Source organism: Melitaea cinxia, chromosome 17 (genome assembly GCF_905220565.1).
Source record: "Melitaea cinxia chromosome 17, ilMelCinx1.1, whole genome shotgun sequence".
NCBI classification, from domain to species: Eukaryota; Metazoa; Arthropoda; class Insecta; order Lepidoptera; family Nymphalidae; genus Melitaea; species Melitaea cinxia.
In genome coordinates this window covers 10,362,348-10,481,539 of record NC_059410.1, presented here as the reverse complement: position 1 = coordinate 10,481,539, position 119,192 = coordinate 10,362,348, and the positions used below count along the sequence as shown (strand labels likewise).

Genomic DNA, 119,192 nt, shown 5'->3' with positions numbered 1-119,192 from the left:
TATCACATTTAAATTGTACAGTAAATTTCTAATCTTAAATACTAAATAATTTGTTTTAAAGGTTAATTTAAATCATACATTTACTTTTGCTATCGCAAATAATAATAACATTTCTAATGTTACTACTGGAATTTACATATAATAATGCCATATAAATTGCGTAACATTCCGCAGTAAAAATTGAACAATTGTTGTTTAGTAAAATACATTTTGTAAAGCCTAAATTACTGTCGAAATATGCTGCTTTAACTTCTTGGGTCCTTTTGGATCCATCCGTATAAATTTTATAAAAATCTTTTTTGTGATCTAATATTCTAAGCAATTCCGATTTATTATTCATATCGAGAATAATTGTAATTTTTTTTTTCCAAAATGCTTTCAAATTTATATCCATAAACAGGCCATAGAGAACTAGAATAGGCAGACTTTGAGATATTTATCGTTAAATGTAAAATAACTGACATTTGCGGAGGCATTGCAGAATCTATTGATTGAGCGATAATAATATTTATAGAAGACACTATACAACTCGATAATTCTTCTACTAACGTTAATTTCCTTACAGGTAAAGAAGAGTTTGGTAACTATGTACCTGGCAAGAAATTTATGGGGTTGGGGGGAAAGGGGGTGAGGGTGGAGGGGTGGGTTTTTCAACGCCCCCCCCCCCACAACTATTTTCGTGTAAGCCCCGTTGTTACAGCGATATCGTGGTTGAAGTTTTGAGGTTCAATTTTTAAATCGGATAAAATTAACCTACCAACTTTGAGGTTAGAATAACGCTTGGCTCCGGCGCTGTGGGAAGTGCAGCCCTTCCTCTCTTCTTCTCTCACTCATGCTCCTTTCCGCAGCGGATGCTGGTCGGCGACCAGCCTCAGCCGCTCTTCTACGCATTCGTTCGTGCGTTTTCGCACGGCGGGCGAGGGCTGCCCTCCCTCCGCGCCTCCAGATTAAAAAAAAACACTCAAGGGTAGGGCAAACCAAGACCACGTGAACAGTGAAGTGCTCCGATTCGGTTTTGGGTATTTTTCGAATTTCTTTACCTATATTCTAGTACGCAATGTTACTAATTTTATTAGAATATTATGTCTGACGCGTTATTTTGTTTAAAAGTGTCTATTTGTCAGTCGTTAAAGGTCAGTTCGTATCGTATTTTGATCTTGCAGTAAAGATCGTTTTTACGTAAATTTGTTCAAAAATAACGCATGATAGTCGCAGAACGGAGCATGAGTATAATTCCCGCAGCACTGGAATTAAAGTAGAGTCAGAAATAACAAAAAAATTAACCTCTCATAAATTAATCTACCTGTGATGTACATAATAGCCAAGAGTTTATTGCAAGCATTTTTAGACAAAATTTCTAGGCTAACATCAAGCGTCTTAATATTAGAGGAGAGATACCTCTTTCAATTTCCATTGAGTTAATTGGTGTAGATTTCATAGCTCCCGTGAGTATTCTTAATGCCCTATTTTGAATAATATCTTTTTTCTTTAGCAGAGATGGTCTAGAATTTATATAGGCAATACAACTATAGTCAAAGTGGCTTCTTACTATGCTTTTATATAAAATACTTAGAATCCTTGCATCAGCACCCCAAAAAACTCCTACTAAATATCTTAATATATTGATTCTTTTATAAGATCTTTTACATATACAATCAATATGACTATTAAACTTAAGTTTATTATCTAGATTTTTTGTCCCTTACAATAGGAATCTTTTCATTGCTATATGTAACTTGAACATTACAATTTGATTTTCCGAATAACATAACAGAACTTTTGGAAGAATTAATATTTAAGTTTATTACGGTAAAAAGTTTGCAATTGACTAAGACCTTGATTTATATTCATTTAGCTATATTTATATTTTGATTAATAGAATACATGACCAAATCATCTGCATATTGTAGGATATTTACATTATTTTCTCTTACATTATTTTGGATCTGAGAGGTGTAGAGATTGTATAAAATTGATAATAAGATAGCACCGTGCATTAATCCTTTATGTGCATACTTAGGCCCATGTATAATATTATTAAATCTAACATATACTGTACGACTATAAAAAAGTTGAATATCTATCTTAATAACTTTCCAGGTATTTTTAATTCACTCAAAACTCTGATCAATTGAAACAGGTTCACATTATCATATGCACCCTCATCATCCAGAAATACACAGATTGCATTAGAAGTTCAAAGATAGAATTTTTAATATCAGCAATGAAACCTAGTTGACAATCAGGTAATAAAGAATTTGTTTCAACAAAATACTCCAACCTTACTTTAATCATGTGTTCAAATATTTTCCCTACGCCAGAAGTGAGAGAGATAGGACGATGAGAGTGATGGTCTTGAATTGGTTTTTTATTTTTTAAAATTGGAAGAATACATTGTGTTTTCCACGATTCAGGAACAATTTGAAAAGACCATAAAAGATTGTATATATTTAGAAGAACTAATTGTGCTACTTTGTGTAACTTTTTAATCATTAAATATGGAAAATCATCCAAACCAAGTGTCGAATCTTTCCTAGACAGTAAAGCACTATTAAATTCATCCCAACTAAATTGTTTTAGAAGAAATTCATTATTTTTATCTTGTTTTGTTTTATCAAATAAATTATCTAAACAAGTACCATTTTCAATCCAGTCTTTGTATATTTATCAGAAAAGTCTGGTATTGTATTGTATTGTATTGTTTTGTATTGTTGTGGGCTCGGTCTTCCGCATTTAGACACAAAGGTGGTCCGTTATGCGTGAAAAGAGGGCTGGCTAATTCAGCCAGCCCAGCTCCTTCCAGAAGCTCAGAAGCCTCCTGGGGCGTTCACAGGCTTCTCGGAGCGTCCTTATTTCCTTAAGGATGGTAGCCCGGTGTGCGGCCACTCCTTCGCATTCCAGGATTACGTGGGCGGCTGTTTCTTCAACAGCCGGACATCCCCTGCAAAGAGGATTGTTCGTTGCTTTCATAATGAATAGTTGGTGATTAAGTGCCATGTGGCCGGTAATCGTACCAACAACTATTCGGATGTCCAAGCGGTTAAGACTGATCAGTCGGCACGATAGGTGCGGTGATACTTCCGTTAGTATCATTTTGGACTGTCTACGGCCGGTTTGGTTCGTCCAAATGGTATTGTGAGTTGCACGTGTGCGTTGCCTTACCCAAGAGCGCAGTTAACCAAATAGTAGCGGCATTAGGATGGTAGGGCCAGCAACCTTTGTTTTGGACCCCTGTCTTGCTAGCTCGTCGGCGGCATCGTTTCCGTGTGATCCACTATGTTCTTTTATCCACTGGAGGATTACCACATTATATGAGGCCAATATTTCCAGGGTTTGGTGACATTCGTATATAAGACTAGAGTTGGTCGAATTGCTCCCTAGTGCTTTGAGTACAGCCATGCTGTCCGACAGAATACGGATGTTGTAATCTCTAATGCCTTTTGACAGAACGGCGGTGGCTGCATGGGTTATCGCAACACACTCAATTGGAAGATGGAGCTGTGTTGGCCCAGCGTTGGTGATAAATTGATATTAAGGTCTTGTGAGTACACTCCGGCACCGGTGCCAGACCCTATTTTGGAGCCATCGGTGTAAATGCGGACCTCGCGTAAGCTGAAATGGTCTCTTTCAGCCTCAAATGGTTGTATATGGTATTTACTTTCGAAAATATGTTGTTTGGGAATCCTATCACACGGAACAGCAAATAGTGGCTCATAGCTCACAAGGTTGCTCCAAAGTTTATCGTGTGGACCCTCCTGGTTGCACCACAAGCCCAAGTGTTTCAGCCTGATAGCTGACAGAGCCGCCTCTTGTTGTATAAACAAATCAAGCGGTGCCAGGTCAAGCATAACCTCAAGAGCTGCCGTGGGGGCACGCATGCAACCAGTGATTGCAGAGCATGCTATTCTCTGAATCCGCTGGAGCTTATTTTTAACGGTTGTAAGTTCTGTTCTCTGACACCAGATTATCGCACCGTAGGTGATTATAGGCCTGACAATAGTTTTGTAAAGCCATAGAGTAATTTAAGGTGATATTCCCCAGCTTTTGCCGAGGAGCCGTTTGCATTGGCAGAGGATTATGTTGGCTTTGTTGATTTTTGAGTCTAAATGCCTGTTCCAGAGAAGTTTACTATCTAGGATTACTCCAAGGTATTTGACCTCCTTGGTTAAGGCGAGACTGGTGCCAAATAATTTAGGAAGTTTAAGGTTCCCTAAATTTCGTTTATTTGTGAACATCACAAATTCTGTCTTTGCGGGGTTCACTGTTAGTTTGTGGTCCATACACCAATTTTCAACGACTTTAAATGCGGCCCTCATTTGGTCGCAGACTGTCCCCTCAGAAGGTCCACTGACGAGTACAGTTAAGTCGTCTGCATAGCTCACTGTGAGAAAACTGCGGTCATTGAGCAAGGTGATCAGTTCGTCGATCACTATGTTCCACAGAAGTGGGGAAAGGACCCCTCTGCGGACACCCCCTCGCTACAACGCCTCTAATTGTTTCATTCACAGTGAATTGGATGGCCCTGTACTTTAGCATGCTGTCAATCCACCCGGCAATTGTGGTGTTGACTCCACGCCTAGTCAGGGCCCGGCTTATGCTGGTAAAGTTAGTTTTATCATGGCCCCTTCAATATCGATAAAGACGCCTAAGGTTGATATTTTGTGGTGGAGATTGCCCTCTGTGTAGGATATAACCTTATGTAGGACAGAATCCGTTGATTTGCCCATTGAGTAAGCGTGCTGGTTGGGATTCAGAGGTTGCTCAACTAGGGTTATGCTCCTCAGCTCCCGATCTATTAGCCTTTCCAGAACTTTTACTCTAGCAACTACTACACCTACTAGACCTGCAGGAGAACTGCTACACCTTTTAATTTTAAAATATTCTCTTCATACATAAATTTTAAGTATTAATTTTTCTAAACATTTGTTTTAATTTATGTGAAATAACATTGATATGAGCAATTTTACTCAATCAAAGAAATAGAATATTTATGCTGCCATGTTAAAAGTTTCGTTATTGATTGAGGTTTAATTTTCAAGATATGGAATAATATTTCATTTACTTACGTAAAAATATATCTGTATTATTAAACGATTTTTAAGGCTTTCCTCATCAATAGATTCGTTTGATTAGTGATTCGTTTTGTGATTTTCAATTGTACCAGTTTTAATCCTGTGTATAATCTGTACTTGTGACCTCGTGATGACACTTGACAGACCTACCCCACCCCAGCCTGCAAAATAATAATAATTTCTAATTATAAAAAACTAATCGATAGATTTTCAATAGCTCAATTCAACTACATTGTCCTTTTAAATTGCTCACCTTAAACTATTTAATTAAAAATCAATAAAGTCGTTAAAAAAAATCATTTATCAATATTTTCAAACTCCTAACTATATCTTTTGATGTATACAATATTTTAAATTGCTTCAAGTGTTAAAGAACTGCTTAAGTTGCATTTATAATTGCTCAAGTATAGTTTGGAACAGCTCCACTTTCCTTAATTTTTAAATAAATATATATAGTTCGAACAAATTTAACGTTAAAAATTGTATATGTGGCTACCTACCACATCGAACTATTATTACATAAGTAGTAATAGTAATTCAATGAGGCTTCAAGATAACTTACCTGATACCTTTACCATTTAACCATACCGATACCTTTACCATTTAACCTTACCGATACCTTTACCGTTCATAACCTCAACCATTACCTTACCAAGATACATTGACGTGTACGTGAAACAGAAAGCACATAGCTCTGAAAAGAGCTGTTTTAATGTTCGTGAAACAAGATTGTTAGCTCTGAAAAGAACTGTTTTAATGTTCGTGAAACAAGATTGTTAGCTCTGAAAAGAACTGTTGGAAAATAGCACAGCACACCATGCAAGCGGATGCACCAGCAATCACATGCACAGATCTTCACAGAAGTCTTCAAGCTAACTTGCACGTATTCTTCATGTATATCTTCACGAAGCACAATCACGCCGCCGCCGAGTGAAGTACACGTCAGAGATCCGTTCGCCGCGCCGATCGCCACCGAAAAGGGCGAGACGCGGGATTTTTTTTTTTTTTTTTTTTTTTTTTTTTCGAAATGATAGTAGCTGTTGGCCCTACTGGCCTTTACAGCGTCACCGGTGAGGGGGGCCGGGCACTTAGGCAACCGGCCGCGAAAGAAGATGTGGGCCCTTTTCGGCGGGCACGGGGGTGACGTTCGTCCTAAGGGTGTCTCCTAGCGAGATCGCACCTCGGCTTAGAACGTCGTCGGGATGGAGGAGGCGCTATGCGGAGCGCTGCGGCGAGTTGTGGACGGTCGATGCGCCTAAGCGTATCCGAGCCGTCCTAACGCGGGGGACCTCGTCTTCGCCGGCGAAGGCGGTGCGTGAGTGTTCGGTGTGTGGGTGTGTTACCTACGAGAGGGGCGTTGGCTACGGTTATTCTATCGTCGGGGTCTGTCAAGACGTGTTTAGGACGTCTAAGTCTCGTCTGTACGCTTCCTCTACCTACGTAGGAGCAGGCCTCTGCTACAAGAGGGTTGGGGTGTTGGAGTGCTCTCTCAAAAAACCTTGAAGAAAGATTTTTGAGATGCTTGGCGATTGAATCGATCCCAAAGTCCTTATGGAGGTCGACGTTACGTACGTACCACGGTGAGGCCGTGGCCGTGCGTAAGAAGCGGTTCTGCATCGCTTGCAGCCGTTGGATGTAGGTGGGGTGACAGTGGGCGAAGACTGGACTCGCGTAGGTCATGATAGGACGAACGCAGAGTTTGTATAATGTCGTCTTATTTCTAAGAGACATTTTACTCCTTCCGCATAGCATCATATAAAGCCTACCGAGTACGAAGGCGGCTCGGTTACGAACTCGATTTATGTGGGACTTGAAAATAAGTTTACTGTCTAGAGTGACTCCGAGATATTTGGCTTCTTTTTGCCATGGGATCGGTTTCCCGAAGAATTTGATTGTCTCCGGGCGCCCTTGTCTCCAAAATAAGAATTTTGGGTTTCGGGTGAAGTGCACCGCTGAGCTTTTCTCGGCGTTGACCTCGATTCTCCACTTCCTGAACCACTCGCCTAGTGCGGTGGTCGCAGATTGGAGGCGTTTGGACATCATGGCTACGGAGACGGAGGTCGTGAAAATAGCAGTGTCGTCTGCGAAGAGAGCCAGCTTGGTGGCTGAGCTTTGGCTGGGTATGGGGATGTCGTTCGTGTACAGAGAGTACAGGAGCGGAGAAAGTAGGGATCCCTGTGGGACGCCGGCGCGTATCGGCCGAGGCGACGATAACGTGCCTTCGACTCGATAGCGGAAGGTGCGATTCGACAAGTAGTCTCGTATGATGAGCACGAGTCTGTCTGGTATTTTTAGATTGTACAGCTTGTAAATTAAGCCGTTATGCCAGACTTTGTCGAAAGCTTTCGCTATGTCGAAAAAGAGAGCGCCCGTCGAGTGGGCTTTCGATTTAGCGAAACCGGACAGGATATGTTCGGTGATGCGGTGCACTTGGTAGACTGGAGAGTGTCCGGCTCGGAATCCGAACTGCTCATCAATGAGCGGAGGTTCCATGGTCTCCATGGCTTTCTTTAATCTATTCAGGATTATTTTCTCGTACACTTTACCGAGCGTATTGAGAAGACTTATAGGGCGGTAGCTAGTAGGGAGGTTCCTGGGTTTGCCAGGTTTGTGAATACCTATAACTATCGCTTCTTTCCACTGGTCGGGAAAGGAGCAGCCAGCCAGGAGGGAGTTATAGATCATTACTAGGAGGGCGAGTAACTGCCTTGGAAGAAGCTTAAGCGTCTTGTTTGAAATCCTATCGGGCCCCGGAGACTTTTTCGCGTGAAGGCCTTTGAGGATCGATTCAACCTCCTCGACGGTAGTCGGAGGGAGTGGTTCGTCAGTAGGCGGTGAAGCCGCCTTGCGCTCTACTTCAAAGTCCACCTTTAAGAGGTGACTTTGATCGACCGGCTCAGTGCTTGGCGAGCATTGGCTCTCCAGGCTACTAGCAAGACACTCGGCCTTATCCAGATCGTCGAGGGCTGGAGGGAGGTTCGGACGTAGCAAGGGGGGTATCGTGGTGACAGTGTCGCTTCGGAGAGATCGCGCTAGCGACCAGTAAGCTGTGTGCCAAGGCGTGAGCTCTCCGAGGCGCTTACTGTGGCGGTCGTCCCTGAGTTCGGCGAAGCGTGCTTTCACCTCCCTCTGTAGGGCACGGAGTTTCCTCCGATTGTCGTCAGTCGGGTAAGTGTCATGGGCTCTAGTCTGCGCGTTCTTGCGCCTGATCAGGTCTTTCAACTCCTCCGAGAGTTCCCATCGCTCTCCAGGGCGATTAGGAATCTCCCTTGAGCAGTGATCGATCTTTTCTTTAATAAAAGAGGTGAGATTTAACGCGGCTGCTTTCGCGACATCTACGGAGTCAATTGTGTCGGGTATTCTATTTAAATTCTCGTTGGAATCAGTATTATTTAACTCGGTGTCGAGTTTCTTAAAATCTATTATGATTTTAGTGGGTTGGAGGAGATCCGGGTCTGGTCCTAGCTGGATTAGGACGGGGCGATGGTCAGAGTCTAACTCGGATAACGTCTCTATGGTTCGTAACTGTAAGGTCACTCCCCTCAAGATCGCTATGTCGAGTATGTCGGGTGAGTCACGGTTCCTATTGGGGTAGCGAGTGGGCGTCATAGGGGCGATCACTTCGAAGTCGAAGGTCGGTAGTGACGTCAGTCTGTCTAGTTCCGTGCCTTTGGTATTTGTTCTACGGGAATTCCAGCGGGGGTGTTTACAGTTTAAGTCGCCGGCCAGAATGACCGCGACGTCCAACGAGAGTAGTGATCTTATGTCACTTTCTAATAGGGGTTTGCTCGGGGAGGAGTAGGCTGATATTATTGTTATGGGCTGATGGCCCGTCAAGCTGACTCGACACATTGACACCTCGATGTTGAGAAGCGTGGGTGGGTCGAGCGGAATGCAGTGCAAGGAAGACTTGTAGTAAATGATAGTGCCTCCGCGGGCGGAGTCCCTATCATTCCTAACGAGCCGATAATTAGATATCCTGGGATTTCTAATTGACGGCTTGAGGAAGGTTTCTTGCACTAACATGACGTCGACGGGGTGGTCCCTCAGAAATTGACGTACTAAATCAATTTGTCGGATAAGGCCGTTTGCGTTGAAAGTAACAACGCTGAGCGATCGCGGTTTGTTCCTAGCGTTTGTAGCCATTAAAAACTACAAAGGGATTGCTCTATGAGCGCCGCCATACTGTCAAGATTAGCCCTGACACTATCTAAATAAGCCTTCATGCCTAGCAATTGGCTTTTCGTGACTGTTTCCGGCTTTAATGCCGGAGAAGTGGTGACTGTAGGGATGCCGTTGGACAACGGTCTAGCCCAGGCTCCCAACGGGTTATTGACCTGAGGGGTCTTTTGAATGGATGCGGGGGTGTGCTTTTCCGCCCGCGGGACTGTTTGCTCCGTGGGAGGAGCAGAGGGGACGGTAGTTTTCGCCGGCTGGGATTCGGCGGAAGCGGGGCTGGGCTTGGAACTCGTGTTCGAGTTCTTGTGGGCTTTGATAGCCCGTGGGCGTCTGCGCGGGGCCTTCGGGCAGCCGCGGTAATTCGCTGGGTGCCCCTGCGAATTGCAGAGGACGCAGCTGGGAGGAGTAGCGGGGTCTGGGACCTTACGAGGACAGTCCGTCGTACTGTGGTCTCCTAGGCACTTTACGCACCTAGGCCTCGTGAAGCAATTGCGGGCGGAATGCCCGTATTTTTGGCAATTGTGGCATTGTCCGGGGACGCCACGTTTATGAGGGGCTTCTACAGTGAGACCGGAGAGGTGGCACACTGTTTTTATGTTATATATTTTCTTCCCTTGCGGGGAAAGATCGAGGATGCACAGAACCATGTTGTATGGTTCTTTCGTGCGAAGATTGTACATCCTGTGTACTTCATGGATGGGGAGGTCCTGGGCTTTTAAGTCCTCGTGGATCGACTTAATGTCGATCTCTTTCGGGAGCCCCCGAATGACGACGCGCAACTGACGTTCGTCGTCTAGTGCGTGCGTGTGATAGCCGACTTTTTCGGCACGAAGGAGGGTCGACAGTTTGCGATGGGAGTCAGAGTCCGTTAAGGTTACCCTGATACCTTGCGCTGTGGATTGCGCGTGGGTGTAGTTGATGTTCTTGGCCCTCATTTTGGCCGAAATGTCATTCCAGCATTTTATATCCTGGATATAAATGGGCGGAGGCTTTTTAGGCCCCGCCGAAGTCGCGGGAGTCGCGTTAGGCGCGGGAGTCGCGCTAGGCGCGGAGTTTGCTGGCACACTGGTTGCCTGCGAAGGGTTCGGGGATGCGGGGGGCGTGCGGCGGGCTTTGTTGGCCGCTGAAGCGGTGGCGGGGCGCTTCTTGACAGGGGGCGGACTCGCAGAGCTACCCTTGCGGCGGTTGCGTTTCCGCTTCTTATTCTGGACGGTCTCGAAACCGTCCGAGTCTGAGTCACTTTCGGTCGGTGAAGCCGACCGCGATCGCGACTCTGAGTCGTCGTCGTTCGACGACTCGTTCTCACTTTCGGTATCCATCGATACCGAATCGGGGGAGGCCGGTCCGTCGGGAATCGAACCCGAGGCGGCAGCGGTGGGGGCTACGGAGGCCCCGTCTTGTACACCGAGCTCGCGGTTTATGACCTCTAAGACCTCGGGGAAGCGGGTGGCGAGCAACTGTAGGAGTCGCTCCATTTTTAAAACCTATGAATGTCCCTAGTGGACACGGGGAGATAAAATGTGTTTCTCCCCTGCCGGGGCAGGGGAGGTGAGTGCCTACGGTGTGGTCCCTAATGAGCTCTGCCCGTAGGTGACAGAGATGAGTCCCTAAGACTGACCTGATAATCCGGGTTTGTGTGACTGGTCGGCTCGGCTCCGGGAGGAGCGGGCCCGCGTACGCGAAGACAGTAAAAAGTCCTTGCACTTATATTGTCCGAGCACAAATACACAGAAAGTCCAACAGTCTATAAGCCTATCGAACGATCACTGCACTAATCTGACCTAATGACAGTCCAATTGTCCAATTGTCCGTGGTACTGCACTGAAAGTCCAAAATGTCCGTGGCACTTCAATCCGATTCGGCGACTGCCGCTCTCATTGAGCGGCGGCGGGCGACTGGGTCGTCGCCGGGTAGGCTCGCGGTCACGCTAGTGAGCGGACGCGAGCGATCGGCGGGGGCCGAGGGGGGTGCGTGTGAGCGCACCGTGTGTGGCGGCGGGGGCCGGGGGGCGCGTATGATCGCGCAGCGCACTGTGTCTGATACACGACCGACTAGGTCGGCTATGAAAACCAAACTCGCGAGACGCGGGAACGTATGATCTATTTATAGATATCGCTCCGCGCTACCGTGCCTCCGACTCGCGACGAAGCGCATGAGTAATCGACAGCGGCACGCGCGGAGAAAGAGATAGCCACGTGCGGAAAAGAGACGCAAGGCTTACTAATAAAGATCTCTGATTGGTTATACAACTTCTTTACTATTGATATACTTAGTTTTTTATTGCTAATAATTTTATATAAATATTACCATTTTTTTTTTTTTTTTTTTGTTTAAATATATTCGATCGACACCTTCTGAGAAGACTTTCATTTCGACACTACAATAGTCCCTAAAGTGGTGACCCCGACGTGATACGAAGAATCCCTGCTAGTAAAGAAGAAGAATCCCTGCTCGTGAAAAATGGATAAATCAAGAACCACCGAATCCCTGCCCACCGCAGCCGCCACCGCCGACCAGCCGTCAGAAATCGCGAGCATTTCGCTTTCACTGCGAATTCCACCTTTCTGGCGCGACCGTGTCCGATTATGGTTCTACAGCTTCGAAGCCGCCATTCACGACCAGAAGAAAGGCGAACAACAACTAGCGCAAATGGTAATCGCTCGACTAGAGAAGCAAGATATCGAACAAATATCGGACCTTCTCTACAATCCACCCGAATCCAAGCCGTACCAAGCGATTAAAGAACGTCTCATCACTGCATACGAAGAGTCAGACAACCGGCAATTTCAAAAGCTCTTGTCAGAAATGGAACTAGGGGATCAGAAACCGTCACACCTACTACGACGAATGCGCGATCTCGCCCGCGATAGAATCCCTGATGCCACGCTACGCATCCTATGGACCAACCACCTACCACCACACATCCGCTCAGTTCTAGCCGTGAGCGATTCCTTCAGCACGAAGACTGCGTTGGAAGAACTCGCACTGCTCGCTGACAAGATGCTAGAACAACATCGCGAAGTTGCCGCTGTCAGCACAACACTACCACCTCATACGTCCGCATCTCAGAATATTGATACAAACTTCTTAATAAATGAAATAAGAAAACTCTCCATAGAAATCGCTGAATTAAAATTAAGACAACCGCAACATAATTTCAGAAGAAACCGTTCTCGAAGCCGCTCCTACAACCCTCGATATAAATCTCGATCGAGAGACAATTCACTATCGTCAGTGTGCTATTACCACCAACGCTACGGTGCCCAGGCAAGAAACTGCAGGTCACCGTGTTCCTTCGCGTCTAAAGAAAAGCAATCGGAAAACTAGAGAGAACGCTGGCAGAGGCGGAATCCGGCGCTCAAGAATACTCCTACCGCCTATTTGTCACAGACAAGAAAACAGGAACATCTTTCTTGGTAGACACGGGAGCTAACATATCCGTTCTACCTAGAAAAAAAACTCACTTCACTACACCGCTGCCATTCAAACTCTACGCCGCTAACAACACCACTATATCGACATACGGTGAAAAAACACTCGAACTAGCCCTCAGCCTTCGCCGTCCATACAAGTGGAAGTTCATAGTCGCTGACGTGTCAAAGCCGATACTAGGAGCCGATTTTCTAAAACATCATCAACTCATCGTCGATCTAAAAAACAAGAAACTCATCGACAACGTTACTAACTTAACAGTCAAAGCACCCGTTCGAGCCACAACTATACCTACAGTACGAAGCATAGACAGCAATAATATTTACCACGATATCCTCTCAGAATTCCCCGGCATAACAAGACTGACTGCAATGAACATAAATGACAGCAAGATCAACGTCCAGCACTATATCGAAACCGAAGGACCACCCGTACATTGTCGTGCACGTCCTATACCACCGCATCGCTACGAACAAGTCAGGAAAGAATTTCAAAACATGATGGAACAAGGTCTATGTCGCCCCAGCAAGAGCCCATGGGCGTCACCCCTTCACGTCGTACCAAAGAAGAACGGAGACATACGCGTCTGTGGTGACTATCGCCGTCTAAACGCTATCACCAAGGCCGATCGATATCCCGTACCACGCGTCAAAGACTTCACATATCAACTCGCTGGGAAAACAATATTTTCAACAATAGACCTTAACAGAGCATACCAACAACTCTGCGTTCGCGAAGAGGATATTGAAAAGACTGCTATAATAACGCCAATGGGACTATTCGAATTCCCGAGAATGTGTCCAGGTTTAAAAAACGCAGGGCAGACATTCCAGCGATTCATACATCAAGTATTAAGCGGACTGCCTTACGTATTTCCTTTCATCGACGACGTACTTCTCGCATCTGAAAACGAAGATCTTCACCGAGAACACCTCAGAACCGTGCTACGAAGACTGGAAGAACATGGCATCACAATAAATCCATCGAAATGTCACTTCGGTCAAACAGAAGTTCAATTCTTAGGATACCACGTTTCAAAAGACGGTATCAAACCCCCAGCACAGAAGATCGACATTATCATGAAGTATCCGAAACCTACGAACATCGAAGAGTTACGTCGTTTCCTCGGTATGTTAAATTTTTATCGCGACCACATACCTAACGCCGCATCTATTCAAGCGCCACTCAATGCATACCTACACAACGTTAAGAAGCGAGACAAGACTGTCATACAATGGACCGAAGAGTCAACACAAGCATTCGAAGCATGCAAAAACAGCATTAGCAACGCTGCTTTGCTTGCTCATCCGTCACATCAAGCTACGTATGCGTTATTCTGCGACGCATCCGACAAGTCAGCTGGCGCCGTCTTACAACAATACGTAAACAAATCATGGCAACCTCTCGGTTATTATTCAAAAAAATTCTCCGATGCGCAATCAAGATACTCAACATACGACAGAGAACTCCAAGCAATATACATGGCTGTGAAACACTTCCGCAAGATGTTCGAAGGACGACCACTCATCATATTCACCGATCACAAGCCACTCACATTCGCAATGCATAAGGTTAATTCGACTACAGAAACACCAAGACGCACGAGACAATTATTATTTATTAGCGAATTTACAACCGATATAAGACATGTAAGCGGCAAACAAAACATCGTTGCCGACGCTCTAAGTCGCATAGAAACAATTACATGTCCCTCTACAATCAATTACGAAGAAATAGCAACCTCACAGCAACAAGATCCTACTATTAAACAATTATTACTGCAAGAAAATATTAATTTAAAGAAAATAACTATCCCGAACACCGATATCGAACTATATTGTGAAACTTCATCATCGCATATACGACCATACATACCCGAACAACATCGACAACATGTATTTAGAAGCGTACATAACATAAGCCACCCTGGAACGCGTACGACACGAAAGATGATATCACAAAAATATTTTTGGCCGTCAATGAATAGCGACATATCAATATGGACTAGAAGCTGCATCGATTGTCAAAAAAATAAGATTCAACGACATACACACAGTGCTACATCAAAATTCCCGCCTACAGAACGTTTTCAACATATTCACGTCGATATCGTAGGACCCTTACCTACTACAACGCAAGGTTACCGCTATCTCATAACAATGATCGACAGAGAAACAAAATGGCCCGAAGCGATACCTACCGACGATATAACAGCTGAGACCGTCGCCGAAGCTATCTACAAACACTGGATAGTAAGATTCGGATGTCCATCAACACTAACTAGCGATCAAGGCCGTCAATTCGAAAGTCAACTATTTAATAACCTAATGAAAATTATGGGAATAACAAAAAATCGTACAACTCCGTATCATCCGCATAGCAACGGTATAGTCGAACGCTGGCATCGCACATTAAAAGCCGCGCTACGCACGAAACTCTCAAGTACAAGGTCATGGATCGACGAGCTACCTACTGTACTACTAGGATTACGAGCCACCCTACGCACAGACGCCGAAGTTAGCCCAGCCGAACTTACATACGGCTATAACCTACGTCTACCGGGTGATTTTTTCACTACATCGATATCTACGACTACGGACGACTATACTTACGTAAACAAGATAAGAACGGCAATAGAACAAAATAGACCGCAAGCAGCGATGACGCATCATAATAGCAAGCAATCTATTTTTATACATAAAGACCTACGCAACTGCAGCCACGTATTCGTTAGAGTCGACGCAATTAAAAAACCTTTACAACCACCCTACGAAGGACCGTATCGCGTAATAAGAAGAACAGAGAAAGTATATACGATACAACTACAAAATCGCGAAACTAACATCTCAATAGATCGTCTCAAGCCCGCTTACTTATTACAAGAAAACATACCTAACGATACGTCACTACAAAATAGTACCTCGCCACAGAATACTTCCGACAAGCCGCACGGCAGCGTGACGTCACAACCGACTGCGAATAATAATAAAGTCACAACGCGAGCCGGCCGCTCCGTCAAGCTTCCAGTACGTTTCACTTGAGGGGGAGCACTGTGGCTACCTACCACATCGAACTATTATTACATAAGTAGTAATAGTAATTCAATGAGGCTTCAAGATAACTTACCTGATACCTTTACCATTTAACCATACCGATACCTTTACCATTTAACCTTACCGATACCTTTACCGTTCATAACCTCAACCATTACCTTACCAAGATACATTGACGTGTACGTGAAACAGAAAGCACATAGCTCTGAAAAGAGCTGTTTTAATGTTCGTGAAACAAGATTGTTAGCTCTGAAAAGAACTGTTTTAATGTTCGTGAAACAAGATTGTTAGCTCTGAAAAGAACTGTTGGAAAATAGCACAGCACACCATGCAAGCGGATGCACCAGCAATCACATGCACAGATCTTCACAGAAGTCTTCAAGCTAACTTGCACGTATTCTTCATGTATATCTTCACGAAGCACAATCACGCCGCCGCCGAGTGAAGTACACGTCAGAGATCCGTTCGCCGCGCCGATCGCCGCCGAAAAGGGCGAGACGCGGGAACGTATGATCTATTTATAGATATCGCTCCGCGCTACCGTGCCTCCGACTCGCGACGAAGCGCATGAGTAATCGACAGCGGCACGCGCGGAGAAAGAGATAGCCACGTGCGGAAAAGAGACGCAAGGCTTACTAATAAAGATCTCTGATTGGTTATACAACTTCTTTACTATTGATATACTTAGTTTTTTATTGCTAATAATTTTATATAAATATTATCATTTTTTTGTTTAAATATATTCGATCGACACCTTCTGAGAAGACTTTCATTTCGACACTACAATAGTCCCTAAATATACATATTATACACCGATGCAAAGTATTTTTTTGTGTAGGTATTTTATGAATAATTATTATGCTGTTTGTTGAGGGTACGTAAAATATGTACACTTTGCTTTCAAAAAAATATCCTACTTTCTAGCCCTCTTTGGATATTATTGCCGAAAAAAAAAAATTGTTTATAGTTTTATCATTGCGTTGTTCTTCAATACTAATTTTAATTACTTTCTCGAAATGAACTATGAAGTACAAACCCCGTACCTACGATGAAATACTACAAGTATAAACATCATCTATTATCAGATATTTATCATCATCATCATCATCATTACAGCCTGTACAGTCCACTGCTGGACATAGGCCTCTACAAGTCGGCCTGTGTATTTCAAAGCCAGCAGTTGGATGGTTATCCCGCCACCGGTCGGCTTTTTAATATCCAAGGTGGTACATGAACTGTGTTATCCCTTAGTCGCCTCTTACGACACCCACGGGAAGAGAGGGCATGGCTATATTCGTTACTGTGTGGCTACGATACTAAAGAATATAGCCACCTAAAAATTAAACCTTAGATTAAATAAATAATTTTAACAATCAAAAGTTATATTTTACGTTTATTGTACCGAACAAAAAGGTGAAAGAAAAAAATAGAGTCATCGCAGCCACTTAGCCTAGCCACAACCGATTAAATCATAGTAAAGAATGCCAAGTTCAAATTGCCCAGATGAAGTAAGCCATTCAGATAGGAGTCGATTTACTATGAATTAATCGACGCAAAGGCGCGGCCAAGCGACGACTCACTATTTTCTTAACGTGTATAGATTATAGATATAACTCACAGTATAGAATTTAATAATTTGTAATATCTTCTTACTATAAGTAAACTTAGAAAGCTGCCGATTTCATTATAGATTTTTAAATTTTCACGATAGCTAAAACCATAGTTCAACAATACTGAAAGATGGGTTCTAGAACAGCTATAGACAAAACATCTCTTTTCACATTTTAATACGATGGACAACGTTAATATGGTACACGTTAATATAGCTAGCACAGCAGGAAATATCCTGCCCAAAATCTGCAGCTACCCAGCTAAAGTTAGCTTAGGTTTCTGGGTCCAGACCTTGCTGAAGATCACAGCTAAGTAATACTGTAGTCAAGTAGTGTTGTTATATGGTGACTAAAGCAGCGAGCGTTCTTGGGGCGGGTCGGGGCCAGGATCAGCGACGTGAGATATTTCTTGCGTTGCAGGTTTACATAGGTTATGGTAACGGCTTACCACAGTCGAGCCGTATGCTTGTTTGCAACTCTCATTGTAATAAGCTAAGCAAAAAATACAATATTCCTTGGTGCACGACGCTTAGCCAATTTATAGGTTTCATCCTTAGTCATATAGAACAATTTGGGCGGGTGCGTGTGATCCCTAGGCGGTTTTACAATATTCATGAAGTCGTCAACGTACAGACTGACGTAGCAGTAATGTGTGTTGATACATCTCCACCTGTTCTAGATGTTCGGCGTCCTCGTGTAAAAATGATTTCTGTATTTTATATACCGACGGCCGTGGATCGTCGTTATCACTTCAACTTGTGCGTCACCTACAGCGCCACCTTCCCCACCTCCAGTAATATTACCATCGCCTGTCGTAGAACCAGAATTTGTTAATGAAAGTATTCATTAACAAATTCTGGTTCCATTTTCGGTGCTACAGCGTTATTCTCGTCTTCGTCCGGTATCGTAACGAATTCCTCTTTAGCTGATCCTGAAGGTCCGGCTTCTAAGGGGTCTACACATTTCCGTTACGCGGGTCCGCTTTGAGATGATGACGAATTGTTTGATGCTATTGATGGCCTATTTGGTTAATTGCTACTGGAGTTGAGGAGGGCTTAGAATCTAAATCAGTCTCTAACTTAGTCATAACAGATTGCCTTTGTTGTGACGACCTCGGGCCTGGCCTCGACGTCGGCTTTGGTTTAGATGGTGTGGAATAGATATTTATATTAGTTACCTACTTATTAACTTATTTAGTACTGTGTGGCTACGGTACTAAAGAATATAGCCACGCCCTCTCTTCCCGTGGGTGTCGTAACAGGCGACTAAGGGATAACACAGTTCCGCTACCACCTTGGAACTTAAAAAGCCGACTAGTGGTGGGATAACCATCCAACTGTTGGCTTTGAAATACACAGGCCGAAGACGGGCAGCAGCGTCTTCGGTGCGACAAAACCAGCCCTGCGGTCACCAACCCGCCTGCCCAGCATGGTGACTATGGGCAAAACACATGGGTTCACGTTATTTTTGGCGTAAACTTGTGGAGGCCTATGTACAGCAGTGGACTGTATAAGCTGTAATAATATTAACTTATTTATTTTGTTGAATTTATTTAAAAATCAAATCATAATTAAAAGTTACCTTTATTGTATAACTTTGTCTTTTTACAAAGTAATTGCAATATATTATACTTTGCAATATATGTTCTTTCAAAACGTTTGCTATTATATTATTCATTTTTTTTTTACTATAAATAAATAATGCTAGAATTAATATAGCTCTGCTAGTCAATGCTATAAGTATCTAGGTGAATCAAGGTTAAAATGAACCCAACAGTATGAATATAATAGGATATTAATATATAAGTGGAGCTGTTCCAAACTGTACTTGAGCAATTATAAATGCAGCTTCAGCAGTTTTTTAACACTTTGAGCAATTTAAAATATTGTATACATCAAAAGATATAGGAGTTTGAAAATATTGATAAATGATTTTTTTTAACAACGTTATTGATTTTTAATTAAATAGTTTAAGGTGAGCAATTTAAGAGGACAACGTGCTGTTGAAAATCTATCGATTAATATTTTTTTTATTACAAATATCAATATTTTGCAGGCTGGGGTGAGGTAGGTACTTGACATTATTATTTGACATTATTAATCTATGGTACAAATAAACATTTTTCTTGATTCTGCTTTCAAGTGTCAAGCGGGCTGGTTTGTTCTAGCAAACGTTGTTTCTTTCTTGGCATTTTCTTGTGTCTGCAGTTTGGTTTTTGGTTGTTTAGATTTACGTATATATTTTGTGTTGTCGCGGTATATTGGTGAGTGTTTATTTTTTGTTTCGTATGTTATTTTTTTTCTTTTTAAATCATGGAGGATAACGATCCTCCTGATCCATCGGTTCCGCCAGACAAAAATGCCTCTGATTTTTATTTTACCCCAATCCTATCCGCTCCACTATCATCTTTTACAGCAGTTGAAAACGCAGTAGGCAAAAAACGCCCTCTCGAGTCTGTTAAAGATACAATACCAAATAAGCAGGCTAAGCAAAATGATTACAGAATCCACTATTCCAACATGGACAAGCCTCCTTATTTAGTACATGTGTCTCGCAATGAAAGTGACCCAGCAGCTAACACTACTTTAAACCCAATAAAATTTGGTCAATTCCTAAAAACCCATCGCTTCCCAGGTATAGCAAATGATGGCTTAAAACGAGTGGGCCGTAACAGAGTCTCTGTAACTTTTAATACCCCTCAAGATGCCAATTCATTTATGAACCATCCCTTAGCATTACAAAACGGATACAGGACTTCCATCCCCACCTACAACATCACTCGAATGGGTGTCGTAAGAGAAATACCCGCAGACTGGTCCATAGAAGAGATTGCAGAGAATCTGGAAGTCCCACAAGGATGTGGTAAAATTATAAAAGTGCGTAGGATCAACAGAAAGGTAATTAATAATGGCATTCCAGAGTGGCAACCAACACAATCTGTGATTCTTACTTTTGACGGACAGACCCTACCTACCCGAGTTCTCTGCTTCTATATGGCCCTAAAAGTTGAACTTTATAAATACCCAACTATCCAGTGTTTTAATTGCTGTAGATTTGGACATACAAAAACCCAGTGTAGGTCAAAACCAAGATGTTATAATTGTACTAAAAACCACACAGGTGAGGGATGCCCGAGCACAGTAGATGACCCCATTTGTCTTTATTGTTCAGGAGGACACACTGCTATAAGTAAGAGTTGTCCTGAATACATAAGACAATCAAATATTAAATTGATAATGGCAGAGAAAAATATTTCTTATGAGGAAGCATCCAAGACTATCCCTCCATCTGTATGATCATATGCAGATATCGCAAAGTCTACAAATAGTTCCTCCCCTTTAAATATAAACCCACCTCATAGAACCCCCTCAATCCCTATAACTTCATTTAAGAAAACTGTTTTAGCCACCCGTAAACAACGCCCTGTTTTATCACCGGGCTATGATAAACAAGCGCACCAAGATATCTTAAATGAATTTAATATGCCTGAATCACAAAATGGATGTGCATTAAATAATACTTCTACAATAGATACTGAATCTTCTAATATTAATAACCTACTTCTAACATTATTAGTAGATATTCTTAGTAAAAATGAACTTACAATAACAGACCACGTAGCAAACAAACTCATCTCAATTCTAAATAGTTACAATGGACCCACTCAAGTTTCTTCAGTGGAACGCTAGGAGCATCCAGAACAAGAAACACGAAATTATCCACCTCACAAATAATCTCAGCCCCACCATTATATGCATTACAGAAACTTGGTTGAGACCTGATCATCGCTTCTTTCTTCAGGGTTTTTCATCATATCGTGATGATCGATTAGATGGCTATGGAGGATCAATGATTCTTGTTAATAATAAATTCACACCCACTCATCTTACCATCCCTGGTCACAATAGCAATGACATAAATATTGTTGGTATAAAAATAAAAGATATAAGTATTCTTTCTATATACCTCCCCCACCCAAACTCTTCTATCCTTCCTTTTCTACGCGATGTCTTTTTGCTCTTTCCTCCTCCGCTATTAATCCTAGGAGACTTCAATTGTCATAATAGTATGTGGGGATCAGACACAAACGACTCCTTTGGCAGTGAACTAGGAGAATTGCTCGAGGAGTTAGGTCTCTGTATCCTTAATGATGGCCGACCTACAAGAATGACTCCTCCTGGACAAAGGAAGAGTTGTGTAGATCTAACAATATGTTCAAACGATTTAGCAACTCTTTTACAGTGGAACATTCTAGATAGTACATTTGGTAGTGATCACTATCCTATTATTACTTGTTACCCGTTAAGATGTTACCCCCAACTTCCACTTCCACCCCTACTAAAATATAGGATGTCTGGCGCCAACTGGGTCAAGTATAAAAAACTGTTGGAAAATAAAGTTCGATCATTACCTCAAATTACTCCAGAAAATCTTAATGTGTGCTACAAGGAGTTTTGTAAGGCTGTTTCAGATTCGGCTGATTTAAATATTCCCTTGAAAAATTCAGCAACCGGTAAAATACCATCTCCCCCCTGGTGGGATAAGGAGTGCACAGAGATGATAAAAGCTAGGAAAAATGCAGAAAAGGATTATAAACAAAATATGACAGATAGCAATTTAATAAACTATCAGAGAATTGCTGCCAAGACAAGACGTGTTTTCCGAAGGAAAAAGACTCGCCGTTGGCGTCAATTCTGTGCATCCCTCTCACCAGATACCAGCTCCAGTATAGTTTGGAATCAAATAAATAGATTTAGGCACGGTCTCTCTTATCGAAATTCACCCGGCATTTCTGAAATTGTAGCAGGAAATCTCTTTGATAAAATAGCTCCTCCATTTGCTCCAAACCTCGATGATCTCTCTCACACAGATCATACCTTTTTAACATCATCGCATGCCATAGATCACCCTTTCACTATGTTTGAGCTCCAATCTATCCTCTCTCGTGTCAAAGATTCAGCTCCGGGAGTTGACGGTTTCCCTTACTCTTTCCTGATAAAGGCCGGCAAAATTGTTTTAAAATATTTTCTAAATTTAATTAATGCTTTTTTTGATTTTAATTACATTCCTAATGATTGGAAAACTCAAATAATAATCCCTATTTCAAAACACGGAAAACCACCTGAGATAAGTGATAGCTACCGCCCCATTGCTCTCTCGTCTACTTTTTCCAAAATATTCGAGCATCTTTTAAAAAACCGTCTGGAATGGTTTGTAGAAAAAAACAGTTTACTTCCTTCCTCCCAGTTTGGTTTTCGAAAAGGTCTATGTACTTACTACAGACAGTTTAGGCATTTTTGTTACTGACCTCAGAATAGCTTTCTCCAGGAATGAATATGTGTTGGCCGCGTTCCTTGACATTACGGCTGCATACGACAACGTGATTCTTTCTGTACTCAGGTACAAGCTACAACAGCTGAGTATCCCAGAAAAGATAGTACGGGTACTATGCAGTATTTTAATGTGTAGAGAGGTCATGCTACGGGTCCCGGGTCAGAACCTCGGTACACGCCTTGTATGGAAAGGCCTTCCTCAGGGTTGTGTACTCAATCCTATCCTGTACAATCTTTATACTTCTTCTCTCCATCTCTCGCTTAACCCTGACTGCCAAATATTACAATATGCAGATGATCTAGTTTTATACATTTCTTCGACCTCAATCTCCCAAGCTTCATCGTCATTACAAATCTCCCTCGACTCACTATCACTCTGGCTGGAAGAGAGGGGCCTTCAGTTGTCGGCTCCAAAGAGTAACGTTGTAACATTCAGCAGGAAGAAAAATATACCTCTAGTAAGTCTGAAGATTGAAGGTCAATCTATCCCAGTTTGTGATTCGGTAAAATTTTTGGGCTTAATTTTAGATTCTAAACTAACTGGGATCAAACACAGAGAGCACATAATTAAAAAATCAGAACGTAACTTAAACATAATAAAGGCGCTATCTGGAGTCTCTTGGGGTTCGCACCCATTTACTCAAAAACTTTTATATCATGCCATAGTCAGAAGTGCCCTGGACTACGGCACCTTCCTCCTAAAACCATCAAATAAATCCTCTCTTAGAGCTTTAGACTCCTTACAGTCTAGGGCACTTCGTTGTGTCCTTGGGTGTATGAGATCTACCCCCATTAATGCACTGCAAGTAGAGTGCGGTGAACCACCCCTCTTTATTCGTTTTCAGTTTTTGTCTGATCGTTTTTTACTCCGTGTAAATGCTCGCTCCGATCATCCACTTAAGAAGAAACTTGAGTGTCTATACAACCTCTGCCTTACCTCTTCCTATTGGCATCATAAACAGACTCCACTTTTAATTAATAGTTTAAAAAAACTGCGCTACGTAGAACAGGACTCTCCTATCCAAACATTTCCGAAACTGTGTTGGCATGAATTTCCGTATGAGGTGATAACATATTCAGCTAACGTGATAGTCAACCTTGGCTTCGCCAAAGAATCCCCCCATAATAACATCCTTTTTACTTCAGAGGTAGCCACTAGATGGAATAACAGCCACTTATTTTTTACCGATGCATCCAAATTGACAGAATTAGGAAAAACAGGTGTAGCTGTCTATTACCAAAATTCGAAAATTGCCCTACAATTTCAATGTCCTCCCCATTCATCTGTATTTACTGGCGAGTGTGTGGGTATATTAGAGGCTTGTCTATTTATAGAGAGCCATAATATATCTAGCGCTGTCATCTTTTCTGACTCAAAAAGTGCCCTGGAATCCATTATTATCAACCCTATTTATAATAAATTAAACAGTGATATCATCTTAAATATTAGAAACTCTCTACTCAAAAGTTCAAGTAAAGGCCTAAACATTACTTTAGTTTGGATCCCAGGACACTCAGGCATTAGAGGTAATGAGGTAGCGGATTCTCTTGTGAAGCAGGCTACTTTCCATCAGGTGGACAATAAATACTACAGGTATCAAACTTACGATATCCTCAATCTTCCTCAGAGACAAGCATACCAATCTTGGCAGAACGACTGGGATAAGACCAACAAAATAAAAGGAAGATTTTATGCCTCATTCCAACCCATTATTCCAAGAAAACCATGGTTTTCAAAGTTCAAGAAATTGAATAAAAAATCTGTCTCTATTTTATGTAGAATTCGTTTAGGCCATTGCTGTACCCCAGTCTTTCTAAATAAAATTAGAATAAGAGACTCCTCTCTGTGCGAGTGTGGTTTTGAAGAGGGGTCCCTCGACCATATTTTCTTCGCCTGTCGTAACAACTCATTCACTATATACAATCTTCTTCCTGAATTGAAAATCCCTCTTCCTATGAATGTTTCCTCTCTACTAAACTTTTACAACAACCCCGAATTGGTATTTCTCCTATCCAAATTTATTAACATTAATAACATTAAATTATAATTTTTATGAATTTGAGGCAAAGACTGTATGCTATTTATTGCAATAAATAATTATATTACATGGTTAGATATTAATAATTATATTACATTTTGTAGAGTAGAATTATGTTTAGACCCTACCCTAGATGTATAACTCCCTGATAATTACTAAAATATTTGTTATATTTGTCTGCAGGTAACAAAACCCAAACAATTGTTCTTTCTTGCATCAAAAACTAGTTTCCTCCGTAATTTACATAATCTCATACTTGACACTGGCAGAATGTTGCACAACGAATAGTTGCGACGCTGACATGCCATAAATTAATGAAGAAGAAGAACATTTTTCTTGTGCTTCATGTCACAGACTTCATGCTTCATGTTATGTAGTTGACAGCTGAGTGTTCACGTTATTGACTTTTTAAAAACTGGATTTAAAAAAATATATAAATTATATATATTATTTTAATACAATTATTTTGATGTTCCAGCTGTACTGAACTTTTTTTAACAAACAACACGTATATTTATCGAATTTCATCATGTCTACTAGAAGAGTGAAGATGAAAGTTTCTGCCTCGTTGCCACCAAGAAGAAAAAATCCCGAAACAGCTGATACAAATAAAAAGAAAAAAGATCTTTCTGATAGAATTGCTAAAAGCCCTAAGACCCCTAAATTAAGTACTGAAGACCAAGAAATTTCACCGCAAGCACAAACTACCTCTGTTTCTATAATAGTAAGTAACAAAGCAACTCCTGCTAAAGTAGTACAGACGCCAAAAGAACAGGCAACGATTGAACAAGCTAATTTAAGTAAAAGTCCTCAAAAAGACAGCTCTTCATTGGCAGTAAACGAAAATTCCACAAATTCTACTGATAACGTTTTTGCATCACCGCTTCTTAAGCTCCAAGGCTCAAATAGTCCTAAACGAACATTTGTATCACCGATCATACCGTCACCAAAAATTAATAAAAACTCAGATGTACAGAAACCACCTACTCCTCACAGAAATATCACACCCCCTATAGTTCAAAGAATTAATGAAAATAGCACACCACATATTGCGAAAAGTATATCAACGCCAAAAATAAATAAAAGCTTAGATCAACAAAATCCACCTATTCCTCAGAGAAATATCCTAAACCCTGTAGCTCAAGAAATGAAGGAAAATAGTGTACCACAAATTACAAAAAGTATATCAACACCAAAAGTTGATGAGAGCTTAGAGCTACAGAAACCACTTACTCCTCAGAAAAATATCTCGACTTCTATAGCTCAAAAAATTCATGAAAACAGTGAACTTCAAATTACAGAAAATATTATCAGCAACATAAAGCATAACAGTAGACTTAAAACGAGTCATAGAGAAAATGGTAAGTACTCTTTTCATTTATTATACTCCATTATATTTTAATTACATTACTTTTCTTAATAAATGAATTGATTATAAGTTTGTTTTATGAGCAAATGAATAGTTGCCATCATAGAAATATTTGTGTTCTCTAAATAAACAATGACTGGAAATCTGACACAGGATTTCAGCAAAGCTTAGACATCTATATATTTTTGATTGATTCAGCCTCTAACATCCCACTGCTGGTCATAGGCCTCTTTCTCCATGTAGAAGAAGGATCCTAGCTTTATTTACCACGCTGCTACACTGCGGATTGGCAGATACATTCCCTACTATGAGCAAGAATTGCTATCAGGTGTATATGATAAGAACCAGGACCGACAGCCTAAATTGCTAGCCGAGGCACAATGGGAAGACCCACAAGGACATACCATCCAAACCGAAATGAAATATTCCATCCATCCTGAGCAGAAATAGAAACCGCAAATGGTGGTTTAAGTGCACACATTGCACACATACCACTATTATTGTTTATTTTTAGTAACTTTATTTTCTCGATAGTATTATTGCACATATAATATTGAAAACTATACCATAAAAACTATAAGTCATCTTAAAATACCATGTTTTGAAAATATAAAACTACAAATAAATAGATCTCTGAGACTTTTCTGTGGTCATTAGTCTCTTGATTTAATCCATTCTTAAGGCCAATGTATACATATTTAACGTATTTTTAACCGGTCAGAACGGGATGTGAAGTTTTAAAAATATTGTTTCATAGAAAACGAAAGTGAAAGAGCCTATGTAGTGGATGCACGGAGTAGGGACAGGTCGGAACTCGGAAACGAATCAAGTCAAGAATCGATCTTTTCATTGCTTCAGCCTGTAATATCCCACTACTGGGCATAAGCCTCTTTCCCCATGTAGGAGAAGAATCAGAGCTTAATCCACCATGCTGCTTCAATGCGGGTTGGCGAATCTTTTCATGAAAATAATCTACTTTTTAGAATCGACTTGAATCTGTCTCTAGTCGATTAAAATCGATTGTCACTCAATGACTTAAGCTTTTTTTTACTTAAACAACACAAAATAATAATGGATGGTAGTATTTTTTGTACCAGGGCTTGGAATACTGTTAACATTTTGGTAACTTTAACTTGTCTCAGCAGACAACGTTATTTATAGAGTGACAATACCTTAAATAATGTTATTTTGGAGCCATTTTACCGTTACATGTTTTACTGGTACTGCAAACCAATTAAGGAGACGTTTATTGCCTAAGCCCAAGGGCTTCAAAAATCAACTTGTATTTCTACCGTCAGTAGGTAAATATATGTGGGATTTTTAAGTTACATATTTTTTTATATTTTTATGTCTCATGGATAGTGGATCGAGCCGAACTGAACCATCCTGACATCTCTATGATTGGCAACTGTGAGGTTGTCCAATCTTATGTGTACTTCGGTTCCACTATTGCAAACACCGGAGGTTGCGAAGACGAGATTCGAAGGAGATGTGCTATTACAAGATCTGCCGTTGGCAAGTTAAAAAGAGTCTGGTGCAACCGTAATATCACCAAAGCCACGAAAATCCGCCTAATGAGAAGCTTAATCTTCCCGATATTTCTTTATGACGCAGAAACGTGGACGGTTAGACTTAAAGACCGACGCAAAATCGACGCACTCGAGATGTGGTGCTGGCGGCGACTGCTGCGGATCCCATGGACAGCGTGTAGGACCAATATTTCCATCCTAGAGGAATTAAAAATCAAGCAGAGATTGTCGTCGACTGTGCAAACTCGAATCCTGAAATATTTCGGACACGTTGTTCGAAATGAACAATCCATAGAGCGACTCGTTGTCCCGGGCAGGTAGAGGGCAAGCGGTCACGCGGTCGATCACCTACGCGTTGGACAGACCTCATCAAAGCTGCGACACAGACCTCCATAGTCCAGAGTTCTCGAGACGCTGAAAACCGCATCAAGTGGAGACGTATAGCGGGGGCTGCTTTGGCTAATGAATCGTCGTCAACCATGACCACTCTGTCAAGAGTGAACGACTGAGAAGAAGAGTCTCGTGGATATTTATTCAAATTCTAAATGTCTATTTTAAAGTTTTATTAATATTTAATATTTATTTGATTGTTTTATTTATACATAATTTAAATACTAAAAACTTATTTTCGGTGTCATTCATGTCATTTCCCTTATGGAAAAAAAATCTCATAAAACATGGACAAATGCAGGCCAAATTCTTATACCGGCGCGATGTGGTCTCGAACGCATTAGTGTTGCCGGCGTTGCGGACGCTTTGTGGAACGCGGCCTATGAGACCTCATATTCATATACTCTCATAACTCGGTATGAGATGTATTTGTCCATGTTTTATGAAAATTTTTCCATAGGGACAGTCAAGAAAATTTATGTTTCGGATCTTCTGAAATGGAAATTATCAATAAAAAGTATTTATTTCTTTTTAACCGACTTCAAAAAAGGATCAGGTTACTCAATTCGATTTATATATATATAAATATTTTTTTTATTTAATTTATGTTCGGAGATAACTTGGTCGTTTATAAACCGATTTTGATAATTCTTTTTTTGTTGGAAAGGATATCTCCTTTCCATATATCCTAAGTATGGTACCATGATTAGGAAACCAGGATCTGATGATGGGATCCCAGAGAAATCGAATTAAGCCCTCGAAAATCCGCATAACTTTTTACTGGGTATACTGATTTTGATAATTTTTAATTTAATTTTATTACTTGTCGATGTACCTAATTGAAGTCGGTTTTTTCGTTTGCCAGCAAACACAATTATATGAATATATCTACAAAATGCTTTTTAATATTTTTCTACCCCAAACTACCAACTTTTATGATTTTTTTAATGACCTTGCTATTTTCTAGACAATTCTATGAATATAACTGAAAATTTAAACGAAGAGGCAATGGATGGAATAGTACCACTTCAATCAGCTAAAAGTTTACACAAGCCTATAGACTTGTTGAAGAGTGAAATAATATCAGAGAATGCAGAAGTATTGTTTGACCCTATTGTACCTTTGCCATCTCCAACGAAAGTGAGACACAAGTTACGACCAGCTCCAAGATTAGGTCCTCAGAGGAGAAATAGTATTCAAGTAAGTTATTTAATATGTATATATATTGCACAATTCTTTTAACAATATTTATGTTACTATAGATTTTTAACAAATTTTGTGGGAATGTTTTTCAAAAGAGTAACGTTCTTTTACAACCAAAATTTGTTGTGACTTAAAAATTTCTAATCTAGCTATTTATAATATATTGTATAGATAAAATGATGATCCAATTACAAACTGTAGGGATCACGTAGTATTTTTTTTTTTCTACAATGAATAACAGACAGGATTTGTCATAAAAATGTACTTTTGAATCTTTTATTAAAATATAGCAATAAATTAATAATCAATCTATAGTAAAAATATAAAGTCTAGCATTATCAAAAATGTAAACATAGTATTAATATGTGTTATTTTTGTTAAAATATCCAATTAAACTTTAAAGGGAAGTGCAAGTGAGTCAGAAGATGAAAGTCGTCGGAATCTTGCGTCAAGTTCGTCACGGCAACGACACGATTCAAGTACATCACATAACACTCACCAATCTGTACCAAACAGGTAAAAAACATATGATAATATAAATATATAAAATATATGATCTTATTAAGAAACAATTACTGTTTATGACGGCTAAAATAAATTTTATCTTAATAATTGTATTTAATAAAAGACTTGACAGACTGACAGTCCTCCCGTGACCATGGTTGCTGTAAAGTATCCGAAACGTCGGGAATCAAAAGTTAACAATAAACCGCGATAAAATCCGAAAAAAGTGTTTTATTAAATGAGTAAAATTCGCGTAAACATTAATAATTGTATTCATTTCACATCAGTATTTTTTTTAAATTATTTTAATTTATCTCAATCTCTTTTCTTTTTTTTTTCTCTTCTCATTTTGTTTATAATATATGTATATTTGTGTTTATATCATTTCACTTAATTGTTATCTTCAATTTACGTTCATTGCTTACATACTTTATTAGTTTATAATAGAATATACAGGGTGTTTGGTGGGGTGTTGGACAAACGGTCAGGGGAGTAAGGGGGGGTCATTGCCAATATATCTGGCCACTTAACATAAGTCATTGCCCTTTTATTTTTTTTTTCATGCAGCATTTAATTGTTTTTTACAAAATCTCCAGAATTCATCATTCAAACTCACAAAAGGCAAAAAAAAATGTGTTACGGACCCAAATTATTTTTATTTCTTTTTTTTGAATAAATTGCCAATATTTTGAAACCATATTTGTAAGTGTAACATGAAAAAATACGAAAATATGGGCCTTCAAAGTTTTTAAGAGTTGCAAAATTTTACCAAACTACAAACTTTAAAGTGATATAAAAAAAAAAAACCAAACACGATAGGGTTTTAACTATTTTTTTTTAAATATCCTGCATTTATGTCCTTTCTAACAATGTATCATTTGCTATCAAAAAAAAATTTTGAGTAGAGATATTTACCAAAACATAACGCGCGGTCAAAAATCGCTTACTTAAATAATCATAATTGGTAAGTAAAGTCATGTGTATTTAATAAAGAAAACTAAAAAGGTTTTCTGAATTGAGTTTATAAAAAAACAAGGGATTATTAAATTTCTCTAATGACGACCAAGAACCAGTATCACGCTTGTAGGCAGACCTCCTAGCATTGTTTGGCATTAATAAACACTAAATAAAAACAAAACAAAATTAAAAACAAGACTTTTATTATAAAAGTTGTTCAAATTGTTGGCCACCATTTCTAATACAAGCACGGTATATTTTTCTTATTTCCGTCGTCGTAGTGGCCATCAGCATTTCTTGCTTCAAAAGGTCGAATGCATCAATAATCCTCTCTCTCAAATGGTCGCGACTTTGTATTTCTTCCGTATAGACGAGTTCCTTCGCACGTCCCCAGACATAAAAATCGACTGGAGTAAGGTCTGGGGAGCGTGGAGGCCATGGTATAGGACCGTCGCGACCAATCCAGGAATTAGGAAATACTTCGTTTAAATATTCCCTAACTGTCAGGCGCCAGTGGGCAGGACATCCGTCATTTGGGAAAATGATGGGCCTATCTTCTTCTATTGTTGGCAAATTACATGTGAGTTCCGGTGAATCATTTTGGAGAAACTCCAAATAATTATCTCCGTTTAAATTGTCTGGTAAGAAATGCGGCCCAATCACATTATTTCTAATTACTCCTGCCCACACATTTACTGAGAACTTTCTTTGGAAGCGTGTTAGTTTCTTTAATTTAGGATTTTCACCTTTCCGCGCCCAATGATGTAGGTTATGTAAGTTGAGTATTCCCTCACGAGTGAATTTAGACTCGTCTGTCTATAAGATACTTTTTAAAAAGTTTTAATTTTTAATATCGGTGTGCAAAATAAATTTGACCGATCTGAAGACGGACTGATCGACAGAAATAGATAAGGAACTTTGTTACTCTCTCTAACGAACGAGACATAAAACTACTTAGCCAATCACAGCACAGTAGTCTAGGGGTTTGAATAAAAACAGGTTTTTTTAACTGCGTGATAGAAACTAGAGACTGATTCATTGTATCATTTTAAACAAATTTTATTATTAGTTTTTATTATTAGTTTTAGTGTTTTGTTGTTGTTGTGTTGTGTTTTTGTTTTTTGTGATTAGTTTTCGGTCCATCTCGAGGGAGGCCTGCCTACAAGCGTGATACTGGTTCTTAGTCGTCATTAGAGAAATTTAATAATCCCTTGTTTTTTTATAAACTCAATTCAGAAAACCTTTTTAGTTTTCTTTATTAAATACACATGATTTTACTTACCAATTATGATTATTTAAGTAAGCGATTTTTGACCGCGCGTTATGTTTTGGTAAATATCTCTACTCAAAATTTTTTTTTTGATAGCAAATGATACATTGTTAGAAAGGACATAAATGCAGGATATTTTAAAAAAAATAGTTAAACCCCTATCGTGTTTGGTCTTTTTTTTTTTATATCACTTTAAAGTTTGTAGTTTGATAAAATTTTGCAACTCTTAAAAACTTTAAAGGCCCATATTTTCGTATTTTTTCATGTTACACTTACAAATATGGTTTCAAAATGTTGGCAATTTATTCAAAAAAAAGAAATAAAAATAATTTGGGTCCGTAACACATTTTTTTTTTGTCTTTTGTGAGTTTGAATGATGAATTCTGGAGATTTTGTTAAAAACAATTAAATGCTGCATGAAAAAAAAATAAAAGGGCAATGACTTAAGTTAAGTGGCCAGATATATTGGCAATGACCCCCCCTTACCCCCCTGACCGTTTGTCCAACACCCCACCAAACACCCTGTATATATTATATTATATTTTTATTCTTCTTTTTATTTATTTATGTATTTTTTATGATAGTGCTAATGATAATAATAAATTCTTTATTTTATTATAAGTATTTGATTGTAGACATTTGTATGTAAGTTTATTATACATCTACACCACCTACCCAATTTAGATAGTAAGTTTCCTTTCTATGTATGGGTTGTCTGGAAGAAATGGCTAATTAGCCATAAGTCCGCCCATTGTACTTCACTGTCTGTAACTATCTTTATGCTTTGTTTGTAATTTATTTGTAGTGTACAATAAAGTATAAAATAATAAAATAAATTTATGTAGGAATTTTAGTCCTACGCAAGCATATCAGTCTTATCTATATATGTCTCTGTATATATATATAATATATGTCGGCACTTGCGCTGACGCTGAATTTAGAAACAACAGATGCACCGATCACGCCACCTAGCACATCGTTCGATAGTCACCTACCCTCACTCATCATATTACTCGAGTTATTCTGACGTGTATAAAACGATCGGTGCAACCGCGGCTAAGGCAGTCTTGGCTCTGGCTTCACACGATGCACTTGTTGTATTCTGCTAGTAGCTTAACCTAGACTCTTTCAATAATTAATTTGTACAAACGAATTATTGTTACATAACGATCTATAATTTGGCTAGGTAGAGCGGACAACTCGACCAGTGAAGGTGAGCGTTGATGCGTATCTTAAAGGGGGGCCTTAAACCTACACACAGGTCGCAAGTCCTAGGCACTACTCTGAGTTACTCCCTCTGCAACACGATGGACTCGGCACCCGCACGGTGAAACCATCGAATGCTAAGAAGTTCGTCTCCACCAGTTAACTAATAACTATCTCACGTTCCGTTCTGCGTTTACTCTTATGTTAAGCGATTCCTGTGTCATAATAAATTGGCGATATCATAAATTGTGTTTACTTGTGGCAACATTGAACACTAAAGCCCATAGTAGACCGAGTACTCAGAGACGATGAGCGAGAGAGATTTACCTCATCCAACATATATATAAATATCAATTGCTGTTTGTTTGTCTCGCTAAAACTCGAAAAAGCCTGGACCGATTTGCCTATTTTGATCTTGAAATATTTCTGTACCATGTGAACTGTGTGTATTCATTTACCCGTTTCTTCTTTACATTTCCTATCTACAGAAAAATCTCATAGATGGCGCTGCTTTAAAATTTTCTTGTCTACTTATATTCATTTAATTATGTTTATCGGCTTAGTTACTTATATTGCGTGATTTTTATAGTGTGAATCTAGCTTATATAGCATATTTATTAACATAATAACAACAACATTCAAATATGCGTCGTTAGATTACACGTTGTTACAGAATGCGTTGAGGAAATAAAGGTTCACTGCTCGTTCCCGGTAGGTGATAGCATGATAATATGTAGCCTATATGATGACCCGACTTCTTAGTAATATTCGTGCCAAATTTAAAGTAAATCCATGCAGTACTTTTTGAGTTTATCCCGGACATACATACAGACAAACATACAAATGTTCTAAAAACTATATTTTTGGCTTCGGTATAGATAGTAGATCACACCCCAAGTATTCTTTAAAAAAATATTCATTGTACAGTTTTGACTTTCCTACCATTTTATTATATGTATAATGTCTATTGTTACAGGGAAGTTAGTCGTGTCAGAAATGATTCTGTTTGCTCAAGTGTTAGCCAGGTGACTGCACAGCTGCCTCCAACAGGGTCACCACTTAAGGACAAGCAAAATAAGTAATTTACTTTTTTTTTCTTCACATTATTAATATCAATTAAATGTATAATAGTTAATAAAAAACATAGAAATAATTTTTACTAAAAATATTTTTTCTGTTACTTGTATAGAATAATATTGATTTACATTTACACTAAAATGAAATTTAAAAATTACAATAAAATGAAACTCATTCATAAAAATGCTGAATTGATTTTTGTCAGAAATTGACATCTCATCATCATCATTACAACCTATACAGTCCACTGCTGGACATAGGCCTCCACAAGCCCACGCCAAAAATAGCGTGAGCTCATGTGTTTTGCCCATAGTCACCACGCTGGGCAGGCGGGTTGGTGACATGAATTGACATCTAAACATGGTTAATGTTTTTTGTGTAGCTGCATATTCTTAGGGTCTCCCCACGGTGCCTCGGAAACCATGTAAAACTGTCGGTCCCGGTTGTTATAGAAAAATTACCTGCCATCATGAAACAGGGCAATGTTTTAATTTAAGCTCCAGTCCTTCTCTTATGTTAGTGGTTTTTTCCACCTGCTATAGTCCTGAATCGACGTTTTACCTATTTTTTGTTATTTTGATAGTATCATAAAGAATTATACTTTATTTACAGAACAAAACGCCAAGAGGTGAGCCGCCGAATGGCAACAATGAGGAGGCGACGTGAAAACATAAAACGTGATACCCTCACAATGTACGACCTTATCTTCTACAACCCTACTACAAATCCTATTGTGTAAGTATTATCTATATAAGTAAAAATAATTTAATATTTATTTATATAAAGTCGCTAACAAATCAAACAAATATACATTATTTTATAGTAGATATCTTAAGACTGCATTATAAACAACAATGAATGAAATGAATAACAAAACAATATCTGCCAAAATTCTGAGAACAAAAATAAATACTAAAGTAATAATAAACAATAAAATTAAATATCTAACTTGATAAAAAGGTGCTAAGTTCCTCATCCACCATCGCAAAGGGAGGATCCTTCGACTAGATGGTTGTTGTCGGGTATCGCGGTGTAGGTTACGTCAGTTTGCTCTAGTTTTGTATGTCGCTTTACCAATTTAAATATACAATGCTGTATTTTCTAATAGAATCTGATCCTATGCTTTTACAGTCAATTACATTTTAAAAATCTTTTTTAATTACAGGCCAAATGAAGATGAAATAAAAATACAGGAAGCAAATGCAAGAGAGGAATTAGAGAGGAGTAAAACGGAAGATGTTGTTGTTGAACCTGAACCATCGCAAGAAACTATGGCCCCAGCGCCTCAGATTAAATTAGGACCACAGGGCGAAATAATACTTGATGAAGAAAGCTTGGTAATTCTATTTTCATATAAGAAAAAGTTGTACTTAATGGGGCTACTTTTGCTAAAATTTGCCTTCAAAGACATCAAGGTGGAAAATTCTTAAAATTACCAATTTGAATAAAAAAATTTTTTTTGCTCAATTTATTATTCCTTTAGGTTAAATAGTTTTGTCGGCGCTCTAGCTGGGTCATACGTATAGGATTTGTGCGGAGGAAAATGATAAATCCGTAGACTGAGTGATATGGTTCCAAAACGCTGGTGCTCCATGCCACTTTGCAAGAATAGTCAGACGACATTTAACAGAAAGATTTAGAGACAGATGGATCGGCCGTGGAGGGCCCATTGCATGGCCGCCGCGGTCCCCAGACTTGAATCCAATCGATTTCTTTGTCTGGGGATATTATAAAGAAATAGTTTACGCTAAAAACATTAGCAACGTAGCGGAGTTAAGACGAAAATTGAGACAGGCAGAAGAAACAATTAAAAACAACAGAATAGCATTCGTAAGAGTTAATTAGTCTGTTAACCAAGATTGTAAGAAAACTAAGATCAAAGATTTAATAAACATTTGGAGGTTATTTAGGTTTAATTAATAAAGCGAAAAGTAATCGTCTTAAAATTATTTATTATAAAAAGTTTTCAATATGTCGACCTTTGTGCTCGATACATGTTCTACATCGTCTTAAAAAGTTTTCTTTGAGTCTTACGAATGCTATTCTGTTGTTTTTAATTGTTTCTTCTGCCTGTCTCAATTTTCGTCTTAACTCCGCTACGTTGCTAATGTTTTTAGCGTAAACTATTTCTTTATAATATCCCCAGACAAAGAAATCGATTGGATTCAAGTCTGGGGACCGCGGCGGCCATGCAATGGGCCCTCCACGGCCGATCCATCTGTCTCTAAATCTTTCTGTTAAATGTCGTCTGACTATTCTTGCAAAGTGGCATGGAGCACCAGCGTTTTGGAACCATATCACTCAGTCTACGGATTTATCATTTTCCTCTGCACGAATCCTATACGTATGACCCAGCTAGAGCGCCGACAAAACTATTTAACCTTAAAGGAATAATAAATTGAGCAAAAAAATTTTTTTTATTCAAATTGGTAATTTTAAGAATTTTCCACCTTGATGTCTTTGAAGGCAAATTTTAGCAAAAGTAGCCCCATTAAGTACAACTTTTTATTTATGATTATGAAAGCTGAGACTCTGGAGAAGTTTTTAAGCCTAATTAGAAACTATAAAATTGCCTGTTTAGATTTTTAATTCTAAGTTGAAAATTGAAGTCATAGTTCTCAAAACGTAAAATTTTCACTTTACACTTAGATTTTCACAATTTCCATCAAAGTTAAGAAGCTGAATCTTTTAAGCGAAAAGCTACAGCTCATGACTATTTAGATACAAAAACAAAAATTCTAAAAAGTCTTCAATTTTTTTTTTTTTAAATTTTTAAAGTTGTTCAGGTGGAAAATTCTCAAAAACATATTAAAAAATTCATAACTCGAAAACTATGCATAATCGCTGAACATACATAGGGGTGATTCGGATACCCCAAGGGGTGCCCTATCTCTGGAATTCCGCTTATCACTACTTTTTGGGACACCCTGTATATACACTTATGGCCTGCTGGCCTACTTACAATATACACTTAGCCTAGGTTACTGTTAGTAAGATTTTTTTTTTCTCTCTTCTATTTTTTTTTATATATTTCTATTTATTCTTATGTATTCATCACCATATATTTTTTCCTTTTTTTTTTTGTAGTCAATATTATATAATTTATCCTAATTAATTTGGTACACATGTAAAATTATTTTGCACACGTTTTGTAATATGTAATTAATACTATTTAATTTAACACTAACTTTATATGTTTATGTACACCCTATTTATTCACTGAAACAAATTTCTTCACACGCCAAAAGCTTTCAACATATCGAGCACACTCTCAGTGACGGCGGCGTCTCTATGATGAATCGCCATCTTGAGACTGTGCTCGAGTATTTCCTTGTCCGTGGTCTCCACTGCCCTCGCCACAAAGCGACCAATTGCGTCGTCCCTGTCGTCGGTGTAATAGACACAGGTGTTGGTGTGTCTAGTCACCGCGACTACAGCGTGCGAAACGCTGTCGTGGATCCTGAGCCTCCTCGTCTTCGTCTGGAGGACTATGACGTCCTCGTAGGTCTGGCCCTGCGCCTCGTGGATGGTTAAGACGCGCGATCCCTCCCCGGATCCGTATCCCTGGTCAGTCAGCAACCTCTTCTCCTCTTGCGTAAAGACCAGGTATAAGGTCCGGTCTCTTCCTGCAGGAATACGCGCGCCCGTGAGGCTCTCCACTCGCAAAGATCGGATCTTTGAGCTTGAGCTGTACACGTCCTTATAAACTTCGCTGATGGCAAGGGCGACGTCTTTGGGATTACGATGCGTGCATGACAACTCGCACGAGATGGTTGTTATCTGGGTTGGTCTGCAGTACCGCATTTCGAACAGGTTGTCCCTGTCGATGTACGGCAGCTGGTTTATGTCTCCGATGAGGACCACCTTCTGTGCTCCCGATAGTCGGGCGGCCATTACTATGGCTCCGAAGTGGTTCATGAGGGCCTCGTCCACCGTTAGGCGATTGATTTTTGAGCCCTCTTTGAAACCATTAACTAGTATGGAGGCCATAGTGCGCACCTTTTGCTTGGCTTTGTTGCCGTAGCGGTGCGCCAGTTTTTCTTTCAAGTCTTTGGCCGCCTCGACTGTGGTCGTAATCACGACCTCCGTGTCCTCATCGAAGTCCCCGATTATGCGAGTTGTCTTGCCGCATCCCGGTACCCCGTTTATCCACTCCAGTGATGGTAGTTCCCAGGGCACGGTCAGTAAGCCGTCCCGGTCGCCCGAGATGGTTTTCGCCATCCGTAGCATCCGGTCTCCCAGCATTACCTTCGTGCATCTGGCCACTACCACCACTGGGTCCCCTTCAGGTGTTTCGAAGGTTTGTGGCTCCTCGTCATACCCCTCCGACTCGACTGCGCTCACGAAGCCTGCAGTGCTGTTATACGCTGCCATATACCTACCCGACATCTTGCCCTTGAGTGTTTGTCGGGTTTCACTGTTGTATATGACCGCTTCGGCTTCCTCGAGTTCCACCTCCAGTAATCTTTGGTGATCATACTGGTAGGCCTGCATGATCTTTTTGCAGATGGCCAGGCTTACCTCGCGGTTTGCCTTTATTATCGCCAGGAACTCGATTAGGGCGTTCTCCGCATGTTGTAGCGGTGTGGTCGCAGGTCGAAGTCTCGGCGGTGTTACATGTCCCATGTCGGCCTTAGTACGAGCGGCCGGTGACGCCTCCGGGTGCCTCGGACTACTGTCTCTGGTGAACCTGCTCAGCGCCGCCGATTGCCGCTCACCCTGTCCAGTCTTTTTGGGACAGAGGTGATGCGGGAGCTTGCCTGGTTTTGGGGAGATGGTTGCGTGGATAAAGGTCGCCAGTGGCATCGAGCTCAGTTCAGGTGTAGCCTTTGCCTTAATTCGCTCTGCCTTCTGGGTCTCGATACGTTGCTGTAGGCGCTCCGAGCCGCTGAGCGTGGACTCGTCGACAGCCGGAGATGCAGGAGGTGTCGGTGTTATGGATTTCGGTCTTAGATATCCGAGATCCTCCCCCCTGTCTTCGTAGACTATGACCTCACTGTACTTGGAGGCCATTAGGCAACCGTACCTATCAGATACGTCACCTCTATCATATCCGACCCTCATCGAATCCACGCTAATTCTTTTGGGGACTTCACCGGGGGTCTCACTCAACCGGCGTAGCTACACACTAGACTGCGCGAAGGGGGGCGTCTCTCCCCACTCGAACAACGCGATGCATTTGTTGTTCAAACGCACCAGACGGTAGGTCGAGTCGCCCTCCCGTTCTTGCGATAGCGCTGTGATTTTAGTGCGCTTTATACTTGTCTTTTGCGTGCTACCCTTTAACAGTAAAGCGAGCCCCGGCGAAATCGCCAGCCGATCGCTTCCTTCGGAACGACAGAAACTTATTCCCATCCTCTCTACTTCGCTGTCCATGAACAGAGCCACGCATCTGGTTTTAATTCCCACTTCTTCGCTTCCGTTCCCTTCGCTAAGCGAGGATTGTGTCATCCCGCTGTGGGTCGGTTGCGGAGGTGCGTTTTGGTCGGCTCTATTCCTGAACAGCTTCTGCAGCGAGGAGGGCATGGCCTTTGTTATTTGACCCAGAAGGGTGCGGCCAGGAGTCATCCGCGGAGCCGTTGAGCTGTTACTCTGGGTGGCTTGTTGGACACAGTTTTGTTGTGTTTGTGGTTGTGCGTTGTGTGTTTGGGCGTGTGTTGCGTGTGTGTGTTGCGTGGACGACGGTGTTAGCGCTCTGCGTGGGTATTACAGCAGGTGGTGGAGCGGTCGTGCTGTTCCTTTTTGCGGCTATATTGACGGCCTTTCTCGCGAATGTGAGGAAGACAGTTCTGTTTGTTTCGCTCTCCAGGATGGTATGGAGCGAGGTCTGCTCAAGTTTGGTCTGGAGTTTGAGTTCCAGATCCAGCCTATCCTTACTGAATCTCGGACAGTCCAGTATAACATGCAGAACTGTCTCCTCACAATTCGGATCGCAGATACACGAAGGACTGTCAGTGAGGTGGAATCTGTGGAGATACGCCGCAAATCCTCCGTGGCCGGTCAGAATTTTTGTGTCGACAGCTGTTGGTGCCGATTTCCTTACCAGCCTGCAAGCGGTCTTTACATCCGGTAGGAATATTTTCGTGACCGAGCCCGTCTCCGAAGAATTGTATCTTTCCTGCCACATCCTGACAGTCTCTTCCCTGATCTGCCTTCTGACATACGAGACGGGTACTCTGTCGTAGTCAGGTGCCGTCTTTTTTGTTAAGGCCGCTTTTTTGGCCAACCCGTCCGCTCTCTCATTGCCCGGTGTTCCAACATGGGCCCTCAACCAAAAGAATCGCACTGTCTTATTCTCCTCCCGGAGCTGTCTGATTCGACTCTTCATTTCCAGGGCCAGAGGGTGAGTCACTGAGGGGCTCCTCAGCAGATCTAAAGATGACCTCGAGTCGCTCAGGATGTTAATGGAGCGTGACTTTGAGGTTTTTGCCATGTCCACGGCTCTGAAGAGTGCGTACATCTCCGATTGAAAGACAGTGTTGTGCGGCTCTAACCGGAAAGTAGAGTATCTTACTTCCCTGCCTTGGTCCCAGCATGTGAGGGCGGCTCCTACTTTACCCTCTATTTTACTTCCGTCGGTAAAGATGAGGGGCCCGACGATGTTGTGTTCTTCAAGGACTTCGGGGTTCAGATTCTCTAAGCGCTCGTACTCTGTTGTCATGAGTAGGGAAGGGTGGGGATTTTGCATTGGTCCCACCCTGCGCTCTAGCTCTCTTCCCGGTGGAAGAAGATCCGTGCTGTGGCCTTTTTTGGTTTTGAATAGTATGGCCGCCTCTCGAACGCGAAGGTCTAACGGGAGCAAGCCGGTGAGGACTAGTGCCGATGTCAGAGATCGAAACATGTTTTCCGTGGTACACCTTATGTGTTAATGATTTAAAATTCGTGATTACTTTACTGTAATGTGTGTACTGTAATGTGTGTACTGTGTGTGTGCTGTGTGGCTACGGGTGCTGTGTGGCTACGGCACTAAAGAATTTAGCCACCCCCTCTCTTCCCGTGGGTGTCGTAAGAGGCGACTAAGGGATAACAAGGTTCCACAACCACCTTGGAACTTAAGAAGCCGACCGATGGCGGGATAACCATCCAACTGCTGGCTTTGAAATACACAGGCCGAAGACGGGCAGCGGCGTCTTCGGTGCGACAAAGCCAGTACTGCGGTCACCAACCCGCCTGCCCAGCGTGGTGACTATGGGCAAAACACATGAGTTCACGTTATTTTTGGCGTAAACTTGTGGAGGCCTATGTCCAGCAGTGGACTGTATAGGCTGTAATGATGATGATGATGATGATTACTTTACTTTTGTCATATAAATCGTTTAAAGTGGCGTCGTAAATGCTATTTAACTCTATGTGTTTATGTTTACTTCTGTATACTACCGTTGTCTTATTGGTTCATCACTACATAGTATAAAATAAAGTCGCTTCCCGCTGTCTGTATGCTTAAATCTTTAAAACTGCGCAACAGGGGTATTAACGATAATTATCGTTGATACCCCTGTTTTGACGAGCGTGACAAGTATCATTCCTATCTTACAGCAATATTATACATATAAATACACATACATACATACAGACATACGTACACATAGATGTCCGACTCCCAAACGGATTTCCTCAAATGGAAGACTTAGATTAGTCGAACGCCCCATACAAACTCATAGTAAATAGTGCAACATAATCTCTATATCCTAGATTAAAATGGAATTGTGTGGTTTTATGAAACCACGATGCAAGTGAAACTTTAGTGAATAAAAACATTTACATTAATAGACAGATCAAAGCACAACTACCGCGGAACGCTTGCGACATGCGACAGATGAACGAAAAATTTTGGGGCGATGGAATAAAAGTTTCACTTTGAAAATACAAAGAAAAAATAAACATGAATGCTATCTATATATATATATATATATATATATATATATATATATATATATATATATATATATATAAATCAATTGCTGTTCGTTAGTCTCGCTAATACTCGAGAACGGCTAAACGGATTTATCTTATCTTGGTCTTGAAATTTTCGTGGAGGTTTAAAAGGTGAGAAAAATTCGAATAATTGTCGGGAAAACCCTAAAAACAGCCCTTTTCTTTTTCCCACATAAACGTTTTCTAAATAAAATGTAGAGTCAATTTGAACTTTATTGCTATTCTATAAAGTTCATGTTAAATAATAAATTTGGGCGCATTTCAAGTTATTAATGATTACACACTTCAGCCTATCGCAGTCCACTGCTGGACATAGGCCTCCCCAAGTTCGCGCCACACATCCCGGTCTTCCGCAATCCTCATCCAGCCTACACCGGCAATCTTACGTAGATCGTCGGTATTTTTCTATGGCAGCCTCCCGTACCCCGGTGATTCTTAGCACCCTCTACCCCACCGTTACCACGGCCGCTGCCGTAGCCGGGAATAGTGGGGCTGCCGGGAACTGAGGGCCTTATTTTTAGGTTCGAACTCATGGGGGTTTTTGCCCATAGTCACCACGCTGGGCAGGCGGGTTGGTGACCGCAGGGCTGACTTTGTCGCACCGAAGACGCTGCTGCCCGTCCTCGGTCTGTGCATTTAAAAAGCCAGCAGTTGGATGGCTATCCCGCCATCGGTCGGCCTTTTAAGTTCCAAGGTGGTAGTGGAACTGTGCTATCCCTTAGTCGCCTCTTACGACACCCACGGGAAGAGATGGGGTGGCTAAATTCTTTATTAATGATTAAATTGATCTTATTCGTAGACCGCATTTTAATTTACGTACAGTAAAAATGGTATTAACTAGCAATTTTACATTACTTATTATATTGTTGCGGGGGCGTTAACAATAGAAAATTCCCGTTTTTAAACTATCGACTCCAAATTTGGTAAGGTTGGTATCTCCTATATGTGATGTAAAAATGACCAATGAGCGGATTTTAGGATAACTCATGCCCAATAAGGATTACGGGGGTGGGTGGTAACAATGAAAATTTTAAATGGATGTAACTCCGAAACTACTGAACCAATTTTTATCAAAATTTTTAAGCATCTGTAATTTGGTCCATCTTGGGAGATAGGGTAGTTTTTATCTCAATCGGACCTGGTAGGTGGCGCTGCTATCAGTATGTAACTCCTAAACTACTGAACCAATTTTTATCAAATTTTGTAAGCATCTGTAATTTTGGAAGATATTGTAGTTTTTATCTCAATTGGACTCGGTAGGTGGCGCTGCTATCTGTATGTAGGTCTGAAACTACTAAATCAAATTTTGTAAACATCTGTAATTTTGTGTAACTTGGGAGATATAGTAGTTTTTATCTCAATTGGACCCAGTAGGTGGCGCTGCTATCGGTGTGTAAGCTATCTTTGGTAGCTGTTTTCCGGACAGGACAACGTCTGCCGGGTCCGCTAGTATATATATATGCCGTATTTTTTCTGTTTTCAGGTGATAAAACAAACGGACAGCGGTCGCAAGATAACGTCCGTGGTACATGAGGGCGCGTGGATAGGCGGGGGCGGGTTCAAGTACAAGAAGGTGACGCGCGCGGCGGAGTGGAGCGCGGCCGAGACCGTGCGCTTCTACCGCGCGCTCGCCGCCGTCGGGACCGACTTCACGCTCATGGCGGCGCTGTTCCCCGACCGCGCCAGGAGGGAGCTCAAGCTGAAGGTAACTGTGGCTGGCTGCGTGAGGCGGGCGGGCCGAGTTCACGTTCTTGCTGTCTATTCTGGTGAAGCCCAAGGTTATTGTTTGATGAACCCTGTAACGTCCCACTCGACATTGGCCTCTTTCTTATATATATCGGAACTTAAGAGCGCGTGGGGCTGAGGTGGGCGAGGAGAAAGGGGTGGCTTCAAGTATGAGAAGGGTTTTTTTGTAAGATTAGCTAGTACGCTGAAGTCATGTTTTAAATATTTCCCGAAAAAAGGGTCAATGACTAAACTAGGGCGAGTGATAAAGTTTTTAAGACGGGCAGGCGGCAAAGAATGCAGAACTTTAAACTACCGTTTAAAATTATCAACCAGTTATATAGTAAAACTATAATCTATTTCACATAAGATGGGTACGGTGACATTTGATATGTTCCAATACACGCTCACTATTTTCAACAAATCGGATAAATATACATTTTTAAAAATCACCAATTAGTTTCCAAAGCAAATAATAATGCTTGATTAGATTGAAATTGTATTTATATATGCGTTTTTACATTTTAAACAAAATAAAAAAGGTACAGAAAAAATGATAACTTAAAATTACAGGCATGAAACGAAACGTTTAACGATAGGGATTGACACGTAGTAATCGGCTAAAATAAATAATCGTAACGGCCATCTTGTGAATCGCGTCATCTCACTGACTCGAGATATCTCAATCAGTACTTTCTGTCTCTTGTATGCTTCCCGTGTTTTGGTTTTGCCAGTTGCTATAGTTGTATTTGTTGCTGTTTTATTGTTGTTAAGTTCTGTTATTTTTTTTTAGTTATTCATTTTGTGTGTGTGTTCTGTTCTGTAAAATGCCGAAAAGAACAAAAGAAGACCGTTTCAAACAGTCAATTGGTTGTCCGCTTTCGGGAATACTTTGAACGGGAGTGAGAAAATAGCGGTCTATTATTATCTGTCAACCACATAGTGGATCGAGTTGCACAGGCACTTGAAATTAGGCGTAATACAGTGTCAAAAATTACTTCAGCCTATCGCAGTCCACTGTTGGACATAGGCCTCCACAAGCTCGTGCCAAAAAATGGCGTGAACTCATGTGTGTTGCCTATAGTCACCACGTTGGGCGGGTTGGTGACCGCAGGGCCGGCTTTGTCGCACTGAAGACGCTGTTGCCCGTCTTCGGCCTGTGTATTTCAAAGCCAGAAGTTGAATGGTTATCCCGCTATCGGTCGGCTTTATAAGTTTCAAGGTGGTAGTGGAACTGTGTTATCCCTTAGTTGCCTCCTACGACACCCACGGGAAGAGACGCTGGTGGCTATATTCTTTATTGCCGTAGCCACACAGCTTAGTGTCAAAAATAAGTAAAGAAAAGTATGGTGACACCAATATGGAAGATAATAAGTTATCGACTCCCAAAAAGAGGCAAAGGAAATAAATGTTTGGTCGTTGAGGTTGAATATGATTGTTAGCGGAGAAATGAGTTGCCCACAGTTTTACAATAATTAATGTCTTTGAAAGGTGCTAAATTATTTAATGGAAGTGTGACATCGTTATGGCGACTTTTAAATAAAATTGGATTTCCATAAAATAAAATAAAAGTTAACAAACGGAAAAGTGCGTGAAAACTTTGTGACATTCTTAGAAAAGGCGAAAAACATTACGGATTGGAATTATAGTATTCCTTGACTAGACATGGTTGAACGCCAATCATACTGTTGACAAAATATGGACAGACGACACTGCTCATTCTTCGACTTCGACTAAAGTACCGGAGGGTAAAGGCGAACGACTAATAATTTGCCACGTGAGCTGGGCTAATGGGTTTGTCGATAGCTCATTTCTCGCGTTTAACACCACCCTTAAAATATTATTTATTCACTATAGCGATGATTAATTTTTAATAAGCAGTTAAAAAATTTTTTATATAATCGATTAAAGGTTAACCGCATTTGTACTCGATAATCGAATTACATCAATTAATTATGCCATGGTCACCTCACTATAGAGTTAATTTGACATGTGTCACCGTACCCATCCTACGTGAAATAGACTATAGAATATGTTCAAATAAATCTGTTTATCTCAGAATTTACAAACCCAATTTTTATTTTTATTTTATATACCTTACGATGCTACCCCTCTTATAAATTTATACAAAACACATCAAAAGTATACACAAATTAAACCAAAAACATATAATTAATCAAATAATTTATTCTATTTATTATAACAGTTTAAAAAAGAAGAGAAGCTAAACGGAGCTCAAGTAGACAAAGCATTACAAGCTAAAGTACCCTGGGACTTGATGAAACTGAAACATGAGTTCAAAGAAGAACGAATAGAGGCTAAAAAGCGAGCGGAAAAAGAACGGGAGAGGCTACAAGAAAAGAAGAAAGCAGAAAGAGAACGTTTGAAAGCTGCCCGCGAAATGGGTGTGAGACAAAGTGAGAATATTTTTTATCTATATATTCTTCATTCTCTTACAATATGTAATATACATTCCTAAGTTGTAAGAATTATTTTGCAAACAAAGTATGATAATATGAAAATTTAGAACTAAATTCATAAAATTTAATATCTGGGTTTTTCTATAGGTTATATATATTCGTATCAATACAATTATTTTTAAAATATTTTAATATTTAAGCTCTAGCGGTCGCTGATTACTATATTAACCATAATAACGTAAATTTTATTTACAGGTAAAGGAGCAAAGGCATTGGAATCGGCCATGTTGCCGGGCATGAGCACCAATCACAGAGACGCCATCACAGCAGAAGATATAATCGAACGGGCAACACGTACTAAAGTTCAACGAAAACGGAAATGTACTACTGAAACATCGACAGCAGAGACTTCAACATTAAATCTAGCAACATTAACACCCATCAGTAAAGCAAAGGTTCAAAATAATCCATCGGAAGTCGATACACCGAAAATGGCAACACCCAATTTGCAAATTAAAACGCCAGATTTACTAAACGGCGTTCCTCAAATACCATCTAATATTGAAACTGGTTCTTTAGTCGTATTAACTGTAAATGATCCTTCATCTCCTGCAAAGAAAATGTTACAAACGTACATAGTCCACGGACCTGGTAAACTGACGCCGGTCGCTTTACCCACTGTTTTATTGAATTCTGTAGTCGGTTACATGAAGAAGAATACTCCAACTAGGACATTTTCCCCGTCATCACAAATTATGTCTCCAAGTAGTGTTACTAGCCACGATAGTCGGACTAGTAGTACTCAAGGTGGTATTTCAGTGTTGCCAGATTCAACTAAACGTCAGAGGCATAACTCCTTTACGATAACACAGCTTTAATTAGTTGATAAGTTTAAGATTTTATTGTAATTAAGTGTATTTATTGTCTCTAGACTGCTTATTCGCCGATAATTACACTTATTGCAAAATGAAGTACCTTATGTACCTATTATTATAATTATGTACCTAATATAGTATTCATTAGAAAATGCTTATTAGATTGTGATATCATTTTGAAGTAAATATACTCGTTTAAAGGATTAATTCGGGCAAAGAAGGGACATTTTTGTATTTTTTTACGACACTTAAATTATATTTATTAAAACGAATGTTACATAAAACTATAAAATTTCAACAATATTGTGTAAAATTTTATTCCAAAGTTTTTCGTTAGGTAATGGCTTGTTCCCAAATAACCCTGAAAGGTTTATCCAAAGTTCACTTTCTGGGAACGTGAAAATTGGAAAAACCTTTCAGGGTTGTCAAATTTTTGTAAAAAAAGTGTTAACCAATTTGTTTAAATTTCTATCTTTACCTCTTAAAGACTTTGGAAACGTGAGTTATGGGTAAAATATTCAAAGTTTGAACACTAAAAAATTCCGATGAAATATAATATAATATTATAAAGCTGAAAGGTTTGTTTGTTTGTTTAAAGGCACTAATCTTAGGAAATAATGATGAAAAAAAAAATGATGATGAAACGTGAGTTATGGGTAAAATATTCAAAGTTTGAACACTAAAAAATTTCGATGAAATACTAGAAAATACTAATCTGTCAAGAACGTACCGGGAAAAGATCAATAATACACAAACTGTTTGTTATTCATCCAAATTTATTTTGTCACCTTCAAAGTATGCTCATTCAGACACGATACATTTACGCCAACCAATAATCCAATCATCAAAATATTTTTAAACGCCGTTTCCGGAATTGAGTTCAGTTCTCGCCGCGAATTCTCCTTAATGTCTTCTACCGATAGAAAGCGGGTGTCACGAAGTGGTGTTTGTGTGGAGTTGGTGTGGAATTTGAATTTAGGAAAAAGAAAGAAGTCGACTGGTGCCAAATCTGGTGATGGTTGGATGGTGGTTGCTCGATGATATTTGTTAATTGTTTGATCGAAAATTCGTTCACAATGATGGCCTTGTGCGAAGGTGCATTATCGTGGTACAAAATCCAAGATTTTTTTTTCCCACAAATCTGGCCTTTTTCCTCGAATTTATTTCTTAAACGCCGCATAACGTTCAAATAATATTCCTTATTTACTGTTTGACCTTCCTGCAAGAATTCCGAGTTCACAACACCGCGATAGTCAAAGAAAACACTCAACGTGACTTTGACTTTTGGACGAGTTTGGCGTGGTTTTTTCGGTTTCGGTTTAGTTGGAAGGTGCCACTCCGAAACTTGTTCACTAGTTTGCATGTTAAACTCGTAAACCCACGTCTCGTCACCAGTAACAATGCGTTTCATGAATGTTGAGTCAGAATTGACTTGTTCTAGCCTTGTTCTTCCTCGGCGACTCTCATGCGATTGAGTTTTTGGAGAAAATTCAGGTCTTTTGGGACTAGCCGATCGACAACGTGTTTCATACCCAAATGATTAGTTAAAATGGTACGGATCGACTCGTGAGATACAGAAAATTCGGCGGCTATCCCCCTCAAAGTTGAATGAAGATTTTCAATCAGTTTCCTTCACTTTTGCGATGTTAACAGCAGACGTAGATGGCCTACCAGAGCGAGGCAAATCTTCCATCACATCTCGACCGCTTTTGAACGCTTTGCATAAGCACGAGTTTTTGATAAAGTCGATTCACCGTAAGCCTTCTGTAACATTTTCATTGACTCCGAACACGAAATTCCATTGGCAATGCAAAATTTAAGACAAACTCGTTGTTCGATGTTTTTGTCCAATATGAAATTCGCAATACACACTAGATATGATATAACTAAAAACAGATGCAACTCAAACTCCGCGCGAAAATGGAAAACATTTGTGGCAACAAAGAAAACAAACAATCCATTCCCGATACTTTTTTGACTGAATGTATATACCATATTCAAACAAATTGTTTCCGTGAGGCATACTGAATATAATTTAATAATCTTTTCAAATAATAAAAATGACCTTTAAGTCTTAAAGTTATTTTATTAATAATTATATTGTTATTTATGTATAATTACAAAGTATTAACAATGATTAATAACTTCATGAGGAAACCACTGAGATGATTCCAGTGCGTCCCACAACGATAATTCAGGATCTAAGAATTCTTGATTCAATTGATCTATGTCAATGACTTTTTTGTGATCTGTGAAATGCAAAAAAAAATGACATTTAAATATGCCTTTATATCAAGGCTGGAGTTAACATTTTATCTGCCTGATCAATTGTATAGAAATTAAGGACTTACGCTTTTACAGCACTTGAATAAAAAATAAACTAAACAAATTATGATAAAAATAAAATTGTGAAAATAGTTAAGAGTAACTGAAATTAATTTACTAAATTATAACTTTGATGTTATCAATAACTGTGTTAAAGAGATATTAGAGTAAAACATATGTATAAGTTCAAAAGATATACCTAAATTACTTTGATCTCCGAAATATTTACTATTTATTAGTTCTTAATACTAACCAACAAGAGCCAATTCGTCATTTTGAGCCTTCAGAGCTGCTTGTGTAGTGTCTACTACAGGTGTTGCCTGTACAGCGGCAGACTGGTCCTGTCCATAGTAACCTGACCAGGCTGAGTAATTTTGCCAGTAGGCTGATGGATCGTAATAATGGTTGTATTCCTGTAATAATAACTATATGTCATTATCATTTATCTATTAAGTTATTTTCAACAGTACAACTTCAAATTTAAGCCAATACATGCACAATCTGATTTTCAATTATAATTCATGTCTAAATACATATATCAAATCTTACCGCCCCACTACTGTATGTGGGAGTTGTAGTAACAGTGGTAGGTTGATTTTGAGTAGTAGTTGGTCCCTTTGGTTTAGGTACTGCCGTGCATATTTTAAGCGGTTTTGTTCCCAGTCCTGTATATCCATTCATTGCATACAGAGCATTACGTTGTTCATCCTCATTGCCAAATCTGACAAATCCATAGCCTTTTGTATAGCCTGAACTATCCAGTATTACTAGAAGAAAAATTAACGGGACTTAGAAGTCATATAGTCAACAGCTAAAACTAAAAGCTTTCATAAGTGTCTTTATCATCTTTTAGTTAAAACATATTTATATCATTTTGTTATAAAAAAACATATAGACTGACAGAGGAAGGTTTCATCACATCACATCAGCCTATCGCAGTCAACTATTCGACATAGGCCTCCACAAGTTCGAGCCAAAAGTGGCGTGAACTCATGTTTTGCCCATAGTCAAATATTTATTTATTCAACAAAAAGTGTTCTATGTTTTATACAACTAGATCGGCAAACAAGTGTAAGGCGCCACTTGATGATAAGCGATTATCATAGCTTATAGAAACCTGCAACAGCAGAAGCATTGCAAACGCTTTTTCAACCCTACCCCTCAAGCCCTCCCAGGAGCTCTGGTCACCATACTCACTACAAGAACTCGACGCTTCTTGGTAGCAGTATTATTTAGCTGTGATTTTCGATAAGGTCAAGGTACTTTCACAGTTGAGCTGCTCCACATTTTGAGCAGAATATTTGCTGCTGTGCCCTACCTCAGTCTCTCAACGATACAATAACTAATATATACCTTTTGCAGTTTTTATAGAAGAATATTTTGCAGCAAATACTCTGTACAAAGAGTAATCATCTACATCAGGACTCAGGTCTCCGACCCACACAGAGAACTCTCTTTCTTGTTGCATGTTTGCTCTAGCCTCCCTTGAAGCCGTGTTCAGTCTGAAGCGAACAACAGGAAATGTGCCAGGAATTGGTTTCCCATTTAGTTTATGCATAGCATCCATTGCACCTTCATCGGTCTAAAATATCAAACAATTACAAGTTTAATTAATTTCTAAATAAATATACATTGTATAAATAACATCTAACAAAGCTATATAGTATATACAGTTTAAAAACATGGCAAATTACCTGAAAGTGAACAAATGCGTATCCCGCCGGTTCGCCAGAGAACTTGTTTCTCATAACTTTAACAGCCAATGGACGTTGACCCATCCGATGAAAAGCAGCCATTATAAAACTTTCCGTCATATTTGGCTCCAGCTGAAAAAAATATATATGTTTATACATATATATTCTTTAATGCACTAAGTAATGTTCCAATAGCCATATAATATAAGAAGTTGCCAAGCGTGAACTTATCTCTAAAAGAGATCTCTTCCAGTCAACCCATGGTAGTGAGAGATGGTGTAAATGCAGGGCAAAGTACTAGAGGAATAGAAGAATAAAAAAAACAAAATACACTACATATACATAACACACATACATAAATATACACACATACAAACATAAACACACATGAGATGTATATATGTAGCCTACAAACATATACTACATATATACATCTCATTTAAAAAGCAGATAGTTCTTAAGATTGTTTTTAAAAATGGACAGCGATGAGCTTTCTTGAATGAATTTTGGGAGATTATTCCAAAGGTTAGCAGTGCGTAGACAATTAATTTAATCGGAAGTTGTTGTTATGCCTAGGAACTTCAAGCATAGTTATGTTAGTGCCTAGAGCGTGTTAGTTATACTAGTGCCTAGAGCGTGTGGGGGTAGGAAGCGATTGGAAACGGGGTCGAAGGTAAAGAGAAGACTTGATCATGGCGTATGTTATAAAAGAAAGGAAGGATGTGCATAACACGGCGGAGGTGGTTAGGGAACCACTTGAGTTTAGAACCAAAGTGGGAAATGCAATCATATTTGTGTAAACCAAAAATAAAGCGTACAGCAAGATTTTGTACGCTCCAATTTACTTAGTAGCTCCTGTGTCAGATCTAAATAGCATACATTTGCATAGTCGAGAATGGGTAAGAGAAGGGAATGCGCAAGCAAGTCTGGTTTTAAATGGTAAAACGAATTGGAGGCGCTTCAGAGAGTGAAAAGTGTAGTGCATTTTTCTGCTGACCGCCCTGACATAACTATCCAAGATAATTTGTATATATTGATATATATATCGGTCACCAACCCGCCTGCCCAGCGTGGTGACTTGCGTGAACTTGTGGAGGCCTATGTCCAGCAGTGGACTGTTATAGGCTGAAATGATGATGATGCTGATGATATAATATATTGGAACATAAATCTCAAATATATTCATTTATTGTTGATCAGTAATTCAACATCAGTGTATCAGTGATTTGACATCAAAATTAAAGGGTAAGCCTATAGACAATCGGGATCTAATTAAATTTTCGTTAAAAAAAATAATTAACCTACCACCTTTGAGGATAGAATAACGCTTGGCTCCGGCTTCAAAAAAGCACTCTAGGGGTAGGGTAGACCAAGTCCACATGGACAGTGGGGTGCTCCGATTCGGTTTTGGGTATTTCGATAATTTCTATACCTATATTCTAGCACACAAACCCCATAAATTGGATCCCGATTGTGCATAAATAAGCCAATTAAAGATAAGCACAAACTATGTACGATAATTAAAAAAAGACACGCGCAATTGAAAATGTTATTAACAAGGGCTGTGATTTAATTCAATAAAAAAGTGTATTGTAAATAAACAACATCAAAATAACTATCGAATATATAATACTCACGCTGCCCATCCATAGTTGACACTGCATAGCCATGATCAACAGTTTAAACTGTACACTATTAAAAATTAGCTACTCTTTCTCTGTAATATAATATTATAAAAATATAACTATGTATTGCTCTTGAATAAAATGTGGAGTGGATTTATTTTGATGCTTTTCAAATTGTCAATCAGTTCGAGTTTTACATAAATGACTTTAAGTTGTGTCAGTTTGACACATTTCATTTCGCCAAATGGTCACGTGGGATGGAGAACACACGAATGAGAGTGTTCGGTAGGTATAAGATGAAAATGACACGAAAAAAGTATGAATTTATTCACAAAACGCTCAACCCGGAACGGCACAAAAAATTTTGTTTTTTTTTTTAAGTGACAGGGAGTATGTGACACTATAAAGAAGTTCTTCGAACAAAGTGAATAGGCTAGTTGCCTAAATTTGATTGATTGTTAGACAATATACCTTAATATCTATTATGCATGAGAAAAATATTATTTTTAAAAAACACATACATTTTCAATTTGTATTTCGCATTTAAAGAAATGACATTAAATTTCCCTCGAAAACGCTCAAAACTGTCATGGCGTCTTGTATAACGTCACTCCGTGCGAAATACAACAGCTTTTATATGGATATTGTAAATGTTTTGTGATTAAAAATGAATCCTTCGTATTACAAATACTGTATAGTGCCCCAGTGTAAAAGCACAAGCATTAAAACGCCAAACAAATTATTTATATTTGTCCCAAGCAAACAAGAAATACGGAAAAAGTGGCTAACACTTGCAAGGAAAAATAATGCACATTGTTTTTCAACAAATTCAAGAATGTATTTTTGTGAAGATCATTTCGATGTAAGTATTTAACAAAATGTAATTTAGCGAATACATTATTATAACAAAACTGATGAATTTTGCTTTATTTTAAATATTGCTTGAAGTTAGATCTTTGTTAAAGTTTTGTCATTTATTATTGTGTTCCGTATTTGAATAACTTATTGTATATATTTATTAATAAGTACCTTTTTTGTTTCTTTTTAGTTAGCAAATGATATGCTCAATTATACTGAGTATCATATTATGGGAAAAGTATCACAAGTGCGCATGAAACCAGGATGTACTCCAAGTAAATTTGAATGTCAAGAAGACAGAAGAAAGCGAACATGCAGCAGCGCAGAACGACCGTACATGTTAAAAAAACAAAGAATGGAGATAATAGCAAATTGTCTTAAAGATAATACAAATACTATCGAGTGTTTGAAAAAACCAGAAGAAAGTTGTTCGAAAAGTCTACATCTCAAAGATATTCCCCATACAAGCTCAGGTATATTTTAATAATAAACAAGAGAAATTATTATCACACATAAATTCATTCACATTACGCCTGTCTCTCAGAGGGGTAGGCAGAGACTACGGATTTCCGTTTGACACAATCCTGGGTTTACTTCTTTTGCTTTATTGACATCCATACATCATTAATTCATACATCGTTTCATATATGCTCGCCATGTCCATCTTGGGCGATCTCTACATTTTACAAATTATAATTATAATTTCACAGTTATGACTATGAAGTTAATTACTCTCATTTATTTTGCAGATTTTCAAACAGACTTATTGAATGAGTCAGAACCTTTATGTGAACAGAAAGTAAATAAATCAGTTCAAGTATTTCTAACACACAAGTTCAGAAGTAAAGCAAGTCAGACCAAAATAAAAACTGTAAACCAGGCATTGTCACCCTGGAAACCATCAGTGACATCTAGTTTCACGTCCCCATTTAAAACTGAGATTATTAAAAAATCATGTCCTTCTGTCTCCAACCTACGCAAAATTACAAAAAAAATATTGATTGAGGAAGAGCACTCAGATAGTGATGTTTCCCTTTATATACCGTGTGAAGCCACCTACAGTCGTTCACCATCCATACATTCATTGCAAGTTAAGTCATCTTCAGACAGTGAATTGATTGCTGAAGAAAGAAAACTAGAAGCTGATGTGATGTTAGTGAACACACTTAAAAAAATTGAAAAGAAGCCTCGCTTGTATCTTGGTATTCCAAGTAATTGTTATTTTTTAGTTGATATTTTAAAAGATGATTTGAAGATTCCAAAACATCATTTATTATTATGTTTACATAAGATAAGATTAGACGTTAAATTTAATCAGCTTGCAGATGATTATGGGATGTCTTCAGCAAATTTAAGCAAGATATTCTTAAAAAATATACCCCTTATTGCTAGTTTAATGCGTCCTTTTATTGTGGAACTTGACAAAGATATGATTAAAAGGACTTTACCTATGGCATTTAGACATAGGTATAATAATGTCAGTTGCATTATAGACTGCCTAGAGATAGAAGTGCAAAAGCCATCTAAGGCTATCAACCAGGCCATGACATGGTCCGATTATAAAAAAGCAAATACTATAAAGTATTTAATATCATGCACACCAAATGGACTTGTTAATTATATCTCTCCTGGATTTGGAGGAAGAACAACTGACACATGTGTAGTTGAATCGTGTGATTTTATAAAGACTTTAAAAAGTGGCATGGTAGTAATGGCAGATAGGGGGTTTAAACATGTAGAGAAATTTTTACAGAAAGCTAATATAACTCTGGTAAGACCTCCTAGTGTAGAAACAGGAGTGAAAATGACGAAGAACCAAGTAAGAGTTACTAAACAGATTGCAAGCTTAAGAATTCACATAGAAAGAGTTATTCGTCGCTTACGTGAATTTTACATGCTTAAACCACATGCATGTGTTAATTTTAAATTTGTTAAAATCCTGGATGATATAATAATTATAGCATGTGCCCTAGTTAATTTGCAAGATTCTTTAATAAAATAAAACTATTCTTTAATTTCAAAAAAGGTTTTTTATTTAAATACACACCCATTTATACATAAGTACACTTACTGTACACTTTGATATAATAAAGGGTATATATTTGTTTTCCAAAAGTTTAATAACTTATTGTGAATTAAATCTTCAACATATACAAGGTTTAATGATACATTTATTATATCTACTTTTTTATTTTTATGATAGTCTGGGTCAGCTACACAATAATAACAGCTTTTCTTTTGTGATAAAAACATTTGTAGTTGCATTTGGGCATAATATTTTCCAGTAGGCTCTCCATTCTTTACAAAATTCTTGTAGGTCTTTTCATTAAGAGGACATTTGATTTCTATTATACCGTCTTCAAAAATTCCATCTGGGGACCCCGCAATCATAGGATATCTGGAGCTTAATAAGAGACCACATTTATTGATTGTTTTCCTTAATTGTCCCTCTACAGTTTTTCTCACATCGTCTTCTAAGGTGCGGCCACGCTTCATAGATTGAGTGTCGGGAATTTTGCCACCAAGTATGAGAGCTATAAGTGTGCCATCACTTGTTTTGCATCTGCTTACTTCGAAAGCTCTAGAAGCTGTTATTCGACCGTACCTTAATTCAAACCAAAGAGCACTATTTGATTGTTCTCTAGTTAATTCTTCTACTTTCTGTATTACAGACTCAGCTATTTGTATTTTCCCCAAAAAATCTTCCCCATGTTTTTCTTTAAGATTACATACAAGTTTATGCATTGAGACAGCTTCTATTTCAGTTAGACAATATGTGGGTTGATATTTTAAAAGTTCACAATCTACAACCTTTCTTTTCTTAGCCTCTTGTAAAAACTTCTTTAGGACAGATGAATTCCCTGGTAATACAGGATTGCTCTTTGTTAGTTCTTTGGCAGTTATATATTTAAGGCTGCTACCGACCCTGGACAATTTAGATTTTTTCCAGTAACACTCAACAGAAGTGCAGGAGGGTTCCTCACTTCTACGATGGACCCACATAAGGAATGCAATTGCATGTTTACATCCCCCCTGTGAAGCTACACAGTCTTCGCACCTCATAGAGATAATGTTTTCTTCTTCATCTAAAATTAGTGTGCATTTATATAACTTAGCATGAACTTTATGCTCTGGGCATATTTTACACTTCACAGTACACAGTTTACCCTCTCGTTTAACTTGTACAAAGCTGACAGCATCATCTCCGTAGGAATCTCGCGAGGATCTGAAATTAGGTTTATTTATTTAAGTACATTAAACACGATTTTATCATTTACAGAGTAAGGGTAACAAAAAGCTAAGTTAGTCATGTATTTAGGTGTCAATGGCATTTAAGATGGCTAGTATTATTTTATTGCCTATAACATGATTTCTGAGACATATGACCATTCCTAGGGTTGGCTTTTACGATCTGTGCGTTAAATTAAGCAGCTGGTACATTTTATAGTTATTATTTGTTACTAGAAAAGCGTGGAAGTTAATTTAGGTATCATAATTATGTTTTACTTTGTATTTCTAACCTCGAAATATGTCAAAACTGTAGTCAAATAACTAATTAGTAACACATAATACATAACAAGACTGAAAAAGTGGGAATTTAGCTTATAATAATTATATTACATTCGTGTATACTTACATCGAAGTTTTAACATTGCGGAATTCCGATGAGCAAAAGTCGCTGTTTGATGCGAAAAACTTGCCAAGCATAACGACGTCAATTCTGGGCAAGTTATTGCTATTTCCTTTCATAAATCCAGGTTCCATGGTGTTCTCTTTCAGTATATTACTTTGAATAACTAAATAAATGTGACGACAAAAGATAAAACCGTAAAATAATAAGTAGTAACGCTCTGTTCTATGAAAATGTCAATAAAAAAAATTATCTTTTGCACGGGGTTACGTCACGCTCTATGATTGGTGTTCACTGTCACGTGACATAATGCCTATATTTTCTTAACTTGTTTTGTGAAAATATCAACAATCCTTAATTATTTTATTGAATAAACTGATTTTTCTTTATCTACATATCATAATTAATTTTTAGACATTTTAATCCATCCCATTTGTTTTTAGTGGATACATGCCTATTTTGCTCGTTAGCGTTTTTGGATTCAATTTTTTTTCACTTTTGGGCAGGCGTTTGACAAGGTCTAACACAAAGTCCTACTATGCAAGATCAAGCAGAATATTTCCCACTCTTACTTCCCAATATTTAAATCTTACCTCGCGGATCGTATATTTTATGTATGACGCCACAACTGAGTTCTAGGAGATCAACGCCTGGGTGCCACAAGGATCTATTCTCGACCCCATGCTCTACACATTGTACACTGCAGACCTACCGCTAACGCCAGGGATAACCATAGCCACATTTGCAGATGACACTGCTATATTAGCAGGTAACAAGGATCCAAGACTGGCATCAGAGAATTTGCAGAAGAGCCTTAACAAAGTAAACGAATGCCTCCAAAAATGGAAAATAAAGACTAGTGCTGCAAGGTCAGTACAGGTGGCATTCACTCTTAAAAAAGGAAACTGCCCACCTGTAATTTTGGGCCAGTGTACTCTACCCCATAGTGACCATATAAGATATCTTCGCTTACACATTGATCGTAAACTAACCTGGAGGCACCACATCTAATGTAAAAAGCAGGAACTCCTACTAAAATACAACAGCTTATACTGGATGCTAGGAAGGAACTGGAGACTCTCGTTGGGCAACAAATTACTTATTTACAAAGTAATCCTAAAGCCTATTTGGACATATGATCTGCAACTATGGGGCAGCGAAAGTGATTTAAACATAAACACTATCCAGCGCCAACAGAACAAGATCCTAAGAACAATTGCCAAAGTACCATGGTACATAACCAACAATGAAGTTCATAAAGACCTGAAAATGAGAACAATCAAGGAGAAAATTCGGAGATTGGCAGCTAAATATAAAGAACGGTTAATCCATCATCTTAACGAACTTGCTCGCCAAATCACCACTGGTCACTAAGTGAGACGATTAAAACGTCATTATATTCTAGAGCTAGAAGACCGACAGTAGCTCTGGGCACGGCAGCTCCACATGAAAACATCACAGAATAGATTTGCTCATAGTCTTAAGACTGATTGCAAATAAGCAAGGAGAAAAAAAAACTTTTGATGTGAAACAATTTAATAAAAGATATTTATTTATTTAACTATAATATATAAACAAATCTAGTACTTGTAATGTACTTAGAAATTTCTATAACAAAATAATCGATTAGTTTGTTGGCGTTAAGTTTTTAAAGACTTACCCGTCTTTATCATAATAAGCAATGTATGTGATAATGATGTACGGATATTCACATTTGCCGATTTGCATTCGCGATTTTTTGGTATTTGCATCCGCATTCACGCGAAACGAAGCGAATATTGGACGAATGTTTTTAATTTATTTTATTGTACTGTATTATGTATATTACTTGGATCGTTGGATTTGGCTAATCATACGGCTGCTGATAAGATTAATGTTTGTTATTTATATCTTAATAAAACAACTTTTAGTGTAGGAGTACGAGTAAAATAACAGCCGTCGTGGGTTTGGTCCTCACTTGGGATGAATAATTTTATTCGTTCAAATATTTCTTTCTGGTCTAGACGTCTGTCTTTGTTGTTCTCCCTATTGGCAACCATTGTTATTGAAAATAATACCTGAAAAATATCTGAAAGGGCTCGCTAATTTTGTATAGGAAATAAATTCACAGCGGAGCAGCGTGATAGATTAGACTTTAATCCTTTTCCTACCTAAAAAAGGAGGATTTTGCTCAGCAGTGGTATGGTACAAACTAGCAGAGACGTGACTTTCAAGCTCTCGCTGGGCAATCACAGAAAGTAAGAAGCTATGGCAGTAAGCTTAGTATAGATATGGTGAAACCTTTTGATCGCGTCTGGTACAAAGCTCTTTTTACGAAGTTACGAACTTACAGTCTCTGCGAGGGATTAATATACACTGGGGTAACAAGTTTTCTTGATGGATGTAGAATCAAGGTTACTGGCAACAGAGTAATGTATGCATGGAAACCATGCCTATTAATGCTTAGTCTTTCAAGACTTTGACTTCATTCAACGCCAGGTGGTTCGTATTGTCAATGATTGGAAAGTTATAGAAAGACGATGTAGCACCTTTAAGCGTTTAACTGAGGTAGGACACAGCAGGAATTTCCTGCTCAAAATATGGAGCAGCCCGACTGGGGTAGTACCGCGACCTTACAGAAGATCACAGCAAAATAATACTGTTTTCAAGCAGTATTGTGTTCCTGTTGGTGAGTAAGGTGACCAGAGCTCCTGAGGGAATTGGGGATTGGGTCGGCAACGCGCTTGCGATGCTTCTGGTGTTGCAGGCGTCTATAAGCTACGGTAATCGCTTACCATCAGGTGAGCCGTACGCTTGTTTGCCGACCTAATGACATAAAAAAAAGCGTAAATAGAGACGTTGTATCTCTGTTTCCTTTTTACCGTCTGTATAGTGATTGTTTTGAAGGACTCTCCAATATGGAACCTCCGTCATATTTCTATTATTGTACCCTTCGTCACAGCAATTGGATACGTGATTTGCATCGAATCAGAGGAGCTTCTCGTAACTTTTTTTTTGGTTAAATATAAACTCTAGAATGGTCTATGTCCTGACGTTTTCCAGGACACATATTTAATCTAAAGGCTGGTGAGAAACTCACATTTTCTATAAATTTTCAGAAATTCATATTTTACATCAGATCCAGTCGCACGTTTTTGATGTAAAACTTCTTTACACACACTTGACTTGGGGAGAAAGCTAGTGAATGTGTGTCAAGAGTGTTACGAAAAGGGTGATCGCGCGAGGCAAATGGGTGAGATATAAGTTAGTGAAGATAGAGAGAGAGACATAGAAACCTATATCACTGTAGGGACAACTAAAGAAGTTTTACTTTAGTCGTGTCTTCTAAAACACATTCGTTTCTAGAGTTCCGTACCTCAAAAGGAAAAAACGGAACCCTTATGGATCACTTTGTTGTCCGTCTGTCTGTTAAAACTCTTTTTCTCAGAAACACGTGAAGGTGTCAAGCTGAAATTCATATCAATTACTCAAGTATATTGTGCTGTGTGGCTACGGGTGCTGTGTGGCTACGGCACTAAAGAATTTAGTCACCCCCTCTCTTCCCGTGGGTGTCGTAAGAGGCGACTAAGGGATAACAAGGTTCCACAACCACCTTGGAACTTAAGAAGCCGACCGATGGCGGGATAACCATCCAACTGCTGGCTTTGAAATACACAGGCCGAAGACGGGCAGCAGCGTCTTCGGTGCGACAAAGCCAGTACTGCGGTCACCAACCCGCCTGCCCAGCGTGGTGACTATGGGCAAAACACATGAGTTCACGCTATTTTGGCGTCAACTTGTGGAGGCCTATGTCCAGCAGTGGACTGTATAGGCTGTAATGATTGTCGCTTGGAGCTGTGAAATAATCAAACTTCTAAGTCAACGCAATCAAAAGATTCAGCCATTTATGCTGCAAATTTACGACAGTCACAAGGGAGTCACCTACAGTGTATTTCCGGTGAACTCAGAATCTTGAAAATTGGTACGAAATAACGTCTTAGAACACAGATACAGGAAAATTTGCGAAAAGTATAAATTTTTGTGACATCAAAAATATTTTTAATAATTTTGTTTGTACGGAACCCTAACCCGGTTTTTTTTTTTAAAGTAAGGGGAACCTAAATATAAAAAAAAGTGTCATTAAACCTATTTGCTCGAATCTGTTTGATTCAAACTTGACAGTAGGCTTGGGCTTAATCATGGCTTAATCGGACGTTTTCAGGTGCGCACTCTTTTCGTACAATTCGATAATTGTGTTTGCAGGCAAACGAAGGAAAACCGACTTCAATTATATTGACAAGTAATACAACGTAGGTAGACAAAAAAAATATCAAGTAAATACGCATTATCAAAGATTACTCCAAACACAGACATATAAGAGATATGTCTGTGACTCCAAAAGTTGTAATCAGATCTCAATGAAATTTAAATGTGGCCACATGATAAACATCGTCTTTCGATTAAATTAAAAATCATAAAAATCGGTATATCCAGTAAAAAGTTATGCGGATTTTCGGGAGTTTCCCCCGATTGCTCTGGGACCCCATCATAATAATCTGGTTTCCTTATCATGGTACCAAAGTAGGGATATCTACTTTCCAAAAAAAAAAAGAATTATTGAAATCGGTCCATAAACGACGGAGTTATCCCCGAACATACATTAAAAAAAAACATATATACGGTCGAATTGAGCAACCTCCTTCATTTTTTGAAGTCGGTTAAAAAATGTATTAGTACACCTTATTAGTACTATTAGTACTTAGTAGTATCCAGATTTTTTGACCCAATGATAGTAAATAGTACCTGGCTACAAAAGAGTGTACAGGTTGAAATTCTTTTTTTTTTCCATCATCATCATCATTTTCCTGCCCTTATCCCACTTATGTAGGGTCGGCACAACATGTTTTCCTCTTCCATTCCTCTCTATTATTCGTCACTTCAGCGCTTACTCCTTTTTTTTCTCATATCCTCACTCATACAATCCATCCATCGCTTTTTTGGTCTGCCGATCGCTCTTCGTCCTTCGACATTCACCCCTAACATTTTTTACCAACATAGCGTTTAATAGCGCTAACCTATTGCTCTTCATTTTCTCTGTCACGAGTGCTACTTTCAAACTTACCCTTATGTATTCATTTCTAATCCGATCTTTCCTCGTTACTCCACACATCCATCTTAGCATTCTCATCTCGGCTGCGTGCACTCTTCTTTCATCCGTCACTTTTGTTGCCCAACATTCTGATCCATACATTACGACAGGTCTTATGATCGTTTTATAGATTTTCCCCTTTAGTTTAAGTTTTTCATCATTTTGATATATATATTTTTTGTCTTCTAGCACTACTTTCTTGTCTATACAATTGTGAAATAAGCAACCCTATTATACACATTATTTGATTGCCATAAATATAACGTAAACAAATACCTTTTACATAAAAGTGTACCTATTTAAAAGGTTTTTAACCCGAGACTAAACATCATCTCGGACAGTCTGACAGTATGATACTCGGACTCATAGACATACAATACAAACTCGTCGGACCGCGGTGAACGGTGATAGTTGATAGTACTGTTACAGTGTACGATTAGTCCGATTAGGTCCGAATAGCGATTGACATTTGGTACTATTACATTTCATACCTTACTAAGTAACGTAACCTTTTAGTACATCGTACATGTGCTACCCAAGACTAATAGACGTACAATACAAACTCGTCGGACCGAGGTGAACTGTGATAGTTGATAGTACTATTACAGTGTACGATTAGTCCGATTAGGTCCGAATAGCAATTGAAGTTTGGAACTATTACATTTCGTACCTTACTAATACTAAGTAACGTAAACTTTTAATACATCGTACATGTGCTACCCAAGATTACTTGACAGACAAAAAATTTAATACATTTTAACAGCACTTTATGTAAAAACTCAATATTCGGATTCATTATCATATTCGCAAATGTCAAAGTCAATTGTTCGCATTCAAAAACGCTTTCGCGAATGTTGTGAATTCAGCATTCGTTACATCACTAGATAATAAAAATATCGAATGATTAACTATATCAATTTGTACATTGTAACAATCTTATCATATAGCATATATACCATTCATATACTCTTTGAATCATAAAAAATGTGTCGAAATTATGAATGACGTGTGAGTGTGACTAAAGTTTTTTAGGTGTGAATTGTTATAAAGTAATACAAATATGGTCTAGATAAAAAAAAATTGCGTATATTTGCGTCTACTTTATTTGTAATTTATTTAAAATTGGTAGTATTAAAAAAGTTTTGTTTACGTTGTAGGAAATTATTTCTTAAATAGGCAATAATATTCATAATGTCTCGACTGAATAACACTGATGCCTTGGAAAGGCAATTAGCTGACTTGCAAATGTCGAAGGATATAAATTCTCCTGGAAAAATAAAGAAGATACCACCAGCTGTGCCGCCCAAGAAGAAAGCTCAGCCGCAAGTTCCGCATAGTGCTGTTGTCAACACATTACGTGAACCTTCTTATTCAACAAAGATAACTCCTTTGCAAAATGCGCCACCGCCTCCACCACCACCTCCGACGTATAGCAATGTTCCAAGAGATTCTAGCAATATCCGTCCCATGCACAAAGATTATGCAAATTTAACTCAACTGTCACTTCCCTCTCATTCGTATCAAAACAATATAACCACACCTTCTAAAAGTTATGCTCCTATGTATAGTAATGTTCCTCAGTATAAAGTAAGCAACAATCCACCCTTGCCCCCCCCACCTCCTTTTCATGTCACGTCGAAGTCTTTTGATCCTAATCATAATGAAGAACTGATTCCTCCACCGTCTCCTGTCAGCTCTAATTACAGTGAATTAATGAGAGCCACGGCGAACTTGAATTTTAACCAGGACCGTCCACCCTATCCTGCTATATATCAAAACGAGTACCCTGAATATGGAGTGTCACAAGCATCAACATATGAGTCACTTTATGAACCTATTAATTTACACCCACAAAGTAATCCAGTACAGGCTACTAAACAACCAACCAATCAAAGTTATAAAAACAATATGAAACCAATAGGGAAATCACCTATGCTGAAGGAAGAAGAGGTTGATGCATTAACTAATATGCTTGTTCAATCTATATCTGGCAGCTCTGAATTCTTTGGCATATGTGTGAAATGTGATCAACAAGTTGTAGATGAGAGTTCTGGCTGCACCGCAATGGGAAAAATGTATCATGTGAAATGTTTTTGTTGCCACAAATGTAATACAAATTTGCAAGGAAAACCATTTTATGCAGTTGAAGGGAATCCTTATTGCGAGGCAGATTATTATGAAACCTTGGAAAAATGTTCAGTATGTAATAATCCCATTTTAGACAGAATTTTGAGAGCTACTGGTAAACCCTATCATCCAACTTGTTTCACTTGTGTTGTATGTGGTAAAAGTCTCGATGGTATACCATTTACAGTGGATGCTATGAATCAGATTCATTGCATTGAAGATTTTCACAAAAAGTTTGCACCTAGATGTTGTGTATGTGAACTACCAATAATGCCTGAAGAAGGGGAAGAGGAAACCGTAAGAGTTGTTGCTCTAGACCGAAGTTTTCATGTCCGATGTTACAAGTGTGAAGATTGTGGCCTTCTCTTGTCGTCTGAAGCAAGGGGGCGTGGATGCTATCCTCTTGATGATCATATTCTTTGCAAAGCTTGCAATGCTCATCGTATTCGTATGATCACTAATGTAATGACTACAGATTTATAAAATTATTACATTTATTTATCTAAGCTAGTGCTAGGGTTCATTGATTTCGACAAAAACTGCAAAATCACATTTAACAAAAATACTGTAAGTTTATATATGCCATAACTTTTAAGTAAAGCAACATGAAATTTAGATAGAAGTGTATCTTTTAAATATTTATTTGTAATTTTTAAACATTTTGGCAATCTTGCCAATATATTATTTCAATATAATTAGTTAACTAGAGGATAAGATTATATTATAAGTATACTTATATATTTTTCTGGGGATTAAAACCAATAATAAATGTAATAAATTGACATATATTTTTATATAATGAGATAGATTACTTTGAAGACTGAAGAGGTAGCAATATTTTTGCATTTATATACAATATTATAAAATCATAAATTAATCTTGTTAAAAAAAATGTGATATTTAGAAATTATATGACTAAAAACAAAGACGTATTCATACTAACTTATTAAAAAGCATTATAAATGCTATATAATATATTGTGCTTATGCTATAAATAATTATAATATGACAGCTGTAATAAAAATATATAATAAAGTAAATGTTATAAAATATATTTGTTTTTTTTTAATGAGAACTTGTTATAATTATTATATTTCCTTTTCCGTTTAAACTTTACTAGAAAATAAAAGACAGAAATAGAATCCGATAAATAGTTAAAGAAAATCTGAGAACGGTTTTGATTTTGAAATCTCTTCGGATTAAGATAATAAATACTCAAATAATATTGTATAAAAGTTTATTATATACAAAAAGCTACAAAATTTACAATACTGGCTGAAAATACAATAAAAATAAAGGCACTTACATCACAGTCTAATAATTTTTGGAATGTATTTGCATGTAATATTAGAAAAAAAAAATTATAATACTTGTTAATTTTTTATAAAATTTTGAGACAAGTATTCAGTTTTAAAAGGCAAATTGAAATTATGCTCACTTGAAAATTTGAAATCCTTTATATCTATTAAAATGTACATGTTTAAAATACAATAATACTTTTATGTTATCTTTTCACTACATATTTGTATTTTTATTAAAATGGGCCAATAGATAATATTTAAAACCTTGTTTGTTTTTATTTTAATTTATAGAATTTCTGTAAAACTGAAAACACAACACTTCTAACTTAAAACATAACTGAATATAACTACATTATCATTATTTATTTAAGTAATAAGATATGACAAAATCTATATTAACCTCTTAAGGCCCAACCTAAATTAAATATAAGTAATTATGAATCATGGCGCAAAAAACTAGTTAAGTGAAAGTAGCTGCTGCCCAAGACTTTAATCTTTTTTTTCAATTGCCACTGTTAACATAACAAATTTTAACTTAAAATGAAAAACTGACAATGTTAAGATTAAAGATGTGTCCAAAGTTTGGTTATTTTGATAGAAGTTATGAATAGTCGGATTTCTTTAAATTAAATAAAAAAAATAGGTTTACATCTTGTCATAATTGTAGGTCACTAGTTGCAACATCAATATTTATTATAATATGTAATATTTTAGTCCCCTAATTAGGTCTTTAAGCCTTACGAGGTTAAAGACAAAATAATAAACTCAACAAGAGAAGATGAGACAACTTACCTAAACACAAAATTTTAATGAGTACAGTTGCTTTTTCTTGTCTTTTCTTAAATGCCTAATGACTACATTACGTTTTAAAAGTAAAATTGTAATCAGTCAATGTTCCAATATGTCTGTTTGCTTGCTTGTAATTAAATTATCAAAATAACAACATGTTAATGAAGAACATTAATAAAATGACTACACTTACGGTGAGATCATGTTAATATTGACTTGCTTTAAGTACAAAAATATTTAAGATTTTAATCCAACGCTATGCTGAATTGAAACCATTTAATAATTCACTATGTAGTAGTTATCATGTAGGAACTTATTTAAATTGGTCTAATAATCATCCACTACACTTTATGTCTTAACTTAGTATTAAACCGTGGTGGGCTAAGCACCTGCTTCATAAATAATGACTTTTTTTCCTTAATATTTTTTGAAGGCACATCCGTTTTATTTACAGAACAATTCTTTTCGTCATTTAATGTAGCATTCGATAGTATTTGAGGAGATAGTTCTGTTTGATTATTATGATCAAATTGATTATGAACATTCATTATGTTGGAGTCTATTTGTTGGGCAACATTTTCCGAACAGTGATATAAAATTTCCTCATCGGAATGTAAGTTAGCCTTTGGTTCAAATCTATCTCTTAAAATAGAAAATTTTCGCCTTGGTCTGCTCCGTACATTTTTCTTAATGTTTGATATCTTAGATGCTGTTGTATTAACTAAGTTTGGGGGTGATTCTTTCTGTATTAAAGACTGTAATGAAGGAGTCTTCCGACTTAGAGAAACATCTTCAATTGAATTTAAAGGTAATGAATTGTCAGTAACTAGTTGCCATAAAAAGTCAATATCTTTATTTGAGAGATCATGAATTTGTTGTTCTGGTTTATTATTAAGTTTTTTGTTTTGAGGTGTTGTGCAAATTGACTTTTGCCTTCGTGTAATATTTTTGTTTTGACTCTTATTGCTATCTATGCTAAGATTAGTAGACACTGGTAAAATATTTGAGTGTTTTACACTTGATTCAAACTTTGAGCCATGTGATACATCTAAAATACATTCTTTTTCTGGTAAGGTTTCCATTTTATTGCTTAAATCAAACTTATAAGGTTCTTTCCATATAGCTTTCTTAAGGTTTGTCTCCGATTTGTCAGCTCCGATTGCTGAATGAAACTGTGGAGAGTCCCACTGATGCTCCCTTCTGTGATATAAATTTCTTGGAGAATTGGTTACTGTTGCTTTTCTAATTTCATCTATAGTTGCTACAAGAGAACTTTCTGAATTTAATCTTTTTTTGCATGATACGTCAATATCACCTAAATCATCAAGTTCTTCTAAAATTGGTTCTAAGTGATTAGGGTCTTTAGTACTATCTATCATGCAAGGTTTGGCCAGGAAAGTGTCATCATTAGAATGACACATTACTGTATTAACATAATCTTCTTGACTACTTCTTTCAAATTTCACAAAAACATTAGAATAAGTATGCGCCTTTTTAGGGAATGGTGGTGCAGCTAATATAGCGTTTTTTAATTCTTGCGATATACAACTACTTATTTCCGAGCTACCTGAAGTCAAAGTGTCTCTACTTCTATCTCGGACAACGCTGCCATCGTGCAACCAATTTTCAATATCACAGTAACCATTCCATGACCTTAAGCCCCAAGCTTCTCTAGCAATATTTACTGCACATATATTTTCATAATCATGCACTGATAATATTTCTGTTGGAGTATCCAGATCACGTTTTGATTGCAGTATTTCACTTGTTATACCATTCTTTATCTTATCCTTCTTTGTATACATTTCTTTAAGTATGTCAAGTGCTATTCTTTGTATGTTTTCAATATCAGCATCTTGATTTCCAACTTTTATATTTTTCAATGCACTCAAACAAAGTTTTTGTACGATATTCTCGTTAAATGTGTTAATGTCTGAGCTATTGATATCACTGAAGCTTAAATCTAGATCCATGTCTATTGAATCCGACGAAGTTTTTTTATTGGAGCCATCAGTGTCGTGGCTAATTTCTGAACTATCAGTCTTGATGGTTTTAACATAATCTTCATTTATCATATTGCAATTCTCTAAGTTTAAGTTAGTCAAATCATCTGATGAGCATATTCCGCGACGTTTTTGTATATTTAACGAACTGGAAGTGATTTCATCAATAGAACTCTCTAAATTTTCAATTGAAGATAGTTTCAATGTTAATTCTGTTGGTGAACAAATTTTCTTTTTAGTAATTTTCATATTTGTTTGATTATTTTGATTTTCTCTCTTTATGGTTGCAGATTGTGGTGTATTTTCAATAGAGTACATTTCGATGCTTGATATATCCATGCTTAAATTACCCACTGGAGCTGATGTAAAGGTTGGTGAACCTGATCTAGCTATCCAATGATCTAATAAGAACTTATTATCACTATCATTTGGCGGTAGTTGCTGATTGCTTGTGGTAGTATCATTTCTGTAAAATACAAAAGAAACATTCTTATACTGTTTCAAATTAAACTTTATTACCATAAATTTTTAATCTTTCATTCATAAAATTGTAGTCTTTTTATCGACAATTTCATTATTTATATTTATTATATCTATGCAAATAAATAAAATTGGTGTATCTGTTTGTAATATTAAAATAATTGTTTGCAGACAAACGAAAAAAAACTGACTTCAATTACATCGACAAGTAATACAACGTTGGTCGACGAAAAAAGACTCAAATAAATTTAAATGGGACCAATTGACACACACCACCTTTCGATTAAAAAAAAAATTGTCGAAATCGGTCCACCCGGTCAAAAGTTCTGATGTAACTAAATAAAAAAAAATACAGTCGAATTGAGAACCTCCTCCTTTTTTGGAAGTCGGTTAATAACCGATTTTTACTAAATGATTATGATGTATAAACAGTACATATACCAAAATAACATTTTTTTCAATTTTTGTCGGTCTGTCTGTTTGTTCCGGCTAATCTCTGAAACGGCTAGGCCGATTTTGACGGGACGTCCACTGGTAGATAGCTGATGTAATAAGAAGTAACTTAGGCTACTTTTATTTTAGAAATTTATGTATTTTTTAACTCGACGAACTGAACAATAACTTTTTGTTAAAATCCACGCGGACGAAGTCGCGGGCACGGCTAGTAATAATAATAATGTTATAGCATAAAAGATTTTAAACTTTCACAGTCACAATGAACATAACAGTGTCGTAGTCGAGGGTGACTTTGATCGCCAGAAACGTCACCGAAATATCGGGAGTTTCAAGACAATAGTCATCAATAAATTAATAGACCTAAACATCTTCGATGAATCTCATCTTTACTGAAATCAAGTCCGCTAAAATATTTTACTAAGTAATTCCAACTACAGCATATTCCATAAAGATTTACCTTGTATCATTATCTTTGTTGGCACTTTTAAAAGATCTAACATGATTTAATCCATTTTGTTTATTGTTTTTGTTTTCACAATTATTTGCCACAACTTTATTATTCAATTCAACATCATCTTGATTCTTCCAGGGAATGGGCCCTTTTGAATGGAAGAACCTGTAGTATAATATCATTGCCATCATACCTGGAAATAAATAGGATTGCAATATGTAATGATAATTATTTATAAACTTTTGATTGTAAACCCCAATAGACATACAATGAAATTAACAACAAAAAGAAGAGTTGCACAATAAAACTTTATTACTCAAAAACAAAAAAAAGTTCACTATTTCAGACAACATTAGTAATTTACAACTTTAGAGGATAGATATAAAAAATAATTATATTTTGCTTTAGCAATATTATAAGCTTACCAATTAGTGTTCCAACTATTACACAAACAGTTGCAGATATGGACCATAATTTCTTTTGCTTTTCTGAATCGGATATCAGTACGTACAAGAATAAACTTCCAAAATTTTGTGTGACTATTAATGTGTAAAACATTAAGAGGCGATACCTTGTATGGCCTTCACGTAAATTGATATAACAGAAGCAGTACACAAAACCCATTACAGCATTGTAAAATGTTTCTTCTAATTTATTTGGACAGAATGTCGTTTTCTGTGTAATTATCCAAAATGTCATGGCTGACCAGTGTAAGCCTAAAAGAATATAGAATCATAAATTTTATTAAGTTCTATTTAACCATTTAATAATAGATTACAAGACTAAGACTGTTTCACCGATTACCATTACCACTATTAGACAGAAGATGATAGTATCCAATGGATAAAAATTAATAGTATATTATTTTTTTGCACCACCGAATACTACTATATTTATGCAATATTTCTATTTATAGTTGTGAATCCAAGACACAATTCTTCAATTACAAAGTTTCTTGATGGAGGCGGAACAAGCCCTAATAGCTTATTCTATCTCCAGGTCTTAGTCTATTCATAAGTTATGTGCAGGATAAACTTTAAAAAATACTGGTGAAACATGCCCTATCTAACACATGTAACTATTAACATTTTTATAATAATTGAATGATGAATTTTAACTCCATTCAAGTTAATGACCACAATAGATTAACCTACTAATTAACATAATATGTTACTGTTACCTTGTTTATGTTATTTTGACTAATGAATTTAATCTAGTTCTAGTTAATGACTGCAACATATTAAGTGACTATATAACATACATTACTGTTAACCATTCTATGTTAATTGATCAATGAATTTTCTTGAGCTAACATTACTGTTAACAACTATATGCTGACTACATGACAAATTATATAGGTGACATAAGGAGAAACTGATTATTTGTTAGTCAATCAAATCTATCTTACCTAAAGGTATCAACGCCCATATACCAAATATAATAGTAAATAAAAGTATTCCAGCAATCCTTCCAATCAATATACCAAAGTGCCATGTTAATTTCAATACAATGGAACTCCATTTAAAATTACTGGTATTAAAACTTGTAATACTGTAAATATATGTTACACAACCCCATATCACAGACGCTATCGAGGCAACTAGAGCAAACACTGAAAAAGAATTTGACGAATTTTTGAACTATAAAGTAATATTTTCAATGATAACATTTCTTTTTATACTATAAATATTTAAAACAAGTATAATTTTAATTTGTAACATGAAAATTCAAGTGCTTTTAAAGCCTACTTGATTGATTAAAGTAATTTTCTATTTTGAATAATGTACAACTTTTGATAATTATTAAATATTTTAAATTTTACAATACTACATTAAATTAGTACAAAAAAAAAAAAAAAAAGTAAAATATGTAGTGACTTATTTTATTACCTTTTGTGTGATAATTTTCATTTAGCATAATAACAGCATATGTTTGTAATATAATTTGCGGTACGGTTCCTGTAAATATGTACAAAAAGTGCAACAAACTTAGATCATTACGCTGGCATATTAATTTTTGCGTTTTCATTGACTCTAAGTTCTTGCATGAGAATACTTTTTGTAGGTATATAATGTACCTATAAAAAAGGAAAGAAATCATAAATTTTTGAAATTTATTTAGATAAATGTTTTCTTTATAAGTTTTTTACCTTTCTAATAAACCAACTAGACTACAATGAGTTATCCAATGACGTAGATTTGATTCCTGGTCAATAATAAACCATCGCAATGAAAAAATATTTATTAGAATGTTTGGAGAAAGTATAAATATCATCGTCGACAAAGCCCAATATAAATAGCCATCCTTACAATACTCTGCAAAAACTAAAATATCTGAAATAAAAATATTACTGCATAAAAAAAAAATACTATAACGAGACAAGAAAATTTTATCGTAAATACTTTGAAAGTTAGGATAAATATTTAGAAGTCATTAAACTTTGATAAAGGTTTTGCTAGAAGGGTCAAGTCTAATCACCTGTTGTTAAATCGGCAAGTATGGACACGAGAGATATAAAAACACTTAGAACATTAAAAACACAATAATTTTCGTCCTGTGTACAGGCAATCTTTCTATCTGTTTTAGTTCCTAGCCTACAAGCTTCTGCCATCGTACAAAATAATTCACATAATGTACTTTTGTAAAATTTTAACAGCCTTTTCTTGATGTAAACGTATATATACAAAAAAGCTCTTTCTTATATATCATTTACAAAATTTATATATGTCCAAACATATGAATCAATTCAACGGCGGCGCGGAGAGGTAGACGCAGAACCGAGGTCAACGCACTCCATTCGCTTGTAAGTTGTTGTAACACAGATAAAGTAATTAGAATAAGTAGCTCAGATAATTTTAAAACAGGCTAGAACTTTCGATATTGAATTATTGAAGATTTGTAGAACTTCTTATTTTGTTTTAAGAAAATTTTAAGTAAACAAGTGATTAAAACTTTATTTTAATACACTTATTTTATAGCCTTTTTTTTTTTTTTTTTTGCTATGTTACCTGTGCCATTTTTACTCATTCAGCACAGGGACTTTGGCGGGAACCTTGAAAAAGCGCGGTTGACTTTAAAATTTAATTTTAAAATTTTTCTGACAAGTGATTTTTTTTTAATAGCTAAAGTGTATTTAAAATATTGCTAATAACTGCTGAAAAGCACAATAGCAATGGAGGTAAACGAGGGGGGCGGGTCTCACCCGCCCGCCTCAAAAAAACGGCCACGGCCTACGGATGAAGGAGGAGGCTCTGGACCATCTGGCTGCGGTGATGAGCGAGATGCGTATTTACCGTACTACAAACCGAATTACAAAAGACTGTATCCGGAAAACTCACTAAACACAGATTTTAAAGTATATGTAGAATCCACAAATGACGATAGATTGGGTAACAAGAGCCCTATATACTTAAATCATATTTTCGCAATGGATGTAAAAGGTGTGACGGGTATTCAGAGGGTGAATGCAAATAAAATAGCAGTTATTTTTAAGCAATATAATACGGCCAATAACTTTATTAATAACACTATTTTCCTCACAAAATATAACATGAAGGCGTTCATACCGGCAGCGCAAATTGAAAAAACTGGCATCATTAGATTCGTTCCAGCGAATATATCTAACAAAGAACTTTACACAAGACTTTCTTCAATTTATGAAATAGTGGCAATAAGAAGGTTTTCAAAGAAAGTAGGACAAGAGCGCATTCCATTGCAGACTGTAAGCATAACCTTTTTATCTAATGTACTGCCTAATAATGTACAATATGATCTATTCTCGTACAGAGTTTTCGAATACATTCCACCATTACTACAGTGTTATAAGTGTTTTAAATTTAATCATTCAGCAAAGATTTGTAACGGTAAACAAAGATGTAGTATTTGCGGAGGTGAGCACTTGTATAAGGAATGTGATAAACCAACAGAAATCAGCTGCATAAATTGCAGTGGACCTCATCTTGCGATATCTAGATTATGTCCTATTAAAACAAAGAAGATTATCGAAAAGAAAAACAACATATCTTATGCAAGTGTCGCCTTTACAAAACAAGTCACCGCAAATGAAACAGATTTCCCTCCACTCCCATCACCAAAATCACAACCTGTAAAAAGTAATGTTATTGTAAATAAGTCTGTAAATATCTCTGCAAATAAGTCTGTACAAGATGTAAATAAAGTTAAAACAGTCCATTCTAAAGACCTTAAAAGTCAAATAATTTCCAACAACGATGTACTTATGGCCCTAGTGCAGACGTTGGTGGAATTAGCCAATAAAGATGACAGTATACCCACTAATTTTAAAACTATTAAAGATGCATTATTAAAAAACTTAACATAATGGATTGTGTAGGGCCTAGTTCTACACAATCCAAGTTACGTATTGCGCAGTATAACATTCAAAGTGCAAATAGTAAAAAACCTTTATTGATACAATTTTTAAAACAACAAAATATTGATATTTGCCTTCTTAATGAGACATGGTTAAAAGATAATAATTTTAAAATACCAGGGTATAATATTTACAACAAAAATTCAAATAATGCACATAATGGAGTTGCAATACTGATAAAACCATACCTTAAGTATAATATATTAAATACCAGATTTTATGAAGACATTCAAACAGTTGCTGTATCTGTATCAACAGGACATAGTAGTTTAACAATTCTCTGTGTATACTGTCCACCTTCAAGTGGGCGTATACGAATTAATAGACTCCGTTACATTATTAACGATCTACCAAAACCCATATTTATGAGTGGTGACTTTAATGCTCATCATATTGCATTTGGTTGTCAGTCAACGAAAGGTAGAGGTCAGGAGTTATTTAATTTAATTGATGACTTAGATTTGTGTATTTTAAATGATGGTAGACCTACAACTATAAATCGCCCTAGACAAACTTCTTCTGCCATTGATGTAAGCTTCATCAGTGGCAGCCTCGCACCACTATGTGAATGGTCTGTACATGATGATACAATGGGAAGTTACCATTATCCAACAATAACAGAGATTTTATTACATGTAGATAAATATCATCTCAATTCCCCTGTAGATAGGTTCATATATAAAAAAGCTGACTGGGCAACATACACAGCACTTTCCAAAACCATGTTTAATGATCTCATACTTCAATCACATGATCCTATTTCAACCTATAATAATTTCTGTCTTCATTTAGATACTCTTAAAGAGATGTCAATTCCAAAGCTCACTAAAACAAACACTTTCATAAGCAGGCCACCATCTCCCTGGTGGAATAGTATATGTGAACAAAGTGTTATTGCTTCTTATAATGCACTAAAACTATATAGAAAAGAGCCTACTATTGAAAATTATATTAATTACAAAAGAAAAGATGCCCAGAAAAAGAGAACAATTTCAGAACAGAAAAAAATTGGATGGAATAATTTATGTAACACTTTTAATAGAAATACTCACATAAGTAAAATTTGGAATTTATTAAAAATGTTTAAAGGCATAAGACCTAAGAATAAATCATATACAAATGAGTTTATATCTCCACTCTTGGATAAATTATCAGATAATAGCAACTTAATTGAAGTAGATCAACTGAACGTTCTTTTTGAAACCAACAATCACAACCCAAATTCTAATTTTTTACTGGATCCATTTTCATGGTCTGAATTTTTAACAAGCTTGCACTCTAGACGAAATACAACTCCTGGCTTAGATGATTATCCTTACATAGTAATTAAAAAGTTAGATGTATCTGCCCAAAAGTTGTTTCTTAGTATCCTCAATTTGCTTTGGCGTAATAAATCTATTCCACAGTCATGGAAAACACAGTGTGTTGTCCCAATACTTAAGCCCGACAAATCTCCTGAGTTTGCTAGTTCTTATAGACCAATTTCCTTGTCATCCTGTCTTGGTAAAATATTCGAAAATATGGTGAAAGTCCGTCTTGACTGGTATGTTGAATCCAAGTGTTTCATTCCACATATACAATATGGCTTCCGTAGAGGGCGTAGTAGTGCAGACAGTTTCACCTCTTTAATCTCTGACCTGAAAAATGCAAAACATAGAAAATTAAACACTGTTTGCGTATTCCTAGATGTTCAAAGTGCTTTTGATAGTGTTGATCCTGGTATACTAGTTCAAATCATGTCTAGGTTGGGTGTGCCCGGGCACTTATGTAAGTGGATTTTTAATTTTTTGAACAACAGAACAATCTATGCTAGGCATAACAATATTTTATATGGACCCAAATGTGCCTCAAAAGGCACAATGCAGGGTGCCACGCTATCTCCACTACTATACAATATATACACAAGTGAAATTTGTAAATATGTAAATAATAAGAATGTAAATATTTTACAATTTGCTGATGACATTGTATTATATAGCAGTAATTACAACTTAGAGATTGCAATAGATAATATGAACAAATCCTTATTTCAACTATTACAATATTATAATGATCGTTTACATTTAAAAATTAACCCCTCTAAAAGTAGTGTTATGTTTTTTGGCAATGAAACCTCAAATTCGAATGTTATTTACAATAATGAAATTATAAATAGAGTCACTTCAAAGAAGTTTTTAGGAATAATACTGGACCCAAAACTAACTTTTGAAGAACATATTAAATATGTATCCAAAAATGCTCACACAGGACTAAATGTTATCAGATCACTTTGTGGCGTAACATGGGGTGCAGACCCTAAAATATTGTCAATATTGTATAAAAGTATTGTTAGAAGTAACTTAGATTATAGCTCACTCGCTTATATGAATAGTTCTCATGTAAATAAATTAGACATATTGCAGAATAAGGCTTTAAGAATAATATCTGGTGCTATGTGCTCAACTCCCATAAGGGCCATGGAAGTTGAGACAAAAGTGATGCCTTTGATTTTGAGGCGAATATTACTTGCTGAAAGATACTGTCTCAAACTAATAGCATCAAACAATACTCAAGTAATAAATAAAATTGTACCTTATATAGATAGAACACCAAGAAGACCATTAATAACAGCACAAGGTCTATTATGTGGTAATTCTCCAACACTGTCCGATATACTTCTGGAAATAGACAATAGGTTTTCTAAAATTAGAAAACAGTTTCCATGGCCATGTTACTCTTTCTCTTATCAATGTATTTCACATCCAATTAATATAGTTCAACAGACAATAAACAATAATTCGGAAATGCTTAAATTTTTAGAGGAAAATACAATGTACTATGTTATCTACACTGATGGGAGCAAAGCAAGTGATTATGTACATGCTGCTCTATATGATCCACAAGCAAAATTTTCTTCAAGTTTTATTCTGCATGAACCCTGCTCTATATTTACGGCAGAGGCATATGCAGTGTATCAGGCATTAATGCGTATTCGCGAAATCAATAACATTAAATATTTTTTAATAATTTCTGATTCCTTGAGTTTGATAACAGCTTTAAGTACCCTCACAGTTAAATACAAGTCTAATTATATACTTTATTTCATTAAACAAATAATTCACCAATACCATAATAAAAATATTCAAATTTTCTTTCTATGGGTGCCTTCCCACAAAGGTATCTCTGGCAATGAAATGGCTGATAAAACTGCATATGAAGGAGTTAATGCTGTTGACGTTAGAAATGCAATGAATGTTCCTATGTCCGATTACTTGCAATGTATTGACCAGAATACTCAAAAGTTGTGGTTAGAAATGTGGAAGAAAGATCAAGATACGAAAGGAAAATGGTATGGGAGCATACAAGAAAGTTTACCTGCAAGACCTTGGTATCATCGTATGCAAGATGCTACTAGAGACTTTATTACTATCATAAATAGACTACGTTTTGGTCATAATACTGCACCGTCACACCTTGCTCGACTCGGCATTATTGCGAATAAAACCTGTCCACATTGTAATTCAAGTGATGGAACTGTGGAACACATTATTTTTGATTGTCCAAAATTTTTGATTGACAGACTAGTGTTGGCCAGTGAACTTAGTGATGTTAAAAATAAGTGTGATTTATTGTCCCGCCCGCCGCCATTAAAACAATTATTACAAGACAAACATACTTACAAGCACATCTACAAATACATAAAGAGTACAATTAAAACAATTTAATGAAATGTGCTCATAGACTTATTATTATGTATATGAATAATAAGAGTTGACCTAAAGGTTGTAGATACCAGGTCATAAAATCCCAAAAAAAAAAAAAAAATCATTCAGCACAGAGCATAGTAATACTTACAGAAATCATTCAGTCATATTTCAAAAAAGTAAATAAACATTTAATAATTTTAAACGATGATATAACATATGTATTTAATATTTATTCTATCGTTTATTTCAGAAATACGTGTTCGTGTTAAGAATTATTAAAGAATAAAAGCAAAAATGATATACGATGCTCTGTTAGTTTTGTGGGATTGCTCTCAAACTAATGCACCTCAGGTAAATTTTACCATTCCAATTATTAAATTCAACTAAAAAGTAGCAAATTAATATCTTAAATAAAACTACTTTTTCAGCCGGTACCTCATACCTATGCTAATGAAGGAGACGCTGAAATTTACAACAGAATCTATTCCATAGCTAAGAGCCATCATAAAATTCAAAACTTTGTTTTGGGAACAGCATTTCATTCCAGAAAATCACAAACAGGTTTTTTTTAACTATATTTTTTTATAATTTATTTTTTTAGGGACTTTTGTCTACACAGACATGCCAGCCACATCATACCCTAATTCCCACTATGTCTAAGAAATGGAGAAAGAATCATTGATAATGTAAGATCATATTAACTAACAAATTTGCTGCATCAGACAAAGGTTCTGTTAACACAGATAAAAAAGTGCCCATATCAAATTTATTTATACTAAAACGTTTCATCAATGATTCTCTGTCTGTTTCATATCACATTCACTTAGTATGTGATATGCATCATCTGCATGCTGCAAGCTGCATGTGTCACAATAATAAAAATTAAATAATCTTTATAATTTCTTTTTTTATTAGCTGCTGGACATAAGTCTTATGGATTATATGGACAAGCATTAAGTGAAGGTATATCTGAAGTTCTGCAGTCATACAAGAAAACTTTAAAGGAAGTTGAGGAGCTTATTATTGGAAATCCAAATTATACATTATCTCTGCTCTATAGTTATGTTGAGAAGTTCCAAGGCTTATTTAATACATTAAATAGAATTATTAATGTAATAAAAGAAAGGAGATTGATGGGATGCCAGATTCTAAGCCTCATACATCAATATATTTTAAATGGCAATAAAATGGTGCATGAAGCTATTGTACAGTATGTACCTATTTTTTTAATAATAATAAAAAAAATATTAAATACTTTCATATTCACAACAGATACAGCTTATAAATCAAATAAGTTAAGATATGTTAAAAACTATCTTTTGTTTTAGAATATTCTGCTGCATTAACACGGTTTTTATAAATCAACTGTGTACTTGGCTGCTTTATGGAGAATTGAGAGATCCTTACCAGGAGTTCTTCATATATCAAATGAAGAAAAATGATGCATCTGATACATTTATTTCAACTCCATCATCAACGAATACCTGTGATAAGTCGCTTGTATCAACGGTAACTGTCGACATAATATACAAATATTTTTTTTTTCTTGTTATGTATTAAGTTATTGCAAGTGACAAGGTTTTATATTTTTTGATATATCATATATTTTACACTATTTGATTTAATATAACTAATCAGATACAGCTATTTTACGCCCATCTAAATAATTCTCATACTTTTTTATATATTAGCTAAATTTTAAGCTCAAAATAAGCTGTCGAACTAAATTCTGTTATGAACTTTTTTATAAATATAGTGAAAAGCTAATAATTTCTTCTTTTACAGCTACAACAAACACCATTAGATTGTGGGTATAATTTAAATCCTAACATGATACCATATTTTATACCACTATCCTTGGCACAAGAGATATTATTTATTGGTAAAACTGTCATTCTGTTTGGCTTTGATCCTAAGAAAATTAAGAAGAGTAATAGTTTTACAGTAAATAGGCCAATGTTAACTTTACAGAAGATTGATGCTGATTCAAGAAGGTATATTTAATTATGCATATTTAATTTTTTATACAAAGGTTTTTTTAAAATATAGTCAATAATTTTTTTTCTTTTTTAGATTTACAATTTGGGAAGAGAAAGAAGCAGAATTTCATGAGAAACTGCAAAAACTTAAAACTCTTGAGGAGTTTGAGGTCCATAACTTGAGGAGTGTAGTTAGAGAAATAAAAGAATGTGTTACAAAGGTATGTATTTATTTTGATTAAAAAAAAGAACAGTTTTTAACAATTCACCAAAAGGTAGAAAATTAAAAATGGTATGATATAAAAATTGAAGTTACTTCATATGTCATATTAATTATTTATATAGTTGCAGTATATTATAATTAGGAACACAATCAAATAATTGTTTACTAAAAATAATGCATTTAAAATTATCATGTAGTTTGACTTTCTACATTTTTGTGTAAAAATGGAATATCAAAAAACTTCTGTTCACGAATAATATCTTCCGTTTCTTCAAAAGTTTGTGGCATGTTCTTACCAGCGGTTTCAGGCAAAAACATAGCTATTACTGCACCTATTGCTGCCACAATACCAACAATAATTAATGGTAGCTCAGCAACATAAACTTTTAAGTATACAAAGTAGGGTGATATCACAGTGCCCACATATCCACATATCTGAATGGCAGATGTACCTGATCCTCTTACTGGAGTAGGCAAAATTTCAGCAGCCCACTGCGATGTGACTGTATATGTAATATTTGCACCAAATCTTGCCACAATAGCACATAATACAGAAGGTAGACCACTACCCACATATGCTGTCAAAATACTAAATATAAAACAAATTGCCATCATAATAATTGTTATCCATTTTCTACCAGTTAAATCTAAAGTTAAAGATACTGCTAATAGTGATGGAAATTCAGTTAAAGATAATAAAGTAAATGATAGAAAGAAATCGAAAGCTAGCGATCCGATGCTCCGAAGTAATGCGTCAAATATTATTGTGCAGCACATAAATTCTAAACATAAATATATCAAAATTCGCCTCAGTGATGGTCTTTTTAATATGTCTATAAGGTTTCCTGAACTGTTCTTCGAATTCGTTGCGGGAACTGATTGTTTGAATTGTTCTACGAGATCATCCGGAACTTTTCTTTTATTTATTCGTCCAATAGTCAGAACTTTATCCACCGCTTCGTCAACATGACCCTGTGACAGTAACCATCTCGGACTTTCTGGTATAACAAATGGAGCTAGTAAGGCAAGAGCCATTGGAACGCTAGTTACTAGTCCAAGGTTCTTCCAATTCCCACAAGCTAGAGATAACGACGGCAAGATAACCATACCTAGCGTAAAAAATACTCCACATGGTAGATTAGCGGCAAGCGTCCTATATTTTGGCGCAACATATTCGAGAACAAGTAAATACATCATCATCATGCACGTATCGTATGACATACCCATGAAAAATCGACAGATACAGAATTCCAGAAAATTACGTGCATAAACAGTGGTCACCCCCGCCACACATCCAATCAAATTTCCAACAACACCAGCTGGCATTCGGCCGTATCGATCGGCAATCCACCCAATACCTAACCCACCGATTATGGAACCCATAAAAAATATAGACTGTGCTGTTGCTTGATAGCTGTCTTTCTCACAAACCCATCCCATTTGGCTAGATATTGTTGGGTAGGGAATTTCAGTTACATTAAATTCCCATCCATTTTGACAAGTTGTTGTAGACCATGATTCGTTTGGTTTTTGTCCTGTTTCTAAAACTTCACTCCAATTTGCTATATATGATAAACAATGGGAATAGCCATACTGTCGATCACTGTCCTGCGGTATGGCGAGTGTTCGTCTTTCAATGGCAGTCATATTTTCTAACTCTGGTATCCAACACCAATGGTTCGATGGTATTTCTGTCATAAAAAGTTGCGTGAAGTACGAAAACGCACCAAAAACGTAAAACGGGCTTGTTGAAACGAAAAGGAACAGTTGGTACCATCCAATCTCGCCCGCGGAAACAAGCAGTTCGTCGTAATCCACATTCCTTGATGTTGCATCATTCTTGTTATTATCTCGTGGAATATTTGTTTCACTCCCTCTATGTATTGTCATTGTTTAAGTGTGTACATTCAGTCGTCAGATTTGATACTGAAAGTCTATAGTTTCAGTGTCAGGATAAGATGAAGATGTATATATATTTATATTAATTATAATAAGTTAAGCACGATATAAACGTTATGTAAACTGTATGAGATAAAATCTAATACTTTAAATATCGTTATCTATACTCTATACAAATAAATAAAATTGCAATGTCTGTTTTTAATATTAAAATAACCGATTATTACTAAATGCATATGGATGTATTGTACATATTTTACAATTTTTGTCTGTCTGTCTGTTTGTTACGGCTAATCTCTGAAACGCCTGGACCAATATTGCGGGACTTTCACTGGAAGATAGCTGATTTATTCGTATATAAAAAAAAAAATAGTGACAGTAAAATGATACTACCTATTCGGAAGGTATATTCTGCTCAGAAGAATCAGCAAGAAGCTTAATGTTAATATTGTATTGATTTTCAGCATTTATGGGCTGTAGCGGTAGAAGAAGCACAGCTTTTACACGAACTACGTCTCATGAAAGATTTCTACCTTATTGGTCGTGGGGAATTATTTCTAGAATTGCTTCGTCTTACGGCACCTATGCTCGACAAACCTACCACACGAACATCTACTAGAGGTAGAGTACCTGCTTTTACAATTTGAAATTATTTTTAATCGTGACAATCACACGACGTGACAACTGCTCTGGTTTAGTGGTGAAGGCGCCTAAACACTGGCAGTCGCGTATTCGATTCGCTCGCGTGAGGGGGGGGGGGATATTTATATTTGTTTTATATATTTATTATTTATTTCCTATCTCGGTGTATGACCTTGTGGGTTTTCCCACCCTGGCTTGGAGAACACGTTAAGCTGTCGCTTCCGGTTAGCGACTAAAAAACTAATTATTCTGTATGCTATTGTTAATCACGAAACTCTTAGATAGGATAACTTTTGTAGCACAATATTTGTTATTATCCCTTAAAGTGTGTTTCACTAGTAGCGTTACAAGGGGGAGTTCAAAACGAGAACGGTCTGTTAAATAAATAAATATATTAATATAATGTTCGCAGATATGAACCACGCATTCCAGTTAGCAGCTCGGGCCGTGTTCCTTAGCAACAGCGCTGATATAGAAAAGTTCAGTTTTGAGCTACCGTACGTGAAGCCTAATATATCAGCGAACTCGTCCGTTGAAGATGACAGCAGCACTGGTATACTGTAAAAATCTTTGTTTAAATAAATATATAAATTTTACCGTTTTACACAGTCTGAACTGTAGTGTAGTTTATGTATTGATATATATTTAGTGTCATATATAAAAAACAAATGTAATGCACCAGAAATATTTGAGAAATAAGTCAAGTTACTAAACTCCGACTTAGCTGAATTTATGTAATGTTAATTTTTTAACTTTAAGCATGGCGATATCTTATGAAAAAGTATAAACAACAATATTTTTTGTAGATTTTTTAAGTGACCGTTTTCGAGAAAAATCCAAAAAAAAAACCCATTTTCGACCTTGACCTTGAACAACTTTTAGCCCACATCGTCCGGCATGCGTCCATAAATTACGTGAGGTGTTTTTTTTTTTAATTTTCTGTCCCTCCCTGGTGAGATGTCGTGAGATTTTATTCAAGCCCCTCCCCCATCCCCCAATCTCACGTGAGGATTTTCAAAATGTGGGTTTCTTACGTAAACGCAATGGATTGTTATTGTAACAAGAAAAAAAAAAAATTGCTTCGTGCTATTATTTACGACTAGTTAAGACTAGTAATCAGACACAATCAACAAATCAGACAGTCAGTAGATGTATAACGTCGAAGTATGAATGAAATTATTTTCTTTCGAACGAATTAGTGAATGATATTAATCGTATTACGATTACGCTTAAGATTAAATCTTAAGCATGTACAATCTGGATTAAATAGACCAAAATAGTATAATTTTTTTTTGTTTCAATCAGAAAAAAAATTATGTGATATTTGCCGAGGCCCCCCTCTCTCCAACGTAAGATTAGATGAGATTTGACTCGACCCCCTCCTCCCCTTAAACATCTCACGTATTTTATGGCCGCCCCCTTAGATCTTCGGTACGGACGGCAATTTATTTTTACTGGCATACGCAAGGTTTCTACCAAACTTCAGCTCTGTTGGAATATTTATTTGAAAAGTCTCTTTTTCCGGACCCATACATCCTTTTTTTTTAATTAGTAGGTGCATATAAAATATATACTTTTTATAGTTGCTGATGGTTGGTCGAGTATAATTTTAAAGTACGACTTCAAGTGGCCACTACATCTTTTATTTGCACCGGAAGTGCTCGCTCGGTACAACGACATGTTCAGACTCCTCCTAAGGATAAAGAAGACTCAACACGACTTACATGCACTCTGGAAGACATATAAACAATCTACCAGGTTAGGGAACATGCCTACTCTATAATATCACGATAATGTTTTTAAGGAGTGAATTCAAGTCACGCGTCGGAGCTGACACGCTAACTTTTGAAGTAAAGCTTCTTTACGCTCACTTGGCTTTGGGAGTAAACTGGTGAATTCGTGACGAGAGCGTTAAGAAAAGTGTGACCGGGCGAGGCGAACGGAAGTTGAAAGGAAGATATAAGTTAGATGGAGCTAAAGAAGTTTTACTTCAGTCGTCTGGTCTAAAGCACACTCGTTTTTTTTTCAGATTCACCATGTGTCAATTACATAACAAATTGATGTTTCTAATGGACAATCTCCAACATTACCTCCAAGCTGACGTGTTAGAGACTAACTTCTCTCGCCTCATGGAAGCAGTTAACAAAACCAACGATTTCGAGAAATTAAAGAAAGCGCACGCCACGTTCTTAGCCGATATATTAAGTCAATCTTTTTTGACGGTAACGGTAAGTTTGTAATTATTAAAAAATATTAATAATCCAATGATGTTTAAGATGTTTTGTTGTATCTGTTAAGGTGTTATTACTTGTTCATAAATTTGTATAAAATTCATAGCAAGATTTTGTTTGATAGCAATTATTTTAAGCTAAGAATTTCGTTTTAGAGAGTTACGAATCAATATTTTTAAATGGATGTACCCACGACTTCGATCGAATAAAATTTTTGATCATCATTACAGCCTATACAGTCCACTGCTGGACATAGGCCTCCAAAAGTTTACGCCAAAAATAACGTGAACTCATGTGTTTTGCCCATACACCACGCTGGGCAGGCGGGTTGGTAACCGCAGTACTGGCTTTGTCGCACCGAAGACGCTGCTGCCCGTCTTCGGCCTGTGTATTTCAAAGCCAGCAGTTGGATGGTTATTCCGCCACCAGTCGGCTTTTAAAGTTCCAAGGTGGTAGTGGAACTATTTTATCCCTTAGTCGCCTCTTACGACACCCACGGGAAGAGAGGGGGTGGCTATATTCAGTACCATAGCCACACAGTAGACTCTTTTAGTACCGTAGCCACACAGTAGTACCGTAAAAATTTTTGATACTCCGCCTCAACTGGTTTTATCGTAATGTTATACAGCCTTTAGTCTTCCTCGATAAATAGGCTATCTAAAGCTTAAATAATTTTTCGATTCGAACCATTATTTTTTAAAATTAATTATTCAACCAAGCTCTTTTTTTTGTTAATCTGTTTTTCTTGTAATTTTTTTAAATAAAATATGTATTATGTACTTATTTATAGTCTGGCGACAACGACTCCGGCGATACACTGGATTCCATAAACAACCCAGTTTTCTGCAACATTATGGAATTGCTAAAGCTTTGTCACTCGTTCTGTAGCATGAGCGAGTTCGTCTCTGATAAGGAAGCTGAAAGTTATTACATTCGTGGATATTCTGATCGGTAAACTTTGTTGATTATTATTAAAATAGCATATAGATAAATGTTTTACACTCACCACTAGAATACGGGATTGTTCATTGTTGGGTTCCGAAAACAAACAAATGAAGCAACAAAAAACAAACAATTATGATTATAATCTATACAACTATTAATCAAGATTTAAGGTTCAAACCACGGTCTTATACACAGGTCGGGCAACGACAGTGGTGGGGGTACGTCGGCTTAATGGTTTACAGCCGCCAGAGGCATGACAAACGCTGAGTGTGCTGTGCAACGAAGACAAAATAGCATTCTGTCTCTTTTTGTGAAACGTCACTAAATATAATCAATTACAATGAACTTAGTTTCCTGACCTGTATATAATACCATGGGTCAAACGCACTTACACACAATACATTAGCGCAATACTTTTTTTTTGTAGTATCAAAGTAATGTGATGCAACACTAAAAATATCAGACTGTTAAAATATTGGTTTCAAATGCAAAGTATATTAAAACATGTTTAATTAAATAATTTAATTAACACGACATTCAAGATGTAACGGTTAGTTAGTAAAACAAAGTTTTTTTTGACCGACTTTAAAAAAAGGAAGAGGTTCTCTTCTTTTCGAGTGTATATTTTTTGAAAGCTAACGCAAGTCGTGTGTCGAGGTATCAAGCTGAAATTCGTGTCAAATACTCAAGTCTACTGCTGTAAAAAATTTAAACTTCTAAGCTAACGCAATCAAAAGATACAGCTTTTATTCTGCAAATTTTCGACATTCGCAATGGAATTAAAACCTACTACTCCCGAGAACTCAGAATCTTGAAATTCGGTACGTAGCTACGTCTTATAGCACAGATAAAGGAAAAATTGCAAAAAGCAAAGATTTTTAGCTACATCATGTTATAATTTTTTTATTATTATTTTGTTTGTACGGAACCCTCGGTGCGCGAGTCCGACTCGCACTTGGACGGTTTTTTGTTTGTTTGAGAACAAACAATTATTTAAATATACCTGTCTTAAAATATCCATAATAAAGCCTTATTTAAATTCCAGGTTCAACAAACTAGTGAAACAGTTAATGCAACTTCTAGTATCACTTCGTGACCGGCCCTGTGGTGTGTACCTCGCTAGACTGTTGATGAGGCTCGACTATAACCGCTGGCTCAGTGGAGAGGCTCAGCTCACACAGTCTGTTACTAACATGCTTAGATACTAATATACTGGTTGTTTACTAACTTGAAGTACCTAAGTATCTTAATGTTATTTAGTAATTTTATTTTGTATATATTATGTGATAAGACTTTTATACTGTTTTCCCTTATAAACTGAAAAAAAGAAATACAAAAAAAAAACAGATATAGCTGTAAAGTCTAATTAAATCATACTTGTCTACAAATTTTCAATCAATGTTTATATTTTATCTTCAATATATAAGTGCGTCAAATTTTTTAGTGTTTTAAATACTAACAGGGCCAGAGGCGGCTAAAGAGCGCAGTTGCAGTGCACTCACACTCCAGATATGGGATTTAAAATTACACAGATAATTTTAAATCCTATATTTCTTTATCATAAATACTATACTTTACTACATAAAATCATTTCTATTCTACTATGCCTATACAACAGTGTATTATTATATTACGTACATTAGGCATTAGGTTGTACGAGTGGAGCACCAGTAATTGCATTCCAATGAAACGATGGTACGACGGCTTTGGCCACAAGTTAAAGATTTCCTATGAGAAATTAGCCTAATGTGCGGCGTGCGGGGTGTGCCAAGCGCCGTGGGGATAATTTGCCTAAAACTATGCGCTGTTGCCGTTCTTATGTATACAAACTAACGTGTCGGCTTCGTCAGTTATTTAGCATTTTTTTTTTTTTAAATAAGTAATAGAAATAATTTGTGCGCGACATTTTGTGTCAAAAATAGAACTATATAGTGTATCTTTTATTAAAAAGTATGAAAAGGCTCTCAAAATGTGCCTCGAACTGAAATTGTACTTACTATGTACTTATTCAAAAATGTAGTAGATACGAAAACTAAATCTTTAACGCGTATTTTTAAATCTGAACAATATTTAAAAACCCCTTGGTTGTGTGGGTTAATGCAATAAATGATTTTGTTTTCCGTGTCTGGTGTTTGGAGCTGCTGTCTGCAGTGGTGGTGAATTTGCAGGACGGAATGGATTTTCTATACAAATAAATAAATGGTAAGCTCTAGCTTTTCTTTTTTTTTTTTTTTTTTTTTTTTTTGTGAACCCCATCAAAAAACGTCACGAGCCGCCTTGAAGAATATTGGTCTTTGATCCATTTCTGAGTGATTTATTATACTTGATTTCAGTATCATATAGATTAGTCAAGTAATGCTGGCATATTCATAGTACACACTAATGAGGAATAATTAAAAATAAACCGTCAATTAATGAATTGCTTCACTGGATATCATTACTGCACGTCTTATTAACGTAAAAAAAAAATAAGGCAAACCTTAATTTTTGTAACAAATTTATTTATGGAAATAACTTGAAAAATACGAGTTTTATTTATCATTCGTCATCATAATCATCATTGTCATCAATTTTGTCATCTTCTAATATACTTAAGCTAACATCATGCGAGTTCTCACTTATTGCATGTTCTGCATGTTGGAGCATGAAAGTCTTCATGAGGATACACTTTGTCATGTGACAAGTGCATGGAACTGGATGTTCCACTTCTTCTGGGTCTAATAATGATAGCTGAAGATTGTATCTAAAAAATATGTAATTTGTAACATAACAGATTTAAGGCATTTTTTACAACATGATTTTATGAGAGTAAATTAATATTGTTGTATTACTAGTCTTAAAAGATTAATCTCATTATTTTTATTTTTGAACTGTAAAAAATAGTTTTAATTTTCATCACTTTGGTCTATTTTTTTTAAAATAAAATAATAGTGAGAATAACAATATAAATAATCTTCCAAGATCTGCACTACTTTACAAGTATATAAATAACTTATAGTCCATTAAACATGTTACTATTAGGATGCAAAATTGCTTTTAAATATAATTCAATTACCTTCTTGAATGAATTTGATCTCTGTTCATATCCAGTTGAAATGCAATTGGTTCCTGTTCTTCAACTTGTTGTTCTTCTGGCAAAAGAATAATAGTTTGTTTCCAATGTGTTGCGGGACTTTCTGGTCCAGTTTTTAATATCACTCTGTTGTTGCCGTTTAATTCGGGAAAATTGCATTCAAACCATACACATATACCTTGGTACTGTCCACTTCTACTGGTCCCTAAATAATTGGATATTGGTTTAAAATAAATCATTGCTAAGGCTTTAAAATTTAAACTAATTTATCTAAAGCATGAAAAAGAGCATATATTATTTGCAATGACTATAATTATCTATATACATATATGAAAAAAAAAACTAAGTGTGGGTAGGTTTCTTGTTTAATGCTCGTCTAGATAATGACGTTACCATGTGTATTCATTCAATTCTGACTAAGCAGATTGATATAAAAAGCAGATATCACAGTAACTATGAGGAGTGAAGGAATTTAACACTATGGATTTTCTTTTGAGAATCTATACATAATCTATGGATTCTGGGGTATAATTCTTTTTCTATTATAAAATAGATACAAACCTACAACGTGTTCAATAGCATATGAATCAAGATCTTGAACAGTGTCTTCTCTTAAATTAATCCACGCCATTGCCACTTCTGGACCAAGGAGATCCTCCTTTTCTATTTGCATTATTTCAGGCTTACTGCTTTTACTCGACCTTAAGTGTTTCGAGAATGTTGACAATGATACACCATGAAAATCTTTCCACTTATTGTATAATTCAGGAACACTAAAAAAGAATTTTACATAAACAATATATTAAAATAATAATAATAATACTTTATTTCAGACTAATTTTAAGCCCATATTGGTTTTTTTTTTTTCTTTTTATTTGGGAAAACAAACAGTATTACAATGGGTATCAACAACATCAGTACCTATATATACAAAAAGTACTTATCGTAATACCAACACCGTTTACCACGGATTACCTCAAATATTAAAAAAATAAGTCGATCACAGTTACAAGACAAACAGCTATAATTACAAGGTAAATCCAATTAATTCAAACATTGCAATACAAGTTTTTTATAAGTGCGGGGACTCGTCGCAGCAATATCGATTGCGTTAAACAGATCGTTATAAGAACTAAGCATTCGATGCAGTGGAGATCGTCTACCAGCGTTTGTACGGCAGCGAGATGTGGCAAACATTTTAATAATATTGCGACAGTGGGTTCTATTCGGCACTCCATAACATACTTGGTTCACAAGACCAGGACAATCATATCTATTGTGACACAAATCATACACAAACATAGCTTCAAGTTGACTACGTCTAGCTTCTAGGGTAATGAGCTTATACTTCTTAAGCAACTGGTCATATGGCATTCGACACAGACAACACCTGTAATGCATACTCTTTAAGAATTTCGCTTGAATGTTTTCGAGTATCGCAGTATATTTTTTGTATAACGGGTTCCACACAAGCACAGCATATTCGACCTGAGAGCGGACCAGAGCATTATATAGAGTAATATAAGAGGATGTCTGTTTAAAATTAATGCATCCTCGCATGACAAAACCGAACATTTTGAAAGCTTTACTTCTAATATTTTCAATATGCATATCAAAATGTAGCTTACAATCCATCAAGACTCCAAGATCTCTGATGGATTTAACAGAATCTAATTGTACATTGCATAACTCATATTGAAAGCGACTAACATATTTCTTTTTCGTGAAAGTGATGTGCTTACACTTGCTTATACTAAGTTCCATTTTGTTGTTTATACAGTAAGTAGAAAATCTATTAAGATCTGCTTGAAATTTGACGTGATCATTAAAACTGTCTATAGTATGGTAAATTTTTAAGTCGTTTGCATATAGTAAGACTAGCGACCCGCTCCGGCTTCGCACGGGTATAAAATATAATTATAGCCTATGTCATTCACTGAAAAAATGATTAAAATCGATCCAGTAGTTTTGATTTATTCATTACTGCCCGTGGCCCGCACGCGTTAACTTAGAGTAAAAGCCGGCTGGAACCACCGCAAACGCTATGTACCGCGATTTTTAAATCTGTAATATCTTCGAAAATATTCATTTAAATCATATGCTGTAAAAGGCCATATAGATCTATATTAAATAAAAAACATATTTAAGGTATTTAATTGGATAAGGATTAATGCTGTATTGGTTAAAATCGCTTCGAAAATTAGCCATTATTTGTCGTAAAAAGTAAATGACAAAAAAAATGTTATTGTGGGATATCCATAAGAGATAGGTATATACCATCGCGGAGTTTTCTGTAGACCTTTTCAATGTGTACAATACTTAGTACATTATTTTGATAAATCTCGTAGGGTTCAGCCTGCGTTTGCAATTTAAGCGAAAAAAAAATTATTATTTACGACATAACATTAGAAAACTCAAAAATAACAGTATTTCTCCACTATTTAATGGATGTTATTATACATATACTTAAATATTTTTATGACAAAGCAGATTACGAGGCCATTTCTTCCTCACTAAATGAAGTGAACTGGGTGATGGACCTGAACAATAGCCCTTTGGACAATGCCGTTGAGATATTTTACCACCACTTATACAATATTAGAGATAAACATGTCCCTCATAAAATAATAAGTTCTTCATCATTTCCACCGTGGTATAGCTGTTCACTTAAGAAACTACTGAAAGAAAAATATAAATATAATAAAAGATATCAAGTTTATGGTAATATGGCTGACCTCGACACTTTTCGACTTCTTCGAACTAGGGCTAAGCGTCTGGAACAGGAGTGCTACAATAATTACATAAAACGCACGGAAGATGCGATAGTTAGACAACCAAAAAAGTTTTGGTCGTTTGTAAAATCCAACAATAAGGGTTCTAACTCCCTTCCGTCTAAATTATACTATGAGGGACAGTCTGCGGATACTGGACAAGGTGTTTGTGATCTTTTTGCTTCATTTTTCCAATCCACTTTTCTTTCTCCATTGTCACATAGGAACAACTTAAATTATTCACCTTTAAACCCAAATAACGTCTCTGTTTGTATTAGTAATATAGAAATCAGTATAGATTCAATTAAGAAATTATTAAAGGCATTGGACTTAACCAAGGGTTCAGGACCAGACCAGATTGTACCCATCTTTGCCGTCAAATGCGCTGAATCAATTTCCGTGCCTTTATCTATTATATTCAAGCGCTCAATCTCGGAGGGACTCGTACCTCGTATTTGGAAATCCGCATTTATTTCCCCGATACATAAAAGTGGTATTAAAAATGATGTCAAGAATTACAGACCTATATCTAAATTATGCCTCTTCGCTAAAGTGTTTGAACGCATAGTGTATTCTCAAGTTTATCAATCATTATCATCATTCTTTATTCCAGAACAGCATGGATTTTTAGCGATGCGTTCTACTTCGTCTAATCTTTTATCTTTCACAGATTTTGTTACAACTGGCATGGATTCTGGGGGTCAAGTTGACGCAATTTTTACGGATTTTAGCAAAGCTTTTGATTGCATTGATCATCAAATATTGCTACAAAAACTTCTCTTTGCTGGAATTCTTGGTAATTTATACCGATGGTTTACCTCCTATATCGAAAAGAGATCGCAAGCAGTAGTAGTGAACGGATTCTCATCAAACTGGAATAATGTCCCTTCTGGAGTTCCCCAGGGGTCATTGCTTGGGCCCTTGCTTTTTAATATTTTTATAAACGATGTAGCCTCCTGTTTCCAACACTCTAACTTCCTTCTGTACGCCGATGACATGAAAATATTTAAAAATATCGATTCACCAAGCGATTCTAAGCTATTACAGGAGGATTTGGAACGTTTCGAGCAATATTGCCTTCGTAATAACTTACAGCTAAACATTCAGAAATGTTACTGTATGACTTTCACTCGTAAATTTAAATTCCTGAAAACTCTATATAAACTTACAGATCAGGTGTTACACAGGGTAAATGAGATCCGTGATCTGGGTATTATGCATGATTCTAAATTAACATACGACAGGCATATAGACCTGATCTGTAAAAAGGCTAATAAAACTATGGGCTTTGTTTTTCGGTCAAGTTTCCAATTTAATAGTATAAAGGTAATTAAGGTCCTTTATTGTTCCTTGGTGCGTAGTATTCTCGAGTATTGTTCACAGGTTTGGAATCCACGATATAATGTCTACATTGATAGGATTGAGTCCATACAGCGTAGATTTTTGAAATATCTACAGTACAGGCTGGAAATCAACGATTGCAATTATGAGGCAAGGTGCCGTAGACACCATTTACTACCCTTACGGGAACGGCGACAAATTGCCGACGTTGTCTTTCTAGCCAAAATTGCTCAAAACCGTGTAGATTCTCCACATTTACTCTCGAAGATTAATTTGAGGGTGCCTTATAAAACATCTAGGCAACCTTTATGTTTGGACATTCCGCAGTCCGCATCAAATTATAGACAAAACTCTTTTTTTATTCGTGGCGCTAAAAGTTTAAATAGTGTGGTGGCATCCACTCAGCTTGATCTCTTTACTTCTTCAACACTTCATTTCAAAACTACTTTGACGAACACTTGGTTTGACGGCTCTCGAACTGATCCGTAGGTGGCATTTATTATTTTAATACAACTGTATCAAGTGAACAAGCTTTTGTAATTTAATTGTGAAAACATGTAATTGGTGTATAGTTTTCATTTGGATATGTTTTTTTTTTTTTGTAATGAAACACTGTTTGTTTTCCGAATAAATAAAAATAAAAATAAAATAAAATATAAACCTTCCTCTTGAATCAATCTATCTATTAAAAAAAACCGCATCAAAATCCGTTGCGTAGTTTTAAAGATCTAAGCGTACATACATGTGCAGGGACAGAGAAAGCGACTTTGTTTTATACTATGTAGTGATGTAGTGATATTACAAAACTCAAAAACAAACAAAATTAAAAAATCAATAAGTAAAAATAAAAATAAATAAAGTAAAAAACACAACAAAAAAAAAATGGTGATAGTAGACAAAAACAGAAAACTAAGAAAATAAAAATAAAATAACATGAACTATGGACTAGGTAACTAAAGCTAAATTTTCTAACCAAGGGTAAGTACACACACGCTTGTTTGCTTATGTGTGTGCACCATTCCAGCTCCTCCATAGTGAGCTGTCGAGTTTGCACGCCAATATGCCGAATAGAGTGTTGATGCTGTTCGCCAGCCGACTCATCATGGAAGATACACGTTTCCGGAAGATCGCGTAGAAGTCGTCCACACGAGCCTCCGCAAACATGGCAGATGCACTGCAGTGACGTGGCTACCCCAGTACTACTCTCAGCACATTGTTGTACTGCACGCGAAGAGTTTTAAAGGCCCTAGTCCGCCTACAGACTGCACGTGTAAAAGGTTTGGTAGTATGCTCTAAACAGCGTTAATTTTACCTCTTCATTACAACGAGCAAATCTGCGGGCTAATTATATTGCCTCGGACCGACAGCGCCCTTCGCTCCCTCTCTATATCACCGTTTTCCACAAGGTGCTCGTTAACTATATGGCCAAGATACTTGAACTCAACCACCTGTTTCAGGGGAGATCCACACAATCGTATGATGGGCTGAAAATTGGTGGGTTTGTTTTTTCCCCTGAACACAAGGAACCCACTCTTTTTGGCGTTGTATTTGAGTCCATTTCTCTCCGCATACTCGTCACAGATTTTGGGTAGCTTTCGGAGGCCACTGACCTCGGGACTAAGGAACCATGTCATCCGAATAGCTGATGTTGTTTATAAAGACACCAACAACTGAGCATCCAATACTGGCTCTGCCAAGCCCCTCTATCAGCTGGTTGATAAAAAGGTTGAACAGCCTTGGTGAGGTAAGCCCATCTTGACTTACTCCACAATTACGCTTGTAAGGGGTCATTCATAGTGTCTCCCATTTAATAACATTTGACTGGTTACCGTACCAGTACTACAACAACAATAACAGCTCCGGCCTTAGGCTCTTTTCCATCCTAAGTTTATGCCATAGAACTTTATACAAGACAAAGTCAAAAGCTTTGGACAGGTCCAAGTAGTATCTGCGTTTCCTGTCTGTGTAGTACCGTACAGTCTGCTCAAGACACATAATCGCGCTCGCCGTAGACAATTCAGGTTTAAAACCGAATTAAGCATCGTGAATTTTAGTAGCTTTCTGTAATGTATATCAAACAGACTGTCCAGAACCTTAGCTATGATTGTCGCTAGGGATATAGTCCTAGCAGACTGTCCAGAATGTTTACAATTTAAACATAAAAAATTAAACAGAATTACATTGACAGGAGGAGGGTGTGACAGACTCTTATTGCCTAAAAACCATCCACGTGTTAGATGATAATAAATTTTTTTTAAATAAAGGACATCCGGATTTCTTATATAGAAAATAAAAATTACATATATTACCATAAATATTACTTTAAAATAACAATACCATTGATAAAATAAAATAATAATATAAAAAGTAATCCTTCACTTCAGCTTCAGCCTATCGCAGTCCACTGCTGGACATAGGCCTCCCCAAGTTCGCGCCACACATCCGGGTCTTCCTAAAGTATTCCTTATTTATATGAAATAAAATAAAATCTCACCTACATGGAGCAACATAGATAGCAGCACTTTCTGGAAACATTTCACCTCCAGGTTTGAGGAATTTATCTCTCGCTATGAGAACTGAATCTAGCATTCCTTCATGAAGTAAGTAGAAACCCATCCATTCAGATACTATTGTATCAACTTTAACATCTCCAGGTAGAGTTACATCTTCTACTTTACTGTGTAACACCTGTTGAAAAAAAAAACTTATTTACTTAGATTTCATTTTTTCCTTTGATAGTGAATAATATGATGACACATTAGTACAATATTCACAGGCCAATACTCGCACAAGACAAATGTTGATATAGGCCATATGGCACTTTTGTTAAGGTATAGGCATTTGTGGTTGTATTGTGTGTGTTTCTGAAACCCTGACTCAAGGGTGCATCTTGATCGGGCAGGGTGGTGCATGCTAGCGCGATCCCGTCTTGCCCCACTTAGGCAGTCTTAGGTCTGCTCACACGTGGACGGTTTTTAGGTAGTAAGAGTCTGTCACACCCTCCTCCTGTCCATGAGGATTTTCCCCACGTAAAAAAAGGGGTTGCATTAAGTGTGAAGTTTTTTATCTACTTGTGTTTTATAAATAAGCATGAGATTTTAATTAAAAATAACGAATTATTATGAAAAATGTAGATTAAACAAATTAATTAATTTACCTCAATAATTTCTTCAAACTCGTTTTCTTTGATTATTTCTTTAGCTAAATTTGCCAATTTGCTAGCTTCTACCGCATATACTTTCTTAGCACCAGCTTGGGCACAAAATATTGAAAGTATACCTGTACCACAGCCAACATCCATTACTATTTTATCTTTGAAATATGATTTATTTTCTAAAATAGCCTTTCTATAAGCGTCAGTTCTAGGGTGGTCTTCTAACATTAGCCTATGAATCTAAAAAAAAATTAAAGTAAATTAAATTAAAATACTCATACGTTTTAATATTATAAAATAAATTAACAGGTTAGAATTTTATTTAGTACCTCTAAATCTTCATAGCTAGAAAAATAGTCATTGGACTCATTTGTACATATATCCATGTCTATTTCCTTGTTATCGTGTTAAAACGTAAATATGTTTACTTTATTTTCTTATTTTTATAACCTATAAATGTAAATATTTAACATTAACAATCGTTCATTGATCATTCATGCGGTTTGTTAGCAACATGTTAGCAAAACTGACAAAGTGACAAACAGATAAACAGGGATGATTTCGTCATTTCGCCACTGGTAACAATTTGTCATTCAACATTTTCTTGACATATTATTTGACAGTTTACCATATTATTGATAACAATTTTTTTTTTAATACAAATAGTACAAATACAGTGCTCTCAAATCTTGAAAAAGCTTTTCCCTAAATTTTACAAAACAAAAGTCACTAAACCTAAAATTTAAATTCTCTAAAAATCAGTCAGATTATTTTTTAAGTGTTTTTTCCATAGAGCAACACGGAGGGGAGTAGCCATTGCGTCTGCTACCGATACAAAATTGTCTGTCATTTTTTGCGGGGGGAAATTACACACATGCACACTTTATCTAATTCCCACACAAAAATAATCGTCTGTCACTACAAAACTCACACATACTAAATTAAAAACACACTTACATTTTTCACACACACATAGATACATTCTGTGTCATTACAGTATAATGACACGCCGCAACTACACTGACAATTTTCTTACAGCCATGGTTGTAACAACTATCAATATCCATTATCGATAAATTCAAGTACTCGGTTAGGGAAATTAGGTTTTTAAAGTGATACAAAGGTAAGATGTTATTATAAAAATAGGCTTAATTTATTATATACTACAAATCAAACATCTTCATGTAAAATAAACGATTATAAAGAGTAAAGATTTGATTGTTTGTTTGTTAGCATTGAATAGGCTCCGAAACTACTGGACCGATTCAAAAAATTATTTCACCGTTGAGAAGCTACATAATCCTTGAGCGACATAAGTTATATTATATTTTCAAAAATATTAGGGATCCTTACTAAAACTCCAATAATGTAACCCAAGGGATAAAAAAATAACCTAAAAAATTCCTTACATTGCGTACGCTGCAAAAACTAATGATAATAGAAATATATAATGTAGTAAGACTTTGTACAACACATCATTATCTACAATAATTGTATTTGCTCGCAAACGAAAACAAAACCGACTTCAATTACATCGAAGAGTAATACAATATACGTAATATACAGGGTGGGGATGACAATACGACAATAACTTTGACATCGTATATGTAATGATATTCCAAGCCCACATACAAAAAATCAATAAAATACATCCAGTAGTTTAGTCAAAAAATATGATTTTTCATTTTTTACAATTACTACGTGTTGTATAACATTAATAAACGGTCACCCGCAGGTTAACGACCCTTTGAGCGTGATCGGTACAAACTTAATATTACGCGTACGCGTAATTTAAAAACGTGCAAAATTGTTATCTATTTTGGTAGGTTAGTGTTGTGTTAAGACATATTAAAAACATTTGTTAAATAGTTTTAATATTTAGTATGATTCTAATAATTTTCTTTTTATAATTTTTGTTTTTTAAAAATTTATTGTTTCTTTTAAGGCTTAAATTTTAAATTCTGAAAATCTAAATTCTGAATCTAACATAGTTTTTGCAAGTAGGTAATATCACGGGGAGCACACATGGCATATCAACAATATTTAATAAATTTAAGTATTTCATTGACTATATTTATTTCAAGATCAAAATATTCGCGAAACTTTTGCTCGAGCAGTTCAACAAATGCGATAAAGACAACAAATAACAATAACAACAATTATTAATAATAAAATACCACGTTATTACATTAAAATATTAAATCTTGCAACAGCTGAAAAAAACAATCAACGTGGCACGTGTGTTGCAATGACCCTGAGAACGTCTAACGGTGTAAAGGACAACTGGCTGTGCCAGGGCTGCTAGAAAAATTTGTCACACTCATACAAAATTTTCTGTGGTCATATTTTTTAACAAAAGAATTTGTTGGCTTAAAATTCGTATCATTTTCGTTTCTTCTTATTAATTGCTAGGCTAATAATGTGCCCTTAAGGGTATCATTGGATAAACTGTTTCTAAGTTTTGTTCTGATTAAATTAACTTCGCTGAATTCCCGTTCACATTACAGATTGCACTGTAATGGGGAAAACATAACAAATTTAAAGCAAATTGAGCCAGTGTTTTATAATTTTCAAATTGTTTTTTATTTCAAAATGTATTTTTTTTTCAAGTCGCAATTATTACCACAAGATAAATTATAAGTTTCATTAGAAAGCAAACAAATACAGCCTTTATATGATTTTTCAAAGAGTCCTCATTCATATAAAAGTGGTAGGTTCATTCAAGTAAGGGAAATTAACGAAATTCAAGCTTGCCGGTGAATGATGTTTCTTTAATTATGAAATGCTTCCAGGTAATAGGAATATAAAAATCGTACATTTTGCGTATGATTTTAGTCTAGCGATCGTAGATGAGTAAAAATTAAAAAAAAAAAATAGTATCGATTAAAATCGTACATCTGTCAGCCCTGGTGCGTAGGCTAGCGTAAACAAAACATGTTATAACATGTTTTTAGTTTTTCCTTGAGTTGCCGCGTACGCGACAAGCGGCCAGTGGTCTCTGTGCCGTTTATTTAGGTACTCATGTTTCTTGATGTCATACGCGTTGATTTGTCAATTTTCTACATATGCGCACGAGTTTTGTTCGTTTTAATTAATTATTGGATTATCTCGAAAGACTTGGGAGTGATTGTGCGATATTTTAACGCTTTATTTTTATAGTGACAAGAACATTAACGTAGAATAAATGCCTAGTTTAATAGTTATTAGGTGAATTGTGCGAAATTAGGCGCTAGTGTTAATAGTAAGAATAGTTTTTATTTTATTTACAATGCCACGTTATAATTACACAGCTTCGGAGTACATGATTTTTGTTTACGGAGAATGCCACGGCAAGGCTAATTTAGCAATACAGAAGTACCGGGAGAGATATGGGAACACCCGTATTTGTCCAACCGATAGCCGCACTATTTCAAATGCTTTTCAGAGGATACGGGAAGATCAATGCTTAATCCCGCATTTTCTGTGAAGTTTTGTAACAAACGACTTGTACTCAACAGACGTAAATACAGTTGATGAGTGAAAAAATAGAATTATTAGACCTTTTAATAAATTAAAAAATATGGCCACTAATGGCGACATCATGTCAAAATTAATGAATTAAATTATAAGAAGATAATTATTTTAGATAGAATTTAAAAATTTAGTAACCTACTATGACCGACCAAACAAACCAACGTACCTAGTTCGTAGTAGTTCGTTGTGTCACCGCGCGTCATAACAGGTCAGTGAACCTATAGTCACACATGTTGTAGTATAATTTTATTATATTTTTCTTATTTAGTTTGTTTGAAAAAATCATTTTTTTGATTTTGACCTTAGAACTTTTTTGATGGTTTTGAAATACTCCTATAAACTAGTATTACCTGTGTTATCAATTTTTGTCGTATTGTCATCCCCACTCTGTATACGCGTTAACAAAGGTTACTCAAAAAGTTGTTATCAGATCTCGATGAAATTTAAACGCGACCACATGATAAACATCAGCTTTCTATTAAATTAAAAATCATCAAAATCGGTCCACCCAGTCAAAAGTTCTGAAGTAACATACATAAAAAAATACAGTCGAATTGAGAACCTCCCCTTTTTGGAAGTCAGTTAAAAAGTGTCGCGACAGCCTATGTCTAACTATTATAATTATGTCACAATACGTTTGGTGCAACGTTGTTGTGCCAAACAATGCCAGCCTACAATAAACGATTTAAAGTTAACATACATTTTGAGGAGTTGATGATGTACACGGTGATGTCAACGAATCGGGAGTAGGGAGCGTAACACTAATGGCATCATAAGATGATAGCTTGTCATCTGCTAGATTTAATGATTTGTTGTAACTCTGAAAGGATGGACATTGTTCATTTTCAAAGTTGATAAATCTAAGCTTCATTTCACTACTATGACTAAGGTGAACCATATCTTGATTACCTTGTACATGAGACAAAAAAAACTTACGGGACAAAAACAGTGTGGCGTTAGTGTTGGTTTGGTGCCCTCGACTAATCCTTGTATTGTTCGCCAACACTTAAAAGTTAGTGGTATTGATATGATCTGAACAAATTACACTATTTTTTGTGGGCGTCCAAGTTAATCTGTTATTACCATTTTTTTCCATGTATCCCTTAAATTTGGATTTTTAGAAAACCTGCCAAATTTTTATATAAAACATTATGGTGGAAGTTCACATTAAGTAATTCTAGTAAAATGTATTAATACTCATAATACGTGTATTATATTTAATTTAATGCAATTTTATTATATAACTATGTTTATTAAAATAAGCTACCAATATAATATTGAAATAAATCAAAATCTCAAAAATGTCTGTCTCCTCTTTTGCCTTTGCCATTTTTATCGATAACCATCTACAAACAAACCGGTAACAACACTATTGCTCGGCGACAGTGACTTCTCGGAAATAGACTCCGATCAGTCGCTCGACCGATCCGCATATTGTATGCGGGCGAGCGGCCTGTGTTGCTAAACAAATCGAGTCAACACGAACGATAATATTTGTAATTTTTAAGTTTAAAAAAGGTTTAAAAGAAGTATACAAGTAATAATGTGATTAAAAAATACTTACATATGAAAGGTAACGCCATGTTTTAGTAAATTAGACGTGGCAGATCTTTTTTTGCAGTAAAAACAGAACAATTTGGCATTTTTTGAAGGACGTTAATTCAATCGCGCAACTAGATTTAGTCTAGTGATCAGTGCGGCGGCAACTAGTTTTATTGTTTGCATATGGCCATTTGGCCTTATACCTTGACAGAGGGGAACGCCTGTACATGGCTACTCCCCTCCGTGTTGCTCTTTGGTTTTTTCAATTAATTTTTTTTAAATTAGCTTTTTGTAATTAGTTTGCCAAAGAAGTTTCACTTCTGACATGTGTACTTTGTACGCTCCCAATTTTTTTTCATGTAGTGTTTGTTACGGAATAATAATTGAATTGATAGTAAGTAAAGTGCTTTTTATTTTTTACGCTTCAGTATGTATTTCTGTAATATTCCACTACCGGACATAGACCTCTTTCCCCATGTAGGAGAAGGATCAGAGCTTAATCCTCGCCACGCTGCTCCAATGTGGGTAGGCGGATATATTCCCTACTGTGAGTAACGATCGTTATCAGTTGTACATGATAACAACCGAGACCGACGGCTTAACATGCTCTCCGAGGCACGGTGGGGAGACCCACACGGATTGGACAAACACCAAGACCACGGCATACACTTGTATAGCCAATACAAATGTTTGTCATGTGCGGGGATCGAATCAGCAACCGCCAGTGCAACAGGCACAAACCAGTGCTGTGATTGTTGTGCCAACGCAGCGTTTTATTTTTTACTTTGATGCTTGAAGGAAATCTCACTGAGCGAAATCTCCTTCTAATTCTCCTCCTCCTCCTCCTCCTCCTCACCCTCTTCCTTCCCCTCCTCCTCCTCCTTCGCCGAGGCATAAAGCATTCGAACATAAGAATTAGAAATAATAATGCCAGTAAAAAACACAGACTCCATATACAATACAGATATAACAACCGGTTAGGTACAGAAAGAATATAAGTTAGCTATTTACTTTAAGCGGTCCTGGTTGAAGATTTAATGGAAGCAGTGAGAGGGTTTAAGCCTCTGCCAACTGAAATCAATCATTTTTATTTGGTCCGAAAAATCGATTCTTCGATTAATCGATTTCAGATCGCCATGCCTATATTTAATCTATGAAATATTATAAACTATTATCTGTTGTGTGAACGCGACTCTGTCACCTTGCTACAACTTCAAGTTAAACTTGGGAATGTGATTTTTGTCTAAGTTTCGATTTTTACCGTTTATATATTGGCAAACAGTAGTAGTTACCGATGTTAATTATTATGAGTGGATTATTCATGAAATAAAGGTTACGTTATCTTAGAAAATGGCTAAAGAAGGAGATATGTCTTTGTTTAACGATGTATTGGAACCATTTAGGCGGGTAATAAACACTGATCCACCGAAGGATAAATTGTCGGCATCTGCTAAATTAAATTTTTCTGATAGTAATCAGTCAATAAAAGATGGTATTGTGTAGTCTTGTTTTATCTCTATCTCATTGCTTTCTAAAACTGACATTCAGATAACTTTTTTTTTTGTTTAGATACTATACTACTATCGTTGGGTAAAAGAAAATCTACCTTGGGTACCACCGACTTTGGAACGCCTGAGAAGCGCGTCCGATCTAACTCCTCCTCAAATGCTGTATCGGTACCACCTTCGCCCTGGGAAGCGAAAAGACTTAAGATTGATTTAATTGCAGCTAAAGCTCAGGTGCTGTAAAAACTACTCATGTCAAATTAAGTACAATGGTACTTTTACTTAATACACTTAACTGTTATAATTGTTAACAGATTACCAAGTTAGAAGCTAGGGTTAATCATCAGCATACAATACGTAAAGAAATGCAAATTCTATTTGAAGAAGAAAAGGCATCACTCACTGAACAACATAAAAGAGATGAGCGGGCTCTGTCGGACATGGAGGAAAGACTTCAGTTAATAAGAAGACGAGAACAAGAGTTAAAAGATGAATACGCTGAGGTATATAAGAATACCAGTATAATTTATTAGTAAAGGTTTTTGTTTTTTTAAATAAAGTAAATGATCGATAGAATTGTAAAAATAAATATGTGTAATTGAATGTGTTTCTAAATTTAATTTTGTTTTTTATAGTAATTAGTTTTGTAAAAAAGGAACACTTATAATTGTGGATAGTAAGGAATTTTAGTAAAATTCTTATGAATTCTATAGTGACTTTATAAAGTAACATGAAAAAATAAATGTCTTAATTCATCTGTTTAGTTTTAATATCTTTTTAGTTTAATCATTGTTTTGTTGTTGTTACTTAAATAATATTTGTGTATATGGTACACTAATTATATTGTTTTGTAGGCAACTAAACAGTATAAGGAGTACAAAATGAAGTGGGATAAGGATAAAATTGAGCTTCAAAAACAAATTGCTGAATTAAAAGATAAATTACTAGAAGCCAATGTGAGCAGTAAAGATCAAATATCTGAAATGAAGAAAGACATGGATGAATTACTACAGGTGAAAATAGTATTTGTACTAAACTAGCTTCTGCCCGCAACTTCTTCTGCGTGGAATAGTTACTTTGGGCTAGCTGGGGAAGCTCTTAAAAGGAAAAAAAAAACAATTTTGAAACATTTTTCAGTGTCGTTCCGCTCCTATTGGTCTTAGCGTGATGATATATAGCCTATAGCCTTCCTCCATAAATGGGCTACATGACACTGAAAGATTTTTTCAAATCGGACCAGTAGTTCCTAAGATTGATGTGTTCAACCAAAAAAACAATCTTTTTCTTTGTAATTTGTTTATTAGTATAGATTTGATGACATAAAAAAATACTGTTTTGTGTTTCTAAATGGTATCATCTAAACTAATTAATATTATTTAATCACTATATATTTTATTGCACATGGAGGTGCAATAAAATATATAATGATTAAATAATAGGTTAAGGTTGTGTGGAAAAAAAAATTATATATATGTAAACATTAAACAGATTAAACAGAGTATAATGGCAGTTTTATAAGTGATTATAATTTATTACAGAGGACCCCTGTCCATGTAAAACAAATAAATAAATAAATTATAAGAAAAAATAGTAACATGGCAGGTATACTTTGCAAATAGTCATAAATTGTAAACCTATTGAATATGAAATGTTGTAATGCTTACGCTTCAGCCTGTAATATCCCACTACTGGGCATAGGCCTTTTTCCCCATGTAAGAGAAGGATTAGAGCTTTATCCACCACGCTGCTTCAATGCGGGTTGGCGGATGTTGTAATGTTTTTTATTTACACTGTAATGGTTATTTATTATAGACTATATTATTAAATACTGTTATTATTATTATTGTCTGTTATATTATTTATTACTGTCTTATTTACTTATTGCTATGGTTTTTATGTGTAGATGTTCTATTTAATTCCATTCACCATTTACTATTTTCATTACTTTTTTCGTTACTATATTTAGTTTTTAAATGTAAATCTAACGTCCTGTGCTGGCAGCATTTGTAAAGGTGCGGACTGAAAAGCAGCAATAAGCTGAGTCTACGACCTTTTCACCAGCATTTTTTATAAAATCTCTGTAAATTAGACTAAGAAATCTTTTGTTTTTTTTTATGCTTGGTGAATAAACGTCTTTATTATTATTATTATTATTATTATTATATTAGGCTTTAGAAGGCGCACAGCAAGAGGTAGAAATTTTAAAAAAAGAAGTAGCGAGACAGACCTCCAGGGCTGAACAATGCACAACATTAAGAACACAGCTTGAAAAGCAAACGTTTGAGTTGCAACAAGTTACAAACAAGCTGAAGGAATTGGAGTATGAAAAGGATTCATATAAAGATTGGCAGCAACAGGCAAAAGTGAGTGATTAAATTACACTAAATCACACTCAGTATATAGATTTTATTGCTATTTATTATTTAGGAGTTTTTTCAGTCTTTGCCTAAATATGTAGGCCACTTCTATATGTAGGCCTCTTTCTCCATGTATGAGTACATATTATGATTAATCTTAACGTTTCAGCCTGTAAAATCCCACTGCTGGGCATAGGCCTCTTCCTTCATGTAGGAAGAATTAACTGTAAATTTACTGCAATGAGTATTTATTCATTTTTACTATCAAAATTAACTGACATAATTTAAAAGTTTAATACATGCATTACAATTTTTTTAAATAAAAATAATAAATCTTATATATAAAATTCTCGTGTCACATGTTAGTTACCATACTCCTCTGAAACGGCTTGACCAATTTCATGAAATTTTCTGTGCATATCGGGCAAAACAAGGTTTGCGGGGTCAACTAGTTAATATTTAAAAGTATCAAAATATATAGAAGCTAATTTTTTAAATTATGCATTATTAATTTCAGACAGCCCAAAAACGTTTATCAAACATGGCTGAATTAGAAAAGGAAGTAGTAAGGTTGAGAGCAGCAGAAAGAAATCTTCGAGATGCAGTATGCAACAAACTTTTGCTTGAAGAGCAAGTGCATTTGCTCACTACTAAATTAGAAACCCTGCAACCGTTGCAACAGGAATTGCATGAAGCAACTGTAAGTCTATCAAAAGGTCGAAAAAAAAAAATTATCTATTCAAGAAAGCTTCAAAAACACTTAAACTGTCGTTTTCCAAATAATAATTATTATAGCTACAAACAATTTGCTCAATTTTAAAGCCCGAGTAAAAAATGTTTGGTATTCTATATTAATAGTGTAAAGCAGCAATTACTTTTTTGTTTTGGTTTATATAAGGTTGGCTTTGTGAACAAAACTTAAATCTGCTGTCATCTGTCAAATTGCATTATCCACAACCAGAAAAAATGACTCTTAAGAGATGAATATTGTTTAGATTGCGAAACTCGACAAGAATTTTAAAGTAATAATTGTTATTTTAGGTGAAAATAGCTGCTTTGGAATCATCATTGGAGGAATGGAAGACAGCAGCTCATAACCACGGTATAGAAAATGCCAGAGCTTTGTCGTCTGCTTTGGATTCTGCACTAAGTGGGCAGTTGAATGCAGTAGCTGGATGCACAGAGGCACAGTCGCTACTTGCACAGCTTAAAGAGGTGGGATGAAACTCATTTATTTGTATTAACTGTTATTTTATGTGTTTGATAGCTCTAGTTTAAAGTTGCAAATCATCTTATTTTTAAAAAAAATAGTTATGAACTAAAATAAACCATATTTCTATTGGTAGTTTTGAATTAGATTATAAGTTATATATTTAAATGTTAAATTTGCCGTACACTTATTGATCATCTTAAACATTGTTATGTTATGTATAAAAGACCTTTTCATATAACAAGAATAGCAAATAAATAAATTGAAATTAAATAAATAATTGAAAGGAAATGATGATGAGTGATGAAAGGAAATCGAAAACTGAGACGATATGATTTGAGAAATTGTCTATAAATAATGTAATGTATTACAGAACTTTCTAAATATTTGTTATTCTCAAGCATTAAAGTGTCAGTTGGTTAAGAGCCATTTCACAAAAATCGGTAACAATCCGCGAAATTGTAATATTTTGACGTCGTTAATCTCAGTGTTGGATGCAATAATGTAATTTGTATTCTTGAAATATAATAGAGCAACCTTTGTTGTAGTCCATAGTCAGATCAGAATTTTGATTTATATTATGTGTATAAAATTATTAACCTTTTCATCAGCCTCCTCCCTGGGTAAACGGTCGCAATGTATACTTTGAAGTCCTACTTTTCAATAACCTCTACGTTGAAACCATTTTAAAAAAATATCATAATATGTGGAATATAATTTTGTTGTCCACTATCATAGATTTTTATTCCATTTGTATCTCTATTAAACGATAAAAAAAATTTAAAGTTACGAATATTTTCCAAATAAGTACAATTTTAAAAGCGATATTTCTCTTAGAAAACTAAGAAATTTTAACGAACTATCTTCATCAAAGTAAACTTACATCATTAAGGAATACAAAAAAAAATAATTAAAAGATGTAATTATTTTTAATACATTTTATATTAAATAATAAAAAGATAGTATATATTGCCACGCATCAAGCCCGGTAAATCAGTCGAGCGCTAGCGCTCTTAGAGGTAAGGTCCACGCCAAATTCTGCGCAGCCGTCTCTTTCGCTCACACGCGCCAAGCGCCTGTTGTTATAGCGGATAAAACGCATTTGATACTTTCATAATAAAATATAAATAAAATAAACATATTACGAAAATGAATGTGTAGTCTTTCGACTGATTGGAAGCTGCTTTTCTATATTTGCAGGGCGCGGGCGTAGGTTATACTCGCACTCTTTACAATATTATGTAGGTAGTACTTAAAAGATTATAACAAGATTGTAACGTACACCGACCACGTGGATGCGTGCGCGCTCTTCAGCGCTCCGATCGAGTCCATCGTGTGGCGGAGGGAGTAACTCAGAGCAGTGCCTAGGACTTGCGACCCAGGTGTAGGTTTAAGGAGGCCTCCTTTGATACGTATCAACGCTCACCTTCACTGCTCGAGTTATACGCCTCGCCTAGTCAAATTAATCGTAATAAGTAATAATTAATTCGATTGCACAAATTAATTATTTAATGAGTCTAGGTTAAGCTACTAGCAGGATACAACAAGTGTATCGTGCCAAGCCAGAGCCAAGACTGCCTTAGCGGCGGTTGCACCGTTCGTTTCGTACACGTCAGAATAACTCGAGTAATATAATAAATGAGGGTAGATGACTTATCGAACAATGTGCTAGGTGGCGCGATCGTTGCATCTGTTGCTTATAAATTCCTTTCTAATTGCGTATGACGGCGCTAGTGTTGACAAATGTAAAATAATATAATGATAATTTCTGTAAACAAATGTATAATTTAATTTTCTTTTCTCACACTATCAATACAAATAGGCATTTCAATCTGTTTGTCTTGTTATTTGTTAATTAATATGTTTGTCGGTGTCGATGTCATTAAATGCTTTTTTATTCATATCGTAAATATTAGATTCATTCGTAAACTGAAAAAACTAAATCAATTTAAAAAAATTGTTTCATAAAATTGATTTTTTTAATTTTATTTTAAATTTATTGACTGTTGTTATATAACATACTTGAAATTTTTAACAAATTAATTATGTAAAAAACATTTTATACCATAGTTATAATTTTTATTATACATCAGAAAATGATCACGATGGTCTTTTGGTTGTCACACTATACGTACTAGCACAAAGATCGCGCGGCTCGTACGACTCGCGCGATGCGACCAAATTTACCTAAACTTGCAGAGCGTAAAATTGTGAAATGGCTCTTAAACTTATATACGGTTACTATACGGTACTACGGTACTTATATACTATACGGTTATACATTAGGAAGATATCTAAAAATTCTGTAAGATTTCTCATAAATTTTTTTAAGAAGATTATTATAGTAATACTTATGTCATATTTATTTGTTTATTTATTTATGACACAGTCAATGGCTATTTAAAAGTTTTACAAATGGTATATTTTCTAATGTAGGTATAATATTTATTTGTTTTAGGAAGTAGCGACTGTCAAATTCGAACGTGACAAAGCAAATACGAAGCTCACTGATTTACAAACAGTGCGTAAGAATCAAGAGAGTCTCATACATCGGTTGCAAAAACGACTATTACTTGTCACAAGAGAAAGAGATAGTTACAGGTAAATAATAATTTGCGATGTGATTAGTTGAATGTAAAATAAACTTGTGTCTAGTTTAAAAATTCAAGAGGTTGATGATTTAATATCAAGTTTGGGAAAATTAAGCATCGTTATAAAAATTTCTAGACAGACATTACACCATTTTGTTGTTTTTTAGTTATTTATTGGTTTAGTAATGTCGCGTTAAGCGAAAAATAAATGTGTATGTACTTTTCGCTGAACACAAGATTGTGTGTGTGTTGTGAGAACTCGTGTGTTCTCTTGTGATAATTCGTGATTTTTTCCTAACCGGGGGGCTCTTTCTCCGAAACTTAACGTTATTAATGTATGATCTCTAACGCGTCGCCGATTGTGGGTGCTTATAAATTAAACATTAATATTGTGGTACGCAGGCAGCAGCTCGATAGCTACGAGAAGGAGCTGACGGTGTCTATAAGCGGGGACGCGGCGGGCGGTGCGGGCGGCGCGGCGCTGCTGGCGGCGCGCGTGCAGCAGCTGGAGAAGTCGCTGCAGGCGCACCGCGAGCTGCTGGCCGCGCACGACGGCGAGCGCGGCGACCGAGGTGCGCCGGCCGCGTGCCACACGGGCTGTCTATCGAGCGCGTGACGCTAGGGTGTGGGCTGGGGCCACTGTACAGTAGTTAGAGAAGTCGCTGCAGGCGCACCGCGAGCTGCTGGCCGCGCACGACGGCGAGCGCGGCGACCGAGGTGCGCCGGCCGCGTGCCACACGGGCTGTCTATCGAGCGCGTGACGCTAGGGTGTGGGCTGGGGCCACTGTACAGTAGTTAGAGAAGTCGCTGCAGGCGCACCGCGAGCTGCTGGCCGCGCACGACGGCGAGCGCGGCGACCGAGGTGCGCCGGCCGCGTGCCGTACGGGCTGTCTATCGAGCGCGTGACGCTAGGGTGTGGGCTGGGGCCACTGTACAGTAGTTAGAGAAGTCGCTGCAGGCGCACCGCGAGCTGCTGGCCGCGCACGACGGCGAGCGCGGCGACCGAGGTGCGCCGGCCGCGTGCCACACGGGCTGTCTATCGAGCGCGTGACGCTAGGGTGTGGGCTGGGGCCACTGTACAGTAGTTAGAGAAGTCGCTGCAGGCGCACCGCGAGCTGCTGGCCGCGCACGACGGCGAGCGCGGCGACCGAGGTGCGCCGGCCGCGTGCCACACGGGCTGTCTATCGAGCGCGTGACGCTAGGGTGTGGGCTGGGGCCACTGTACAGTAGTTAGAGAAGTCGCTGCAGGCGCACCGCGAGCTGCTGGCCGCGCACGACGGCGAGCGCGGCGACCGAGGTGCGCCGGCCGCGTGCCACACGGGCTGTCTATCGAGCGCGTGACGCTAGGGTGTGGGCTGGGGCCACTGTACAGTAGTTAGAGAAGTCGCTGCAGGCGCACCGCGAGCTGCTGGCCGCGCACGACGGCGAGCGCGGCGACCGAGGTGCGCCGGCCGCGTGCCACACGGGCTGTCTATCGAGCGCGTGACGCTAGAGTGTGGGCTGGGGCCACTGTACAGTAGTTAGAGAAGTCGCTGCAGGCGCACCGCGAGCTGCTGGCCGCGCACGACGGCGAGCGCGGCGACCGAGGTGCGCCGGCCGCGTGCCGTACGGGCTGTCTATCGAGCGCGTGACGCTAGGGTGTGGGCTGGGGCCACTGTACAGTAGTTAGAGAAGTCGCTGCAGGCGCACCGCGAGCTGCTGGCCGCGCACGACGGCGAGCGCGGCGACCGAGGTGCGCCGGCCGCGTGCCACACGGGCTGTCTATCGAGCGCGTGACGCTAGGGTGTGGGCTGGGGCCACTGTACAGTAGTTAGAGAAGTCGCTGCAGGCGCACCGCGAGCTGCTGGCCGCGCACGACGGCGAGCGCGGCGACCGAGGTGCGCCGGCCGCGTGCCACACGGGCTGTCTATCGAGCGCGTGACGCTAGAGTGTGGGCTGGGGCCACTGTACAGTAGTTAGAGAAGTCGCTGCAGGCGCACCGCGAGCTGCTGGCCGCGCACGACGGCGAGCGCGGCGACCGAGGTGCGCCGGCCGCGTGCCGTACGGGCTGTCTATCGAGCGCGTGACGCTAGGGTGTGGGCTGGGGCCACTGTACAGTAGTTAGAGAAGTCGCTGCAGGCGCACCGCGAGCTGCTGGCCGCGCACGACGGCGAGCGCGGCGACCGAGGTGCGCCGGCCGCGTGCCACACGGGCTGTCTATCGAGCGCGTGACGCTAGGGTGTGGGCTGGGGCCACTGTACAGTAGTTAGAGAAGTCGCTGCAGGGCACGAGGGAATATTAAAGTGAAACGAAGTGAAGAGTGAACGAGGAAAAATAAACCGTTTTGTGAACATAATAAACTTATGAGATCGTAACATGTGCATAGAATAATCTGGGGGTTGAATTCAACCTCGCGGTAAACAAGTCATTTAATTATCACTTAACGGTGCGGTTTCCAGTAACCCTATGTGTATAGTGTGTAGTATGTGTGTTCGTTAAAGACATCTATTTATTATTACTTTTAATCCATTATTAGAAAGAAGAATTTTGTAATTAATGTCATTTTAAAATATCCTCAGCACTAGAAAATGCACGCGCAGAAGCAAACAAATACAGAGATGAAGCCGAAACCGCGAAGCGAGAGGTTGCAAAACTCCGAGCCCAACGCGAACAATTACAAGCTCATTTGGAGAAACTTGCCGCACCTACAAAAGTAAGTATTTTTATTTTTTCATTACGTTATACAAATTTCCAGATAGACATCAAGGTTTCAAGGTGTTTATTGGTTTTCGGGCCTCGCGTGATTAGTGGACGACCCTAAATCTATATATTTTTTTTATGTCACTAGGTCGGCAAACAAGCGTACGGCTCACCTGATGGTAAGCGATTACCGTAGCTTATAGACGCCTGCAACAACAGAAGCATCGTAAGCGCGTTGCCGACCCAATCCCCAACCCCCCCAGGAGCTCTGGTCACCTTACTCACCAACAGGAACACAATACTGCTTGAAAACAGTATTATTTTGCTGTTTATCTATATATATAAAAGAATCCCTATTTCTCTTGATCACGCCATAACTTGAAAAAGACTTTACTGGTGTTAATCATTTTTTTTAAAGAAGAAGGTCCTTATAAAATGAAAATTACATTGCTATAAATTGTACATAGAAATAAAAAGTTAATATTACTATTTACAGATCCTTCATTTAGCTGATAATCCTGCTGCAGCTGCACAAAAGCAAATGCAAGTTGATTTCGAGTCTGCTCAAGAAGAGGTAGGTTTCTAATTTAGAATTTAGTTTTACCATTCACCTCTAAATTTGGTGTTTAATATGTACCTCAATTTAATATTTACCTCCTAACTTTACATCAGTGTTAAGTTAAAATACAATTTTGACAATTCTAAATACTGTTTTACTAAACATGAATCCGAATTAATATTAGTTTTAATTATTGAAATACAAATTCAGTTATTTTATTGATTTTATCGTCGTTATGTTATAGATTAAAAAGTTAAAGGCTGCACTACGGGATGGTGGATCTCGCGCCTGTCCTGAAGAAATGCAACAATTAAAAACACAACTAGAAAATAGTCGTATAAAATTACAAAGGTAACTTTGGTACATACAATCTGTACAATAAATTTTATCCATTATAAAAATATATTAAACATTTGTTATTTTTTTTTTTGTTATTTCACTTCACCCATACAAATGTTTTATGATTTTAATAATTTCAGGATGAAAGAAGAGTTTACTTCTTCAGCTCAGGAATACCGAGATGTATGTTACATGCTTCTCGGTTACAAAATAGACAGGACTGGCCATAAAAATTATAGGTACGATAACACTTATATTGATAGTAACAATTACAATATTAATACTGTAGTCACCTTTAGCTTCGACTATTTTGAAATTAAATTTATTTGTCATCTCATTTACTTACTGTTTTTTAGTTTTTTTTTTTTTATTTATTTAAACAGTATTATATTGAAATGTTCTTATTTACAGGATTTCAAATATGTACGCCGAGTCATCTGACGAATACTTAACATTCACTCTATGTGATGACGGTATTGAGATGGTCCATACGGATTATTCGGCATCATTAGGTGAACTAGTAGAACTTCACTTACACCATCACCGCTCCATACCAGTGTTCCTAAGTGCACTCACCATGGAGCTATTTACTCGGACCACCATGCAACAGGATGCACAAGAGTGTTAAGTGATAAGTGAAGTGTGGGTAATAAATAAACGTTCACTCTATGTGACTATGATATATTCACATATATATAATATATTCTCACTGTGGAACCATTAAATTTGATCACTGAGCGACTGGATATACTATTTTTAAATGATAAGTACAGTATGGTAATGTCCAAAAAGTGACTTTGTGAAATTGTGAGGTTTTTTTTTGTATGATAAGTGGTTTTTGATAGTTTTGCGTCTCCCTTGAATTAAAATTGGTGCAATTTATTTGGTTTTTATTATGATATGCGTTGATAGCAATCTTCATTTGTGTATGAAAATATTATTGTCGTCCTGCATCATGCTGACAGAGGTGGAAATATCCAATAGTGGTTTATTTTAAAAATAAGTGTGTTATGAAACAGGACAGAAAATGTTGACAAGATATCTTAGGTTCTTATGAATAAGGATATTAATAAAGCGAAAAGGTCCGTTTCAAAGTTACTGAAACTAATGTATCATAATGCAATTCAATTTTTTTTTTTGCAATAATAACAAAATTCAGGATGTATTGAAAATTATCTTTTGACTGTATTTGTCTAGTACACGATATTCTTAATCTATTGGGTCGACACAGTCCGGAAAAGATGGTATGTCGTCAGAGATAATGCAAAACCTAATATGTATGTTATGGACCAAGTGATTAGCCGTATACAAAATTCCTGTGTTGTTCCAAGATATGTAATCATTAATTTGGCATAATTCAGACAATCTACCATCAACACTAAGGAAGTATTACATTTGCATTTGCACTTGTCCCTAACAACTTTCTATTATGAATATAAATTCCTGGGATAGATTTTACAAGAATTATTCTTCATGATGCGTACTCAATAAGATTTTCTAGTTTTTCACTTTTGAAAATGAATTATGAGCATAACTATATCGCTTTTTTTAAAATCGTTCATTATTTATATTGGGCTTATTCATACATTGAATTAGTTTATACAGATTATAAAACTCAAAATTGCACTACACAGACCTAAATCGAACAAGTTAATATTTTTAATCAAAAAATCCTGCCTCCGACAACTCTAAAGACATTCAATCAGAATATTCTACACGTCTACAATGATGTCACACTCTGAAAATGGATTATAGTCAAAGAGCCAGAACAGGATTCTTTCTATTAATTTGAATGCCTATAAGCCATGGTGTATGAGGAAGTGACGTTTGAATGGTTTTATACCGTATGCTCTTACTGAGCGACCGAGCATTAAAATGTTCCTTCGACAGATCATTGTATTTTCTCTTAGTAAAACAAAATTAACTGAAATATGGAATTAACGAATGTGTTATGGCATCTGAACATACTTCATTTGCAAGTCGGTCTACTTGTTAATTTAGTTTGGTATTGCTAATATTTACATATAGTAAACTGCATTAATCCAAACGAATACGTATCACAGATATAAAGTCGTCTCAAATATAATTGATGTACCCCCCAAACGGAACCCACGGCACATTATTCTTTTTTAACTCTTACATAGCGGAACATTTTTTTTTGAACTCTTTTATATAGTAATTTTTAATACAATAAACTTTCTGAAGAATTAATCCATCGATATATTTAACCGACTTCAAAAAGGAGGAGGTTCTCAATTCAGTTGGTTCTTTTTTGTTTGACGCGGAATAGTTGTCATTTGGTATACCCTCTTGTGTCAATCTTATTGGGCCAATAAAGTCACCTAAAATAAAGTAACTCTTAACTTGGTACTCAATTTACTAAATAGAATTCTTTCACATTCTCTGTATTGTAAAAACCGAAGGACAATATACTGATATCATGTTATTGATTACATTACAATTAAGATTTATAATCACGAATAACCATTTGTTCTGCTTTGATTTACCTGTACACATCTCGCTACGTTCGAAAAATATTGTACTTTTTAAGTTTAAAAATTTTTTTTGATTCAAGCCACGCTTCACTTACAACAGCAATGTGTACTTTTTTTCCTGAACAAGGATATTCTGAAACGACAATATCATAGGTTTAATGCTTTGAGCATTCCATTTAATGATGTTTAGATTTAAATTTCTTTTTTTGTATCCATTATTTCTATTAACTAAAAAAAAATTGAAAACTAACTTAGAGATCTTTCCGATATAAATTTCATTGACATGTATATTTTTTTTCTGCACAGATATTTCCTTAAGAAATATAATAGCCTTTATCGTAGTTAGAAGTTTTTAAACTTTGTTGTTTCTCCCCAATTTGCCTACAATTTACGAATTGTCACCAATCAATTGAACGTTGTGTGTATTTCTTCTTTTTTGACTTCTCAAATATTTTGGTTTTTTGACCGCTTTTTTTCAGGTAAATTTAACGAATCATCACTTATAATAATTTCAGCTTAAATTTTAAGGATTGCAGCATAAGTAGGTGTGTCTCTAATTTGTTCATCAGAATACCTATTTGATGAATTTGATAGATTATCAATCAATACATTTTCTGTATTGGAATCATTAATTTTCATCGAGTATTTAGTAAAATCAAATTTAGGTTTAATTTCCAATATAGCAGAGGTTATACATGGGGAGGTACATGACAGTATAAAAATTTATGCCTTGACAGTTGATGCATTTCAACACTATCGTTTCGCAGTTAGCATGCATACCTCTACATTTATGGCAAATAATTTTACTGATCTTTCGGACATATGACATAATCTGCAGAATTTTGTATACGAAGATTGGAAAATACACATGGGTACACCTTTTATGTTTAAACCATCTACGGACACATAAGAAGGTAAAAAAGCCCAATCGCAAAACCCAAACGAACACACTCGGAATCTACTTACTTTCACATGCAGATCCACGTCGCTTATTCGCAATTTCGATGTTATTTTGGTACGACAAACTTTGCGATATCGCATTTTCTGATAATTCTAAGTCAATATTTTTAATAACTCCGTATGGAATATCTTTCTCCATTGCTCTGTATAATTCTCCACTCTATCAATGAACACTACTGTTTGCAATCCTCTCAACATTAATTTTAATTGAATACATCCAAACGTATTTCATTTGTACTGATGTATTTAACCTTGTCTATGTCATTAACATTGTTCCCTTTTAGTAATTTTGCCATCGAGAGTTGTTTCGGTAGAATATCTGAGCTGGTGATACCTCAAGTTTTTGAACAAAGGCTTTGTCTTTTTTTCTTTCCTTTGACTATAGACCATACATCGCTTTCATAAACAATTCTCTTTTTCTTTTCTACCTCAGTATTCTCCGACAAATATTCCATACTTCCATCTTCGTGGACTATACCAAGCCTATGCTCTCTTCCATTATCGGTAACAAATAATTTGCTGGACTACCACAAATCCCCTGTGTATTATTCTCAATAATCGTACTCGTAACTATTAGTACTCGGATTCATAGTAAACAACTATTGTTATTGTCGCTGCGCGCCGGTCGCCAGGTAAAAAAACACCCGACGATGACCCGGATCGCTCGGCGACCACTCGTTATTCTATTCGTTTGTAAACAATTTTTTATCAAAAACACGACTACTTCGCAAGAATACCGTGTAATGAAATGTATCACTATAAGACCAATGATTGGCAGTATTGAGGTTTGAATAAAAAATAATCTTTAATTTAGCCTATTATCATCATCATCATCATCACAGCAGCCTTTCGCAGTCCACTACTGGACATAGGCCTCCACAAGTTCACGCCAAAACGGCGTGAACTCATGTGTTTTGCATAGCAATATAAGTAAGGCAATATTTTTAATATTACATTAAAATTCAATATAATCATTATTAAAATAGGACATAATCTTGAGTATGTTAATAGTTAAAACGTTTGTTATTTTTCTATTTTAGTAAATACTTTTCCCAATGTTGCCTAAGAAGCTACATGTAAAATTATAAATAATTCACCTCTGTTATGTATCCACAATATTAGAAATGTTATATTTATAAATACTTTAGAATTTCTAAACTGAAATTATTCCAGATTATATGACCTGTATTTTAATATTTTAAATTAAGAAGTTATGTATATTTAAAATTAGAAGTGAATATTGTGTCCGACTTGCTTAATATAAAAACTTATTGTTTCAAATTATTTTTTTATTTAAGAAATAAACATATCAGTGCCGAAGTTATCCATTTTTATTTATCAACTCAAATTCACGTTTTGACTTTAAAAAATGTGTTTTTAAAGGCTGCATTAGCCAGGAGTGAAAGCTCTGCAGTGGTCCTTAACGAATAGATGAATTAGTATAAAACCTTACCCATTGGGTCGTTTCATTGCCGCAGAATAATGTGGTTGGACTTTCTAAGAATTATTTATGATGTGATATTTGGCAAGCTCAGGCCACATGAAAATATGCTATGCAAATGCAGGATGGTATAATTTATTCTATTAGTTACAATTTAAAAATATCTTATTTTAATATTACAAAGTACAGTCAGGATCAAAATATTCAATTGACAATTAAAACCATCCTTATGGTTGGCACTAACTCCAATAATTCAATTTACAATCTTTTCGTAAAAATTATGTAATACTCTTCATAATAAAAAAAAACTTCATTTCTGCGATGCTACTGGGAGTTTGTTTTTTTTTTTAATTAAATAGTACTACACGTGTAATATAGTACTAATAAAATAGTTACTATTAAATATAATAAAGGTTCATGTAACCATTATTTAGATTTAGGTGGGGTATTTTTGTGTTAGAAGTAATTCTTCTTTTTATATAATGAGACATTAAGTGGTTAAGACATATTAGCATATTTTATATGTATAGTAAAGTAACATATACTTTTGTTTTCTTTACTATTTGATGAAGATGTAAATATTGTTTAATTTTAAAACATTGGATGTAAGATTAAAATACATTTTTAAAAGAAATTATTAGCAAAAAAATGTCTTTTATTTTTTCGTACATGTACGCCTACCTACCCCCAAAAGGTCATGATCGTGTCAAGTTCAAATAAAAATGCATTTTTCATATAAAATATTTATGAAGAAACAAGGACAATATATTATACATCATCTATAATGTTTGAATGAGTCAACTACAACAATTTAGTTCTTTAACTCCAACAATCATGTAGTACAGTTAACAATCGTCCAAGATATATGCGTAAACTTTAAAACCTGCGAATTTCAAAATGAAATTTTTTGTACATTTTAAACGTCTGCATTTATCCCATAGAAGAAATATCTATGTTTTTTTTTTTTATGTAGAACGTTATGGTACAGTGTGGCTAAAGTCTTACGCATACCTACAATAAAAAAAATTGCAAGAGCAAAGTCGTTAAGTATTAAAAATATATAGCCCACAATTTGAAAGTGTATAAATATTGCTATATAATCGAGAATACAAAATAATTTTAACATATACTCAACATGATTTCATAGAATTAGGTCACCGGTTCGTTTCAGTGCATTCCATTTCGACTGCAAACCTGCGCAATCGTAATGTACTTGGACTGCATTCAGAGTAATAAATGAGAATTTAATTTTTGTTTCAGTGTTATAATTAGAAAATATTCAATTGGCAAGATTAAATGAAAATTTCAGATAATTTTTTACTTACAGCAATAATATTTTCAGTGAAAATTTGCAGTCGAAATGTTTTAATAACGAAATTAAATGTTATATCTTAAAGTTTAATATATGAAAATTAAATAATAAAATATTTAAGTATCAAAGGAAATCATTTATCCTATTTTTATTTCCGATGTTCTTTGATCTTATAATATGTGTATCTGAGATCTTACAGATTACAATTTTACGTAAAAAAACATTAAATAGCGTAAAAATTAAACACATTATGGACACTAAAACTTAAATATTAATTAGACTTAAGTGGACTAATAGTCTATATTAAAG

General features: G+C 36.6%; 9 protein-coding genes across 9 annotated transcripts; 5 read left to right on the top strand and 4 right to left on the bottom strand.

The window, feature by feature from the left end:
- The first annotated feature begins 25,063 nt into the window (after window positions 1-25,063).
- LOC123661386 lies at window positions 25,064-47,402 on the top strand. Its single transcript, XM_045596351.1, has 9 exons — window positions 25,064-26,079; window positions 28,959-29,206; window positions 29,613-29,725; window positions 34,123-34,224; window positions 34,836-34,958; window positions 35,389-35,560; window positions 43,642-43,863; window positions 46,090-46,300; window positions 46,559-47,402. The coding sequence occupies exons 1-9, from the start codon at window positions 25,248-25,250 to the stop codon at window positions 47,179-47,181; spliced, it is 2,646 nt and encodes an 881-aa protein (XP_045452307.1). The 5' UTR covers window positions 25,064-25,247; the 3' UTR covers window positions 47,182-47,402.
- Window positions 47,403-49,244: 1,842 nt separating this feature from the next.
- Window positions 49,245-52,993, bottom strand: LOC123661556 (tRNA selenocysteine 1-associated protein 1). Its single transcript, XM_045596513.1, has 6 exons — window positions 52,835-52,993; window positions 51,198-51,329; window positions 50,857-51,085; window positions 50,053-50,270; window positions 49,757-49,916; window positions 49,245-49,427 (listed from the first exon to the last, which is right to left on the bottom strand). Exons 1-6 carry the CDS (start codon window positions 52,865-52,867, stop codon window positions 49,306-49,308), a joined length of 894 nt encoding a protein of 297 aa, XP_045452469.1. The 5' UTR covers window positions 52,868-52,993; the 3' UTR covers window positions 49,245-49,305.
- Window positions 52,994-53,388: 395 nt separating this feature from the next.
- On the top strand, window positions 53,389-55,705 carry LOC123661489. Its single transcript, XM_045596444.1, has 3 exons — window positions 53,389-53,684; window positions 53,871-54,153; window positions 54,430-55,705. Exons 1-3 carry the CDS (start codon window positions 53,490-53,492, stop codon window positions 55,680-55,682), a joined length of 1,731 nt encoding a protein of 576 aa, XP_045452400.1. The 5' UTR covers window positions 53,389-53,489; the 3' UTR covers window positions 55,683-55,705.
- LOC123661490 lies at window positions 55,691-57,540 on the bottom strand. Its single transcript, XM_045596446.1, has 2 exons — window positions 57,318-57,540; window positions 55,691-56,906 (listed from the first exon to the last, which is right to left on the bottom strand). Exons 1-2 carry the CDS (start codon window positions 57,443-57,445, stop codon window positions 55,748-55,750), a joined length of 1,287 nt encoding a protein of 428 aa, XP_045452402.1. The 5' UTR covers window positions 57,446-57,540; the 3' UTR covers window positions 55,691-55,747.
- A 6,043-nt stretch (window positions 57,541-63,583) lies between these two features.
- On the top strand, window positions 63,584-65,598 carry LOC123661597 (lipoma-preferred partner homolog). The gene has a single exon (XM_045596555.1). It carries the CDS (start codon window positions 63,631-63,633, stop codon window positions 65,047-65,049), a length of 1,419 nt encoding a protein of 472 aa, XP_045452511.1. The 5' UTR covers window positions 63,584-63,630; the 3' UTR covers window positions 65,050-65,598.
- A 1,399-nt stretch (window positions 65,599-66,997) lies between these two features.
- Window positions 66,998-72,657, bottom strand: LOC123661875. The gene is made up of 7 exons (XM_045596814.1): window positions 72,525-72,657; window positions 72,196-72,379; window positions 71,936-72,123; window positions 71,455-71,658; window positions 70,472-70,762; window positions 70,053-70,239; window positions 66,998-69,125 (listed from the first exon to the last, which is right to left on the bottom strand). The coding sequence occupies exons 1-7, from the start codon at window positions 72,655-72,657 to the stop codon at window positions 66,998-67,000; spliced, it is 3,315 nt and encodes a 1,104-aa protein (XP_045452770.1).
- Window positions 72,658-78,277: 5,620 nt separating this feature from the next.
- LOC123661604 (gamma-tubulin complex component 4) lies at window positions 78,278-88,253 on the top strand. Its single transcript, XM_045596564.1, has 13 exons — window positions 78,278-78,298; window positions 78,373-78,473; window positions 78,551-78,683; window positions 79,038-79,332; window positions 79,451-79,631; window positions 79,908-80,116; window positions 80,196-80,322; window positions 82,688-82,844; window positions 83,278-83,418; window positions 84,449-84,623; window positions 84,895-85,093; window positions 85,887-86,047; window positions 87,087-88,253. The coding sequence occupies exons 2-13, from the start codon at window positions 78,417-78,419 to the stop codon at window positions 87,247-87,249; spliced, it is 1,998 nt and encodes a 665-aa protein (XP_045452520.1). The 5' UTR covers window positions 78,278-78,298; window positions 78,373-78,416; the 3' UTR covers window positions 87,250-88,253.
- Window positions 88,254-88,339: 86 nt separating this feature from the next.
- Window positions 88,340-96,766, bottom strand: LOC123661385 (protein arginine N-methyltransferase 6). The gene is made up of 6 exons (XM_045596350.1): window positions 96,710-96,766; window positions 96,384-96,620; window positions 95,721-95,914; window positions 89,676-89,887; window positions 89,097-89,319; window positions 88,340-88,784 (listed from the first exon to the last, which is right to left on the bottom strand). The coding sequence occupies exons 1-6, from the start codon at window positions 96,764-96,766 to the stop codon at window positions 88,580-88,582; spliced, it is 1,128 nt and encodes a 375-aa protein (XP_045452306.1). The 3' UTR covers window positions 88,340-88,579.
- Window positions 96,767-102,779: 6,013 nt separating this feature from the next.
- LOC123661671 (mitotic spindle assembly checkpoint protein MAD1-like) lies at window positions 102,780-113,557 on the top strand. The gene is made up of 14 exons (XM_045596620.1): window positions 102,780-102,927; window positions 103,005-103,174; window positions 103,255-103,443; window positions 103,795-103,953; window positions 105,109-105,303; window positions 105,815-105,997; window positions 106,339-106,512; window positions 108,966-109,108; window positions 109,501-109,670; window positions 111,657-111,790; window positions 112,274-112,351; window positions 112,581-112,687; window positions 112,816-112,914; window positions 113,087-113,557. Exons 1-14 carry the CDS (start codon window positions 102,786-102,788, stop codon window positions 113,301-113,303), a joined length of 2,160 nt encoding a protein of 719 aa, XP_045452576.1. The 5' UTR covers window positions 102,780-102,785; the 3' UTR covers window positions 113,304-113,557.
- The last annotated feature ends 5,635 nt before the right edge of the window (window positions 113,558-119,192 follow it).

Bases quoted from the DNA above. Each gene is read 5' to 3' on its own strand.
- LOC123661386 (XM_045596351.1), top strand. From the start codon at position 25,248: ATGTCTACTAGAAGAGTGAAGATGAAAGTTTCTGCCTCGTTGCCACCA. The intron at 29,207-29,612 runs GTAAGTTATTTA...TAAACTTTAAAG, and splicing joins AGAGGAGAAATAGTATTCAA to GGAAGTGCAAGTGAGTCAGA. The intron at 46,301-46,558 runs GTGAGAATATTT...TTTTATTTACAG, and splicing joins CGAAATGGGTGTGAGACAAA to GTAAAGGAGCAAAGGCATTG.
- LOC123661556 (XM_045596513.1), bottom strand. From the start codon at position 52,867: ATGGCTATGCAGTGTCAACTATGGATGGGCAGC. The intron at 51,086-51,197 runs GTAATTTGCCAT...TTGATATTTTAG, and splicing joins ACGCATTTGTTCACTTTCAG to ACCGATGAAGGTGCAATGGA. The intron at 49,428-49,756 runs GTTAGTATTAAG...TGCATTTCACAG, and splicing joins TGACGAATTGGCTCTTGTTG to ATCACAAAAAAGTCATTGAC.
- LOC123661489 (XM_045596444.1), top strand. From the start codon at position 53,490: ATGAATCCTTCGTATTACAAATACTGTATAGTGCCCCAGTGTAAAAGC. The intron at 53,685-53,870 runs GTAAGTATTTAA...GTTTCTTTTTAG, and splicing joins TTTGTGAAGATCATTTCGAT to TTAGCAAATGATATGCTCAA. The intron at 54,154-54,429 runs GTATATTTTAAT...TTTATTTTGCAG, and splicing joins TATTCCCCATACAAGCTCAG to ATTTTCAAACAGACTTATTG.
- LOC123661490 (XM_045596446.1), bottom strand. From the start codon at position 57,445: ATGGAACCTGGATTTATGAAAGGAAATAGCAATAACTTGCCCAGAATT. The intron at 56,907-57,317 runs GTAAGTATACAC...ACCTAATTTCAG, and splicing joins CGCAATGTTAAAACTTCGAT to ATCCTCGCGAGATTCCTACG.
- LOC123661597 (XM_045596555.1), top strand. From the start codon at position 63,631: ATGTCTCGACTGAATAACACTGATGCCTTGGAAAGGCAATTAGCTGAC.
- LOC123661875 (XM_045596814.1), bottom strand. From the start codon at position 72,657: ATGGCAGAAGCTTGTAGGCTAGGAACTAAAACAGATAGAAAGATTGCC. The intron at 71,659-71,935 runs GTAATAAAATAA...ATTCTTTTTCAG, and splicing joins TGAAAATTATCACACAAAAG to TGTTTGCTCTAGTTGCCTCG. The intron at 69,126-70,052 runs GTAAATCTTTAT...TGTATTTTACAG, and splicing joins AACAAAGATAATGATACAAG to AAATGATACTACCACAAGCA.
- LOC123661604 (XM_045596564.1), top strand. From the start codon at position 78,417: ATGATATACGATGCTCTGTTAGTTTTGTGGGATTGCTCTCAAACTAAT. The intron at 79,632-79,907 runs GTAACTGTCGAC...CTTCTTTTACAG, and splicing joins ATAAGTCGCTTGTATCAACG to CTACAACAAACACCATTAGA. The intron at 86,048-87,086 runs GTAAACTTTGTT...TTTAAATTCCAG, and splicing joins ATTCGTGGATATTCTGATCG to GTTCAACAAACTAGTGAAAC.
- LOC123661385 (XM_045596350.1), bottom strand. From the start codon at position 96,766: ATGGATATATGTACAAATGAGTCCAATGACTATTTTTCTAGCTATGAA. The intron at 96,621-96,709 runs GTACTAAATAAA...ATTTTTTTTTAG, and splicing joins CTAGCTATGAAGATTTAGAG to ATTCATAGGCTAATGTTAGA. The intron at 95,915-96,383 runs GTAAATTAATTA...TTTTTTCAACAG, and splicing joins AGTTTGAAGAAATTATTGAG to GTGTTACACAGTAAAGTAGA.
- LOC123661671 (XM_045596620.1), top strand. From the start codon at position 102,786: ATGGCTAAAGAAGGAGATATGTCTTTGTTTAACGATGTATTGGAACCA. The intron at 103,954-105,108 runs GTGAAAATAGTA...TTATTATATTAG, and splicing joins ACATGGATGAATTACTACAG to GCTTTAGAAGGCGCACAGCA. The intron at 112,352-112,580 runs GTAGGTTTCTAA...GTTATGTTATAG, and splicing joins TCGAGTCTGCTCAAGAAGAG to ATTAAAAAGTTAAAGGCTGC.